This window comes from Cryptomeria japonica, chromosome 11 (assembly GCF_030272615.1).
Source record: "Cryptomeria japonica chromosome 11, Sugi_1.0, whole genome shotgun sequence".
Classification (NCBI taxonomy): Eukaryota; Viridiplantae; Streptophyta; class Pinopsida; order Cupressales; family Cupressaceae; genus Cryptomeria; species Cryptomeria japonica.
Window position 1 is genome coordinate 624,985,481 of NC_081415.1, and position 144,179 is coordinate 625,129,659.

Sequence of the window (144,179 nt, forward strand, 5' to 3'; positions counted from 1 at the left end):
CAGTCAGTGATCTCCTATTATTCTTTAATGTCTTCAAAGCTCCTAATTGTTTAATAAAGGCTTGATAAATTCTTGATGAATGCTTGATTTGTTGTTGTAGACTTCACATAACCTGTACTTTCACTTCACAAGAGGCCCCTTCAATCGCTAGATCTTGGATCCTTCAAATGAGGAAAGGAAGACTTTATGTAGGAGATCCTAACTTTGTTTTGAGTCATCGGCTAACATAGAAATGATATTTTTTGACAATCTCTTGGATTTGAATATTAAAATCCCACCAAAACATGCTCCCAAAATTCCAAGAGTTTATGGAAATTTGATATGTCTAAATATGCGAAATCGGGCCTTGAAGGTTGAAATAAGACATAATTAGGGTATTTGATGAAATGATTAACTGGGAGAATAAAATAAAAAGGGGCACACTTATGGTTCACACTTATGGTAAAGGGCCCAATTTTATAGTGTACAATGGTAAAAGAAGACTTTAGATTTAATTAAATTAATTAATTAAATGCTTAAAGGGAATTTTAAATGCAAGATGCAAACACACTAAGGAGGGTGCTAACCTAAGTGTAGAATTGTACCACCCAATTAAGGGTGTCCAATTTACAATGCTACACATGGAAAGAAATAAACAACCAAGAATCTCCTACTAATATTATGCACACAACTCAACATAAGACTCTCTCTCCCATAGGGTTTTTCACATGACTCTCTCCCCCTTTGACATCAATGCAAAAGGGTCATAAGCAAAACATTATTTTCTCTCCCTTAGAACAAACTCACAAATCTGAACACTTGAACCACAATAGTGATTACTTCCCTTGAGTAGTAGCCTCATTCATCAATCTAGATCACAAGATATCTCTGTGAATTTCACTGGACTAGTGCAATTCCATGCATCTTAGTTCTCATTCGGAGGGGCAATAACCCCTAACTTCTCTCTGAGATACTCAAATGTATCTGTTCACATTAAAAACCCAATGACTAAGGTTTTTGGCTGGGTTACCTTTTCTTGCCTTTTTAGTTTTCTAGTAGCACAGGGTGTACAAGACAATTGTTGGCCTGGTGTTACTCCCTCGGTCCATATTTGGCATTCAGTTTTTGGAGTAGCATGGTGGTGACAAATGGAAAGATGTGCTGATTAGGTTTCTTTTCGGGGCCCACCTTTTACTGCAGTAAGCAAGCGGTTACCTAACACCATCATGTTTTGGTGGGTGCATTTTTGTTTGAAAATATTTTCTAGAAGCCTATCCGTGGTTAGAGAAATCTTTTCGGTTCATGATATTATGAAGACCATTGCAGGAAAGGAGTGAAGTTTCCGAACCATTTTGTTGGGTGTGATCTTCAGGGCGACAGGACATGGTTTTTTGTTCGAGGGTGGTTATGCCTTTTTGGCATATTTGGGAGCTATTTTTGAGAGCTCGAGGCTCTATTTATGCTTGTTTTTTCCCTGTTAGGAGGGGTTTAGAACTTTTGGAAGAAAAATTAAGTTTACTTGGTAGGGACTTTAGCCTTTTAAAACTATTACTATTTTCTGGAGAAGGTTATTCAAATTGTGCATGCAGCCTTTATGATACTTCTTTCAATATGCTTTGATGGTCTTTTTTGTGCTGTTCTATTAGAATTCCAATAACTTTGGGAATACATCTACCTAAGATTTTGCCAATTAAATATGTTTTGCACTTGTTATCTGGTAAATGCATGATGAGTATTTCCTTATGTTGCAAAGAAATTTAATTGTATCTTGGTTATGTTCCTGATTCAGACTTATAGATTGTTGAATGGGCTTATGAAAATCATATGTATTTGGATTTTGTATGCTCATGTCTTTAAAATAATGCTTTGGCGTATTGCCTTAATAGTCTAGATTTACTGTTGTTAACGTTTCCTTCTTTCCCCTTTTCCTCCAAACCCATAAGGAAGAGTCGGCTTCTCAATCCCAGAGGTTATTCAATGGAACCCGTGCAACAAGTTCCCCATCACTAAATTTCCCATAAGGTTGTTCGTTTCCAAGGTAGAATTTAGAGTTAACAGTTCCTTTTCCAGCATGCCCGGTGGGACCAATTACTTCAAATATATCTCTGAGATAGTTTATGAGTCATAAGCCTATCACCAGGAGTCAAACAACTTTAAATCCTCACTTTCTTTTTCCTCCATTGGTGACCATCCATTCGACCACAGCTTCATCTTCTCAAAGTTTTCCCACAGTCATACATGCTGTGATGGCACAAGTTCCCCCAAAAAAATTTGTGACCTGGGATAATGGTAGCCTCCTCATTCCCATAGTACCACCCGTGGTTTGGGGAGCCATCCCTGTAGCTGCGCTTAAGGTCATTCCTAAGTTCACAGGAGAATGTCATAAAACTCTTGGGGAGCATTTGCAAGATGTAGCCACTTTCTACACTGTCCATGGTATCACTGAATAGAATGTGGCTCTAAGATTACTCGTAGCCTGTTTGAAAGGAAAAGCTTTGGACTGGTTCAGATCCTTAGGCCCTAGCACTATAGGAGATTGGGATCAGCTAGGAGATCGTTTCTTTTAGAGATTCTCAGATAAAGCCGATAGATCGTCCTTAATGCACCAACTCATCACAATAAAGAGGGCTCCGACTGAAGCACTAATTGATTTTAATTTGAGGTTTCAACAAACTTGGCAAAGGATACCATTGTCTGCTCACCCTCTGACAGATATGGCTTTCGTATTCTATCTAAAAGCTTTCAATTCTGACATATCAATGATGATTCAATCTTTAGGAGGTAATACTCTTCCGCAAGCATTTGATATAGCAGTCCAAGCTGAAAACAACCATATCAATGCTAGAAAGCTAGCCTCTTGCCCTATAATGCCAATATTCCCTAAAATATCCACCCAAGTCATAGAAGAGGCCACTCCTAGTATGTCCGCTCCGCAGTCTATGTATTTGTTCCCTACTCCCCAAATCGCCTCTTTTCCTGCTAAAGTTAGTGATATGAAGAATCTCATAAGATCCTTCTCTAATGAAATTGTCAACCTAAAAAGAGCCTAGGTTTTGCCCGCCATGCCCCCTTTTCAGTAAAAGTTTCAAGGGAATCGACCTCCATACCAGCACATGAATCATCATGCTAATAAACCTCCTCCACCAAATGGCCAAATAGTCCCAATCCCCAATCTGTTGCAGGTTGTCTACCCAACCACTGGTAGGGAACTGTCAGTGGGTCAAAATAAATTGGCAGATGACACCAACTCTTGGTGTTTCCCGTGCAACAATGCTTATACTCTGAGGAATTGCCCAAGAGGGAATTTGCAGTAGAGGGTTGCAAAACAAAGGAATTTAGGCATGATGCCGGAGGAGTCTGTATATACATCTTTGGGTATGGACAATGAGGCTTTTGTCACTCAAATGCAAGGGATGTCATTACAATAAGAAGCAGAGATTGCCCCCGATCATGCGCTTTTTTCATGGATGGAGGACGAGGACACAGTGCTAACCAATGACACAATCACCCCAAAGGATGGAACCCCTCTCATGCACTCAGATTACAATCTTCACTCTAAAAGGTGTTTGACTAGGGAAAGAACTAACAGTATGAGATCAGTGCCTGCGGATAGGCCCCTTGGACCACCAATCATTAATTCTACCTACCCAAGAAAAGAGTTCATCCCTTATAAGCCGAAGGTTCTCACGCCTCAAGTGTTGGATGTGGTTGAACAGTTGAAGAAAGCCCCAACTCATGTCTCTCTGTGGGATCTCTTGAGTATTCCGGAGCAAAAGAATAGACTAAGAGAGGCATTGTCTCATGACCGAAAAGACGCAAGTGCGATAGCTCCGCAATCCCTTCAGACTGATGGGATGGGTCTCTGACTAGCAGTGAGAAAAGCGCACTCTCTGGCCATATTGACAAATGAAGGCTCACCCCCTGGTACCCAAGGAGAAGGTAAGCCTAAGCCAAATCCATTCTACCTTACCCTTATAGTTGGAGATAATCTTGTGCATAACTCCATGATAGATTCTGAGGCTAGCACTACTGTCATGCCTAAGAAAATTGCTAAAGTATTTAACATCAGCTATGACCCTTTGAATAAAGGGGTCATGCAACTCGATGGGAACATGGTTCAGATGGTAGGTCTCACCCAAAGCCTCCCCCTAACATTATTTGGATGTCCAAGTGTGACGGTGTCTCAAGAAGTAGTAGTCAGTGATATCCCTCATGTTTTTCGACTCTGTCTTTCTCGAGATTTTACCACTAAAATAGGAGGCTATATATCCCTAGATTGGTCCCATCTCATCCTCCGTACCCAACATGGCACCAAGCTGAAAATCCTTTCAGAACCCCTTCACATTGAACATATAGCTGACCATGCCTTGATTAATTTCGAGCCTACCCACACCTCTCTATCAAATGATGAATCAAAGGTGGTAGAGATTTTAGAAGACGAAGAAGTAATAGGAGAAATTTCCCCTGAGCAAGAAGCCTTCCTGAATGACTTCATAGGTTCAGATCCCTTCTCTAACTACCATGCCACCAGCCTGGGTACCTATTGCATTTTTGAAGAAAACCAAATCATCCCAAAGCTTACTAAAGATCCATTCTTTGAAGAGCAGTTGTCTTCGGCACTATGGACCCTACACTTCGATGATGCCAAATGAAAGATGGGCTCCAGAGTGGGAGTTTGTCTCACTCCCCTTTCAGACAATCAAATCCTAAAGCCTTTCCGATTGTAGTTTGCATGCTCAAATAATGAAGCGGAGTATGAAGGACTAATTCAAGGTTTGAACATGGCGGAAAGGATGGGCATTAAAAAATTGAAAGTCCTTGGTGATTCTGAGCTAATGGTTCATCAAGTTCGATGGATATCCAGTGCCAAGCATGTCCGCATGAGGTCTTACCACACTAGAGTGTGGGATCTAATAGAATTTTTTTATGCTTTCAATATCATAAGCACTCTTCAGAAACTAAATACCACAGCGCACCAAATGGCCACCATTGGAGCATAATTTGATCATGCTATGAACTTCCTAACCGGCTCCCAAGTAGTCAGTGTGGTTGTCCACCTAGCTATCCCTGATAATGATACTTACTGGCAAGTGTTCGAGAGTGATGAACAGATTGCTTTGTTCATCCAAAGCTTAGGTGAATTTTCTAATCAGCTGCAACCTAAGATAAAAGAAGCTTATAGGAATCAGGTCATCTAGCTAAGATCCAATAAGCTCCCTAACGGTTTGATCACCTTAGAGAACCTGTTTGACCATGAGGATGCTAAGAAGTATAAGAAGAAGCTCAGAACAAACAAAGAGGATTATGCTGAGATGTTAGTTGGCAGTAGAAGAGTTCTCAAGGTAGGAAAAGGTGTTTCCTCCAAAGACAAAAAGAAGTTGGCCTAATATTGTGATGAATATGAAGGTGTCATGGCTTGGTCTTATGAGGATTTAAGGGGATACGATCCTAATATCATCCAGCATACCATTGAGCTTGAAAATGAGGCCAACCTGGTCTGATAGAAGCAAAGACCAGTTAACCCAAAAATTGAATCCCTCATGGCTCGGGAGTTAAAAAAGCTGATCGAATCAAGGATCATTTACCCCGTTAAGCATAGTACATGGGTGTCAAATTTGGTCCCTATTAGAAAAAAGAATGGAGATATCCGGCTATGTGTGGATTTCTGAGATCTGAATCAAGCGTCTCTCAAAGACCACTATCCCCTACCATCCATGGAACAATTACTGAGCATAGTGGCAGGATCAGAAATGTTCTCAATGCTTGATGGTTTCTCAGGATATAACCAGGTAAGTGTGAAAGTGGACGACCAGCACAAGACGACGTTTGCATACCAAAAGATGCCTTTCATTTTGAGGATCATTTTGATCATCTCAAGTTAGTCCTCCAAAAATGTCTTGAATTTGGGATTTCATTAAACCCCAAAAAATGTATCTTTGGGGTTCCTCAAGGAAAATTACTTGGGCATATAGTTTCAAAAGTGGGTGTTTCCATTGATCTAGACTGAGTCAAAGTGATTAAATACCTTCCCCTCTTGGTCAACAAAAAGGGAGTCCAATCTTTTTTTAGGAAAAGTCAATTTTGTTAGTCGTTTTATCTCCAACTTTGTTGGAACAAAAAGACCCATCACTCTCATGTTAAAAAAAGATATACATTTCAAATGGACTACTAAGGCGAAAAAAGTTTTTGATGAAATAAAAAATGCTATATGTTCCACTCCCATATTGTCTAACCTAGACATGTCCAAGGACTTCATAATGTACGTTTTTTTTCTGGTCAGCATAGCATTGCCATGGTCCTAACCCAAAAAGATGCCCAAAAGGGAGGAGAGCATCCCATAGCTTTCCATTCAAAAAATCTCAAGGATTATGAGGCCTGATACAACTTTTTCAAAAATTAGGCCTTAGCCGCCATAAAAGGACTAAAGAAATTCAGGCTTTTCATTGCCTGTAATAAAACCACGGTGTACATAGCCCATCCCGTAGTAAGGGAATACATTATGGAGGGTGACATCACTGAAAAGAGGGCAAATTGGATCACTAAGATCTTGGAATATGAAGTTGATATCAAGCCAACAAATCTCATCCACGGGAGAGGCCTGTGTGAATATATAGTGCAAGAATGCGAACCCCGCAATGATGAAGCGACCATAGAGGAAACGGTTATGTTTGTGCCTAATATTCCAAGCGATAGCTGGATTGACAAAAGAAAGCACTTTATGAATACTAGGATTTTTCCTGAAAATCTCCCCTCGGCTAAGAGGAGATTTTACAGACTCCAAAATAGCAGTTTTTGCTTAATAGATGGAACTCTTTTCAAAAGAAATTTTGATGGAGTCCTGCTCCGATGTGTGGACGGGAGAAAAGCTGATAAAATCCTACTTGAGTTCTACTATGGCTCCTTAGGAGGCCACTTCTCTGCACCCACAACTGCTATCAAGATTACTCAAGTTGGGTATTTTTGGCCGTCGACATTCAAAGATACACACAATTTAGTGAGGGGATGTAAAGAGTGCCAGTATTACATGGGAAGGAGTAAGAAAGTTGCAATGCCACTCAGGCCCATGTCAGTGGAAGAGCCTTTCACTTAATGGGGCCTTGATTTTATCAGAATAAACAACCCCCCAAGTTTAGTTAGACATAAGTGGATCCTGACTGCTACTGATTATTTCACCAGATGGTCTGAAGCTATTCCTTTACGAAATTCATCAGAAAGTAAAGTGTTGGCTTTCCTAGAGGATCTGACTTGCCAGTACGGTCCCCCAAAACCTGTTATATTAGATAATGCATGCATGTTCATAGGCTTGCGAATTACCCAATTTGCCCTTAGCAGAGGTATTTATCTCAAAACCTCTTCTAACTACTACCCTCACGGGAATGGACTTGTTGAGTCCACTAACAAAAACTTGATCAAACTTATTAAAAGGATAGGTTCTGAATACAAGAGGGAGTGGCACCACCACCTAAGAAGTGCACTATGGGCAGACCACATAACACCCAAGTAGATTCTAAAGAATTCCCCTTACAAGCTGGTATATGGAAAATATGCACTTTTCCCCATGTCGCTAGAGATCTCGGTGTTGCAATTGCTAAAATCAATGGAGGTCGCCGAAAATGGCCCTATGGCCATAAGATTGGTAGAGATTATGGAGCTAGAAGAAGCGAGGGAGGCAGCCTTCCCGGCCTTCCAAGACAAACAGGAAATCGTCAAAAGATGGTTTGACAATAAAAAGAGTTCTGATTTGGTTTTCGCCCTTGGAGACCTCGTATTGAAATATAACGAGAGGACAGCGAAGTCTGGTCAGCACGCCAAATTCAACTGCCTATGGGAGGGACCTTTCCTCATTATATGTTGCAAAGGTTTTAATGCTTTTGAGCTAGAAGACATGAATGGGGACCCTCTCCCCATCTCGGTTAATGGTTTCCACCTCAAACCTTTTCATTAAGTGTTTCATCCCCTTTTTAATGTATATAATGTATATCATGTATATAATGTATATAGTGCTTATTTATCTTATTTATTTCTAGCTAGAATCAAGCAAGCAAATAGAGAAAGAAGAGAATATAGATAAATAGAAAAGTGAAAATCGATTATATTAAAAGCATTCTTGTATTTTCATTACAAAATGGGTAGGCTCTTGGCATCTCCTTTTTCTACAACCATTTTGTTCAAATCCAAGTTGATGGTTCGTCACCTCTTTAGCGGCTCTCTTTAGTCTCTTCCTCATCAGCGTCAGAGGTTTCCTCTTCTCCCAGCCACTCAGAGTTAGAGGCACTCTCAAGCTCCCCGGGCATGAAAATAACAACTAGGTTTGGTTGTTGATCTGGCATCAAAATTCTCAGGAAGCTATAGTCCCTGAATCCAGTATACCAGTCTGTATCTTCTAGGACCGGGACTATCAAACGGACATGTAGAAGAAATTTTGTGGCAAGCTCGACACGATACTGATGAGAGGACAACGTCATTATTTTCAGCCCACTGATGAGTAGGTGTCAAGCCACCTCCTCATTAAGTATGATGAACCGCTTCAAGTCAGGCACCAGAGGAAGCCCTCGAAAGGGGACATAGTATGCAACTACATTCTCTAGTCTACCTAAGTAATCCTCTGAAAAGAGAGCCTGAGTCAGTTGCATCGCTAGCAACCCAAATTGATCGCAATCTAGCAAAGAGGCTATGAATCATGAGTAGATATCCAAATTCACTCGGTATCGGTATGGGTTACCAACAAAATCCTCTCCTAGTTGTAGCGTCCTAAAATTGCGACACTTGCAATTTCGACTGCATTTCGGTCTTCACGATGGCGACGCAACATGCAACCTGAATGGAGACCCTGAAACTTGCTCACGACACTGAAAACTGCATTTTTCAAGCACCCTGGCCTGAACCTCCTTGCACCCTGTTGTCCCGGGAGGTGGGACCAGAGCGCCCAGCGCCCTGGTCCCCCAGGACCATGGCGCCTAGCGCCCTGGTCCCTGGGTCCTATTTTAGGCCCGGTCTCCTTTGGACTTCGGGTCTTTTTGTTTGCAATTTGGAAAATAAACTTTCCTGGTCGGCCTAAGGTCGGGCAAATCAGTCTATCAGCCCTAATTGACAAGTATATAAACTACATTTTCCTCTTTCATTCGATATGATGGAAAAGGCGTGGAAACTATACTCAAGCATTCAAACATTCAAGCATTCCTTCAAGCAATTGATCATTTCAAGTCTCCATTCAAGGCTAAGTGTTGCATTCAAGACAAGGATTCAACCATTGAAGAGGAGATCACATACTACATGCTACATACAACATACAAACATACAACAACATACAACATCTATACCTTCGCACATAAGGATACAAACATCCTTAGAACAAGGTATTAGTACTTGTTTTACAGTCATTTACATTTACAGCACTTGCTCATTTTTTGGTTAATTCCAAAACTGGGGTTTGACCTAATGGCAAACCCCTAATCCCTAACCCCCCAATCGTCTTCGCTTTGCTGTGTGTAGGTTGCGGGTACGCGGTTGAAATTGAGGATCTGGAATCCTTGTGCAGAGATGAACAGATCCCCCTTCGTTTCGCGGATTTTTCGGAGGACCGTGGCGCCAGGCGCCATCGTCCCGACAACTTTTGCTCAAATTTGCAGGACAGCGCCATATCGACATTTTACTACTAATTCCAAGTCCGCAGCTTCATACTATATTCCTATCTCAATTTATAAGCGAATCTTTGTCACTTTCTATGCATTCCTAGCTTAATCTTCCTATCAACATTCTTTACAAAAGAGGGTAGCCTTGTTGTCTTAACCCTTGAAACTCATTTAGCATCCAATCTTGCATTGCGTGGGATTGGATCTTGTGGGTTTCAACCCCTCTTTTGAATGTAAAGTCTCTCCCCTAAGTGAAAACCATCAACCCCAGTGAACCTCCCTTCTCTCTCCTTGGAGTTGGAAGAGGGGAGAGCAACTAGGGTTCAATCGCGATTTTCCGCTTTACATTTTGGTGAACCCGATGTGAACATCCTTTTTGATTTTTCATGCTTAGATCTGAAAAAATTGATTACATTTCCATGTTTGATCTTTTGCAAAATTTTAGAGGTGATTGCATAAAAACCCTAAAATTTCTTTTTAGTAATTAAACTTGTGAAATATTTAATTGTTAATGCTTGTTTCAGATCTGCCCTTCTATTACAAATTATCAATTCATATTTGTGCTTTGATTTTGAAAATTAAGTGGTTAAGTGTCAAAACCCTAATTTTTGAAACCCTCTTGATTCAACCTTTGTCTGACAATTTCACTGATCAAAACATCTCCAAATCAGCTGTAACTTTGGATTCCGCAATAAAATCACAATATCTTTCATCCCTAAAAATTTGGAAAAAAGTTGCGAGGACCGTGTGCACTCCGAGTGCCATCGTCCCCGACATTTTTTCCGAAATTTCGGGAGCGAGATCTTACTGTATTTTCCTGCTGAAATCCAGAATTTTGGCTGATTTTATCAATTTTAACACCTTCAAAATTACAGTCAAAGTTGGTCTTGTGATTGCTTGGATTAAGGCTTTTAAACATTCAAAAATCATTGAAACTGAAATTTTGTGTCAAAATTGTGTTCTTACTGTCCTAAATCTGAAAAGTGTGTTTGCATTCATTCGAAATTTCAGTGCTTTATTCAAATTCTTACAATTTGTGACTTTTGAAATTAAGTGCTTAATTACAACAACTTTAATTTCCGCTTTCAAAATTGAATTTTGCGTGAAATTGAGTCAATTTTTAAATTTCAAAACTTGCATTGCTTTTGACATTCCCTCTAAAATCATAAAATTCAAAATTTCAGTTTCCCTCTCTTTTTCAAAATTCAAATTTTGCATTTTTTGACAATCTTGGTAGGGTTCAATTTTGAGATTGCAACTTTAATTTGGCCTACCTATAGATCATAAAATCACTCAATTTTTTCATATTAGCTTTAAAATCATCATACCTTTCATCCCTGCAAATTTCGAAAAAAGTTGCAAGGACCGTGTTGCACTCCGAGCGCCACGGTCCCGGACATTTTTTCCGAAATTTCGGGAGAGTGTCGTGATTGCATTTAACAGCTTAAATCCAGAAGATTGGCTGATTTTACTGAAAATTGCTACCTCTAAAATCAAAATTTTCTCTCCCTCTCTAGTGCATGAGTTTTACAACAATAAGCCCTACTTACACTATTCCCGTTAGACGAAGCCTGAGAATTAAGTCTTTCCGAGGTTTAATTACCGAGGAGATGGAACCTAATTTGAATAGCCTTTTTAACGAGGACATGGGTAATTCCTCTAATCCTCCTGATGATGAAGAAGCTCTCCATGAGGTTTCTGAAGAACAAATTTCGAAATTGGATAACCAATTTGATGATTTTCGACAATGGATGTCTCAAGAATACCCTCATAGTCAAGCTCTTCCTTTAATTGAGGGTCTAAAATGTATGCTTCAAAGTGATAAGAATGGAATTGATATTTTGCATGGTATTTCACACATTGTGGATTCGAATGTGATGCCTATGAAGAGTTGTGCCGAAACTTTAGGTTATACACAATCTCCTACTCAAGTCAATCATTCTATTCCTTTGACGACTTCTATTGCTAGCATACCTGCCTTTACATCAAACATAATGACCACTTCTATACAAGACATTCCTCCTATGATCACTAGTCATGGGGGCAATCCCCCTTCTTCAATCAACCCTCTTCCTTCATTTAATCCGACTTCTTCATTCATTCCTTCAATGAGTGTTCCTATTACATCTTCACAAATGAACATGACGCAAGGGGGCAATTCATTTAACCATTCCATTCCTCCTTGTAGTGTTCCTCTTGTCCAATCATCCCCTATAATTGACTATCATAGAGTCCCACCACCTTACTCTTTACCTTCTTTCAATAACATAACACCTCCATCTCAATCTAACACATCTAATATGAACTCTTCGACTGAAGCGACCATTAACAATCTTGCACAAACTGTCTCTTCTTTACAGCAACAAATTGCCTCTATGAATCAATCTAAGTTTAGTGTGCCCACATTTGATGTTGCGAGCCCACTTTCTCTTGACATTGTCCGAGCTATTCCCCCTAAACATGTTGAAATCCCGCATTTGGAACTTTATAATGGTAAAGGAGATCCTCTAACACATGTTAAGACCTTTCAAACAATATGTACTGATTTTGCTTATGACCAAAGGTTGCTTGCAAAACTGTTTACTAGAACATTAAGAGACAAAGCCCTACAATGGTATTGCTCATTGCCTTCCTATTCTATTAAATCTTTTGAACAACTTGCAAATGCTTTCATTCAACAATTTCAAAATAATATAAGTCCTAAAGTTACTTTGATTGATTTAATGGATTGTAAACAAGGTGTTAAAGAAAAAGTGACTGATTTCATTGGTAGATATAAGCATTTGTATGCTCAAATTTCTTTTCCAATGCCTGACAATGATATTCAAAGAATCTTTATTTCTAATTTACAAAAAGATATTCGAGACAAACTTCTGTTTTCTGAGTTTACTTCTTTCCAACAGTTGTGTGCAACTCTTCACAATTATCAACTGACTGTGAGTCAAATGGAACAATCACATCCTATGGCTCCGAGTGATAAGGGTGATAACAGTCAACAACCATTTGGGAAGTTTAAACCAAACAGAGATTCCATCAAATTCAATGAAAACATCATCAACAACAATGTGAATGCAGCATCAGGTGTGCCTCCTATTTCTAAGTTTTTCAAGAAAGAAAGAAAGTATACTCCTTTGAATGAATCATTGCATAGTATTATGAATAAGTTATTGGAACAAAATGTTCTTACTCTTCCTCCTATAAGGCAAATTGATCCTGCAAAGATTACTTCACCTTATTTTGATAACAAAGCCTTTTGTCAATTTCATCGTCAGCCTGGGCATGATACTGAAAAATGTTTTTCTTTAAAGGGTAGAATTCAAGATTTGATTGATAATAATACTATTTCTGTTTCTGGAGTGAATGATAAAGGCAATACATCTGTAGCTCCTCCTAACCAAAATCTTCAGATTTTCACTGATCCATTACCTTCTCATACCTCTAATGCGATTGAGGCTAATGATTCCTCTCTCTCATCTGCTGGTCTTGTGTCTATGGCTCCGAATGTGATTAACTTTGTAGAGCAGCAAGAAATCCCTAAAGAACCTTCCATCACATTTGATTCCAGTGAAACCATCAGGGCACCTGATGGTCCTTTATACATAGTTGCAAAAGTTAAGGATACACCTTGCCGTGGAGTGCTTATTGATCCTTCGTGCATGGTTAATGTTATTACTGAAGAATTTCTTTTTACTTTGCAATTGAATCAAGTGATATATGACAAAACAGATGTGATTGTGAAATTATTTGATGCATTTTTTTCTCCTGCAATTGGTTCTATTACATTGCCTATTGAGGTCCATAACAAATCCCTTGATGTAAACTTTGCTATTATTCCATCTTCCGAACAATTTCATGTGAAGCTTGGCTATCCTTGGCTATCTTCCATGAAAGCTATTGCTTCTCCTATTCACAAGTGTTTGAAATTTCCCCATAATGGTGAAGTTGTTACTATCAATCATAGTCTCTTTAAACCAGCTGAAAGAGCTTCTAGCGTTCCTATTGATTACTTTTGGCCTAAACAATTCCAATCTCTTCCTCCGCGAAGTGATCATCTTTTCAAATCTTATCAAAAATGGAAAACAGATATGATCCTATCTTTAAGTGAACCTAGAACACCTAAACTTGATATTCCTATCGTTCTTGAGAAGGAAGTTCTTCCTTTGAAAGATAAAACTAATGTCTTTCCTCAAGAAGATTCCCAACCCGTTCCCATGGATGTGACTATGTCTATGCCTAATAAACCTTCTAAGAGTAGACCTATACCTCCTCGTCATGATGGACTTGGTCTCCTTCCTAAACCAAATATTCTTCCTTTATATGGAGCAGTCCCTCCTCCTTCTTTTTATAGAGAGAAGAGACCTCCTCCTTCTCCTATTTTCCAGCCTAAGAGACCACAACCTAAACACCCAAGTGATAAGGATGAGAACATTCCTCCTCCTCAATCTTCTCCACTTCCTACTAAGACTAGACGAAATCGTTCTGCACGTGAACGCCGACGAAAGCGTCATCTTAGGGCTCAAGCAGCTGCTTCTCAAACTTTGCAATCTCCAAAAACACCTTCAACAAGCATTATTCCATTTTCTCCTCAGCCGAGAATTGAGCCAAAATCTCCTAAACATAAGATGCATGATGGTCTTGATCCTGTACGAGTTAAAGATCCTATTTTTATAAATCTTGATGATGATATAGATGAAAATGTTATGCATGATGAAAATGTTAGTTCTCTTGCTTCTGATAGTGAATATGAACTTGTTGATATTGATAACCATTTATCTAATGAATTTTCTAAAGCACTTATCCTAGCTCCTAGACAAGAACAATGTGGCTCGGAACATGAACATAGCCCTTGTTTGGATCTTGTGATAGCTCCATCTGCTGTGTTGGATGTTCCTCCTCTAGCGTGTTCCCTGCCTTCCCGAAACATTGATCAGCAAGATCGGGGGGTAGATGACGTGCTAGACTGGTTACATTAGCATAGCATATTCTCTCCTCCTCTCTTGTGTTACTTCTTCTATATGTTATTCTCATTCTTCTATTTGTTGTCCTTAGTGTTGTCTACTTGAGGATGATGCAAAGCATTGAGATCTCTCGATCTCTCTCATGTTGACTCAAAAGACACATGTGTTCCCTTCTTCTAGGTGACCTTCCTTGATTGGGGAATGAAGAACAATTATGCATACATACATATGATATACATGAATTATCATATAGCATACTGACCCCGAGGAAAGTGAAGTCACCTCGTGCTTTGTGTTTTGTGTCTATTATCCTTGGGCTTATCTCACACTTGGGGGCTAAATCCTTGTGATAACGTGCTCCTTTCCCTTTTTCATTTTCTTATATGTATCACTACCTTAAAGCAATCACCCCTAGTGAGGCGTGTGCGATCGCTTTAATGTAGGGGGGCATACATCTCGTTCATATCTTTTCAAGATACTTGAAAATTTCTTGACAAATTTAGCTTTTCCTTGAAAATTTTTGATATCTTTCTTGCATGACTCATAGTGAGGGAACCTTGCTACTGACAGTCATGGTTCTCCCTCGTGATCTTCCCTTTTACCTTGTCAATCGAAGTCATAAGATCCTTAGTCCACTGGGGGCTTGGTGTATCTTGCCTCCTTGACGTGGTGAAAGTTTTTCAATGTTGTTTCCTTGTACTTTACCAGAAGTATGAGCGTACGCTTATACTCCCGCTAAAGTGGGGGCTAAATGTAGCGTCCTAAAATTGTGACACTTGCAATTTCGACTGCATTTCGGTCTTCACGATGGTGATGCAACACACAACCTGAATGGAGACCCTGAAACTTGCTCACGACACTAAAAACTGTATTTTTCAAGCACCCTGGCCTGAACCTCCTTGCACCCTGTTGTCCCGGGAGGTGGGACCAGAGCGCCCAGCGCCCTGGTCCCCCAGGACCATGGTGCCCAGCACCCTGGTCCCTGGGTCCTATTTTGGGCCCGGTCTCCTTTGGACTTCGGGTCTTTTTGTTTGCAATTTGGAAAATAAACTTTCCTGGTCGGCCTAAGGTCGGGAAAATCAGTCTATCAGCCCTAATTGACAAGTATATAAACTATATTTTCCTCTTTCATTCGATATGATGGAAAAGGCATGGAAACTATACTCAAGCATTCAAACATTCAAGTATTCCTTCAAGCAATTGATCATTTCAAGTCTCCATTCAAGGCTAAGTGTTCCATTCAAGACAAGGATTCAACCATTGAAGAGGAGATCACATACTACATGCTACATACAACATACAAACATACAACAACATACAACATCTATACCTTCGCACATAAGGATACAAACATCCTTAGAACAAGGTATTAGTACTTGTTTTACAGTCATTTACATTTACAGCACTTGCTCATTTCTTGGTTAATTCCAAAACTGGGGTTTGACCTAATGGCAAACCCCTAATCCCTAAGCCCCCAATCGTCTTAGCTTTGCTGTGTGTAGGTTGTAGGTACGCGGCTGAAATTGAGGATCTGGAATCCTTGTGCAGAGATGAACAGATCCCCCTTCGTTTCGCGGATTTTTCGGAGGACCGTGGCACCGGGCGCCATCATCCCGACAACTTTTGCTCAAATTTGTAGGACAACGCCGTATCGACATTTTACTGCTAATTCTAGGTCCGCAGCTTCATACTGTATTCCTATCTCAGTTTATAAGCGAATCTTTGTCACTTTCTATGCATTCCTAGCTTAATCTTCCTATCAACATTCTTTACAAAAGAGGGTAGCCTTGCTGTCTTAACCCTTGAAACTCATTTAGCATCCAATCTGGCATTGCGTGGGATTGGATCTTGTGTGTTTCAACCCCTCTTTTGAATGTAAAGTCTCTCCCCTAAGTGAAAACCATCAACCCTAGTGAACCTCCCTTCTCTCTCCTTGGAGTTGGAAGAGGGGAGAGCAACTAGGGTTCGATCGCGATTTTCCGCTTTACATTTTGGTGAACCCGATGTGAACATCCTTTCTGATTTTTCATGCTTAGATCTGAAAAAATTGATTACATTTCCATGTTTGATCTTTTGCAAAATTTTAAAGGTTTTTGATCCCACCTCATGCTCTATCAGTGACTCTCTCATGAGATTGGTCATATCTCCAGAAGACATTAGGGAGATGATGTGCTTCCCAATTTTTGAAGCAACAAAGGTTTTCTTAGAAAGCTCATTGGAGGAGTTCTGGAGCACCAGGAGAGACACTTTGACTTTCTATCAAAGCACTCTCAATCAAAGTCTGTCTGCTAGACTTCCGAAGTTCCCTTTCTCCTACAGTGATCTAAAGAAAGATGACCTCAAGGAAATCTCTTCTACCTTGGCATGGCTGTGTGGTCATGACAGGGACCGGGATATCACAGCCTCCATGATGGGTTTTCTCTTCAAATGTAGGAAGCAAAGGGAATTATTTCACTTTGACTTCTCTGTAACTATTGCTAGGGCCATTATTAAGCAGTTATCTGAGTTCCAGTAGTTGTGGTGCTTCAGATTCTCTTTAGCATTGGTGCACCTGCTTTTGCACCAAAATGAGAGTTTCTTCGGGCAGTTCATGCGTTTGGCCACTTACGACAAATTTGGAAATGTAATGTTAGTGTCCTACTGGATGCCTCTACTGCTAGCCTCCTATGATTCATATCAATTTTTGGATCTGTTCATGACTCGCATGCTCAAAGACCTTGGAGTGATCCCCAATGAGACATTAGCCCATTTCTCCTAGATCTAGATGAACTGGATGCAAAATGAGCACCCTCCTTGCGACTAGTTCATGGGCCCTGATTTTTCTTTCATTTGAGTGCATGGGTTCTCCAAAGAACCTTTCCAGCTGCCCACTTACGTAACTGATCAAACCTTAGCTCTTGAAATGGCAAGGTAGTTAGTGAGGATCAAAGGAGCCACCGGGGCAAAAAAACATGATACCTCTCTCATCGAAGATAACAAGGCCATTGGCCCAATCACTCTAGTGAGAAGGAAAATTGTAGAAGAAGATGTCAAAGATGGTGCAGCTTGGTTTTGTAGTGATTGATGACTCTTAGAGATATGACCCTGACGGTTGCTTAAGAAAAAGAAAGAATGTTGTTAGGTATGAGCCTCGCAATTCACGGGCAGAGCGCACAAACCACCAGATTGATGACCCAAACCTATATGTGGGCCCTAATGATTTTTCTATCTTAGGACGCCCCCAATGGCTAAAGTTCTATTCTCCCTTGCAGAAGTTCAACCCCACGAAGCCTATCCCTCAGGCATTGTTGGAAAACATGAAGACTTTAGTTTGGTCTAGAAGGAAAAGGGAAGATTTTTGGGTCTATCAACAAGAGGTAAATCAGCCTAGAGCTAGCATCAAAAATGCCCCCCTGGATGAGCATTTTGAATAGGAATGGTGTAAGGTAAATAAATCTGATGATGAGACAGGTGACAGTTCTTCACGCGGGGACTCATCTCCAGAGGTTTCTGTGCGGTAGGTGGTAGAGGTTATAAATATCAAAGGGAAAGATCAAGAATCACAAATTATCCTTCCTTTAGATAGCGCAGCTCATAGGCCTCATTCGTGGGCTGGTAAGAGGTAGTCTGAGAAGCAATCTTGTGAGAGCCCTCTAAAGAAGAGGCAATATCCTAGCATGTCAGGAGGAAACCCGTCCTCTCAAATTCTATAAACACCCTCAGATCTTCAGCGGCCACCTCCTTCCATTGTTCAAGTATGCCCCTTTTTTCCCTCATCTCTGGCTCAGGTTGTTTCTTCGGATGTCCCCATGACTGCAATGCAGACTTCATCCACTACTGCTCTCACTTTAGCCCGAGCAGGTATGCCGGTTGATCCCAAAAATATGCTCTCGCAGGCCTCTGTCCCTTTCTCAGCCACGACTTTTATATCCATAGCGTTTCCCTCGCCAACATCAAAAACAACCCCCGTGTCACGTAGGCTAAGTTTTGGAGAATCCTCTCCTCAGGTTATGGGAGTAGCATCCTCAATCCCTTTCCTATTAGGGGTTCCCCCATTTGTCCCATTATTTTTCCCGTCGGCTCTAGCCCATCCCATCCAGACTGCTTTTGTTGGGCCCATTTCATAATTCCCCTTTGCAGTTCCTCTTGGTGTAGCTTTTGTAGGTCAAGCTATCAATAATCCAGATGAGTTCCAATACCTAGTTGCTTATGATAGAACTGCTCACCTGGGTAAGATGGGTAAGTCGAAGGAAAAATAAGGCACTCGTCCAACCCACCCTCATTTGCAAATGCATTTCAGTGAGAAAAAGGATTGCCTCTACTTTGCAAATCTTTTTCCCAAGGTTGACAAGCCGAAATCTCAAATGAGACCAAATGATTACACGCTACAAGCCATCGACGTTAGTCTTCAAAGTGCCACGACATCTGACAAAGTAGAAATGATGGAGGAGACTTCAAAAGCCGTATCCACATATTTTATCAAGAAGAGTCACCATCTGGAAAAGCTCCAAGCAAAGAATGTTAGTCTCCGAGATTCCCTCACCTAGCAAAGAAAGGAAGATAAAGCCCGAAGCTCAGAAATCAATCATCTTCTAAGCCTGCTAGCTTAGGCTAATTCAAAAAAAGGGAAGTTATAGTCAGCCTTCAACAATGTGAGCTCTCAACTAAAAGGCCAAGAGGTGACAAGGAACGTGGCTCTGAAGGAATTGCAAGAGAAGGATGTGGAAATACAACAATTAAAGGCTGCCTCTAGGGATGTTACTCAGGTCCAGATGCAGCTGTGCGAAGAAATCCTTCTCAAAGAGGATTATGCCCGTCAACTGAGTGAGGCCCAAGTATCACTATCTGAGGAAAAGACAAATTTTGAAGCAGAGCTAAAAGTGAGAGAGGCTAGTCTTGGACAATCCGGTGAGCGCATTTTAGAGTTGGAGACTCTTTTGTGGCATGAACAAGATCATGCATCACAATTTTAGCAAGATGTCCATAGTGGAGAGGCAAAGATCATTACGTTGGAGAATCAAGTGGCCATTGAACAAAGAAAATGCAGCTAGCTCCAGCAGGAGATGGTTGCGAAGGATAATGAAATTTCGCGGTTACTAAGCATTCCACCTCCGTAGTAGATTTCTCCAGATTTTTCTACCATGTTGACAAAGTTGTATGTTTCTCATTGGTTAAAGGTAAAGCAATACTACCCTTCCCTGCAGCCTATGCTAAGATTCCTTAGTGATGCACAGTCCCTCTTTGTCGAAGCCAATGCCCTCATTAGCAGTTCCATGCTTGTCATCGGTCCTAAGTTCCCGATAGCCTAGTGTTTTTTTCAGTTGCTGTATTCTACTCAGGATGAGGGACTAAGGGAGAAAGGGATTGCCGACTGTCAACAATTGATTAGAAAGATGAATGTTTTCATAAACCAGCACAAGATAATCATGCAGGCTTCAGCAGCCCTGGCACCCTTGCAGTTTTTAGTTCCAGACATCAAGCGACATTTAGAGAGGTTTGTTTCATTGGGCCTGCCTTCTCCTTTTCCATGGATGATACTATGCTAGGGATTGAGAAAATTCTTAAGCCAGGTTGATCATTTGCAACAAGATAGAGCTTTCTTGTAGCGCCTAGGGAATCCTATTTCGGTGACTAAGCTGGAGTGTCTTTTACACCCTCTAGCCCAACTCTCTTCTCTCCTGAAGCAGATCCAGGATGAACTTGTACCCTTACCTTTTAATGAAGTCATTTGCCTGGATTAATATTTCTAGAATTTAGAGGCGCAAGTTACGCTCTCTAAGGATGAATGGCTGCCTTTGTAGCAAGCCTTCGATCTACTCCATCCCATTTTGGCATGAAGTCTAGTCTGTGAGCTAGCTATTTTGGGTTCCCATATTCTGCAAACAGAATTTTCCCTGTTAGTCACCAAGAAATGTTCACATTAAAAACCCTATGACTAAGGTTTTCAGCTAGGTTACCTTTTCACCTTTTTAGTTTTCTAGCAGCACAGGGCGCACAAGACAATTTTCGGCTCGATGTTACTTCCTCAGTCCATATTTGGCATTGAGTTTTTGGAGTAGCATGGTGGTGACAAATGGAAAGACATGCTAATTGGGTTTCTTTTCGGGACCCACCTTTTAGCGCAGTAAGCAAGCGGTTACCCAACACCGTCATGTTTTAGCGGGTGCATTTCTATTTGAAAAGATTTTCTATCAGCTTGTCCGCGGTTAGCGAAATATTTTCAGTTCATGACAATATGAAGACCATTGCAGGCAAGGAGTGAAGTTTCCAGACCATTTTGCTGTGTGTGATCTTCAGGGCGACATGACATGGTTTTCTGTTCAGGGGTGGTTATGCCTTTTTGGCATGTCTGGGAGCTATTTTCCAGAGTCAAGGGCTCTATTTATGCTTGTTTTTTCCTTGTTATGAGGGGTTCAAAACTTTTGGAAGAACAATTAAGTTTACTTAGTAGGGATTTTAGCCTTTTAAAACTATTACTATTTTCTGTAGAAGGTTATTCAAATTGTGCTTGTCACTTTTATGATACTTCTTTCAGTATGATTTGATGGTCTTTTCTATATTGCTCTATTAGAATTCCAATAACTTTGTGAATACATCTACCTAAGATTTTGTTGATTAAACTATGTTTTGCACTTTTTATCTAGTAAATGCATGATGAGTATTTCCTTATGTTGCAAAGAAATTTAATTGTATCTTGGCTATGTTCCTAATTCAGACTTGTAGATTTTTGAATGGGCTTATGAAAATCATATGTATTTGGATTTTGTATGCTCATGTCTTTAAAAAAATGCTCTAGTGTATCGCCTCAATAGTCTAGATTTATTGTTCTTAACATTTCCTTCTTTCCCCTTTTCCTCCAAACCCATAAGGAAGAGTCAGCTTCTCAATCTCGGAGGTTATTCAGTGGAACTCGCGCAACAAGTTTCCTATCACTGAATTTCCCATAAGGTTGTTCATTTCCAAGGTAAAATTTAGAGTCAACAGTATCTTTACGCAAAGGCTTCTTGAAGATGTTTGTTATCTGTTCCTTTATAGATACCTACTCCAATCTGATTTCCTTCTCATTTACCTTCTCCCTCAAGAAATGAAACTTTATTGATATATTCTTGGTCTTTTAATGCAGTACTAGGCTCTTAGAAATATTAATAGTACTTAAATTATCAGAATATATAGCAATAAGCTCATCAAAAATAACTTTGATATCCTTCAACATCTGCTTCATCTATATCACCTAATTATAGTTGATGGCAGCAACAATGTATTCAACTTATATGGTAGATAAAGAAATAGCATTCTGCTTCTTGCTCATCCATGAAACCAATCTCTTTCCCAAGAAAAATGCACCCCCACTAGTACTCTTTATGTCATCAACATTACCTATCCAATCAACATCAATAAAAGACTCAAATAAAAACCATCATCTTTAGGATACCACAAACCAAAATTAATTGTCCCTTTCAAATATCTAAATATTCTTTTCACAACAACAACATCAGATTCCTTAGGATCAACTTGAAATCTAGAAATAAAACATACAACATTCATAATATCTGGTCTAGTCTGAGTCAAATACAACAATCCACTAATCATAGATCTGTATCTAGTCTGATTTGCTTTTGGAGAATCATCATCCTTAGTCATCTTACATTTGGTCACCATAGGAGTACCAACTCGCTTTGCATCATCTAATCCAAACTTCTTCAACAATTCCTTCACATACTTAGATTGTGATATGAAAATATCTTTATCCAACTGAGTAATTTACAATCTCAAAAATAATTTCATCTCACCAATCATAGACATCTCAAACTCATTCTACATATCATCAACAAACTTCTTGTACAAACCATCATTTCCACCAAAAATAATGTCATCAACAAAAACTTCAACAATTAAGATGTTATCATGATCAATCTTGAAGTATAGATTACTATTAGCAGTACCTTTATTGAATTCAAGCTTCATCAAATACTTATACAATCTATCATACCAAGCTCTTGGGGCTTGCTTCAATCCATACAATTCTTTCTTCAATCTGCAAACCATGTCTTTCTCATCTGTCAACTGAAATCCATCCAGTTGCTCAATATAGACTTCTTCTTCCACCTCTCCATTAAGAAAGGTTGACTTGACATCTATCTAATAAACTTTGAAATATGTGTAAGCAACATAAGCAAAAAATAATCTAATAGCTTCAATTCTAGCTATTAGAGAAAAAGTCTCCTCAAAATCTATACCTTCCATCTGAGAATAACCCTTACAAACAAGTATTGTTTTATTCCTAACAACTTCACCTTGTTCATTCAACTTAGTCTGAAACACCCATTTAGTTCCAATTATATTTTTATCCTTAGTTCTAGGTACAATAATCCATGTATTATTCTTCTCAATTTGATTCAATTCTTCTTCCATTTCTTTAACCCAATTTTCATCTTTGCAAGCTTCATCAACATCCTTAGGTTGAATCTTAGAAATCAAGCAATACACTTCAACAATTCTTCTCCTAGTCATCACACATCTATTCTTATCACCTATGATCCAATTCTCTAAATGATTCAACCTTACATGCCTTGGAGTCTTAGGATTTTCATGATTTTTAGACTCCTGACTTGGTTCTTCTGCACTAGCACGTGTACCTTCTCCTTCATTCTCAGGCTTTTGCTAAGCAAACTCAACTTGATTTTGGGTCTACACTTGTTTTCCTTTATCTACACTAACATCCTGATCATCTGAGCCATATCCGCAAGATCTGATTTGTCTCACATTTCCCTCATCAAGATTCACATTAGCACTCTCAACTATTTTCTTCAATCTCTTATTATAACACTAGTAGGCTTTTCTCTTAGTAGAGTAACCAGTAAAGATTATTTCATAACATCTAGCATCAAACTTCCCTAGATCTTCATCTCTACTAATATAACATTTACTACCAAAAATTCTAAAATACCTAGCTATAGGAGCATGACCAAACTATAACTCATAAGGAGTCTTACCAGTATCACCTTTGATATGTACCCAGTTCAAAGTGTATATAGCAGTACTCACAACTTCTCTCCAATAGATATATAAAACATTTCCTTCAATCATCATGGATCTAGCAAGTTCCTAAACTGTCCTATTCTTTTTTTTTACAATAACATTATGTTGAGGGGTTCATGGAGCATATAACTATCTCTTAACCCCATTCTATTCAAAAAAATAATTGAACTCACTCGAAGTAAATTCACCACCTCTGTCAGATCTCAGACACTTTGGTTTAAAACCAGTTTATGTCTCAGCCATAGCTTTGAAAATCTTGAACTTCTCTAATGCTTTAGACTTTTCCCTTAATAAAGTAACCCACATCATCCTTGAATAGTCATCAATTAGAAACATGAAATACATATCGCCCTACAAGCTTATCACTCTAAAAGAACCACACAAATCAATATGCAAAAGATCTAATATTCCTTTAGAAGTATACTATTTTCTTTTGAAAGTAACTCTTGTCTTCTTCCTTAATTGACATTCCTTACATATCGGATTAGTAGGCTTTACCAACTTAGATAGATCTATCATTGCTTGAGTAGAACTTATCTTAACCATGCAGTCAAAATTTACATGACACATCCTTCTATGCCACAACCAAATTTCATCAACCTAAACAATCAAATGGCTTTTATCACCAACATTTAAGTGAAAGATATTGTCTTTAGTCTTTGTACCTGATGCAATCTCAATTTTAGAGCTACTCAAGATCTTACATTTTCCATTCTTGAATTGCAAATCACATCCTTTATCAATCATCTGTCCAACACCCAAAACATTATGCTTTAGATGTTCAACATACAAGACATCATCAATGTTGTTCTTACCATCAAGAGAAATAGAACCTCTACCATGGATTATGCTAGCTTTATCATCACCATATCTTACTACACCACCATCATACTTTTCCATACTCATAAAGTTACTCTTATCACCTATCATATGATGAGAAAAATCATTGTCAATACCCCATTCATCTTTTTCTCTAGCCTTAGCAGTCAAAGATTTCTCTTCAATAATGCAACTATTAGAATCAACAATCATTGGATCATCTTCCTTGATATAAATTAACACCCACTCATCTCCTGAATTTCCTTTCTTAGATTCATCATTAGTCACACCTTCATCATCAGCAAAAGAACACTTCTTCAGATATATAGGCTTATATGGATTCAATGGATTCTTAGAAACTCTTTTGGACACCTTGAAACAAAATGTCCTATCTTATTACATGAAAAACATTTAAGAGGTAACTTTCCTTCATACTTATGATCACCTTTAGGCAATATTTAGACAATCAGGGCTTCAATCTCTTCAAGTTATCTTTCATCTTCTTCAAGCTCTTTTGTCTCTTTTTCATATCTAGATACCCTTGTAAAACTTTCTCTTGGATCATATTTCTACTTCCCGGATACAGTAGCTTTGAATGTGGATTCAGATTTAGGAAGAGTTTAAACAAACTCACTTAACTCAAAAGCATAAAGCTTTCCAATTAGTATGTCTCTAGACACATCTGTCACAGTTAAGATCTCCTCAATAGTAGCACCCTTGTGCTTGTAATCAGGAGGCAAGGATCTCAGGAGTTTAGCAATAATCTCATATTCTTCCAACACTCCACTGGTACATTTGATGTTCAACAAAAGCTCATTCACTTTCTACATAAAGGAGGTTTTTTTCTCATCTTCGCCCATCTTCAACTTCTCATATTTTCTCTTCAAGCTCTACACCTTAGCAACTTTCACATGGTTGTCACCTTCATACAAAGTCTCTATCTTCTTCTAGATCTCATGAGCAATCTGCAAATCCATAACATTAGTCATCTCAGAATCAGATAAGGCACTCAACAATGCTTCCTTAGCTCTGATAATGAATTCAATTTCCTTTATCTCATCTTGAGTTGTAGGACCATTCTAAGGAGCAATATACACATTCTTAGAAATCTTCCAATAGTCTTCACCAATGCATCTCAAATGGCATTCCATCTGGTTCTTTTAGAGAGTGTGATTTCTTTCATCAAATCTTAGACTATCCTTATTAAAAGCAAAGGTTGACATCCCAAATTGATAATACAATGATGAACAGTGAGTACCAAACCAGTACTGGGAAGGGTGGGGTGAATCAGTACAGATATAAAAAACTTTTCCTAAACCAGTTTGACTGTAAATAGTAAACTTGACTGGCAATCACTAACATCAGTCATAAACCAAATTACTATCAGTTAAACACAATGAGATTGTGAAAGATATAAACCGGATACACTTATCTTACAACACAACCTACACCCTCATTTCCACATTATCCTTGTGCATAAATAGGTAATCTATCATAAAAAATATAATAACATGCTAGATCAACATGATTCACTGCTTGATAGAAAACAACAAAGCATCACATGAAAAGGACATCACACATGACACACATATTTTTAAGGTGGAAACCCAATTGGGAAAAACCACGGTGGGGATGAATACCCACAAGTTGTTTTTGAACTCTTTAGAAGTCTGCTCTGTTAGGAGCCTTGTCCGGTTAAAGACTGTTACAATAGGTTCAGTTAAGAACCAATCCTGTTAGGGATCACCCAGTTAAGGGATGGCTAGAATACCTGGTTAAGGGTTAAACCCTGTTAGAGGTTACCTTGTTAGAGGATTTCATGAACCCAATGGCTTTGAGTCACCCTATTAAAGGATTTATAGCAAGCTGGTTAAAGCTACCCTGTTAAGGGATTTTCCAACTATTGAAGTGGTTAGAGATCAACAGGTATTACAATGATCTAGCAAGAATCACGTATCTTTGCACTTAGATACACACACAACATTTTCCAACACATTCAACATGGAACACAACACTGACCTTATAGGAAATAGATAGGTCGGTAATATAAACCCTAAACCATAAACATTTAGTTTGAGCAATTTAGTTGGTTCAATCCTGACCATTGAACACTTTGCATTTGAATACAATGGTCATGAACAGATCTCAAGACATTCTCCATCATTTGTTCTTCACTACTTCATGGAGTGATAACCCATGACGCATTCTCCACCATTTGCATAGACTTCACACATTCCCGAGGTAGATAGGATCAATCTCCTTCATGTAGGATCCTTCACGCGGATGAGGCTAATGTGGCAACCCGATCTGGTTTCCATTACAATGCTAAATCATCACACAATGCCATTGGTTGAATCACACAGGCTAGAAACACTTCAACCAAAAACCTTGAAGCTTCAACCAGAAATCGTGAAGCTCAGACTACCAACTAGTAGTCATACCATATTAGACCTTTATAGAGAACATTCCATATATCGGTTCACTTGGACAAATGTACCGCTTCACCTTTTGCACATATGCCAGTTCTCATCATTATATCGGTTCACTTTGCCAGTTGTTTAACTTCAATAAACCTATTCACTCCATCATATTACCAGTTCACTCTTTAGCATATTACCGGTTCTCTCTTTCAGCATATTGAGATCAATGACAACACAATATCATCATGTCAACATATTCTGCACATATGCCAACAATCTCCCCCTTTGGCATTAATGGCAATATAGAAAGATATCTCTCTATCTGCATCACATCTTCTCCTTAATACTACAGATATCTTTTCCACTTCACATCTTCTCCCCCTTTGACAATGATGCCAACAGTGGAGGCACAAGCTTCCTTGTTCCACTATGCTGCCCCCCCTAAGGAGTAGCATCCTTCAACACATCAACCCTGAAAAGATAGGTAAAGTAAGATCTGACTGATGTGGAGCATAAACCTTTTAGATTACCTCTTGAAGGGACAACACCCCTAATTCACCTCTCAAATAGGTAAAGGTAGCCTTCGGTAGAGGCTTAGTGAATATATCTGCTAACTGTTCTTTATTGGAAACATGTTCCAATACCACCTCTTTGTTCAGAACCTTTTCCCTCAAGAAATGATACCTGAGTTCAAAGTGTTTGGCTCTAGCATGTAAAACTGGATTCTTGGAAATGTTAATTGCACTTGTATTGTCACAAAATATACTTACTAGTTTAGATACAGGAACTTTGAAGCCATTCAATACAAGTGTCATCCAAATATTCTAGGTGCAGTTCATAAAAGCTGCAACATACTCCGCTTCTGCTGTAGACTGAGAGATACAACTTTGCTTTTTACTCATCCATGAGACTAGTCTACCACTAAGAAAGAATGCACCATTGGTTGTGCTCTTCTGGTCATCCACATTACCAGCCCAATCAGCATCTGTGAACACTTTCAGATTGAAATCATCATTATATGGATACCATAATCCATAGTCAATAGTTCCCTTCAGATATCTAAGAATCTGCTTGACTGCTACCAAGTGGGATTCTCTTGGGCTTTGTTGAAACCGAGCGGTAATACCCACTGCATGTGCAATGTCCAATCTTCTATGCACTATATAATGCAACTTACCAATCATTGATCAGAATTCCTTCTCATTTACCAATGCTAAGTCATCCTCTTTTGATAGTTTACAACCGGTCACCATTGGTGTACCAACCCATTTATTGTCTTCCATGCCAAAGGTCTTCAACACCTCTTTGACATACTTGGACTGAGTAATAAAGATTCCATCTTTCATTTGCTGAGTCTATAGTCTAATGAAGAACTTAATCTCCCCTATGAGTGACATCTCAAACTCTTTCTTCATCTCATCTGCAAACTCATGACTCATCTTGTCATCTCCACCAAAGATAATGTCATCAAAAAATACCTCACAGATCAGGATCTGATCTCCTTCAGACTTCAAGTAGATATTTCTATCTTCGCTTGTTCTCTCAAATCCAATCTTCACAAGATGGGAATGCAGGCATTCATTCCATGCTCTAGGTGCCTTCTTTAGACCATATAAGGCTTTATGTAGCCTACATACCATGCCATTGTCTTCAGATAGGGAAAACCCATCTGGTTGCTCTATATGCACCTCCTCTTCAAGTACACCATTTAGGAATGCAGATTTTACATCCATTTGATATACTTTGAATCCTTTAAAAGCTGCATATGCAAGAAGCATACGAACTCCTTCCAATCTGGCTACAAGAGAAAAGGTTTCTCCATAGTCTTCTCCTTCTTCTTGGGCATATCCTTTGCACACCAGTCTAGATTTGTTTCTAATCACTTGGGCATATCCTTTGCACACCAGTCTGGATTTGTTTCTAATCACTGTGGATTTGTTTCTAGTCATGACTCATCTTGTCATCTCCACCAAAGATTATATCATCAATAAATACTTCACAGATCAGAATCTAATCTCCTTCTGATTTCAAGTAGATATTGTTATCTTCACTTGTTCTTTCAAATCCAATCTTCACAAGATGGGAGTGCAAGTGTTCATACCATGCTCTAGGTGCCTACTTCAGTCCATACAAGGCTTTATGTAGCCTACACACCATGTCACTATCTTCTGATAGGGAAAACCCATCTGGTTGCCTTATATATACCTACTCTTCAAGTATTCCATTCAGGAATGTAGATTTTACATCCATTTGGTATACCTTGAATCCTTTAAAACCTGCATATGCAAGAAGCATACAAACTCCTTCAAATCTTGCTACTGGAGAAAAGGTTTCTCCATAGTCTTCCCCTTCTTCTTAGGCATATCCTTTACACACTAGTCTGGCCTTGTTAATTACCACTGTGCCATCCTCATTTAGTTTATTTCTGAAGACCCATTTGGTTCCAGTGACATTTTTATGCTTCGGTCTAGGTACCAAAGACCATGTACCATTCTTCTCTATCTAGTCAAGTTCTTCTTCAATTGCCTTGATCTAGTCTTCATCTTTATGTGCCTCTTTGAATGATTTAGGCTCAAATTCAGAGATCATACATGAGCTTTCTCTAACCTTTCTTCTTGTAAGAATTCCTACATCTTTATGATCTTCTTTTCATCATGATTGAGTTTGACATACCTAGGTATATTCTTAACAGATTTATCTTGCTTTTCTTCTTCATCCTCATCTTCATTAGCATCAACATCCACCAGTGTAGGAGCACAATTACTAGTACTAGGCTGATTTGCAACCGGTGCCCAGAAGGTTACTATCGGTTCATCTCCTGCATTCTCTCTACCAGTTTCCTCAAGTTTCTTAGAGTTTTCATCAACCCTAACATTGATGCTTTCAACAATTCTTTGAGTCCTATTGTTTAAACATTTGAGAGCTTTTCTCTTTGTGGAATACCCTAGGAATATTCCCTCATCTCATTTAGCATCAAACTTTCTCTGATGTTCACTCCTCTTGATATAACATTTACTTCCAAATACTCTAAAGTAGCTCACTACTAGTGTCTTACCGGTCCAGTACTCATAAGGAGTCTTATCCTTTCCTTTCTTGATAAGTACCCGATTCATTGTGTAGACTGCAGTGCTCACCACTTCTCTTCAAAAGGTGTGAGCGACCTTTCCTTGGATTAGCATGGTTCTAGCCACTTCAACCATTGTTCGATTGTTTCTCTCTACTAAGCCATTCTGTTATGGAGTTCGGGGGGCAAACAGTTTCCTCTTGATGTCATTCTCTTCACAATATTTGTTGAATTCACCGGAAGTGAATTCTCCTCCTTGATCAGTTCTAATGCATTTGATTCTTCTACCTCTTTCCTTTTCTACTAGTGCTCTGAAAGCTTTGAACTTTCCAAAGGCTTCAAACTTATCATTCAAGAATGTGACCCACATCATTCTTGAGCAATCATTTGTAAGAATCATAAAATACCTATCTCCCTGCACACTCCTAGTTTTCATAGGACCACACCAATCAGTATGCACAAGATCAAGTAAATTGTCTGTAGTGAAAGATTTACCTTTGAAGGTTGAGGAAGACATTTTCCCCAGTTGACACTCTCTGCACAAAGGATTTTCTAGTTTTATCAACATCGCAAATCCTCTAACTACCTTGATCTTACTGGCCTTCACAATGTTATCAAAATTTACATGGCAGAGTCTCATATGCCATATCCAACTATCATCAAACCTAGCCATAAGACATGTACTTATATTTGCATTCAGCTGAAATAGGTTACCTTTGGGCAGCATACTGGTGGCCATTGATTCAGCACTCTTTCCTTTGCTTTTGCACATTCCATTTCTGAATTCCAAAGTGAGTCCACTATCATTCAGCTGGGCAACACTCAATAGGTTGTGTCTAAGACCTTCCACCCAATACACATTGTCAGCACTACTCTTCCATTCAAAGGGATGGTCCCTCTACCTTTGACCATACATGGTGCATCATTACCAAAATGAACCACACCACCATCATATTCTTCCAGAGAAAGAAACTTACTCTGGTCACCAGTCATACGGTGAGAACAACCACTATCAATAATCCACTCATTGGATTATCAAAGTGGGAGACAAGAGCCTTCTTGTCAGACACATCTTCCTTGACCGCTACAAACACAATATCCTCATTTTCTTCATATTCTGATTCCTCATTAATGACACCTTCATCAACTACTAGAAAATAGTTTCTCTAGTTTCCTCCTTTGAACTTCTTGAACTTTTCCAGTTTGTCTTTGCTATCACCATTAGGATAGTTTATAGCAATATGTCCTATCCAGTTACAAGAGAAGCATTTCAAAGGAAGCTTACCTCTATATTTACCGGTTCCCTTAGGAAGTCTCTTGGCAAGAAGAGCTTCAAATTCCATCAAGATCTCCTCATCATCCATTTCTCTGCTATGTCTTGGTTCACTACTGGTACTAGCTTCTTTTCCTTTTCTAGATGGTGCAGCAGATGCTCTAAAGGCTGATTCAGTCTTCTGAACACTGCCATCAAAGCTATTTAGCTCATAGGCTGTCAACTTTGCAATGATGGAGTCTAGGGATACCTTAGTCTTGTCTATTGACCTCAACTCCTGAATAGCAGCAACCCTTATTGCATAGACCGGTAATAAGGATCTCAAAAATTTACTAACAACAGTAGAATATTCCATTTTACCACCTGCACTCTTGATATCTCCAACAACAGTTTTGATTCTTATTCCATATTGTTGAATGGTCTCTCCTTCAACCATCTGCATGTCTTCAAACTTTCCCCTAAGGCTTTCTTCTTTAGCTTTTTTTACATGCTCATCACCACCATAGATATTCTCAAGAGTATCCCACACTTCCTTGGGATTTTCTTTATCCTGGACATCAATAAACTCAATGTTAGATAAGCTACTGATTAGGGCTTCCATGACTTGCCCATTCTCCTGGATCTCTCTCTTTTGATCATCAGTGAGAGTACCGATGGGAATAACATAAGCATTCTCAACATGGCTCCAGTGTTGAGCACCCATGCTTCTGATGTATATCTTCATTCTGTCCTTCCATATTTTGAAATGATCTCTATTGAACTTTGGGCCTTCCCTCTTCATCATTACAATAGGATCTTTCCCTCAAGCGGTTAAGCTTACAACATAGAGGACCTAGAGGATGCTCTAATACCAATTGATAATACAATGATGAATAGTGAGTACCAGATCAGTACTGAGAGGGGGGGTGAATTAGTACAGATATAAAAAAATTTCCTGAACCGGTTTGACTGTAAATAGTGAACTTGACTAGCAATCACTTACACCGGTCATAAACCAAATTACTACTGGTTAAACACAATGAGATTGTGAAAGATATAAACTGGAAACACTTATCTTACCACACAACCTACACCCTCATTTCCACATTATCCTTGTGCATAAATAGGTAATATATCATCAAAAATATAATAACATGCTATATCAACATGATTCGCCACTCAATAGAAAACAACAAAGCATCACATGAAAAGGACATCACACATGATACACATATTTTTCACGTGGAAACCCAACTGGAAAAAACCATGGTGGGGATGAATACCCACAAGCTATTTTTGAACTCTTTAGAAGTCCGCTCTATTAGGAGCCTTGTCCCTGTTAGGGATCACCTAGTTAAGGGATGGTTAGAATACCTAGTTAAGGGTTAAACCATATTAGAGGTTACCTTGTTAGAGGATTTCATGAACCCAATGGCTTTGAGTCACCTTGTTAAAGGATTTACAGCAAGTTGATTAAAGCTACCTCGTTAAGGGATTTTCCAACTATTGAAGTGGTTAGAGATCAATGGGTATTACAATGATTTGGTAATAGCACTTCAATGCCAATGTAGATCCACTTTAGTTCCTTTTTTCTGCATACACACTCTGTAGGTATCAACCCTCTTATATGGTCTGGCAAGAATCATGTATCTTTACACTTAGATACACCCACAACATTTGCCAACAACTTCAACATGAAATAAAACATCAACCTTATAGGAAATAGATAGGTCGGTAACATAAACCCTAAACATTTAGGTTGAGCAATTCAGTTAGTTCAATCTTGACCATTGAACACTTTGCATTTGAATACTATGGTTTGAAACAGATCTCAAGACATTCTCCATCATTCATTCTTCACCGCTTCTTGGAGGTGATAGCCCATCACATGTTCTCCACCGTTTGTGTAGACTTCACACATTCCCGAGGTAGATAGGATCAATCTCCTTGATGCAGGATCCTTCACATGCATGAGGCTGATGTGGCAACATAATCTGATCTCCATTATAATGCTAACTCATCACACAATGCCATCGGTTGAATCACATAGGCTCGAAACACTTTAACTAGAAACCCTAAAGATGAGACTACCAACCAGTAGTCATACCATATTAAACCGTGATAGAAAACATTCCATATACCAATTCACTTGGACAAATGTACCGCTTCACCTTTTGCACATATACCGGTTCTCATCATTATATCGGTTCAATTTGCCAGTTGCTTAACTTCAATAAACCTGTTCACTCTTCATCATATTATCGGTTCACTCTTCAGCATATTACTAGTTCTCTCTTTCAGCATATTGACATCAATGACAACACAATATCATCATGTCAACATATTCTGCACATATGCCAACACAAATCATCTCAAGCAGTCAAGATTCTTCTGAAGGATCTAGCTCTAATACCAACTGTTGGCAAAAATATAGAAAACTAAGAGGGGGTGAATCATTTTTCTCACAAATTCTACACAACTTAAACTTAAATTCAGATATGATAATTAGCAATGAAAGCACAAATCAACACCACATCAATAACACACATAACACCAAGATTTTTGACATGGAAAACCTAGTTAGGGGAAAAATCATGGTGGGAACCTACCCACAATGAGATAATACCTTGTTAGGAGTAAATGAAATATTACAATAGGGAATGCACATGCATTCGGGCAAACTACCTAGAACTCACTGCTCAAATCACAAAATAAGAAGGGCTAAAACCCTTGGGAAGGCTCACTACTTTATAAAAACATTTGGATTACATCCGGAGAATCAAGAACTAATGAAAGAGCATCTCCATAGGCTTGGTTATAGTTCTGGTTAAGCATGGAACACAAAACTCTACTCTTTCACACTTCTTCTCTGCTACTGAAAGATCAAATCAATTTTTGCATATGCAGATACCTCTCTCAACTAAATATTACATATATTTATACAAATCATCAACCTATATTTCAAGGTCGGCTCAACCCTCATCACAAATTACAAAGAAATAACCTCACACGTTACAACAATACATGCAGACCAAAACAATATCTACTAAGACATAGTCTAGACCTAAATCAATACCGTAAACAAGAAACACCATCAAGAATTACACCTCAAACATCCACAACACACTAGGATCAACATGAGTGTCGCATAACATGAAGAACACCACTAGACCAAGAAAATGATCAATAACATGAACAAAAATCAATGCGGTCCATCAACACTGATAGAACATGATCTAGAAACATCCACAAGCAATGTGAATTACCATAGCAACAACCACAACATCACAACATACTAGAATCTTCATCATCATTATTTTGAACCTCAAGAACACACACTGAACTGATTGTCAAATTGAAAAATTCACTTGTGGACCTCCAAATTATGAACCATCTAAAGTGAGGATACATATGAATGTACCAAACACTCTGCCAAATCTGGAAATAGAGATATTGCATTTTTTGAGCAAAGTGGAACATAATCTAGAACACTGAACACTACTAACAACTAGAAAATCAACCTCAATACCGGATCACATAACTCGATCATATCACCATGCAGGCCACTGAAACTTCAGTTGAATCAACTAGACATACTTATATCAAAACCCATTAAACCGCAACATCTCATCTACAACACACAAATCAAGCCAACTCATCCAATCTGACTACAACACTAGACTACACATAAGAATATGTTGACATCATTGACAATACACTATTCTAGCAAACTTCTCAACAATATACAACAATCTCCCCCTTTGGCGTTGATGGCAACATATGAATGTGAAAAACAATCAATGAAAATAAAGAAATCAACAACCAACACAACTTAGTGGATACAATTATTCTATCTCAATAGCATAAAAATTGAAATGAAGAGATGAATAAGGGTATAGATAGATTATATTATTGTCCATCACTCTCATGTAGTAGATACAAAGGAATTTTAATAGTAATGTATTTAATTACTATTGAATTCCTTTTAAAAAGCATAGTTAAAAGTGCTTTTTTTGTTTTTCTTCTTTGGGTCCCGAGTTTCCTCTCATTACTATGTATGTGAATAGTAAGAGAGTCTTAATATGGGGACAAATGCTAAGAGTTGAGCCCATTTCTTTCATTTCCATCAAGAAAAATAGTAAAGTATGGAATATTTTTTTTAGGGGTTGGATTACTTCATTCCTTAGAGCCATGAAATGAAAAGATGAGGATTTGTCACCCCAATTTATGAATAGCTAGAGGAATAGGACAATCCAAGTGGGTAGCATAAAATTTAGGTCTTTGAGGAATTGATCACATAGGTCACTAGGTTAATTAGTGAAGGAGAAAAAGGTCACTCACCTCAACAAGAAACAAGCATATGAAGACTATTTTTAAAATATTCTGGGAGAAGGTGAAAAGATTAAGCCCCATCATAATGGGTTTAACAATGACAATTTTCCTCCTCCTTGGAGGGTAATGAGGTACCATCTGATTAAGTATTTCACTCTCGAGGGTAAATTTTCTAGTGTGTATAGATACCACTTTTCTCTCTATGATCACCTTAGGCATAATAAACCTATCAGATTTTCTTACATTTTATTTTCCTCTATGCATAAATGTGCCACTAAAGGAGTTTATCCCCCATTATACCATGCACTAATATATTCTATTTACAATTTCTTCTTATAAACTACTCCTTTAAATCCCACTCCTACTTAGAATGTGTTTTCCCTAGGTCAAAATCCTAACCTTTCCCAAAGTGGAGGAACTAAACAAAAATAGCCTTTTTGAGGATGTTCCCTATTTGTCCAAAGTAATCTTGCTATAAAAATCTTTTCTCTATATCCCCAAATAAAAATTTAAGCCTTGATTGTAATACCCCTCCTTTAATTATGGAACTTGTTGGATATTGTTGCTACTAGTATATATTGTTATCATTGATGTAAACATATTCATGTGTTTTGGTGTTCTAGTATTGCAAAGAGTTCAGTTGGTATTTGATATGTTGTGCTTCGGTATGATTATATGTTTGATTGTAGATTTGGGAGAGTGTTTGGGATGTTCGTATGTATCTTCAATTCAGATGGTTCATGATTTGGTACTCCCAAGTATCTTTCTAGTCCCAGTTGTTGTTGCTGATTTTTCTTGAGTATCAGTGTGTTGATTGAAGGAGATTTAATTAAGTGGTGTTGGTGTAGCTATTATGGATGGTTTTAATGTGCTTGTTAGTGTTTCCTAATCATGTCCTATTTATCTTGGTGGTCCACATTGATTCTTGTGTGTGTTATTGAAGATCTTATGGGTCTTGTGATATTCTTCATGTTATGTGACATTTTCAGTGGTGTAGCGTGTTGTGGTTGATCTTGGCGGGTTTTATAGTGGTGTTGCATGTTCCAATATTTAATTTGGGTCCTTGTTATGTCATACATGGCATTGTATTGGTGTGGTGGTTGATTTATGTATTGTGTGATGTAGTTTTGTAATCAGATCTTGCGGGTTAATCTGACCTTGTAGTCAAGGTTGATGATTTATCTAAATAGGTGTTATATACATGTAATTTAGGATGGTGGTTGAGTCTCCGTTATCAGACAACGGTGTATGTGTGACTAAGAGAATTCATCTTTCGGTGTGAAGTGTTGATTAGAGTGTGTTGCAAGGCAGACAATTGTGCTTAACCAAAACTGTCATCAGGCATTTAGAGATGCTATTCTTTCAGTTTATCTTAACCGGATTGTAGTTTGAACATTATTGTAAGGTAGTGAACCTTCCCTAAGGGTTGTATCCTTCCGGTTTATTATATTTTGAGCAATGAGTTCTAGATAGTGTGCTTGAATGCATGTGCATTCCCTATTGTAATATTTACACATACTATTGCAGACTATCATCTTATTTTGGGTAAGTTCCCACCATGTTTTTTCCCTTAACTGGGTTTTCCATGTCAAAATATTGGTATTATGTGTGTTGTTATTATGCTTATCTTTTATCTTGCTATTTTTAATCATATTAGTGAGTTGTGCTTAAATTGTTTAATCGGGTGAAAACTTATTCACCCCCCCCCCCCCCCACTCTTAGTTTTCCTTCATTGTTGTTATCAGTAGAACTTGACCCAAACCCCACACCTAATAAAGGATAAGATTTTTAATCCACCAGGTAGTAGCAAAAAGATAATTTGGGTAAACAAAAACCTATTAAAATTCCAAATGCAAGAAAATAGCTGAACTAACTCACCCCATCCCTCTTTGTCTATTGATATTTTCTGTGAGGAACATGTTAAGGAAGTTATTACAGCCTCTTCAAGAGATAGGAGGTCTATTAGACTTGCTAAGCTTGAAATGTTTACTAAGATTATTCTTACACTTGTAAAAAAACTGTAGACATATAAAAATGACCATATTCCTAAATGAATATTTTATGTTCATTTCTCTATTTAATTAAATCCAATTTAATTAAATTACCCGCATTCCTCTATTTAATTAAGTAAATTACTTGATTAAATTCACTATATCCATTTAATGAATAAATCATTTTATTCAATTAAATTCCCCCTATCCACTTTTAATTAAATTCAAATTTAATTAAAAGTTATCCTAAAATTGAATAAATCTAATTTATTTAATTTCTCCAAATTACAACCAAATTGAACAAATCATTTAATTCAATTAAATCCTATTATCCCTCCATCCACTTGCAAAATCCTACATCTCCCACTTGCCTTCCTAAACCCCTTCCTAAATTCTTCTAGACTCTTCTAATCGCTTCTAATTAGCCTAACCCATCTTCTAAACTTTGTCACATCCCTAAGCAAAAGGAGGTCACTTCTCAAAAACCTCATAGTCTTTGATAACCATTAAAGGCTTCAAACCTTCAACCACTTAAATCCTCAAAGTCTTTGATAACCATTAAAGGCTTCAAGTCTTCAACCACTTAACTCCCCAAAGTCTTCAATAACCATTAATGGTTAACTCAAACCCTCTTACATGGTTAAATTATTTCTTTTAACTCAACCTTTATCCAACCCAAGGGTCTCATCAGGCCTTTAATGCTTTGACCATGATTATCTCTTAATCATTTGCACAAGAGTTTATCCTTGGATTAACTCTTAATCCAGTGGGTAATCTTAATTTAGACTTGACCCTTACCTTCTAGAAAACCATAAGGTCTTCTCAGGCCTTTAATGTCTCCTACCCCTTCTCTCAACCCAATCCTATGTTGACACTTGTCACCATTTCATTGGTGCAAATTGCAAACATGGATCCCCAACTTTCAAACTCAACCCTTGATTGAATCTTTCAATCCTGACCATCCATTGCCCTATTTTTGCTATAAATAGAGCTCTCATTCCTCCATTTTATCATCCTCAAAAATTTGTAGTATCACACTTATGCTCAAACACATTCAAGTTTTCATATATCATTTTATGCTCATCATTTTAGCCTCTTTGAAATCAGGAATTAGTCTAAATATGCATGTTTAGAATAATTTCTTTATCATTTTAGCTCAATCATAGACTAATATAGTATGTTAGGATAGTACTCATACTAACCTTGTCATCTTATAAATCTAGTTTATTGCATTTCTAAGATCATGCATAGCTTAGGATGCATTTCATTCAGAGATCTATCAAAGCATCCCTCGTTCTTGCATTTGCCATCCCTAAACCATTTTGCTCAGTGATCTGAGAGCAAAAACATTGGTTTGAGGGACATTGTAAGATAAAGAACCATGGGACCCACCTTGGGAAGCTGAGTTATACTTCATAACTCCATAGCTTGCACCAAGAAGTCCTGTGTGTGTGTGAGCAAGGCTCCATAGAGCTCCATTTTTCACATATTGAGTTCTATCGACCCGCCTTTCCCACATACATTTCTGGTGCCCACCATGGAGCCCAACCCCATATATCAAATCGGTTTTTAAAATTAACCACTTTTGCAGGTCCATGGGAAACAAGAATCAGCGCGTGGGAAACATTCCCTAGCACATCCGGTTAATAGTCTAGTGTGTCCCGCTCACTGTTTAGCACGTGGAGTCTCTACTCTAGTGTGTAAAGTCCTTTGTTTAGCGCATAGCCTCCACTAATTTTTTTCTTGTAGGTCTCAATGCGGAGGAAAAACAGAGTAGCGCATCTGAAAAGTAGTTTGGTGCATCGTGTCTATTAGATAGCGCATCTAGTTCACAATCTAGCACGTGAAGCCCATCATCTAGCGTGTGAAGTTCATCTATTAGCGCATCAAATCAATACTTTTCCTGCAGGTCTCAACACGGAAGAAAAATAGAGCAGCGCTTCCAATGCACAGAGTAGCGCATCCAGAAAATAGTGTAGCACATTGAGACATAATTTTAGCACATATAGGTTATATTGTAGCCCGTGCAGTCCTTTCTATAGCGCATCACAGACGAAGAGAAAAAATTTAAAATTGTAACTGAAATAAAATTTAGAATTGTAGAAGTCCACCGAAATCCAGATTTTCTAACTAGTGGATTGAAATTTTGCAGGATTCTGACAATTTCTTTCAAGTGGAGCGGAAAATTTTCTTTTCTCGATTTCTTTTGTTGACCACCAAGATCAAAAATTTTGCTTTGTTGACCAATTCTTTTTCATAGATCAGAAAATCATTTGCCTTACAAGGATAAAATAAACATCATGCTTTCATGGAGCAACATCTCCATATAGATTTTAACAAATCATTGTCTTAAAGGCTAAAATGAACAACTTGATTGCCTTGTCTCAAAAGTGGAAGGAATATGCTCTCCCCTTAACTGGGTGATCAAAAATCCAGACCACTCTTAAAAGTTTTTTTTACTTCAAGCAATAAAACCTTTAGCAGGCCTGCCTTCCCAAGGAGTTGAAATCAACTCTTAAAGCCATTTATGGCCGGTGTGAAGGGAATGACCTAAGTGGGGAATGACTTTGACGCCAAGAATTCCAACCCACTATAATCAAATGTGGAAAGTGATGAAAGTCCTTTTCAACGGTTGCGCGCAGCGATTAGCCTTCCCCCAGTATCCTTGAGATATGTAAAGCCTTTGTTCTAAAGGTTGGGAAGCCTCCTGAGGGAGTTTATCACTGACGGCCGAACGGGAAGCCTGATTACGAACCATAGAAATAGAAGATTTGAACTGAGTCAGTAACCAGACATTTATAACATCATAGTGCAAGGGTGGGGAAGAATCCGCCCCCAAGATTACTCACCATATATCTCCCAAGATAACTACTCAACTGTGAAGCGATTCACTTTGGGTTAATTTCTGGCAAAAGGCAAAAAAAGTGGCACCCTCTAGGGCGTGACACGACTGTTTGAGCTAACAGAGTATCGAGACTAGTGGGCTATGATGTTATTTATGACCCTTGACTAAAGAGTCTTTCTGAAGTGTATTACTCATATCAAAACCTGTTAAAACATTGGGGATTTGAACACATCCTCGCAGAACATACACTTTTTGTTAGATTAGGCAAAATGGTTGTACTTCTTGTGTTGTGTTTGCATTTACTATTTCAGACAATCATCCATCAAACTTGAAAAATTCAAGACAAAGAGTCAAAATTTACCAAAAATCAACCAAGGGAAAAATCAGTGCAGTTTAGCGCATAAGAAAAACTTCTTAGCACGTAAGGTACTTTTTTTTAGCGCATGTAACCATAAATTTAGCGCATCAGTTCCAAACAGTAGCATTCCATCCCCAAAGCAAAACAGTGTGAAATAATTTAGCGCATCAAAGAAACAGTCTAGCGCGTGGAAGCATCAGCTTAGCGCGTAGGAGCTAAACATTAGCACATCAGGTTCACAGGTTAGCGCGTTATAGACCCAGGGTAGTGCATAGAGTTTTCAAAACAAATAGGAAACAAATTTGCACATTCAAAACTTTAGCGTGTGTCTGGGGGCAGCCTAGCCCGTGTGGTCATTATTTTAGCACGTGGGATAAATTTTGTAGCGCATATAGTCTATGTTTTAGCGCGTGGTCCAAAATGCAAAAACAGAGGGCAAAACAGTGAGGGATTTTAAAAATTTTCAAAAAACATTTTCCGAAACCTTCTCCATCAGACATCATTTTCATCAAACAAGAATAGCAAAAACAAACCGTTAAGACTATTTCTCGAGCTAAATTTGTGTCAAAACAAACATTGTAAAATCCTAAACGAATCGCACAATAAAACATGTCTATCTTATCATAATCTGGAAACCTCATCAATTGTATCAACAAAATTCTTTACCATCTTACAGATTTAATCTCACAAAAACACTTGTTTAAAATTTTCAAGTTGTCAAATCCAGTCTCCATATCAGGAGGCTTTTATCCATATCATTTGACACACTTTGTCATGAAGGGGCATCTAAACCTTCACTTTAATAAAGTAAAATTTGAAATTTTTCAAACAAGATCAACCAAATCCAAACAAATCAAAGGAAGCCATTGATTACTCATGCATGACTAATCCTCATATTCTGAGAAGAAAGAACCTTTATCATAACATCACGTTGAAGAAACAACAACCTAGTTTTTCCAAATTCATCAAGAGAAACAAGTTCTTATACATCAATCGTCAACTATTCAAATCTCATTGGGTATTCCTACATCACGTCAAACATTATATCCAAAACAAATCCAACAAATTTGACAAGGAACCCTTGAAAATAAGAGCCTACTGTCAAAAGTCTACTTTTAATCAAACCATAAACCACAGTGGAAAAATCAATCCAGCATTCTTGCCCGACGACTGTATCACTTATAACACATCTCGACCAGAACCACTCATCCCTAAACAACATATCAATGAGGCTTTTCTCCCTTTCATCACTGAGAGTTTCTACTAAAATGCCCGTTACTCGCTCTCAAGGAAATAAACAAAGCGAGACACACGCTGAGTCTAGTATGAACCGAAGATTGTCAAATCCTTTTGAAGTTCCACCCTTAGAAGAACCTGAAATTACTGAAGCACTTCTTCAGGAATGTCAGGAAAACCCTTCATTCCAAAAGCTTGTAGAAAGGCTCATGGAAAATGACAAAGAAAAATATCTGCTCATGCTTACAAGTAAAGGCGTTAAACTTTCCGAAGATCTAGACTCAAACATCTTTAAAACTGGATCTCAACAATATGCATATCAAGAACAACAAAGAGAAGAAAAAACTCGTAACTTTTAACAACACATACCTGAGCAACACATTCCAAAACAATGCATACCAGAAATGCGTGTTCCCGAACTAGAAACACCAGAGCAAAATATACCATTTACCACACCTTTTCAGCTGTGAACAAATACAAGGGAAGAACTTTTCCCTCGACAAGACATTATACCTTTGGCTGCCCTTACTCAACAAATGCAAATGTTGCAAAGGAAAATACAAGATATGCAACAAGGTACAACAGTGCGGTACTCTTTAAACAAAATCTGTCCTTATCCATTTGACAAAAGATTAAACATGGTGCCTTTTCCTCCAAACTCAGATGTTCCCAAATTCGATAAATATGATGGAAAAAGTGATCCCCGAGATCATGTTTGAGAATTTTGCACAATGAGCCATGAATTTGCTCATGATGACACCTATTTGATGAGGTTATTCCCAAGAAGCTTGGGAGGGCAAACCATGGAATGGTTATCCAAAATTATACCACTTGTCAGATCATTTGATGAATTGGTTAACAAATTCATAACCCAATATTCCTATAACATCCAACATGCCATAACCATGCTAGATGTTTGCAACACCAAACAAAAGAACAATGAAACATTCATGGTATTCCTTCAACGCTGGCGACGTATGGTCTCCAGATATCCTCGAGATATTTCCGAAAATGAGAAAATGGAAATCTTCATCGATAACTTGAATAGTGAAATGAGTTATAGACTAAAACTTCAATGCATACCATCTTTTGCTAAATTGATTGAAAATGGCACTCAAGTAGAGGAAGCATGTGTCAAAAAGGGAACACTCAAATTCTACAAGGAAGGAACCAACTCATCAAATTACAATAACCAAAACAACACCAACCTTGACAAATCTCGATTTTGGACTCGAAACAAAAATGAAGGCAACAATGAAACACATGATCCCAAATCTAAACAACCAGTGCTTGCATTATCTAGAAATCCTCAAAACACGAAAAATCCTAAAAATGTTAATCCAAATGCTAACACGTATGCACAAAACACCAATCAAGGACAACTCAACACAAACAACACCAATGATACTCAAAACAAAAACATGAATCCAGGACCTAACAACAATTCATGCAACAACACAAACAATTTCCAAAAGCGTATCTTCACACCACTAGGGCAATCACTAGAATCAGCATTCAGAGAACTTTTGGCACACAAGATTCTTTTCTTGCCTCCAATTAGCAACTATGAACCTCAAATCAAACCACCTTGGTGGAATGATTCACACTATTGTGATTACCATCATAACAAGGGTCATCAGACGAATGATTGCATGAGGTTAAAACACGTGGTGCAAGATATGATTGATCGAGGTGACTTAACAATCGATGGTCTCAAAACAAATGGTGATCATGGAGCCTTTAAAAATCCTCTTCCAAATTATAAAGATGGAGCTTCAACCTCGAATGATACACACGGAGCTCGTATCAACCATATCTACAACAACACCATAAATCACATATCAGCTGAAGATCATCAAGTAAATGTCATCACCATCAGAGATCAACGTGATCATGAATCTGTCAATGTAACAACCTGAACTCAGAAATATGTCTTGAAAGGACATACTGCACCTACAACTATCACACCAAAAATCCAATATGACCTGGTTAGCCAACTCTGTAAAACTCCAGCACAGATATCTATACTAGAATTGCTAAAACTATCACCAAAGCACAAAGACATATTAGAACAAGCGTTATTGGAAACCAATGTACCTCAAAATTTGGATACGGAAAGATTTCAAGCCATGGTTGCCCATATGACTGGACCTCATAACCTCACCTTCTTAGAACATGACAATGCTTCCTTAATCCATCCGCACAATACTCCTCTCCATATCGAAGTCATTGTTTGCAAACACTGAGTAAAAAGAGTCCTAATAGATGGAGGAGCCGGCCTTAATATATGTACTTTAAAGCTTATCCGTGCATTAGGCTTCTTAGAAGAATCTATTGATCCCTGCAAGAAGATTACCATAAAGGGATATGATGATGAGGAAAGGTCCTCTAAAGGAACTATGATATTACCTATTCAAGTGGGACCAATACAAAAGGATACTATATGTCAGGTCTTGGACATAGACCTTACCTACAATATTTTGTTAGGGCGACCCTGGATACATGAAATGCAAGCAATACCTTCCACATATCACCAGTGTGTCAAATTTCTTTATGACGGACAAGAAGTCTCCATATCTGCTGATCATAATCCATTTTAACATTGCAATGCAATGGGGGTAGCCCAGGATAGTTTGGTTCCTCATAATAGAGAAAAGCAGCGATCTTCAACATCAAATCAACAAACAGCAAAATCCAACTCCTTATGGGGAGACTTCAAATAGAAAATACAAATCAAAGACCAAGGTATCGAAGAATACTCTTTGGAGCCTTTATGTTTGGCCAAATTGCCAACATCACCTAGATCGCATGGATTGCCTACTACATCAACACATCTGGTCACTCAGCCTATCACTAAATTTGATGGTACCTTCATCCAATTAGGCACTCTGGCACATGAATCAGAAGATAAGGATATTCTTAGCTGGTTATACAAAGATGAGAAAGAAGATAATAGAGCAGCTACTCTAGATATTGTTCTACCTACACACCTACATGGAAAAGGATACTTGATCATGCAACAAATGGGATATAATGGTAAAGGACCTATTGGGAAACGCAAGGAAGGAGTCACTGAACCTATAAATCTTCCGTCACAACCCAATAGAAACAAAGCAGGCTTGGGTTGTGAGCTCACCTTCCTATTAAAAAGGCCACCCCACCTAACTACCAAACCTCAATGGAAAGTAAAGATGAAGTACAAAGAAGAATCCTGACAGGAAGCACTCTTTGAATCAGCAAAAACAATCCGCAAGGCACGGGAATGTCAAGATCAGAAGTTACATCAGGAAAAGCTTCAGAAACACAAAAGAGCCATATCTGCAGCAGTAGCTCATATTCAAACACCAATATCTCAAGAAACAATAAAATCATCTCCAGATATCATTATTCCTCCTGAAAGAAGCACAGTCTATGAACAAATACAAAAAATAGAAGACGGCTTTGACACAGAATCAACAAAAACTATCAAAATGGCATCTATCATCAAAGATTTGTTTTCACCATACAACATACCAGTTTACAACACTGATAGAATCTGGGATGATGCCTCGGAGACTGATTCAAATGAATATGAATGGGGTACCTACTCCAATGCTACTATAGATATCCCTGATGATCCTGATTCTATATTTCTTTCTCAAGAAGAACATAACACAGAAAATAGACCTCTTGAATTTGGACCGCAGAATATCTATGACGCTAAGGAAAGCGAACAGGAACATTATGAACAAGTATATGCGGAAAATAATACCATTGAGGACCTTGACGAAATCTTGGACTTCTTTAAATCCAAGAACAATCACAATGAAAACTCTGTCCTAACACTCATAGTAGTTGAACTTGATCCACCTAATGATTCTTTACTGCTTGTCTTTCCTGACCTCATTGACTGGGATGAACCTAAAATCCATGATATACCAATTTTCTCAGATGATTAATCTATTATCCATTACCTATGTACCATAAATCCAAAAATAGACTCTACTAGTGAACAAAGTAACGATGTCTACAAACCAGGGAGTGCCAAGTCTCTCAGTCACAAAAATGAACCAAATAAAGGATCTAATGCTGAAAACCAGTCAATGGCAGCTCTAGATCACAAAAAAGTAAAAATAAAGGATGCATCTAAGGGTGAAAACCTTTGTAAGGCACCTAACGATGGGAGACTTGACACTCTTCCTGAGCACTTTCATGAGCAATCACCCATATTGATTGAGCCCACTCAATCCATCAACATTGGCACCACATAAGCAGTTAACAACCTACACCTTGCAGAATCTCTAACAGAAGCAGAAAGATCAACATTCATAATCTTCTTTAAAGAACAACAAATTAACTTTGCTTGGTCCTATGCTGATATGCCTGGAGTGGATCCATACTTAATCATGCATCACTTGTCCATCTCTTCAGGAGTTAAACCCATCAAGCAAAAGCTACGAAAAATGAATCCACAGGTGACACTCATGGTCAAAACCGAACTAAAGAAATTATTAGACGTTGGATTCATCCGACCCATTGACTATGTAGAATGGATTTCCAACATCATTCCAGTATCAAAACCAGATGGTAGTATTAGAATATGCACTGACTTCAGAGACGTCAACAAAGCTTGTCCAAAGGATGACTTTCCTCTGCCCAGTATCGACATAATTGTGGATCTCACAGCAGGCCATGCAATGCTCTCACTAATGGACCATTTTTCAGGCTATAATCAAATCAAAATAGCCCCAGAAGATCAAGATAAAACCACATTCACCTGTCCTTGGGGAACGTACTGTTGCAATGTTATGCCTTTTGGCTTAAAGAATGCAGGGGACACTTATCAAAGAGCAATGACCACCATATTCCATGACATGATGCATACATTTATGGAAGACTATGTGAATGATTTACTAGCTAAATCCTTCACCAGAGAAGAACATCTTGGCATCCTAACAAAGATCTTTGATCGATTGGAGAAATTCCAAGTCAGGCTCAACCCTAAAAAATGTATCTTTGGGGTTACATCAGGCAAGTTACTAGGCTACATTGTCTTAGCTAAAGGTATTGAAGTAGATCTAGCAAAGGTACAAGCCATTATGGACATGCCACCACCAAAGAATATCAGTCAACTTAGATCTCTACAAGGATGACTTCAATCAATCAGGCGATTCATCGCTCAGCTAGCAGATAAAATTCGACCATTTAACCATTTACTACACAAAAATGTACCATTCAAATGGGAGACCAAGTGTGCAGAATCTTTTTACCAAATCAAATAGTACCTAATGAATCCACCAGTTCTAGTACCACCAGTTGTAGGAAAGCCTCTTATCCTATATATCTCAACAACAGATATATCGTTGGGGTCACTATTAGCACAAGAAGATCAACAAGGGAAGGAACGCGCCATATATTATATTAGTAGGACATTGAATGGCTATGAACTCAACTATACATTCATTGAAAAGGCTTTCCTAATAGTGGTCTTTGCATCTCAGAAGTTCTGACATTATATGCTAGCGCACACCATCAAGCTAGTCGCAAAAATTGATCCTCTCAAATATCTACTCAGTAAGGCAGCTCTTACAGGCCGATTGGCTAAATGGGTCATGATTCTCAATGAATTTGACATCCAATACATAGAAAGACGAGCAATCAAAGGACAAGCCATTGCAGATCAGTTGGCTGATGTACCGCTACCAGGAAAACACACCATGGAGATTGAATTTCAAGACAGGGACATTCTTGCTCTTTCTACAAGACAATGGACCCTATATTTTGATGGATCCTATACACAACATGATTTAGGTGCTGGCATTCTATTCATCACTCCTGAAGGACACACTATACCAAGATCATATAGGCTTATGTTTCCATGCACAAATAATGTGGCTGAATATGAGGAATTGGTTATAGGCATCAAAATAGCCGTAGAATGAAAAATCACAGAGTTAAAGGTCTATGGAGACTCACAACTGGTCATCCACCAAATCAACAACAACTATCAGACAAAGGATGACAAGCTACTACCCTACAAGCGAATGGTGGATGACTTCAAACAGTATTTTGTACATATCACCTTTGAGCAAATACCAAGATTGAACAACAAAGTAGCCGATGCAATGGCTACTATCGCTTCATTATTACAAATTCTAGAAAAACAGAGTCGTTACGAGTTCCTGGTAGAGCAACTATTCTCCCCAGCCTATGACCACTCTGAATCCCATGTTATCTATGCCTTGACTGGTTCAGATTCTCCATTATATGGACCAATATACGACTACCTCAAGCACAATATCTTATCAATTGACCAATCCTGTAACCAAAATTGTAACTTTATCCGACAAGCTGCCTGTTACACCCTTACCGCTGATACTTTGTATCGTCGAGGTCTAGATGGTACTCTTCTTCGTTGCCTTGATCGTAATGATTCCGATTCTACTTTACACGAGCTTCACAAAGGTATTTGTGGCACACATTCAAGTGGCACTACTCTTGCTAAAAAGCTTCTAAGGATGGGATACTATTGGCCTACAATGGAGAAAGACGCATACCACTTCACCAAGAAATGTCCTAAATGCCAGATCCATGGTAATCTGATTCATGCACCAGCACAAGAACTATAGCCATTTACAACATCCTGGCTCTTTTGTCAGTGGGGACTAGACTTACTTGGAAAAATTCATCCTTCAACTTCAAATGGACACAAGTTCATTATAACTGCAACAGAGTACTTTACCAAATGGATAGAAGCAGTTCCCATGACCACAGTGACTGGGAAACAAATTGCCTCTTTTATCCTCAATTATCTGATCTGTAGATATGGTATTCCAAGTTCAATCATCACAGATAATGGACGGCCTTTCAAAAATCAAGATATCTAAGAACTATGTGAAAAATTCAAAATCCAACATAGGTTCTCTACACCATACTACCCACAGGGAAATGGTCAAGCCGAAGCGTCTAACAAAACAATACTGAAAATCCTCAAGAAAACAATAAATGATGTAGGCAAAGATTGGCACGTACAACTCAATCCAGCACTTTGGGCATACAGAACTAGCATCCACACACCTATAGGAACAACACCATACTCATTGATATATGGATCAGAAGCCATTTTACCCCTGGAAGTAGAAATCCCGTCTCTCAGAGTCTCTTTGAAAGGCTTAATCCTAGATGAAGAGTATAGAGTTAACTGACTGCAAGAGCTTGAACTATTAGATGAAAGACGTTAGCATGCTTATACTCATCTCAAAGCATATCAACAATGCATGTGCAAGAGCTACAATCACAAAGTCATTCCCCGCAACTTCAAGGTTGGTGACCTAGTCCTCAAAGAAAATCCAAGAAATCAGCAAGATCGAGAAAAGAAAGGGAAATTTGAACCTAACTGGTTGGGTCCCTATGTTATCATATCAGTCTATGGATCAGGTGCCTATCAGCTAACGACTTCAGAAGGAGATGTGCTCGATGAACAAACTAACAACATCCATCTAAAGAGGTACTACACTTAAGTAGCCTAGTGCACGGAAAAAGCCAAAAATAGGCAAAAACATTAAAAAAAATAAAAAAAATCCAGAAAAAGCAAAAACATAAAGTACAATAAAAACAAATGGTGAAAACCTGGTAAACAGATGCTCTTGTGAAAGAATGGTTCCTCTATCTATCTCCTTACTATTTGTCCATCCAAACACTATCGCCCATTGCCCGACACTTAGCACATATCCATTCAGGACATACTTAGCGTAGTCACTATCCTGGTTTGTCTATATATATATCCTCTTACCACAAATCCACCATGGCTTGGAAATCACTGTACATATTCACATCAAGAGGCACACTCAGCTAGGGGCATTCCAATCATCTAAATATGGTAAACATTCAAGACATCAAGGCTATTTGCAAAACTCAATAGCATGACGTCCAACAAACCAAAAATGACGCTTCATCGCAAAGCAAAATATTTCACAAAAATACCAAGGATGGATGATTTTCTGAAGTATTGGATGTTGCATTGTAGCATAAAATCTTGACTAGTTTTGCATTTTGAACTTTTTGAATTATTGGATTCTCTTCCTTGTCTCTAGAGATCAAGAGGAACTTCCAATATTTTCTTAGTCTTCTATCTGGGAGGCGATCACTTGTACTGTGTGAATACATGCCTCGAGACGTGATACATCAAATATCACTGAAGGCCTGATTCCACTTCACGCATACAAATGATCTAATCTTGTCTGTTTACACAATACGCACTCAGGTCGTCCTGGTTCAATTATACCTTGACGCTTGTGGTATCTTGCAAGATCAAATATCATGTAAATTTTCTCAGGTCATTATGGTTCAATTATACCATTATGCTTGTATAAATTTCCAACATATCCTAAAAACAAATCAATGCTCAATGATGATATCTACAAAGAAAGCAAACAAATGGCTATATCGGATGGCAAATACAGAATGAGGATGCTACCCAAAAAAATTAGTTGCATATCATTTTACTTTTAGCGGCATATCAAATCATACAAGATACATCTCACAGCATATAAAAACATACATCCTGCATCATATCATATATTTAAGCATTGCATCATCACATAAATGAAATAACCCACATAACATGCATCCATATAAACACACCACATGATCAAAGAAAATGGTATATATATATATATATATATATCTCAAAAATGATCAAAATGTACAAAATATGTCAAAACTGTGTCCAGTACAAAGAATAACAATAATCAAAAATACAACAGAGACCACGTCTCTTAAGTATGACTATCCCCTGACGGAGATGGTCTAGCTCCAGATGCACCTGCCCCTGGATCACTAGAAGGGTCCTGTCTCGATGGCCCTTTCACACCTCGACTCTCCGACCGCAACCCAGTATCTCAAGATTGACTAGATCTCGACTGTGTAAAGCTCTGTACTTGCTGATCCCTGGGTACCACAGCCTCATAGTGCCACTGATAGTACTCTGCCTCCTGAGCTCTCAATGCTAGCTCTCTCATGGTGTCTCTCATAGGACCACCCGCCGCCGCTCTCTGCATACTAGACACCACCTCCTCCGCTCTATCTCAGTGTCCCGCTCAGTGGTCAACTGAGAAATCTACCGCTGATATGTCAAAATTTGTGCCTGTAGCTGCTGTACAGTCACCTGTAGGGTCCGGATCTGTGCATCCTCAACATGTGTAGGGATCTGAACTCGTAGTGGTACGTATGCAGGGGCAACTCCTCCTACTCAGCCTGTCCTCAGTGCTGGAGGTGGGAGCACATCTATCCTCCTCCTCTGTGTTGGTCACCTCGCCTCATCAACACCTCCCACTGTAGCTAGCACCTCCCCCACTCTCCCCTCTACACTAGCTCCAATAGCCAATCCACCTCTCCCCCTATCTATCATCCCCTGTCTCACCGCTCTCTCCACACCCCTATCTCCTCTCCTAGCTCTACCTCCCCGCCTCCCTCTGGCTCCTCTCCCTCATCCATCTCCTCCATCCTCTCCATCATCATCATCATCTTCCTCTCCCTACTCCTCATTAGAATCAAAAGCTGGCCTCATCTCATTGGGATCAGATATCCTGGCCACCACCCACGCAGCAAACAATCGGGCAAACTCATCAGTCATGCTCGCATCCTGAATCTCAAGGGCATAATCCCATATCTGCCTGGCCAACCCGACAAACTCCTCCACTGCTACTGTACTATCAATAGTCGGCCCCCAATCCACTACATCCTGCTACTGCCGTGCATATAGGCATGCTCCCTGTGGAATACCCTGCTGGTGCCCAAACTGCCTCAAAACTCGGGTCACCACAAACCTCTCAATCACAAACGGGGTCCTCCCGATCAAGTATCTGGTCATAAAAACAAAGGGCATCTCTAGCCCATCCTCTACCCACACCTCGCATCCTGTATACAGTCGCTAGGTAACCGTATCTATATCATCAAGCACTCTCCTCTAATGCTCTAGTTTGCCTAGCTTACACTAGACAACTAGACCCCTGTATCCATACGCATATGCGCATCCCATGGGCCTGTTCCTGTCTGCTAGTGGCCTTGCCGCTGGAATGTGCTCCCAGCACCATACCCGTAACAATGTCACGCCAGCTAATAAACTACCGTAACCAAGGTATACCACCTCATGTAAACCCCTATATAGATGGGCTAGCATAGCTGATCCCCATGAAAACCACCGGCCCTGTGTCACCATCTCCTCCAATACCAGCTCCCATCCCACAGAGAATCCCTTTGACCTGCGATCAGGACAAAGGAATCTACCAATAAACCCTGCTAGTACAGATGGCAATGGCGCATAATCCAAGTCCAAAAACTCCTGCCATGGGATCTCATAGCCACAGACTATCTCATCATGGAAGATACGGTGTAGTGCCTCTGTCCCACCCTCCTTCGACTGCTCATATGGTAGTAGTGCACCTACTACGGGAATCTGCAGATCCTGTAACAGTCCTCTGGGGTGACTGTCATCTCTCCAGTCACAAAATGAAAGGTGTTGGTGTCGCTATGCCACCTCTCCACCAATGCTGTCAGTAGCCCTCAGTTCATAGTGAACCAAGGCATATCCAAAAGAGAAGTCAACCCACATCTCTCAATAATATCGAGATTGACCTGAGACAATCGCAGTATCAATGTCCACGGTCTCAAAAATCTCTCTCATGACTGAACCACACCCAATCACTCCTGTCAACAAGCAAAACAAATCCAATATCAGTTTCCAAATCAAAACAAAGATATCAAAATAAAACTCACATCAACAACATGAAATAATTTGCTCATCTACATCAAGTTCAAAATCCTATCATTTCATATCAACTTGTAACACAACTCAAGTTATTAAAAACCATATCAAAACTTGTAACACAACTCAAGTCTCCACAATCACATAAACTTGTAAAACAACTCAAGTTTCCCACCCATATCAGCTTGTAACACAAATCAAGTTTCCAACCCATATCAGCTTGTAACACAACTCAAGCTTCACGCATTGAACTTGAAACAATGGTACGCAAACACATCATATTTTGATCAAAACACCACATTGATATCTATACATAACTTGAAAAATCGCAAATAAAAACAAGTTATATCGACATTCATATTGGACAAATCCATAAAATCATGACAGACAGACATGACAAATTTACAAATCAGCTCATCTCGCAAAAAATTTCTAGATGCACTAAAACAGACTCCCGCTGTGCTAAACTTTACCCACGCGCTAGGTTGTCTTTCCTACGTGCTAATCTGTTTACCCTATGTGCTAGACTGACTCTACATGCTAAATCTTTCCCCCTATGTGCCACCTAACCTACCCTATGCGCTAGACTGACTCTACGCGCTAATCTATACCTCCTAGGCACTACCTATTTGACCCTATGCGCTAGGTTAGCCCTACGCGCTAAACCCCCTTACCCATGTGAACCCCTGTGACCCCTATGCGCTAGGTCTACCCTACACGCTACCCTGCTGACTCTACATGCTACCCGACTATCACCATGCGCTATTCTGCGTCTACACGCTAACCTATATTTCCTATGCGCTAACCTATTTTATTCCGGACGCACCCCTGAAATAAACTTGATGCGCTACTTAATTCTTCGTATGCTCTAATCTACGACTTAGATGCGCTAAACTGCTAAAACCAAATTTTAAAAATCAAAAAATGACTAAAAATGACCAAATCAAGAATCAAAAGTGGGTCAAAAACATTGACTTACTAGTGGTCCATACGCTGCAGGTCTCCGATACCTCTGAACGCGCTCGAAACGGTGTCTGGAATACGGAATCAACATTTTCTCTGCAGACCAAATTCTCTTTCTCCAAAGTCAACAAGGCACAAATGAATCAAATCAAAGCTCTTTTCCCCTTTTTATAGGAGGAAAATGAAATTAGGGTTAGCCAAACGGACCTATAATATGGTCGCAGTCTCCCCTATACCTTACACGTTGTACATTACCAGGAGATGAATCAATTTACACACATTTTACATCGACGAAATCCTACACATCCAAGCAACTCATCAAATCAAATCAAAAAATTTCAAAAAAATTGATTCATCTCCCGAGGGGGCATCACCATCAAAATATCGAATCTGGGGCATCACGCATCAAATCAAATCTGGGGCATGACTGGCAAATCAAAAGAACAACACAAAAATTGCATTTGATCATAAATCATGATAAAGCATCATTTTCTTTGAAATAACATGTGCACACACGTCACTTCAAAGAGGGGCAAAATGCAGACGTATAAAAATGACCATATTCCTAAATGAATATTTTATGTTCATTTCTCTATTTAATTAAATCCAATTTAATTAAATTACCCACATTCCTCTATTTAATTAAGTAAATTACTCAATTAAATTCACTATATCCATTCAATGAATAAATCATTTTATTCAATTAAATTCCCCCTATCCACTTTTAATTAAATTCAAATTTAATTAAATAGTTATCCTAAAATTGAATAAATCTAATTTATTTAATTTCCCCAAATTACAACCAAATTGAATAAATCATTTAATTCAATTAAATCCTATTATCCTTCCATCCACTTGCAAAATCCTACATCTCCCACTTGCCTTCCTAAACCCCTTCCTAAATTCTTCTAGACTCTTCTAATCGCTTCTAATTAGCCTAACCCATCTTCTAAACTTTGTCACATCCCTAAGCAAAGGGAGGTCACTTCTCAAAAACCTCAAAGTCTTTGATAACCATTAAAGGCTTCAAACCTTCAACCACTTAAATCCTCAAAGTCTTTGATAACCATTAAAGGCTTCAAGTCTTCAACCACTTAATTCCCCAAAGTCTTCAATAACCATTAATGGTTAACTCAAACCCTCTTACATGGTTAAATTATTTCTTTTAACTCAACATTTATCCAACCCAAGGGTCTCATCAGGCCTTTAATGCTTTGACCATGATGATCTCTTAATCATTTGCACAAGAGTTTATCCTTGGATTAACTCTTAATCCAGTGGGTAATCTTAATTTAGACTTGACCCTTACCTTCTAGATAACCATAAGGTCTTCTCAGGCCTTTAATGTCTCCTACCCCTTCTCTCAACCCAACCCTATGTTGACACTTGTCACCATTTCATTGGTGCAAATTGCAAACATGGATCCCCAACTTTCAAGCTCAACCCTTGATTGAATCTTTCAATCCTGACCATCCATTGCCCTATTTTTGCTATAAATAGAGCTCTCATTCCTCCATTTTATCATCCTCAAAAATTTGTAGTATCACACTTATGCTCAAATACATTCAAGTTTTCATATATCATTTTATGCTCATCATTTTAGCCTCTTTGAAATTAGGAATTAGTCTAAATATGCATGTTTAGAATAATTTCTTTATCATTTTAGCTCAATCATAGACTAATATAGTATGTTAGGATAGTACTCATACTAACCTTGTCATCTTATAAATCTAGTTTATTGCATTTCTAAGATCATGCATAGCTTAGGATGCATTTCATTCAGAGATCTATCAAAGCATCCCTCGTTCTTGCATTTGCCATCCCTAAACCATTTTGCTCAGTGATCTGAGAGAAAAAACATTGGTTTGAGGGACATTGTAAGATAGAGAACCATGGGACCCACCTAGGGAAGCTGAGTTATACTTCATAACTCCATAGCTTGCACCAAGAAGTCTTGTGTGTGTGTGAGCAAGGCTCCATAGAGCTCCATTTTTCACATATTGAGTTCTATCGACCCACTTTTCCCGTATACAAAAACATTCTGAAGAAAAGGAGGCCCAGTTGGAGGGTTTGACCTCTAATGAGGAAGCTAGTGAGGGCAATGAAAAAACTTTTTAAAAAATGCTAAACCTAATTCCTGAAGTCTCCCTTTCTTTCTCTCCACCCTATGAGACACACTTTGAGGAAGCCCTGAAAGGGCTTAATATTCCTAAAATATATGGTGAGGATGATGAAAAGAAACCAAATAATAAAAGGGCTATAGGAAAGGAGTAGAACTGGCACATTGCTAAGGTGAAAATTCAAAAACCCCATAGAATTGGATTAGATGTGAAAATAATGTAGAAATATTATAGAGCTTGCAGAAATAATAGAATAGTTAGTGTGAATCAAAAACAATATCATGTGTAAAACTATGATTGGGATGGTCATTGTGTGGAGAAAAGTTGAGAGAAGAACAAAGAATAATGGCACAATGAATAGGGATGAATACAAGATGGAAAGAAGACTACAACTTCCATGGTTTGGGAGGAAACTTTAGAGAAAATGGTTGAGAATTTGGACTCTATATTTTAAAGTCTATTATGTTTTTATTGATACTCTATTTTTTATTATTATTGTTTTTATATGTTATCTCAATGTGGGTAGGATCATGGGCATCCAAACTAGGCCCTTAAGTGGCAATGAAATTTTAGAAAATCAGAGTTAGGAAACTTGACATAAAAATTTGAATAGTTTATTAACATATTTTGGAAAATATGTAAGAATAATATTTGTAGAAAATTGAGTCTAGTTTCTAAGCTACTAGTTATTTTTTGAAAAAATTGAAATTTCAATGTAGTACTACTAAAATTTCAAGGAAAAAATAAAAAGTAAGTGTACGTCTACAAAACATAAGTACAATCAAAACATAATATTTTTTTGTAAAATTTTCAATATAAATAAAGGACACATGTCAAACATGCCACATTTGTTTTGAAATTTTTTGGAAAGTAAATAATTAATTGAGAATTTTTTATTAGAAATTATTAAAAATAAAAAAATGTGTTTCTCTATAGACCATAACTTGGTAAAAAATGTATGAAATTTGTTTTAATTTTATTTTTATTCCTATAGTAGACAAAGCATAGAATTTACAACATTTTTCGGATTTGAAAAATGTTTAACCATGTTAAAGTTATAGATGTTTTTCAATCAACCCATTATACAAGACTCTTAACATAATGTATGTAAAAAATTAATAATAATTATTTATTAAATTCAAAATAAAGAAAAAATTATATTGGTAGAGAGCCGATAATTTTCTTAAAAATCCCTTTTAATTTTATCAATTTTGGGTTAAAAAAAGTCATCATACATAGGGGCAAAATTCGAAAAACCAAGAAAAACTTGAAAACATGTTTTTTATGTTGACTTTCTAGGTTTGGCACTTCCAAGCCAAATCCCAGAGTAATCTTGAGAGAAATCCCAAGGTTATAGATTTTTTGTCAAAGAAACTGATATCTGTTACTAATGGATATCCGTTATTAATCAATTTCAGCACCAAAGGTAGAACAAAGGGCACCAAATTTTTTTTGCCCAAAAATTTAAAAGAGGTAACAGATATCCATTAGTAACAAAATCTAGTTATTAGAAAATTATAAATATTTTGTAAATTGTTAATATATAATAATATCTTTATATTAGTAATATATATAGAGTCGAGGAGGAGGGTGAAAAATTAGGATGGCATTCGTGCGAGGGCTCGCAGGTGGCTGAGCTAGGGTTTCGCGACCCTAGCTTGTGGGAGGCACAAGTGCAGGTTTGTACGAGGGAGGGAAGTGCAGGGTGTCAAGGGTAAGCGGTGGTAGATGATGCTGAGAAGTGCTTGGTGGTGGGTGTGGGTGTGGTCGCCGGGAGGGGTGGAGGTTGCGTGGGGGTGGGGTTGTAGCCTGCTATGGCCCAGGGCAGTCCCATGTGACAGGGAGTTTCAGTGGGCCCCTCTCTTTGTTGGTTCTTGGGAGGGGAGGTACCCTGGGTGTTGAGCCTCCGTGAGTGGCCCTTTGGGATGTGCTTACCCTCTCCAAATAGGTGTCAGTTCTCTTCTTCTTAGGATCAAGAGGTGAGGCAAGTAGGGTAGAGGCATACCCGTCTAGCATGTCATACATTACCTCATATCCCATGGGCTCCACTTCTTTTCTAGGCTCAACCGCCTCCATTATGCACTCATCTACTCTGATGATAAAGCAGATGTCCTCTTCATACTTCTTGACAATATCACCAAATATTCTCACCCTCTGGCTCATCTTGCATCCGAACTCATCAAAGTATTTGTTAAAGACTTCAAGATAATTGGTTCCTACCACTTGAAGACTCACTCTGATTTGCTTGGTAACCAGTTCGTCAGTAGACCATTGTATATCACTGTCTCCTGGGAAATAGCCTTAAAGTAGAAAAACAATCCTACCAACAGTTGTCCAAATTTAAATCTTAAGGCATTGTCCTATTTAATAGACTTCAAGTTCACTAGAAGTTGCCTTTGCATGCAAGTGCATAAATCAAATGAGGCATCTACCATGATCAACCTGTAGGTGACATTTACCACAACAATAGAGACAGAGTTAATTCTACTAGCATAGAACGTTCGGTAACCTATCACCATACAAGCATACTTGACCAGATCCTCCTTGATGGTATTGATGGTCACTCCCTATTGGTCACTCACAGAACTGGTGAGCTTGGTCATTTCCATCTTAATGACTTTCCTTAGGGTTGGCACATCTCCAATGTTACAAAAACTGGTGACGACATGAATCACTTCTGGTGTGATGTAATGTGTCTGCTCAAGATACATTTTGTTACCATGCACTCTGCTTAGAATGATGCAGATGTGGTGTTTTGTAAATTCTTCAAGAAAATAGACCGCATTATGAAGTTTCTTTCTTTCTAGGATGTTGTATTCTGATTTGATCTTCTTTTCATTCCCACAAAATAAAATTAATTGAGAATGGATCACTAGAGATCCTAGGTCTTCTATTTTGCAATCAATATAATCTAAAATACCTTCCTCAAATATAACACTAGCGGGTATTTGGGATAGGGCATTGTATTTTGCCTTCCGTTGGATGAAATCTACTAAATCATCAAGTGCACTTGAACAAGAGTGCGATGCAGAAGCCATGGTAAACGGATAAATGATAATTTCGATAAATACCTTCAAAAATCCACAATTTAGGGTTTGCAACTTTAGCTTCGCCACACACTACTTTGGTTGCTGGATTGTCACTTTGTGTTCTTCACCTGACTGATTGATATTATCTCTGGATTATTCTTTCAAAGTTTTTGAAATTTCTCTGAATCGTAAAACAAATTGCCTTTGGTCGCTCTGCACTTGACAATTTCTTCACTCGCAAATTGATAAATGAAAATGACTTAAAAATCCCTTTTAAACGAATTCTTCACCTACCATAATAAATGCTCCACCATTAGGGCATAAAACCTAATTTTCCTTTTACCATTTCCAGTCTTCTACCAATTAACAAGTATCACATACCAGTTAAGATCTTCTACGAGTGTAAACTAGGGGTCTGAAACATTTCACTGATTTCCTCCCCCTAAGCTTTTCTAATGTTTAGTTTGCCGATTCAGTGACTTCTACACTAGGTGCAGAAATTGGTTCTTATAGTAACACTTCTTTAGGTTTCTTCTTCCATGTTGTCTTCATATCTGCTTGAACAGTTTCAACATCAATCTTTCCTTCCAGAGTGACCGATATATCATCTTATATGTTCTTTCTCATTCTGTAGGTTCTGGCAGGGTGTCCCAGTTTGTTGCAATGATAGCATACCACTCCAAGTGTTCTCCATGGTCCATTGTTCATTCTACCATTCTTCCTCCTACATGTTGCAATAGTGTGGTCACTACCATGACAAATCAAATAAGTTGCTCTCCAACCGGTTGCCACTTGACAACCACCACCACTTGACTGATGGTCATAGGCATTATATCGGTTTGGATTTCGATTCACAGAGGATTCAGGAAAAACTCCTTGACTCCTTTGAGGATATCTTCCAGTGTTGTGTATAACAGACCTGCATTCAAATTCTCTAGGCCCAAACTTGTTGCATGCATAACAGTTACCATTGAATCTATTGAATCTAGGCTTATTATTTAGAAAGTAGGGAAATTATTGTAAGCCTTACTTCTACATACACTGGCAGTGTGTCCTTCCTTGAGACAATTAAAGCAAATAGGTTTAAACTTATGCTTACCTTTATCCTTTGGTGCCAGTTTCTTCTTTGGTGCTCCATATTTTGTTCCAAAGGTCTCACCTTCCTCATAACCAGAAAAACCAAGTCCAGTGGTATTCTTAACCTGTTTTGTTGATTCAAGATTTTGTTTAGTGGTAAACTTATGTAGAGTACCCTTCTTTGCAAGTTCTAGTTACCGAGTGGTAGAGGAAAGGGAGGTTGTTCTTTGGCTTTGCCATGTACTCTTTTGCCAAGCAACTATAGTTTGTTAAGTTTCAATTTAAGCAGTGGAATGGATAGGGGTTCAAGAACATTTTTCATGAGAAGAAAGCTTCTCAAGATGTGTTGAATGGGATCACCAAGTCCAGTGGTAAAATTATGTAGAGTACCCTTCTTTGCAAGTTTTGTTGATTCAAGCTTTTGTCGAGTGGTAAACTTATGTAGAGTACCCTTCTTTGTAGGTTTTGGTTGCAGAGTGGTAGAGGAAAGGGAGGCTGGGCTTTGGCACTGCCATGTACTCTTTTTCCAAGCAACTGTAGTTTGTTAAGTTTTAGCTTAAGCAGTGGAACCGATAGGAGTTCGGGAACATTTTTCATGAGAAGAAATATTCTCAAGATGTGCTGAATGGGATCACCAGTGTAATCAAAGAGCATGGTTTGTTTGAGGACTTACTTAGGGAGGAAGTCAGGGATTTCAAGGTGGTAGAAGAATGGGAGCTTAGGGAAGAAATATACTAGAAGCAAAGAGCTCATATTGACTGGCTGAAGGAGGGGGACAAGAACACTGCCTTCTTCTTCAACTCAATGAAAGCACAGAGACATGGAAATTCCATCCCTATTCTAGTTAATGATAGAGGTGAGCAGTGCTTATCCTCATAGGAAATATCTAGGGAGTCACTTTAGTTTTTCTAGTCCCTCTTCAAGGAAGACTCTCAGGGGGAAATAGTGGAGGAGAATCTAGTTCTGGCTTGCATTCCTGCTCTTGTCACGGGGGAGATGAATGAGTATCTTTTGTGTCCTATTTTGTTGGAAGAACTTGAGAGGATTGTCTTTCACATGAGGAAAGGAAAGGCTCCTGGACCGGATGGGTTCTCAGTTGAATTCTTTCAAGAGTTATGGGATATTATCAAGCTATATTTATTGCTAGTAGTTTAGGAGTCCCAAAGGAATAAGTAGATGCTTTAGGCGTTGAATGTGACTTTCATTTCTCTAATCCCCAAGTGTGATGGGGTTGATTGGTTAGGCCAGTTCCGCCCTATCTCTCTCTACAATGTGATTAATAAAATCATGTCTAAGCTGATAGCGGATAGATTGAAGTAGTGTCTGGGGAAGGTTATTTCTGAGGAGCAAAGTGGGTTTGTGGAAGGGTGCCAAATTCTAGATGGGGTGGTCATTTCTACGAAGACCATTCATTCTATGGCATCCTCCAAGGAAAAAGCTATGTTTATCAAGTTGGATATGTCTAAGGCATACGATAGAGTTCGGTGGTCCTTCCTTCAGAAGATCCTCAGGGATTTTGGTTTTGCTAATGAGTAGATCCAGTGGATTATGAGTTGTGTTACATCTACTTCTTTCTCTATACTTATCAATGGAGACCATACTAAGTTTTTTGGTGCTTCTAGGGGTCCCCGCCAGGGGAACCCCCTCTCCCCTTATTTCTTCATTCTTCTTGTTGAGGGTTGGGGGAGCCTAATTAAGCATAATGTGGGTCTGGGTATTATTCAGGGTTGGAGATGGGGTAATGACTTTCAACCATAGTCTCATTTGTAGTTTGTGGATGACACAACCTTTATGGGGCTAGCTAGGATCAGTGAAGCTTCTAATCTGCGTAAGGTCCTAGATGTTTATCTTGCGGCCTCAGGCCAGTTGATCAATATGGATAAATCTTCTATCCTCTTTTTCAACACTCCTAAACTTATTCAAAGGAGGATTGCTCTTATCTTGAGATTCCAAGTTGGCTCCCTACCCTTGATTTATTTGGGTGTTCCTATTTCTCTTGACAACCCTCCTAGAGAGTCGTGGCAGGGTATCTTGGATAAATTTTGCATGAAGGTTGATCACTGGACTCATAGGTGGCTATCCTTTGCTGGGAGGGTTCAACTGATTCAATCGATGGTTTAGGCTCTTCCGATATATCGGTGTATGCTTCATGTGGCTCCTAAGTGGTTCTTGAAAGGTTTGGATTCTCTAGCTAGGCAATTCTTATGGGCAGGTAATCTCTCCTCTTCCAAATGGAGTCTTGTTAATTGGGACCTAGTGTGTAGCCCAAAGTAGTTGGGGGGGCTTGGTTTAAGGCAATCTATTCTTTTTGGGGAAGCTCTTACATCTAAATTGTACTAGAGGTGGTGTGTTGAGCAGGATCGAGGCTGGGCTAGGATTTTGGCCAACAAAATATGCAGAGGATCTCGATTGTAGAAATCCCTATATATTCGCTTGAGGGAAAGGGCTCATTGATCTGATATACTCTCAAAAAGGGAGCTTCTCTCATTAAGGCTGGACTATTTTGGATTTGCAGAAGGGCGGAAGAGGTCCTTTTTTGGAATGACTCTTGGGATGGATACCCTCCCATCCTTGATCAGTTTCCTAACCTTGGGAATCTATGTCAAATGTTTTTGGAGGTGGAATGGTCAAGGGTGAGTGATTTCAAGGATGTTTATAGGTGTGGTCTACTAGATTTTGAGTGGTGGAAGGCTCCTAATGAGTGGCTGGTTGTTGGGATAGAGGAAGAGTGTGTTGAGTTGTATGGCATTTTGGTGAGTAGACACTATAGCTCCCTCAAGGGTAGAGATGGGCTTGCTTGGTCTCCAAATCCTAAGGGCATTTTTTCTATGGCTAGTGGATATCGAGAATTGTTGAATCAAAGACTTGAGGGAAGAGAGGCGAACTGGTGAAAATAGGTGTGGAATAATGTTTCTTGGGCGAAGTGTAACTACTTTGCTTGGACTTTGGCTTTCAATAGATGTCTAACTTGGGACAATATCCACAAGTGGGGATTCTTGGGGCCTTCTTTTTGTGTTTTGTGTGGTAACAAGGAGGAAGACTCCTCACACTTGTTGTTCAAATGCCCCTTCTCTATGCTTATTTGGCACTTCTGGTAGGGGGTGTGGAAGCATCCTTGTGTCCATGCAGATTCTCTGGTGGAGTTTTGGAGTAGTTTGGGCAAACCTCCTATCATGTCCTCCTTCCTCCAAACTGTCTGGTATATTGGGCCCATCTTCATTGTGTGGCAGATCTGGCTTGAAAGGAACAGGAGGATCTTTCGTGAGGTTAGATTGTTTGTTCAACAAGTTTGGAATATGATCATTGCTATGATTTGGGAGATAGTGGAAGCTAAATGTGAGTTAAATTTTTTGCTGGGTAGAGATGAGGAAGATATTGTGAGTAGGCTTGGCCTGCAAGAGTTGTCTCCTGCTTCTACTTGTGTTAGGAGAGGTAGACGGGCTATGAAGAAGGTGAATAGGGTGGGAAGGTGGGTACCCCCTCAGGATTAATTTATCAAGATTAACATTGATGGCTCATCTTGGGGTAACTCAAGCCCTACTGGAATAGGTGGTGTTGGCAGGAATAGTAGGGGGGAGGTAGTTTTCCTCTTTTTGGTGCATAAAGGGTGGCAGTCTAATAATTTTATGGAGGGATTTGCGATTCTCTATGCACTAGAGCGGGCTTGGGTATTGGGACAAAGGAAGGTGATTTGTGAATCAGATTCACAAATTGTTGTTAACTTGTTGACTAAGCATAAGGTGAGTGGGATTCAGTGGCAGTTGACAGGGATTGTCCAGCAGATTCTCCAAATTAGCTCTTTAATGGAGTAGGTTTCTTTTATCCACATCCCTCGAGAATGGAATAGAGCATCTGATTGTTTGGCCAAGTGGGCCTCAGAACATGGTAGTGATTGGAAAGTTGGAGGTTGGGAGAATCTCTTTGGGGATTACTGTCAGGACTTGTAGAAGATTTTTACTCAGGACATGAAGGGTTTTGAAGATGAATGATTTGAGGCTAGGTTGGTGGTTTTTTTTGGGGGCCTCGGGGCTCTAGATCTCTTTGTAATTCTTGTGTCTAATTTTCAATAAATGTTTTACCCTTTTATTCAAAAAATATATATAGAGAGTTGAGACAAAGAGAGATAAGGGGTGAGGGAGCCATAGGTAGAGGTAGAGACATAAGGAGGGAGAAAGTGAGAGGAGAGAGAGAGAGAGAGAGAGAGGGGTAGAGGTAGAGGTAGAGACCTATGGAGGGAGAAAGTGAGAGAAGAAGAGAGAGAGATAGGAGAGAGAGGGAGAGACTTGTCTAGGTGTAGTGGGGGATAGAGGGAGCCGGAGTGAAATGGAGGGAACCAAAAAGAGAGAGGGAGATAGGAAAATAGGGAGCCTAAGTAAGAAGGATGGAGGGGTGGAGGGAGAGGGAGAGGGAGAGGGAGAGAGAGAGAGAGAGAGTGAGAGAGGGAGCCTAAGTGAGAGGGAGAGAGAGAGAGAGATCTATGTGAGGCTCTCTCTCTCTCCCTCTCTCTCTCCCTCCCTCCCTCCCTCTCACTTAGGCTCCCTCTCTCACTCTCCCCCTCTCCCCATCTCTCTCTCTCTCACATGCACACACACCTATATATCTCTTCTTCTCTCACTTTCTCCCTCCCTATGTCCCTACCTCTCTCTCTGTATCTCCCTCCCTCCCTCCATCCCTACCTCCCTACCTCCCTCTTACTCTCTCACTCTCTCTCTCTCTCTTAGATCTATATGTATTACTAATATATAAAGATATTATATATGAACAATTTACAAAATATTTATAATTTTCTAATAATGGATATTCGTTACTAACAGATATTCATTACCTCTTTTCATTTTTTTGGCAAAAACCCTTTGGATCCCTTCATGTTTTCTTTGGTGTCGAAATGGATTATTAACAGATATCCATTACTAACAGATATACATTTGCTGCTACATATAAAAAGATACTGTAAGGAATGGAAGGTACAATGCATTATTTATAATAACATGTCCTAATGGTTCATTATAGTTGTCATATTTACATTAGGGTTGTCCTAGGTTATGATGTTCACATTTCTTATGTAGGTATTCATTTATATGTAGGCATTACTCTACACAAGCTTGGAGAAGGATGTGAGGATATCAAAGGCACATTTATTAGTTGTGTATCTAGGATAGCTTGATATTATGATGCATTGATACATACTTGTACATGATTACATTGATGTAGTTAAATTGATCATTTATAATTTATTTATACATGGGTAAGTGATGTAATTATGTGTGCCTTGGATGATGTAGATAATTTTTACATGAGTTAAATGTTCATGTACGTTAAATGTATGTTCATTGATGTTAAATGTATTTGTATATGAGTATATTGATGTACTTATGTATGTTTATGGATGTTAAATGTATGTTCATCGATGTTAAATTTATTTAAACATGAGTACATTGATGTCGTTATGTATGTTCATGTATGCTTGATGTGTAATGGTAATGCATGCATGTGTAATGGTAATGTATGTATGTGTAAAGGTAATATTTTTAGTTGGTTGGCCTACATTCATTAGGTCAGTCCTAGATTCATTATGTCTTAATATAGGCTTGTGCATCTATGTTTATCATTTTCATCATCATTCTCATTTTGATAACTGGCTTCCCTACATTCATTAGGGTTGTCCCATGTTCATTATGGCTTAATATAGGCTTGTTAATATATTTCTATCATTTTCATCCTCATTATCATTATGATACCTAGCTATAGTATGGCTATGAACGTTCAAGTGAGTTTGAAAGCAAAATAGGACCATGACTAGCATAAAAATATCTAGTTGGACTTTCTCGCACTAACAATTCATAACCACGATGAACAAAATAAAAATTAGGATACCTTGCATGTTTACATTGCATGCATCTAACAATTTTTACATTAGCAAAGAAATTATTTTCCTACAAATATGGTTTCAAGTCTTCAAAATATGAGATAGGTTATTGTAGAGGGTCCTCACATGACCTCGTAGGTTAAAATAAATCACTTGTATGTGTCCTAAATTTTGAGATATAGGTCATCAAAGTTTGACATTTTTTTGAACTTAAGGCACTTAAGAGACAACATCGCTACGACATGCCCCTGAGTGTTCAACTGAGTTTAAAATAAAAATAGGAACATTCCTAGTATAAAACTACCTACCTAGACTTGCTCATGTGGATGATTCATGACCACAACAAACAAAATAAAAATTAGGCTACCTTGCATGTTTGCATTGCATGCATTTGACAATATTTGCATTAACAAAAAATGTGTTTCCCTACGAATATGGTTTTGAGTCTTCAAAATTTGAGATAGGTTATTGTAGAGGATCCTCGCATGACCTCATAGGTTCAAATTGATCACTTGTATGCATCCCAAATTCTGAGATATAGGTTGTCAAAGTTTGATAATTTTTTTTAAGTTAGGGTACTTTAGAGACAACTTCACTTATGGCATACCCTTGAGTGTTCAAGCGAGTTCAAAACAAAAATAGGAGAATCCCTAGCATAAAGCTTCCTACCTAGACTTTCTCATGCTAATGTTTCACGATAACGACAAACATAATGAAAATTAAGCTACCTTGCATGTTTGCATTGCATGCATCTGACAATTTTTGCATCAACAGAAAAATTACTACCCTACAAATATGGTTTTGAGTCCTCAAAATCTAAGATAGGTTATTGTAGAGGGTCCTCTTGTGACCTCATAAGTTCAAATAAATCACTTTTATGTGTGCCAAGTTCTAAGATATAGGTCGTTAAAGTTTGAGAACTTTTTTAACTTAGGGAACTTAAGAGAGAGACATCACTACGACATGTCCTTGAGCGTTCAAGTGAATTTAGAAGAAAAATAGGAGCATTCCTAGCATTAAACCTCCTATGTAGACTTGCTATCACTAATGGTTCATGACCATGATGAACACAACAAAAAATAGGCTACCTTGCACATTTGCATTGCGTCCATCTAACAATTTTTACATCAACAGAAAAATTGATGCCCTACAAATATGGTTTCAATTCTTCAAAATCTGAGATAATTTATTGTAGAGGTTCCTCACATGGCCTCATAGGTTTAAAATAATTACTTGTATGCATTCTAGATTTCGAGACATAGCTCATGAAATTTTGACAATTTTTGGAACTTAAGGCACTTAAGAGACAACATCACTATGACATGCCCCTAAGTGTTCAAGTGACTTCAAAAGAAAAATAGGAGCATACTAGCATAAAAATGCCTACCCAGACTTGCTCACCTTGATGATTCTTTCCCATGATGAATAGAACCAAAATTAGGCTACCTTGCACGTTTTCACTGCACGCATCTAACAATTTTAGCATCAACAGAAAAATTGTTTCCCTACAAATATCATTTTGAGTCTTCAAAATCTAAGATAGGTTATTGTAGAGGGTCCTCATGTGACCCTATAGGTTTAAATGGATTTCTTCTAAGTACCTCAGATTCTGAGATATAGGTCATCAAAGTTTCACAATTTTTTGAACCTAGGGCACTTAAGAGATGATGTTGCAATGGTATGGCCCTAGACATTTGACCAACTTGAGAAGCCAACCAAGACCATGCCTATCATAAAAATACCTACCTGGATATGTGCTAACAGTTTGTGGATGTGACAAATAGAACAAAATTAGGCATATCTTGTAACTTTTCATTGCATACGATTAATAATATTTGCATCAATTGAAAAATTTCTTCCCTAAGAAAATGGTTGTGTCTTCAAAATCTAAGATAAGTTATTGTAGAGGGGCCTCACATGACCCAGTGGGTTCAAACAAACCACTCATATGTGCTCTGAATTTTGAGAAACAACCCATCAAAGTTCGACATTTTTTTTAACTTAAGGCACTCGAAATGGTGTCATGACGGTTTGGCCCTGGATGTTTGAGCAACTTGGGAATCCAGCCAGGACCATGCCTAGCATAAATTTATCTAGCTGAACATCATTGCACTGATAGTTAGTGGATATGATAAACATGACAAAATTTTGCCTATCTTACAACTTTTCATTGCAACTATTGACAATGTTTTTACAACATTTGACAACTTTTGACAACTTTTGCAACTTTTGACAACTTTTGACATTTTTTTACAACTTTTAATAACTTTTGACAACTTTTGCAACTTTTGACAACTTTTGATGACTTTTTCTACTTTTGACTACTTTTTTTAACTCTCCATGAATATTATTGATATGTTATTTCTATTTAGTTTTTCAATGAATGGTCAATGTCATGATGCTATGGGTTCACAATTTCCAAGTATTGTGGTCCTATTGGTCAAGCTATTACTTGTCTCCATGGTGCAAGCTAGTGTAAAGGTAAATCATAACTTTTTATGCCCTATCATGCCCATGCATGTTCAATAATTAAATGATCATAGAAAAAGTAAGTAATCTATATAATTATCAAGGCATACTAACTAATTTGTTTAATAATGTCATAAAAAATTAGAATGTGAAATTGAATCCAATTTTGATTAATTGTGTAACTAGGAATTTGGAATAACATATCAAAGCCTAAGTTATGCAACCATAAAGCATAAAAAGATAATAAATTAATCCTAGCACATTTAGTGAAAGAAGGAAAGACAAGATTTCAAAACAAAAGTGCAAACCACATGTAAAATTCTCCTTCCTTGACCTCCATTCTTTCTCTTTTTCCTCCAAATATATTGTGGATCTCACCTAAAAAATGCAAGTGTGATAGAAGCAAGATGATAGAAAAATCGCTAGTGTGAGGATACTTGAGATGTGATTGTTGAAAATGAGCAATGAGAGCTCAATGTATAGAAAAATTAGGATTGATTGGATGGCTAAGATTGATTTGAGGCTGAAAAATAATCAACAAATGAGATTGACTGCACAACAGAGCTATGATTTGGGGAAGGATGAAGATAGAAGAAAGCAAATGAGAAGATATTATTAAAATAAATAATAAAATCTTTAATTATATTCTCATAAATACCAAGTGAGTAGGTTGAAGAGATAAGGGAGATAAAAATTAGAAAGTGGAAGAGATAAGTGGGGTTAGAAATAATTTTTATTTATTTCACCCACACATGACAATTAAATAAATTAAAAATTTATTTAATTAATTAGAACAATTGGAGAAAGGGGATTAAATAATTAAAATAATTATTTAATCATGGAAGAATAATTATCTTTGAATAAAGGGATTAAATAATTAAGTAAATTATTTAATCAAAGAGGAATAGTTAGGATTTGTCAATTAAGATCAAGATTAGTTGATTAGAAAGAAATAATGATGAATATTAATTAAATAATAAAAATTATTTAATTAATAGTTTAGAAGAACAATAATTAAATAATTAAGAATTATTTAATTATAGGAAATTAGAAGAAGAATATTAGTACTAATTAAAAAATAAAAATTATTTAATCAGTTTAGATAAAAAAGGTTAGTGAAAAGTGTTGTCGAAGACTTAAGACAATTTTTCAGTGTCTATAAATTGTTATCTACCATTACTAAGTATCCATGTTGTAACACTAAGGATCGATGTTTTAACACTTAGAATATAGAGATTAATTACCACTTGTAATTCATAAGTTGTATTCAAGCGCAATACCATTAAGATTGTATAACATGCTATTGTTCACATTTAAACCATTTTAAATTTGATTATACATTCAAAATATAAGTTTCAAAGTAGGAGGAATTGCACATGAGGAAAAAATTAGATCAAATGTCAACTTTTCATTATCAAAATTTATAAAAATTATGCATGTCTATATACAAAAATGGCATATATATGCCAACTCAATAAACATTATACAAAATGTGGCATATCCCATATAGATGTCTAAATACAAAATGTGGCATATGCCATATAGATCTAAATACAATATTTAACATATGTCATGTACATCCAAAAGTCATGATAGGCATCTGTAGGAAATTCTAAACTATTGGTGGATTTTCAAAATTGAGCCTCTTCGAAGTACTTTGTCCCTTCTGAGATGACTACACAATAATATGGCAATCCAGAGTCCTTTGATATATTATTGGCAGTTGACCCATGATAGTGTCAACTAGGGTAAAAGACTATAACATGAAAAAAATTAAATTGATACAAATTAGTAAATAATTTATTTGACAATGAATCTTAAACTATACTAGATATATAGATACTTCTATTTAAACATATCGAGAATATAAAATAAATGCATACCTCTTGCTTTGGGAAGTCAATTGTGTCAGGAGCATTCAACATTGATGTAAAGCCAATAGGTTGCTACATAAAAATGACAAGAATGTGATGTGGTCAATCTATGTGCATGTGTATAATCATTTCATACTATTGAAAACTTAACATCTAAATGGAATACTACAATAATTTATGTAAATTACATGTAAGATCTTCAAAGTAATAATTCAACAAAATTAAAAGAAAATGGAAAAAATAAGAATCACGAATATAACTGTGAAAAGCAAAAACCCCTTTGTGAAACCTCAGTGATCTTTACCAGGGTCTGGGTGGCATCTCCGGCAATGGAAGAACAGTTTTGCTCCTTTGGAAGAACAAATTATTGACACCCACTTGGGGAATGGTCCTAATGCCCTAATCCCTGAAGCTACAAGGGCTAATTTAACTACTTTAAATCTTAATGATATCTACAGAAGAGCCGTGGGGGCTTTGTCCGACCATCTTCCTTTTTCAGAAGCCCCCTTAGCTTCTTTGGCGACAAACTCTTGGCTTCATCCTATGAGAAGGGTAGGGTCTCCTTGTATATTTCAGAAATCCACTTTATTTCAGAAGAACCAGGCGCCCCTCTTTCTCTCAAGAGATAGATCATCATTGGGATGCCCTAACAAAAAAAGTTCTCCTATCTTACGGTCTGAGACTCTGTCAAAGTTCTAGGGACACATGGCTTCGGAGGCTAACAAAACCATACTTGGGGTTAGAAAATGCTCTTCATATAATCTAGATTCTTTTACCAGAAGAAGGGAGGAGATCTTCCCTAAGCATGGCCCTCTAGACTTTTAGAAGTCATCGGTCTTCAATACAGATAATATTATGATTATAAGTAATAATCATACTGATGAATTATGGGATTGTTACAACGCTCGCAAGTTCTTTGGCAAATGGTTCGGTTATGGCGTCCCGTCCTTGGAGATTCAGCAATGGCTGAAATCCTTCACGGGAAACCAGATAAGTATCATGAACTTAGAAAACAATTTTTTATTTATCAATTGCAATACTGCGGATCTTAAAGAGAATTTACTTAAAAATAATCAAAGATTTTTTAGGGGCTACTATTTTAAATTTTTCAATTGGAAACCTAATTTTTCCCCTAAAGATGTCGAGAAAATTAGGGTTCCAAAGTGGATACGATTCCCTAACATGCCAGTTGAACTAATCCATAAAGAGATTCTTAAAAAACTAGGAGAATTTTTAGGAGGTTTTGAGGGTTTGGAGGATAACTACCTGGAATCCTCTGATATCAAAATTTTAGCCAATATTGAGATAGGTAAATTAACATTTGATCCCATTAAAATTATTACAAATCACTCAATTTATGAAGTCAAACCTGAGACCACCGCGAATGATTTCATTCCTAAGACTTGTTTTTTCTCTGATCATGGGTCAAAAAAAACATGCATTAAAGCTTCAAGGGGGGAGGTTTTGAACATTAAATTCAACCCAGGGGGAGGTTTCATGTTAAATAAACAAAATTTGGGATCTATGGTATCAAATAACACACTAAGGTTATTAGAATGCAAGGGAAAAGAAACTTCACTTAAAGCTCCTGTAATGGAACAATGGAGGAGAAACCCTATGAACAAACAGAGTCTCTCGCCGATCCCTACACCAACAGCCAACAAAATTATTAATGACTTGAACATTGAAGATGAAACTAAATGCCCCCTTATTCTAGAAACCACCCCCGGTCACCGGGAAGCTTTATCAGCTCAAAATATGAATACTTTGGAGGAAAATGACTCTCTAAGTGATCTGTCCCAAAGTTTGGAAAATAGGGATAAAAACAAAAAGAAAAAAGAAAAGAAGAAGAAAAAGAACAAAAAAAGCAAAGGTAGAAACAAAAAATGAAAGAATAATAAGGAATAAAATCAATCAACAAATAAGAGCACCAGTATGAAGGGTGATGATGATAGAAGAGCCCTTGAGGATAAGTGCATACTTGAATATGTGGGTAACTCTATTACAGATGATCTTATTGAGTTATTTATTAATGAGATTGCTGATGAGGATGAACTTGCATTACAGAAATCTCTGTTAGCCAGAGAATTGTGTACACCCTTCTCTGAGGTTATGACCATCCCTCCCTCTGGTGATGTGGCAATTGAAGCTGGGGACTAGCTAGGGATTGCTAACACTATTGGGCAATGCTCCCCCCCTAACTTTGCCACCGACCATAAGAAGAGTGGAAGGAAATCTATGATTGAATTACTCTCTCGGGCTGGTTGTGCAGTTGACCAGACAAAAATCACTAATATTTTTGAGGCAGGGAAGGGGAAGATCCTTCCCAATGAACCATGAAACTCCTTACATGGAATGTTAGGGGCATGAATGCTCCTAACAAATAGTGTATCATAAAACAAAGCATAGCCAAATACAATCCAAAATTATTCTTAATGCAAGAGACCAAACTTAATAACAGTGAATTAACAAACTTAAAGAAAAAAATAGGTATTAGAGATCTTGAAGGGCAATCTACCTCTGGAGCATCTAGTGGACTAGCCATCATATGGGACCCAAGGCTAGTTTCCTACAATCTGATAAGGAAGACCCCGAACTGGATGTGTGGTAGAGTTGTGAGATTCAAAAGCAACTTAAATTTCACATTAATTAATGTTTGTGCCCCACACAAACACATACAAAAAAGGGAGTCTGGGAGGAAATTGAGAATTTCCTTCTAAACAAATGTGATCAAACCCGCCTTATTGGTGGAGATTTCAATGCAATTCTGGACCCCAAGGAAAAATGGGGAGGCATTAACAAGATGACTCAAACATGCTTAGACTTCAGGAATTGGATGCATAAATGCAACTTTCTAGATTTAACTGCCAAAAGTGAGGCCTTTACCTAGAATAACAGAAGACAAGGCTTCTGTAATATTGCAGAAAAACTGGATAGATTTTTTCTATTTGGTAATCTGTCACAATCCTTTGAAACCCTTGTCCTTCCCATCTCCAGATCAGATCATTTCCCGGTCCAATTAACTATAACAGAAGCTCTTAAACCAACTAGAACCCCCTTTCGCTTTGAAAAAATGTGGCTCAGAGATGAAAATCTATTACAACTCATTGAAAAATGGTGGAATGACACTAACGTCATTGGCTCCAAAACCTTCAAAATAGTAACCAAACTTAAGAAGATTAAGCAACAATTATCAATATGGAATAGAGAACACTTTGGAAATATCTTTTCACAAAAAATAGAGACTGAAAAGGAGTTGGAGATTATTAATGATGAAGTGATCAAGTATGGGATGAACAACCTCTTATATCAGAAGGAAAAAAGCAATTTGGCTCGTTATGAGGAAATTTTAGCTCGTGAAGAGATTTTCTGGAAATAGAAATCTAGGGACAACTGGCTTGAAGCCAGTGACAGAAACACAAATTTCTTTCACAATAGTACTAGACATTGTAGAGCATTAAACATAATCAACAAGATCAAATTGGAATCAGGGGACTTTACTAACAACCCGAAAATCATCGCTAAAACTGTTGTGGGGTATTTTGAGACTATCCTTAATAATAGTGAGGGCTCTAAATGGACCAAGGAGAGTGATTTCTTAAAAAATATTCTGAAATTAATATCAGAAGAAAACAACTTAATGCTCAACAAAAAATTAACAAAAGAAGAAGTAGAATCAGCCTTATTTCAAATGGGTCCAGACAAGGCTCCTGGCCCCGATGGGTTCCCGGCTCACTTTTATCAAAAATGTTGGAGCTTCATGGGTGGGGAAATTACTGAGGCCTTAGAGGGGATGAGAAACTCTGGGAAAATCCTTAGAGAACTTAATAATACCTTCATTGCCCTAATCCCAAAGAAGGAGGTTGTGGAAAGTTTTGAGGACTTCCGCCCAATAGCTTTATGTAATACCCTATATAAATTACTCACTAAAATAATGGCAAATAGATTACTAACCCTCCTCCCCATAATTATCAGTGAGGAATAGACAGGATTTGTGCCAAATAGATCCATTTATGATGGTATAATCATCGCTCAGGAGGCTATTCACTCAATACAAAATAGCAAAATTCCGAGCATGCTGATAAAACTTGACATCAAGAAAGCATATGACAAAGTAGATTGGCACTTTCTTTGTAAATGTCTGGATGCTTTTGGGTTTAATAAGTAATGGATTGATTTAGTATTCAAATGTATCACTACTCCAAGGATCTCAATCCTTGTAAATGGGGCCTCAGAGGGCTTCTTCAAAATTTCTAGAGGCCTCAGACAAGGGGATCCCCTCTCCCCCTTCCTCTTCATTATAATGGTTGAATCTCTAGGAAGAATGATCAACTGGGCTAGAGAAAGGGTTCAGCTTGTTGGTATCAAAATCACCTCTAACATGGAGCCTATCACCCACCAACAATTTGTGGATGATACCATGTTGTTTGGATCAAGTAGCCATATGGAGGCTAAAAGAATTAAAAAAATCTTGAATAACTACACTAATATCTTTGGTCAAGAAATCAACACTATGAAGTCTAATATAACTTTCTTTAACACAAACAAAGAACTTTGAACAAGAATTCTAAAAATCCTTAAATTTAAAGAAGGAGAATTGCCTTGTAAATATTTGGGTCTCCCTATAGACAAAGGCACTAGATCATCCAGTCTCTGGAACTAGGTTGTGACCAAGATTACAAATAGAATATCCTCCTGGAAAGGTAAATGGCTTTCCTCTACAAGAAAGGCCACTTTGATCAAGGCGGTCCTCTCGTCCATGCCTATTTATCAACTTTCATCTATGGACCTACCTACATCCAAGAGGAAGGAAATAACTAGTCATATAAGGACTTTTTTTTGGCAAGGTTTGGAAGACAAGGCTAGACTTCTGCTGATTGCCTGGGACAAGATTTGCTTATCCAAGGAAATGGGTGGTTTAGCCATCAAAGACCTTCTTATCCAGACAAAAGCGCTAGGGGCCAAGTTAGTCTAGCGGATGTTTTCTAACCCCAATGCTAAATGGGCTCGTAGCCTTTTTAACAAATATTTACACAACCCAGATCCTACAAGCATCTTTAGGACTGCTCACCCTCCTAAGGGCTCTAGAATTTGGAACTTCATGCTAGAATGCAGGAGCATCATTTCTAATAAGTTAACTTGGTCCATTGGCAGTGGTCAAGATGCCTTGTTTTGGAGAGACTCTTGGGGTGCTTTCCCTCCCCTCATCACTCTTCCTAATCTTAAGTCTATTATTCCCAACCTTGAAGGACTTTGGGGATCTCATGTAAAAGATTACATTGAAGAATTTAGCATTGGGCATCTGAAAAAATGGAGATGGAAATCATTAATGCATCTTGATATTCTGGCCCTGGAGAGATCCTTCTTATCTCAGATTCCGGCCTCAAGAAATATTGCCCTTACTCTTGATTCTGACAAATTGATATGGGTTGGCTCTAAAATGGGAAGATATGAATCAAAGGAGGGATACAAACATATTCTAAATAAAAAACATACCCCTCGCTCCAACCTACCTTTATCTTTATGTTGGGACAAAAGGTGCCTTCCGAAAGCAGGTCTATTTGCATGGCTGGCTATTCAAAACCGAATCCTCACTTCTGAAACTTTTAAGAAATTTGGATATGAAGGGCCAAGTAGATGCCCTTTATGTGAAAAGGCATAAGAATCTTCTAATCATCTTCTGGTGACTTGTGATTATGCTCATAATTGTTGGGGTTGGTTAAGAAAGCAGTTGATCTGGTATTCCCCCATTCCTAACAACATTTTGGATCTTTTTCATGCTTGGCCAATTAGGAACATTGGCAGCATGTTTGAACATTTATGGATCATAGCCCCATCTATCTTGATTTGGGAAATATGGAAGAAGAGAAATAGGAGGATTTTCAAAAATAGCAAAATGCAATGGTATCAACTGGTCAATAAAATTGAAGCCTCCGTAGTTGAATTAGTAAATAACCAAACCCTAAATCTTTAGAGAGACATCAATATGTCTTACTGGGATGAAAAAATGAGACTCAGATGGAAAGGTCTAAAAATTCCTCCCTTCATTGCCAAGGGTTCCCCTACAAATGAGCTATCTCATAAAAATTGTAAATGGATCCCTCCTATCAAGGGATGGTTTAAATTGAACTTTGATGGTGCCTCGCGGGGTAACCCTGGATGGGTGGGTCTAGGTTGTAGCATCCACAATTCAAATGGGGATGAGGTAGCCTCCATGGCTCTTCCCTGTGGTTCTAGTACTAATAATATGGCCGAAATGCAAGCATTGGATGTAGGAATAAACTTAGGCATTTTACTCAATATTAAGAAGATTGTCATTGAAGGTGATTCAGCTATTATCATCAATGCCCTTAGAAAAGGGTCTATGCCTGACTGGAAACTTAATGCTTCCCTGGCAAAATTTTTGACAATCATGAAAACATTTGATAGGGTCATCTTTAACCACATTTATAGGGAGGGTAATAGGAGAGCTGACTTCCTTGCCAATTTGGGAGCTGATGGCAAGACATTGACTCGTGTTGTTCCCAAAATCAACCCTTAACCAATAAGCTATTATATCAGCTGACACTGTATATAAGCCTTTATAACTAAGCCGATTCTTCAAAACTCTCCTATATAGCTCCATTTTATATTGAATCACTAATATTTTCAGACACATAATTGAAATCCTATATTCTTGTATCCACACACAATCATCTCCTTAAACATGCTTATATATATCTATATACATTTACATATATATATATATGTATATACATATACATAAGATTATATGTATATATACATATTGATATATAATACATATATATCAGTATATATATATACACTTTTTGGACATACATATATATATAGACATTTATATATATAATTTGTATATAGGTATAAAATTTTCTTCACTACACAGTGAATCAAGTAATTCATTTAAAAATCATTCACTTGGTATATATAGATACCTGTATGTAAATATAAGGGGAAGGTTATGTATATACACAGGTATTTATATAATCCATCCATTTATAAACAAATATATTTACCATATATATAAACTTGAATATCCGAATAAGGGCAAAATTAGGAATAAAACTAACCCTGGCCAACTATAAAGACTTTCTCAAATATCTTTTGACACTCATATAACAATAAAAAGATTTTACATTCTTTTTAAAAAAAAGGAAAAAGAAGAAAAAAAAAGACAAAAATAAAACTCTTATCAGATAATAATTGATTTCATTTACCCAAAGCAAATAGCAATAATTAATTGCACTCTATTTCAGCCATAATAACATACAGAGAGAGTATCAGTTAAACACTAATGATTTTGGCCCTGCATTTAAAATCTCGAGGATCTCTATCAATGGAATAATCGTTCCCTCACTTAAAAATGAGGCCAAACATTAATGGGGAGGTCGTTGAACCCTAGATTAAGGATTAAATAACCCATAGTTATGAATTAATTAATATTATAATATGGAAAGATCCCCATGTTGTCTTAATAATTATGATTTGTCAGAGCTCTAGAATGTAGTGTATGTGATTGCTCTTCTGTCAAATTTATTTCGGGCTCCTCCTCATGATTTTACCTCAGCTGGTGCATCATTCTAGGTTATGTGTTTTTTTGGAAACCAATGAACTCCTTCCAAAGTGAAGTTTTAGTAATTCATGTTTTCAGAATGAGATTATGTAGAGAGTTTAAATCTTTCAGCTTCTAGCCTTAGCTTAAGGTCTTTCAAGCTGATACTCTACGGTTTTCCTGAGAACCCGTGTTGTGAATCTTCAGACAATGGACACCCCAATTAAACTGTGTAGTTCAAAGAGACAAATGGCCTTTGAAGGGGCCATCACTCGTGACTGCCTTAAGCACATCATGCGTCTCCCTCATACCTTGGTAATTGATGCTATTGAGAACATCTTAGGCCCCAATTTCCTCACAAATTCGGATAGAACTAGGGCCAACACATACATGGCTGCCATGTTTCTTGCTATCACTATGAGTTCCACCAAAAATCATGAAGATACCAGTGCTTTGTGTAGAGAGGTCTTCGATGCCTCTATTCTGGGCGACCTTGAGAGGGTTTTAGTTAATATTGACAATGAAGGGACTATTCCAAAGCCAAGGAATTATGACATTATCATTCAGAATAATTGGCCAGTGCCTCATTTCCCCATCATCTCCATGAATGGTGAGCCAGTATCCACGGAAAGGACTGAGGTAATTAACAGAAATGTTAACTTTTTTCTTTTCTTATTCCATGTGAGACACCCTCCTAAGCCGACATGGTTTGAAGACTTCCTTAGAGCCGACGGTCTGGTTCTAGAGGAGGATAGGGCTTCTCCTCCGTCCTCTAAGGAGGATTGAAGTGGCTCTGCTTTCAGGGGTAGCATGGTTCCATTTTTGATACGAATACAACACTATAGGGGCTGGTTTAAACGTTAACTTGAAGTAAAAAGATACAATTATAGTTATCTGAATTAGGTTTGAGACAACAAATAGTAAAGTAGATTTAAAAAACAAACTTAAGCATCATATAAAACACTAAATTAGTATGATATTAATCCTACAAATTACTCTGACTGAAGGAACATGAAGGAATATCCACTATACAGATATACATCACCATTTGCTATTAAAACAATTAAATATATAATCTAGATAGCATTTGAATGCATATTACTTTGGGTATCCACTTTGATTTATTTCGAAGGACATCTGCTGAAGTTTTAATGCCATCTATCAATGTTTTCTATATTCTGATGTCTCCATGTCAATTTTAAGCTGGCAAACTTTATGTGGCTACCATGCAAACTGTGAACTCCTTCTGCTATAAAGCTTTAGGGAAAGGATGGATGGATTAAATGAATCTCCCCTTTCCTACTCTTGTTGTTGTAGCCTGGATTTTACCCTTATTAAGGATAATGTCCAGGAGCATAAACAAGAGTTGGAGAACTGAGGTTTTATGGCAGGCAGGATCTTTAGGCAAATTTTGTTCTATCCTAAACATATTTGGTACTTTAAATTCTATCTCTTAAATTTATCATTTTATAAGCTTAGGAGATATGTTTACTTTGGAAATAATTTAAGGTTTTTATCAAGCAATAAACTGTCGAATGATACAAATGGTAGGATAATACTAACAAAAGTGTCAAGTTTTGGAATAACTGACATTGCAGGCCGAACAGGTTGTTACTAACAAAATTGCCGAGTGTTTGAGTAACTGACATTGCAGGCTACGAGGTGATCATGGGCAATTATGGAGAAACTCTGAAATACTATAGGACAACTCCAGAATAAAAGAGTAAATTGATCATTTGGCTACTGAAAACATTTCTTTTGGGCTTGTAAGGGAAGGAAATATTAAAAAACGTTCCCACCTGATTACCCTGGACCAAGTTTTTCATGTATCAAAACTGTAATTTATCAAGAAATATGTTGGACTTTGGTCCCGAGCAAGGCCAGAGGTTTTCTCGACTCCACTCTTTCCTACCGGCACCTGCATGAGTGGAGTTATGTATAATTTCATAAATGAATAATAAAATGTCTGGCTTCAGCCTTTTACAGATCAAAAAAAATAATAATAATAATTCAACAAAATTTGTGTTTGAAATTACCTTTCCTTAGTCAGTAGTAGTGGTGTCTAAGGTTGGGAGAACATGGCTTCTCACCCACACTAGGAATTTCCTACAAGATTTAAATGACATTGATATGTATAAATCAATATATAGTTTATTCATTGACAACTTAAATGAAATATGTAAATATGTATGTGCAAAAAACAATACCATGTAACTCTCTAGGCCAAATGAAATGGCTGATATCATGGCCTGATGCACTTGTCTCAAATTGTCCTCAAACATCATTTTTTGTTAAATCCCACATGAATATATATGTTAGTATACTAATAGCTCTTATAAATATTAAATTTTAGTATATTTTAATGTACCATGAAATTAATGATAGATGGGAGATCTAGTATCATTTTTTGAAGGAGGAATTTATGTTCATTATAAATGTGTGTTTAAGAAAAATATATCTTTCAAGAGAATTGTTGAGAACTACAAAAGGTATGTTGTGAAAGGTGAACTATCAAGTTGTGTGTGTTGATTATGATAAGATATTTTTTATTGTTAAAAAAATGGCATCCATTATATTTTTGTTGGTTATGTTGGACATCAGAGTCATATTGTCATTGATGTCGAACTTGTTGGTCCAAATGTCTTGTTGGTCTGGATATAGTCTTGTTTGTTATCATTGATGTCAAACCTTTTGGTTCAGATGTCATTTGGTCTAGATATAGTCTTGTGTTGTGCAAACTATTGTTGGTGATAGGTAATCTATTATTATGTTCTCATGCAAATATATGAAGTTTTCTATATTTTGTATAGTTGATTAAGAGTGTTAGAAATTAGTCTTGTTGTTGATTTTGATTTGTGCCTTAGTTGAAGTTTGTTGTGGAAGATGATCAGAGATGAATGATGTTGCTTGATGTTGTTGTTGAGTTTGATTGGTGTCTTAGTTAAAGTTTATTGTGGAAGATAATCAAAGATGTATGATATCAATATGTGATGCTCAGTGTTGTTGTTGAATATGATTGGTATCTTAATCAAGGTTGTTGTATCATTGGTGTTACAATGTTATATCAAGTTGGTGACAAATGTTCAGTGATATATTTGGTCTGATATTAAGTGTTTAGATGTTGTCATATTGTCTAATGAATATGTTGTTCTTAAATGAGAATCTTTTGGAAGATCAGTGTACCTCTATTTTCTTAGATGATGAGATTAGTTGTTGTTGTCCTCTGATATTAAGAGTGTATTATAGACTAGTTTCGGATTCACTTGGTGACTTTCAGATATGTGAATTCAAGTGCTGCAATTTGGAGGACATGTTTATTTGGTTTGTGCAATGTTCCACTTTGAATCTCTAGTGTTGTTTTTGTTTCACATGTGATTTATTTTAGTTTGCACTTGGTATGGTCAGTTGTGTTGGGTATCAGTATGCCCATATGGATTATCTTGTTTGGATCATGCATTTTCATCTAGATATGCATTGGAGGTTGAGTTGGAATATTTTATTAGGTCTCACCATGGTGTCTGAAGATCTACATTAAGTAATTTATTTTGGAAGATTCTTTTAAGTTGACTAGTTGTTGAGTTTTATTGTTTATTTACACATTTCATTTGGAACCAGCTTTAGAAGATGTGTTAGGGTATGCCTCTCATTGGAGTCAACTTAGAAGGATGTGTGGTGTTTTTTTTAGGTCCCATCTTCCTCCTAGAGTGGAGTGCATTGGATATTATTGGTCTAGATGACTTAGTTTGAGTAATTTTATATACTTTTCCTTGGCCTAACCTATTTGAGAGTTTTAATGAATATCTTTGTATATAAGGATGAGAAAATGTGTGTGTTGAGATGTACAAAAGAATGAGATGTGTTTGAAGTGATGTGAATGATAGGCATACAGATTTGATTGAAAATGTGTGTGACAGGTGACAAGAGCTTTGATAGTGTTTGATAATAGAATTTGAGGTCAGATAGATTTGCCATGATATTGGACACTTGACACAATGATTCGAGGTCAATTTTATGACCAAGAGATCCTATTCATTTTTAGTTTAACTATTCCTATCAAAAGACAGTGTGTCTCTCTAGGCATCTCTTTGTACCTTTCCTTGAAGTGGTGAGATTCAATTGTTTAAATCATTTGTATCTTGCCCTAGAAGGTTGTACATCTTTGATTGAAAGTCCAAATTACTGAACTACCTAACCTATGGCCTAATTATTGTAATCATTTATATCTATATTGCGAGTATGGTTCTCACCATGGTTTTACCCTTCCTGTGTTTTCCATGTAAATTTGGTGTTCATGAATTGATTGTATTTTGTGCTTTCATTACTTCATTAAAGTAATATGTTAGTAGTGGTTTGAAGTTTAATAGATCATAAATAAATTTTTGTTAGAGATCCATACTAATTCACCCCCCTGCCCTCTTAGTCTTGTTGTGTGTTGAAAAACTTATTATCTAGAGATTGAGAAAATAAATGTAGAAATGACTCTCCTTCATGATAATTTGGATGATATTTATATGACACAACCAAAGCACTACATGGTGAAAGGTAAAAGTAATTTTGTTTATAAATTGAACCAATCTTTGTATGATCTCAAATAGAATTTTCTAAGATTCATGTATGATAAATTTTATATGTATTTATTGTGTTTATATTTGAGCATTCTAAATTAGATCATTATGTTTATTATAAAACTAATGGTGATAATTTTCTATTTATTGCATTGTAGATTAATGATATGTTTTATTTAGATAAAGTAGGAAGGTTCCAAACCCATTTACAAAACAACCATAGGGGTGACAGAGAGGAGTTTCACAAGACATGATACATTGGAAAAGAAACAGAAAAAAATAGCAAAGTAGAAAGACAAGAAAAAAGAAGAGCATAGAGGGGGAAAATAATGGACAATACAAAATAGAAAGATCAATTGTTGGCTACCCAAAATTTTGATGCCTTTGATGGCCTACCACTCATTGTTTCATATCTCTAACTTAACTTCAAAATACAAATCATTGGGAACTTTACTATTGTGGAATCTAGGCTCTAAGTGTTGTCAAGCTAGTGATCTATTTGACCTTCCCTTTTTAAAAAATATGGAAGGGGAAACAACAAAAACTTCTTCCCTTTTTTCACTCATCTTTCCATTTATTTGATTCTTACCAAAATAATATATGGCATGAACTTGTTACATGATGTTGAGGGTGCAACAAAATAAAGGAATACTTTAATATGCAAGTTGAAGATTCTTTGGATGTGAAAATCATTGGGGGTAGGTTAAGGGTCAGAAAGACAAATTAAGAGTCACACGTGGGGGTGTTATGGGTGATGTGGAGATATGTGTTTAAATTTATGGTTTAAAAAAGAAATAATGGTTTCATAATGCCTATAAATAAGAGGTTTAGGGCAACAATTTTATATAGATTAGCTTTTGGAGTAACAAGGTGCTAGAATTTTATTTGAAGTATAGAGTGGAGGACATTTAATAATGATATGTTATTTATTGGTAGAGGGAAGAGGAATGATTTTAGAACTAAAGTCTCAACATGCAAACTAATTTGATGGAAGATCTTATTGGCAATAGACACTCATCCGGTGGATATCGATGCTTAATTAATGGTTTAGGGTTATCATTGATGGCAATTATTCAAGAAAATTTTATCCGGTAGCTATAGTTTTTGGAGAAGTGGTCCGGTAACCAGTAATCTGGATCCAGTAATTCAGGCTAAGAAGAGCAGTTTTTGTCTGAAAGATTTCCTGTGATTGTGGTAGTCAGATTCATGCGTGGGATGATAGAGATAACTTGTAGAAATCATTTTATCATCATCTTGGTGGTCCACATATGTTTTTGGTGATCTGGTTCAAGCCAACTCATGATTATATGTTACAATACAGGCCGACTTGATAGTTGTTTATTTTGTGATTGTAGATATATAAGATTGATGTAGAAGATCTTTTTGATGTATGGTATGATATGATATGATCGAGTTGTGATCAAAAAATCCTTTTGGTGAAGTTTCACGTGCACATTCTTGATCTGGTAGCTAACTGGACAGAAAATGTAGTAGAGTTACAAAGCAGATACAGTCAGAGTTTTTTCACTTAACCAGAACTCATCTAGGAATTGTTTGATTCTCTTTTGGAGTTAAATCATTGTAAATGATCTCTAAGATAGTGATCTTTCTGAGGTTGTAGCCCTTATTATTATTGAGCAGTAAGCTCTAAGTAGTGTGCTTGAATTCTAGTGCATTTCCTTTTGTAATATTGTTTTTTACTAGCCATAGTAGAATAATATTGTGGGTTCAAATCCCACTATGGTTTTTCCCATTTGGGTTTCCACGTAAAAACCCTGGCGTTATGATTTTGTGGTTGATTATCTTGTGTTTTTGCATTTTACTTTCTTGCATATGCTTCTGGTGGATTGAGATTAAGTCAAAAAAATTATTTGTTGGTAGATCACTTATTCAGCCCCCCTCTCAGTGATCCTTGATTCCAACAATTGATATCAGAGCCCAGTACCTTCAAGGAAGCTTAACCACTTGAGGAGGGTCCGAGAGATTGAATCAATGGATTTTGATTTGTAGAGACAACTTTGTGTGCCTCTTGAAGATCTTGATGTAGCAAGAAATGAAATAAGTTCCTTAAAGATAAACCTAAATGCAGCTAAAGATTTCATTAATGATTTGAAATATTAAGTGAACACTTCAAGAGACAAGAGGAAAGAGTTGATGGACAAGCTGAAGGAGAAAGAAGAACAAATCATGGAAAATCAGGACAAAACTAATGAATGTGACAAGCTTGATAGAGAGAATGTTGTATTGAAGAATGAGATGCAATCCATTGTGATGAAGCTGACTAAGGATATTGAAGACTGGAAGAAGAATGAAGAAAATTTGACTCAATCATTGAAAGACTGATAAGATGAATGGTTCAGGCTTACCTATGAGAATGATCAGTTGAAGCTTGAGTTGACATAATCAAGGAATGATGGTCATGAACTTGAAAGATAGATTGTTGCCGTAAGAGATGAACTTGCTACTGCAAATGAATACAAAGAAGAATTCAATGCTAGCTCAGCAAGGCTTGATGAGATGTTGGAAATTCAAAGACATGGAAAAGACACGCAAGGACTTGGTTTTGAGAAGGGAGAATCCTCTGAATCTCGACAAGGCAATGCAATACCTAATCATAAGAAGAGCAAAAATCCTCCGATAAGATAACCTAATGCCTATAAATTAAATGGCAGATGTTTTACTTGCAATAAATTTGGTCATGTGGCAAATCAAAGCAGAAGAAAGATGAATAATGGAATGAACAATATCAACAATGATCCTACCTTTACTGGTCAGTGATTCATATGCAATAATTTTGGTCACAAGTAAAATATGTGCAGAATAGTAATGAACAATTTTCAGATTAAGAGATGTTATGCTTGTGGGATGTTTGGACATATCTCTAACCAATGTAGGATGAGACCAAATTGGATGAATTTCATACCTATGCAGAAAAATGTTGTTTGCCATGCATACAACAAGACCGAACACATTGCAAAGTATTGCAGAAGCAAGAATAATGCTCTAGTAAACAAACACAAATCATATGAGAAAGGAAAAGCAAAAGTAAAATAAATAAAGAACAAGCATGAGAAGATATGGGTTAGAAAAAATGAATCCAAGGCAAGTGATGGATCTGCACCTAAATCTAGTGCAGGATCTTCATCCAGTAACAAAGGCATTTGGCCTTAGGGGGTGGTATTTTCATGCATAATCTTACAAAACCCTTGGAGAGATCTATGATTGATCAAGGTTGATTGCAGATGCTTGGAGATAATAATTTGGAATTCTTCATGCAAATATTTGAATCCAGTTGGATGGATTATGCTAAACATGGCATCTAGTTGAACCTTATTAGTGCATTTATGTCAACTTAAAATTAGGGTTTGCGAGGTTAAAAAGGAAAAATGTGAATCATTTCTCACATTGAAAGCGAAGAGTTGAAGCAGCAGAGAAAATAGAATCAGTTTCCAAGGTGATCAAAAGCTTGAGGCGATCCAACAAAGGTTATTGTGCATCCGTTAGGAACAAGGGGTATTTATAGAAGCATATTTTGAACCCTAAATTTCTTGAAATGGCATCTTCTTTAGTTAATAAACCTTTGGTAGTTAAGGTTTCTGAAAGAGAAAGGCCAAAATTCAAGAAACATCTATTTAAGTCAGTTGAGGATGATCCAAACGGTGCTTTCTCATATGTACCATATGGAGTTCTGCATGTTGATGATGTGAGAGCTTATATTCACTATGTTATTGAAGAAACCAAAAATGAGGCAATCCTAATGCTTTATAATAGACATATCTAGGACAAATATGGAAACCCCAAGCCAGACTATGTTCAATTGCAGAGGAAGGGTTTCACGCAATTTGTTCACTTCTCTTTGTTTGATGAAGATGAGTGGGCGAGATATATTCTAATTCGTGTGCATGATGAGTTTATTTGGCTGGACAAACCATACAAGATAACCAAGCAGGCCATTCATACAGTCATATGCTTGCATCAAATCAGTGGAAAACCTAACCTAAGGAAGGTCTCCAACACAACTGTTACAAAGGTAACTTGTGCACAATTTGACAGCAGATCTATGACCATTGATGATATCCTTGAGCATGATGTGAGATTTGCATCCATGATCATTGGCTATAAAATTTACTGGTCTAGTAGATTGAATTTTGTCTCCGGTACTACAATTCATGCAGCATATCAGATGGTGAAAGAAGACATGCAATATGATCTATGTTCAGTCCTTCTTGAAGAGCTTCTCAACAATATCAAGAGGATTAAATCTGACAAGAAGCATGCATTTATATTTTGTTCACTGATTATCTATTTGGCACTATACTTTATGAATCAGATCCCCATAATAGGTAGAGTTCAATGGGCATTTGACATGATGGTAGCCATCCAAATCAAGAAATCTTTGTAGAGATTGGGCAACAAGAAGAACTAGACAACCATTGTGTGGATCTTCTTCAAGACCTTCCAAGGTAGGATGAAGGAAAATGAAAGGATCTCTAAGGGGATTGTGAAAAAATATGAAAAACCTATTTGTTTCATGGTCGACAAGGACCAATGCCACATGGAGGAAGCAAAGCTCATTATAGTTTCTATTTTTCTAATAGGTTAGGAGGTTTATGGCCAAACCCTTGAGGTCTATGCTCAACATCTCTTAAGTAAACTGGTGGACCCCAAAGAGCCTAGATTTGGTACCCTCAAGGAGAAAGATATGGAGCTACATAAGAAGTTCACCCAGTCGATAAGAAAAAGAATGGTATCCAAAATGGTTGAAGTGGTTGTACAGATGGGATTCAATAGAGAAGAAGTCAAGCAAGAAAGGGAAAATAAAGCACAAATAGAAGCTAAGGAGGATTCAAAGAAGCCTAAGGTTGAATTGGTTCCTTCCAAGGAAAAGCCTAAGGAAACTAGGCATACCCCTACTCCAGTGACGCCTTATATAGGTCAAAGCTCATCCAGCAAAGGAGTTCTAAAGAAGAAGGAGAAACCAAAGAGGACTTATGTTGTTATGTCTCCAGTGGCCTCTAACACAGAGACAGATAAAGAAGCAGTAAAAGAAAAATTTGTCCAAGTAGAAAGGAAACCTTAGTCTAGTGGAGATTAGTAGAGAAAGAAGGCTAAATCTGAATCTACTCTAACCGGGAGACCTAAGAGAGGAAGAAAGCTTAGGACCGAGCTTGATGGAGACCTTGAATCTAGTAATTTGCAAGATATATATTCTTTTGTTACCCCATTGACAATAGAGCAATTGATTGATGAAATTATTGTTGATGGTAATCAGAAAAATATTGGAGCATATTATGAAAATCTTGTTGAGGATGATCAAAGGAAAGTTGAGGAAGCTGTTGTTTTGCATTTACAGAACTTTAGCAAATCCTTGATTGAATTGGAACATAGTATCCCAAAGGATTTGTACAACATTCTTGATGCTAGGAGGTTGACCACTAGTAGAGTAGATAAAGTGATGAAAGAGAGTGAACTAATAAATGTTTGCACTTATATCTCTCTAGAAGAAGCACGTAGACTAATTTAACAAGCCAATAAGAAGGAATTCAAGAGCAAAAATAGGGTAAACAGGCTAATGATTTGTAGGGTTGAAGAAGTAAGGAAACAAATTGAAGATGGAAAAGGATCATAAAGAAAAACCCTTTATATAATGATGCCGCTCAAAAGGAAGACTGATCTGAATTCGATGATGAATACATTACAATACTAGGTAAGTGGAAACCTGCAAGTATTGTTCAACAAAATAGACAATTGCCAGAACTCGGAAAGCCAGAGTTGTATGCATCAAAAGTCACATAACATTATCCAGAATTAAGTTTTAAACATCACATGGAATTCCATTAGTGTCTGGAATCCAACAGATTCAAAAATGAAGAGTCTAAGCAAAAATAAAATAACAAACAAATTACAAATTTTCAAAAAACTAGGAATTTAGGTACCCCAACTTGGCGGGGCCATAACTTCCAGCTCACGACTCGTAATTTGAAAAGGCTTACACCATTGGAATGGTCTCGAAGAGAAATAATTTTGGTTCCTTAACACCATTGCCTTCAGCTTATTGAGCTAAGGGAATGGTGACACTTTCGACCCCAAATTACGCTTCAAAGACCTCCAAAAATGTGATTTACTAAAATGTAGAAAATACCGAAAAAATAGATTTTTTAGTATTTTCCAATTTCATCACTTTGAACTTGTTCTAGATCATTCTCAAAAGCCTCTAGATCATTCCTCCCCCCTTGAAAGGAAATGGGCCCCATTGCACTAGCCTGCTGCAACAAATGAGGGAAGCTTGTTGCAATCTGTTCAACAGTAAACCACTTGCCCTGGCATGTATGCTTCCCTGCTTGGACAACATGATACAAAGGAACTTGTGTGCCATGAAGAGTCTTCATGAGAACATCAACAATCTGATCATTGTCTAATGGAGTTGTGGTCTTCGGGTTCAATTCTTTAGCATGAATTGTATCTGCAACATCTGAAGTGTCCAACAAAGGTGGAAAATATGGATGAAGTAATTCCACATTAAAAACAAGGTGAATGCCCAAAAATGGTGGAATATTCAATTCAAAAGCATTCTCTCCAACCTTCTTGAGGATAGTGTATGGACCATATCATAGAGGGCAGAGTTTCTTATGCAGCCCTTGAAGCCAAACCTTGTCACCCACCTTAAAATGAGGATCAAAGACACTTCTCATCCAAAAGTATAGGAAGGTGTCCTAGATGATCAAAAAGATGAAACTCAGACTGAGACACATCTATTAGATCAGCCAAATATAACGCTTGATGTCAAGATTAGTGAGAATCCTCTGGTCGAAGGGAATATTAGAGAAGTTCCTGAGGTTCCAAGGGATGATACTCCACCAAGTGGTGATACTGATGCATAGGATAAAGGGGATGATGTAGAGAAAGAGGAACCATAGAAGACAGAGGTGTAGGATAAGGGAAAAGAGGTGGATAAAGGAAAGAAAATTACTGATACTTTAGCAATTGACACTCCAAAGGACAAAGGGAAAAAATTCCTATCTCATATTTCAATTAATCTTAATGGCCCTTTGGATATTGGGCAGATGTCTCTACCTGAAAAGTTGATGGTTGCAGCTATAGTTAAGGCCCAAGCTAGTCAAGACCTAGTTAAATCTGAAAGTGAAGATAAAAACCTTATTCAGATGTCTATTGATGTTTTACAAAAGGTGGTACCGGACTTGCAACTAGATCTGAATTCTAACCAATCTGGTAAATTATTGCAATTGGTTAATAATGTATATACAAATTTTGAATTATTGGAGAAGTCTACCACCAAGCGGGTATTAGATAGATTTAAGGAGGTTCATACGTAGACATTCTAAAATATGATAGAGGATGAAAGAGTGAGATTAAACAAAGGTCTGCAAACTATCTCAGAAGCATTGACTAAAGGTGGAAAGATATATAAATCTTGTCTTATTTTGCCCAATTTCATAGTTGATATAGACAAATAGACTAATTTTTTTCAGGGCAAGCTAGCTGGAATATCTCAGTCATTTGATTTTAATGTAGCCCTAACAAGAAGCATAATAGGGCAAGTAATGACTCTAAATGATCAAATCTTGAGCCTTAATGCAAAAAAAGATAGAATTTTGAGGAGAGTTGGTGAACTCTGGAACCTAATTGCCCTCGGATGGACACCATACTGAGTAATAAAGTAGATTGTATGAAGGCTATGGCACAAACAGTTCCAAGAGGGGTTAGTGCAGGATCATGGAGGGCCAAAAAGTGGCGATGTGAAAAAAATAGTCTTTTCCACTCGCCTAAAAATGCGAAAATCCATGCTGCCTTTTTGCTTGCCCTAGGTGTCAGTACACATTGGCATGGTAAACACCTAGGCAAATTAGATATCCAATTTTTATAGGTAATTTTAAATTTAAAAATAAATTATATATTATATAATATATAATAATTATTATATATTATATAATATATAATAATTATTATATATTATTATATTATATTGTATTATATATTATATAATACATATTATATAATATATTATTATATTATATTATATATTATATGATACATAATATATAATATAATATTGTACTATATTATATTATATATTATGTATTATATTATATAATATTATATTATATTATATTATATAATAATATATTATATAATATATTATTATTTTAAAATAATTTAACTATAAAAATTGGATATCTGATTTGTCTGAGACAATAAAAGAGGAGTGTGACAGCTCATGGGTTATTTTTTACGCACGAGTTGCGTGAATTCAAGAAAATCTGATATTCGATTTTGTGACCCAAAATTGCAAAAAAATGCAATAAAAGGTAGGAATTTTATTGTTTTTCATCATTTTCATTTAAAGTTTTGCATTTTTTTTTAAGTTTATTTGTTTTTCATTCAAAATATGTTTTTTTTCATGAAAACTAGGTTTCTTCAAATCAAATACAAAATTGTTCAAATTTTTTAACTAAATTCAATTGTTTACATTCAGTTAGGTAAAAAATGGGGGATAACAGTGAAAACATTGATCAACCACAACCGCAAAAACCAAACCCTCTTGCATAAAACCCTCATTTGCCAAACCCCCCCTAATTCAGGATTGAATTGCACAAAATTTGAACCAATTGAGGGGATTGCAGATGTCTCTTGTGGGATCCCTTCCCTAAACCCAATGTTTGATCCCCTCATGTCCATCATAAAGAGTATAGAATTTTTCACTGAGGAGCACAATGCCACTCTTTTGTGGCGAGATTCTATGAAGGAAAAATATGTGGATGGCTTGTCCTATATGGAGATCAAGGATCTTAAGATATCCAAAGTTGATATCACTGCATTGTTTGTGAATCCCTACACTGGTCAACCCATAGACCACAAAAAAAAAAAACTTTCTATTAATGGTGTACAAATAATGATATTATGAAAAACTTTTGGGATCATTGGTGGATGGTTTTTGATAAACCACCCAACAACAATCTTTGACAACCCACCACATTGTGATCACTTCTCATTCAAATAATCATTTATATAGAAAGAGCAACCATCATCTCTAGGGAATAAATATAGATCTTGCAAGTCTCTTGATGATCTCAAAAATAACATTGCACCACACTCCTACAATATCTCATTAGTATGCATCGTAGAATGAATATGGCATAAAAGTTCATGGTACATTGAAATTAACAACAATTATTATGAATCTTAAGAGGTACACAATAAAATGGCTTCAAATATTCAAAGACCTTTTGTGATATTTGCAAAGTTGGATGTACTTCATAAAAAAAATTGTACAACATTGTTTGGCTTGATTCCAAGAAATGTTTGGGATGCAGTGTGCGGTCTCGGTTGTTGATTCTTAATTTCAAAACATCCTTTACATTAGGTGATACTCTATAATTAGAGTGCCAAAATTATTGAATCTCCTCCTTCACATTGTCAATCAACTTTCTATCAACACGTGGAAACCTCCCACCAAAATCCCATGTATCATGTTGAATTGTATCATCAAGTCTTTGTCTTTGTGCAAGTGCTCTATCCAATATTTTATGATTTAGGTTCAAATGAACACAAGTTTGTCTCATTTCATGAGCCTTCCTCAATTTATGGCTTACTAAGGAGGTTGTAATCACTCTTCAAGCGACTCTCTTATCTCTTTCCTTGGTATTCTTTCCAATAGAATTGAGAGCATTTGTAACGTCATAAATTGTATGCACTTGCTAAAGCAGTACAATTTCACACCTAGTTTAGCACCCACCTTGGCGCAGTTGCATTTTGCATTTCATTTCCCCTTTAGCACTTAATTAATCAAATTAATTAGGCCTAAAGGTTCTATTTCATCATCTTCCACATCATAAAGTCGGGCCCTTTCATTAAAGCGTGCCCCTTTCATTTTATTCCTCCAATACATCACTTAATCAAAAACCCTAATTAGGCCCTATTCTGAGCTTGGGAGCTTGATTTCGGGGGTCAAAACATCTCGAAATCACCTGTAACTTCGAGATTCTCTCTAAAATCATCATATCCGACGGCCCTGAAAATTTGGTGAAAAGTTGTCGGGACCCTGGCGCCCGGAGTGCACACGGTCCCAGACATTTTTCCCAAAATTTTAGGAGCGCGATCCAATCATAAAATAAAGCTTAACCCCAAGAAATTGGCGGGATATTCAATCTCTAGGTCAGCCAAAAGTTGGAATTAAGACCTAGGGTTTCATACATAAGAGCTCTCTTTCTTCATTTGAAGGGATCCAAATTTTGTTTTCAGGAACCTCATATGCAGCGAAAGAGTAGATCTTTGAAGACTTCAACCACTCTCAACATTCATCCTCCAAGCATTCATCAAATCCATTCCTTCACTTAGGGCTTTGAAGGCATTGAAGAGCAATAAGGGATCACCGACTAAAGATTGGCTTGTACCCCTCCCTTGGGGTTGGGTATGATTTCATGTTGTTTTCATGTCTTTGCACAAGCCTCATTATGTCACTTACATTCATGCTTTAGATCACTTGGCATCTTGATTTGGAGCATTTACATTGTCATTTACAAGCAACTAGGGTTTACTTTCTAGGTTGCTCTAGTTTGCTTACTTGCATTTTAGATCTTGCACACACACAAGGTCTGCACACACATTACTTTTACAATACAACTTGGCTATTCGTGGAGGTGGAAATCACCGAAGCGGGGGTTTGACTAAGGCAAAACCCTATATAGCCACCCAAACACCTTTTTCAGATATAAGTGCAGATTTCTGGATTCAGACGATGCCGCAAGTTGCAGATCCGAAAGAAGCAGACGGAGTCGGAACCATACACCAAGTTTCAGAGCAAAAGACTAGGACAGGGGCATGGGGCACCCTGGTCCTACTAGGACAGGGACGCTAGGTGCCCTGGTCCCTGGGACAGGGGCGCTAGGTGCCCTGGTCCTCCTGACAGACAACAATTTTTAGCATTTTCGACAGTTTTCCAGATTGCAAAGTGGCAGTTTCAAGTGCAGTTTCAGGTGCAGAATCAGGACAGTGGCGCCCGCGCCCCCATCCCAAACATTTTCACTCAGATTTTGACTCTGGGTACGCATCTGCATTCTTATCTTGTCCTTATGTTTACAGCTTTCCATTGTTTAAGTTCAATTCTGCAATTTTGTTATTAGTTCATACTTACATTTTAGGGTTAGGAATTGAACTTGCATAATCTTACCTTTCAATTACAACAAAGGAATAGAAACCCTAATAGGTAGCCCGTGGCTCTCTCTTTCACCAAAAAGAAGTAGCCAATTGTGCGATACCTCTAGGCTCTTTCGTATTCCGTAATGTGTGACAAAAGGTAGGATTAGGACATGTTAGCCTAGTCTCGCTTTTTCCCCTTACACATTTTGGTGAACCCGACATGAATCTTATTATTGCCTTCTCTTGCATTGCATTTGTTAGATCTAGATCTAGATTTAGTGTGTTTTCATTTAAGTTTCATTTTCAAAAAAAAAAAAGGGGAAAAAGGAAAAAAGAAAAAAAAAAGAGAGTGTGTTTCTTTGTTTCTTTGCATTGTGTGTCTAAGTTTTATGCAACTTTTATTTCAAAATGTCGGATTTTTATTTGCAAGATGTTCATATTTATGATGATGTATGCAATTATGCCGATTATGAGTATAGGCAAGATGAATTAGATGAAGCTTTAGATGAGTTTTTGAATCCTAAAGAGGCCAAACCTTCATTTTACCAAAAACTCATAAACCTTGTTACTATGCCATTTCGTTGTGATGAGAAAGATAAGTTGAATGATTCCTCTCAAGGGTACATTCCTATCAACTCTTCCATTGAATCTAGTAACATGGGTTTTTTCAATAATCCCCTCTATGAGGAGATGTCTCCTTTTGAATCAAAAGATAAACCTTTTAGTAGATATGATCATGCTTTGTTGGATGATGCTCTTGATGACTTTGTGGCTTTATCAAAATCTCTAAACAAGAACAAAACTTCTAAATTAGTTAACATGATAAACCTGAATGAGCATAATAAGCATCTCTTTGAAGTCCAAGGTGCTTGTCCTTCTACCACCTTTCAAGTTCCTAAATCACCTCTGCTTACTATCCAAGGGGGGTATGATTCCTTCCTTACTCCAAATAAACCTATCATCACTGTGCAAGGAAGAAAACCTATAAGTCCTTATAATTATGCCAAGCAATTAACTAGAGAGAGTTATCATGCGGTTACCCATACTTATCATACTAGAAATAATAGGCAGCCTAATCCTCCTTTGGTTACTCCGATTTCTCTTCCTAATCCTCAACCAACTCTTCCAAAAGCTCCGCGTATTTCACAAGTTCTTGGTAGGGAGTATGATCTCATAGAACAGCTTAAAGATACCCCTGCTAAGATATCCCTTTGGGATTTGATTCAAACTTCTTCTGCTCATCATGGAATGTTACAAGATGCTTTGAAAGATTTGAATGTTCCTCCACCGAATACATCTAGTAATATAGTGTCTTTGGTTAACTCTGTGATGAATCCTAAAGCTCATATTGTGTTTACTCAAGATGAGTTGCCCACTAGTGAAATTCAACATCAATATGATCCCTTGATGATTGTGGTTATCATAAATGACACTACTATAAGATGAACACTAGTAGATAATGGCTCTAGTCTTAATGTGTGTAGCATTAATCTCTTGCATAAGATGAATGTGGATACATCCCTAATTGAGCATGACTCTTGTCCTATTCGCGGCTTTGACAATGTGGCTAAGAATTCATTAGGTATTATCACCTTACCCATCACAGTGGGGCCTGTTACTTTGCCTACTCCTATCCATGTTATGTCGGGAAATCTAACATACAACTTGCTATTAGGGAGACCTTGGATTCACAGTATGCAAGCTGTCCCTCTACATTGCATAGACAAGTTAAATTTATTTATAACAATAAGACATATACCTTGATAGGTGATACTAACTTCCAAAGGGGGTTCTTCTAAGCCTTCCTCATCTGGTGATGACTCTTTAAACAAGATGCCTATTGATGAATCCTCGCCCTCTGATGATCAAAATTCTTTAGATGAGTCTAGAGCTCCTGAAGAGGATTCTTCTCGACTTGAAACTACGCATAAGAAGGATTTTGATCCTGAGAAGGTTCTCGCAGAAGACGATTGGGGATCTCTTGATTTTAATCCCACCTTTGTAGGTGAATATAAGGTTCCTTCTAGAGAGCTTAAAGCTGAAAAGAAGGAAGAAGCTAAAAATCAATCAACATTACCTGAGCCTATGAGCAATAACTTTGTGGCCGCTTCTCAAACTTCTTCTCCTCACACTTCCAATTCTGAAGGGTTTGATTCTTTGTCTTATGAAAAACCACCTTCTCTTTCTGAAATGGTTGATCATTATGGTTGTGGTTTTCATATTCTAGCTAAGCATGGGTATAATGGAAATGGCTGTGGCGCTCACGAATAAGGAATAAAGGTTCCTCTAGAGAATAATCTTTACGATTATGCCTTTGGACTTGGTTATAATCCCTGCAAGCACACTAAAGCTTCTAGAAGACCATGTATTAGTGTTAATGTTATTTCTACATCTCTACCAATGAGACACCCTGAGTATATTGATCCTTCGCATGCCTGTGCTTTGGATGTTTTTCCTACTGATGATGCTTTAGCTGAGTTTTTAGGAGCATATGATACTCTTCCTCGTTATCATCACAATAGGGGATTCCCTTATTGTTTGAACACTGAAGCCTATTTTGGAAAAGAGACTGATAATGATGAGATTGTGAAAGAATTTCCTCAATTAAAGGATACTCCTCAACAAAGTAATCTTCTTATAAGCGACACCATTGATGTTAAGATGGATCCTGGCAATGAAGAAAAAGTTATTAAAATTGGAAAATGTCTGGACGAAGAGGAACAAAAACAATATGAAGATTTATTGCATGAATTCTCTGAGATCTTTGCTTGGACATATTCTGACATGCCTGGTATAGATCCTAAGATTGTCACTCATAATATTGTCTTAGTTCCCGATACTAAGCCTGTGAAACAAAAAATTCAAAAAATGAATCCTAGGGTAGCTTTGCTTGTTAAGGCTGAGATTGAAAAATTATTGGAGGTCGGATTTATCCGCCCTATTGATTATTCCCCATGGATTTCAAATATTGTCACTGTGGCTAAATTAGATAATAAAATAAGAATGTGTACTGACTTTCGAGATTTAAATAAAGCTTCTTTGAAAGATGATTTTCCCCTCCCAAACATTGACATGATAGTTGATTCTACAGCAGGACATGCTTTGTTATCCTTCATGGATGGTTTTTCAGGATACAATCAAATTTTTATTAATCCTCAAGATCAATTCAAAACTACTTTCACCACTCCTTGGGGTATGTTTTGTTGGGTAATGATGCCTTTCAGACTTAAAAACGCCAGCGCAACTTATCAACGAGCGATGACCCTTATCTTTCACGATTACATGCATAAGATTTTAGAAGATTATGTTGATGATGTTTTAGCCAAATCCATTCTCCGCATAGATCACATTAAGATCCTTCATCAAATCTTTGAAAGGATTCGTAAATATCACATGCACTTGAATCCCCAAAAATGTGTTTTTGGTGTGGATAGTGGAAAACTATTAGGATTCACAGTTTCGCATCGTGGGATTGAGGTGGACACTAAGAAAATATATGCCATTGTCAACATGCCACCTCCTAGAAATGTGTCTCAACTCAAAAGCTTACAAGGAAAGATTCAAGCTATTCGTAGGTTTGTATCTCAACTTGCGGATCGTACTTTTCCTTTTACTCAACTTCTTAAAAAGAATATCACTTTTCAATGGAATGAAGATTGTCAGCAAGCATTTGAAGATTTAAAAGTGTATTTGGCTAATCCCCCTATCCTTCAACCCGCCGAATCTTCTAAGCCCTTTCTTCTTTATATAGCTGCTTCCTCTCATGCTCTCACAGCATTACTAGCACAACATGATAAAGATGGTAAGGAGTGTCCAGTTTATTATATAAGTCATACCTTACTCGATTATGAGACCCAATATTCTACGATAGAAAGACAATGCTTGGCCTTGGTGTTTGCGACTCAAAAATTGAGACATTATCTTTTAAATTCAGAAGTCCACGTCATGGTAAAATTTGATCCTTTGAAGCATCTTTTCTCTAAAACTGATTTATCAGGGCGCCTAGCTAAGTGGGTTATGATGTTAACCGAATTTGACCTTAAATTTGTTTCACAAAGAGCAATTAAAGGGCAAGAGTTGACCGATCACTTGGTTGAGGCCCCTTCACCTTTCTCCTTCCCTAATCCTGAGTCTTTTCCTGACGACTTCATCCTTTGTACAGTGAAAGATGAAACTTGGGAGTTATACTTTGATGGCTCTAAGTGTTGTACGGGATCGAGGGCAGGTGTTGTTCTGATTTCTCCTACAAAGAGGTCCATTCCCTTATCTTATCATCTCAATTTCCTATGTACCAATAACATTGCTGAATATGAGGCTCTTATAGCAGGAATAAAGGCAGCCTTGGCTTTGAATATAAAACACATACATATTTTTGGAGATTCTCAACTGATTATAAGACAAGTAACAGGACTGTATCAAGCAAAACAAGACAAATTATCACAATATAAAGACCTTGCTATCTCTTTGTTACAAAAATTTGATTCTTACACCATGGAACCTATTCCTCGAAAAGATAATTGACATGCGGATGCAACGGCATGTGTGGCTTCTCTTGTATCTTTAGAGGACCCCGTGGTTGATCTTAAATTCGTTATTCACAACCTTATTTCTCCAGCTATTGTAGATGATTCCAGCCTAGTGACATGTTGCGACTTTATAGACTCAGATGAAGGGTACTCACATATCGTAAGATACTTGACCGATGGTACTTTTCCTGATTCTGCCAATAGGAACACCAGGGCTAGAGTCAAAGTCAAAGTCAAAGTTTAGTCAACTCACCTCGTCAATGAAAATGCAGAAAGTCAAAGTCAAAGTTCAATCAACTCACCTCGTCAAGTGGCTCGTCGTCGATCACGGCCTGTCGCATGATCTCCATCCTCGTGGGATGCTCCGATCGTCGTGAAGGCATGATGATGGCTATGTGGGCTCCACTGTAATGAACAATACTCAGAATCAACAAAGTGACAAATGCAATAGTCACTTTCAAAGGTATATACTTTCACTCCTTTACCGTTACTTTCAAAACCCTAATTTTCCCTAAATCACTCATTTCATCATAACTTGAGTTTGGGAGATGCGATTTTCAAACCGTTTGTTGCGTAGGAATTGTATTTTCATTCCCTTACTCCCTTGATGTTCCAAAATGTGCTCTGATGAAGCCTTTGTAGTGAACATCTCTCATCAATAATCGTTCACACAATTTGTTGTAAGTAAACATGCTACCCTGTTTCACCTCCCATATAAGCAAGCCGAAACAGGGGGGCCATATAGCTACTCACAAATTTCATCACTTTCCTTAGTAAGCATTAGGTGATTTTGTGATCTAACGTGTGTTTTGTAGGGTGTGGTTCCTAACTGTGTACTGCAGATACCGCTGGGGGCTTCGTTCGACGAACTTATGGATATATCCTTTTTCAAATAATGTTTACTTTTCTGTACTTTAGCTTGCATATGCACGTAGTACTCATATGACCACTAAAGTGGGGGCTAAATGTAACATCATAAATTGTACGCACTTGCTAAAGCAGTACAATTTCACACCTAGTTTAGCACCCGCCTTGGTGCAGTTGCATTTTGCATTTCATTTCCGCTTTAGCACTTAATTAATCAAATTAATTGGGCCTAAAGGTTCTATTTCATCATCTTCCACATCATAAAGTCGGGCCCTTTCATTAAAGCATGCCCCTTTCATTTTATTCCTCCAATACATCACTTAATCAAAAACCCTAATTAGGCCCTATTCTGAGCTTGGGGGCTTGATTTCGGGGGTCAAAACATCTTGAAATCACCTGTAACTTCGAGATTCTCTCTAAAATCATCATATCCGATGGCCCTGAAAATTTGGTGAAAAGTTGTCAGGACCGTGGCGCCTAGAGTGCACACGGTCCCGGACATTTTTCCCAAAATTTTAGGAGCGCGATCCAATCATAAAATAAAGCTTAACCCCAAGAAATTGGCGGGATATTCAATCTCTAGGTCGGCCAAAAGTTGGAATTAAGACCTAGGGTTTCATACATAAGAGCTCTCTTTCTTCATTTGAAGGGATCCGAATTTTGTTTTTAGGAACCTCATATGCAGCAAAAGAGAAGATCTTTGAAGACTTCAACCACTCTCAACATTCATCCTACAAGCATTCATCAAATCCATTCCTTCACTTAGGGCTTTGAAGGCATTGAAGAGCAATAAGGGATCACCGACTGAAGATTGGCTTGTACCCCTCCCTTGGGGTTGGGTATGATTTCATGTTGTTTTCATGTCTTTGCATAAGCCTCATTATGTCACTTACATTCATGCTTTAGATCACTTAGCATCTTGATTTGGAGCATTTACATTGTCATTTACAAGCAATTAGGGTTTACTTTCTAGGTTGCTCTAGTTTGCTTACTTGAATTTTAGATCTTGCACACACACAAGGTCTGCACACACATTACTTTTACAATACAACTTGGCTATTCATGGAGGTGGAAATCACCGAAGTGGGGGTTTGACTAAGGCAAAACCCTATATAGCCGCCCAAACACCTTTTTTAGATATAAGTGAAGATTTCGGGATTTAGACGATGCCGCAAGTTGCAGATCCGAAAGAAGCAGACGGAGACGGAACCATACACCAAGTTTCAGAGCAGAAGACCAGGATAGGGGCGTGGGGTGCCCTGGTCCTACCAGGACAGGGGCGCTAGGTGCCCTGGTCCCTGGGATAGGGGCGCTAGGCGCCCTGGTCCTCCTGACAGACAGCAATTTTTAGCATTTCCGACAGTTTTCCAGATTGCAAAGTGGCAGTTTCAGGTGCAAAATCAGGACAGTAGTGCCCGTGCCCTCGTCCTGAACATTTTCACTCAGATTTTGACTCTGGGTACGCATCTGCATTCTTATCTTGTCCTTATGTTTACAGCTTTCCATTGTTTAAGTTCAATTCTGCAATCTTGTTATTAGTTCATACTTACATTTTAGGGTTAGGAATTGAACTTGCATAATCTTACCTTTCAATTACAACAAAGGAATAGAAACCCTAATAGGTAGCCCATGGTTCTCTCTTTCACCAAAAAGAAGTAGCCAATTGTGCAATACCTCTAGGCTCTTTCGTATTCCGTAATGTGTGACAAAAGGTAGGATTAGGACATGTTAGCCTAGTCTCGCTTTTTCCCCTTACACAGCATTAAATAGATATTTGGCAATAATAGAATTTCTCTCCATCTTCTTGATCATACAAATCTTCAATTTGTTTAGCAATGGTTTCATCTTTATCATCTTTAGCAACTAAACAAAAAGTTGGCATTGGTCACTCAATGTCTTATTGCTAAAATTTTGGTTGAAAAGTTGTGTAGCCCATAATCGAATAGTTCTTGTTGATCTCTTGCCATAAAGATTCACAATAATGTTCTCATCAATTTCAAGTAACCATTTTGGGGTTCTTGAAGGTCTTCGATTTGGAATTCATCTTTCATCCATGAGAGAGTCTTCATTTCTAAAGTAATTAGGTGTTACATATTGTTCACTTGGTTGAGAAATTCCGCCTTCAGTGTCAAATTTTTCCACATTTTCAACTCCAATGTCAAAATTTTCCACATGTTCACCTCCTATGTCAAAATTTTTTACATTGTCACTTCCAATGTCAAAAAAATTCATATTTACACCAAAATTATCGACACCTTCATTGTCAACTGCCAAATTTTAACTTTCCATTCTCACATCATGTTGAGAATTTTCATTATCAGTTTCAACATTTTCACTTTCAAAATCTACATTTTCATTTTCAATAACTTGTTCAACATTTTTAAATTTGATTTCCTCTTCACTTGAAGTAACATTTAAAATATTTAACATACCTTGTCTTCTCCTCCTATGACCTTCTCAATCTCTTTCTCTATACACTTCAATTTGATCATTTGAAAGCTTTCTTTTGCATTTAGACTTCCGATGACTACTGTTGGAATCCAATAACACTGAGATGGGGGGTGAATTGGTGTTATACTAGAATGATTAATTTTAACCTATTAAAACATGCATACACCAACCGATATACCGGTACATACATAATTGAAATAAGTAAAGCAACCAATAAGCCAATCACATAAATGAGAACCATAACACACAAAATTATACGTGGAAAACCTCAAAGAGGAAAAAACACGGTGGTATTTGTGACCCACAATATCAATCCAGTGGCCATATGAAGAGATATTACAAAATATGAGGTGCCTATAGTTGTAGGAAGGCTTACACCCTAGAGCACACTACTTAATCACAAAAGGAGCCTCATTGACTACATAGAAATCCAGACTAAAATCCAGAGAAGTGTGAACTACTAAGATAGCATCCTCTATGCCAGAATACAGTTCCATTTTAAGCTTTTTCTGTTCCAGTCTGAAACCCTAAACCCTTTACCAGAATAACCCTTACATAAATATCCTCACATACATAATCTCTCTGATATATTTCGCATCATATTACATTTGCATATCCATAATCTCCTATTTCTTGTCCATATCAAAATGATCTAATCCAACTTATCTATATACCCTATACAATTTTCATGTCTTATGTCGTCTTACAAAGATATATACAATATCAAATTTACATGTCAGCCAGATAACATAAATGCATAAATATTAAAAATAATTGTTGATGCTAGATCCAAGAGATGCTAGCCTCCAATATTGATAACCATATTCTAAACCATGCCGGCTTGCATTGCCGGTAACCAAAGAAATCATTTTGTCCTTCCGATGTCAATGTAGTGTCTATGAAGTGTCTGTCGGTACACAACTGAACCAAAACATCAAGAAAGACCACAATATCATGTTGCCATCAATGACAACATACTAAATCCAACCAATTGAATGTTAATTGCCAACAATCTCCCCCTTTGGCATTGAAGGCAACACTCATGTGAAAAATGGTCAAGGTTTCATCTGTCGGTTTCATCCTGCCTACTCCCTCTGAGCTGAATATCAATTAATGCAAAATACTCCCATATCTTCATAACTCCATATTTCCATATCTCCCCCTAATGCATACAACTGCTTCTATTCTTTTTCACATCTATATCACTCCCCCTTTGACATCAATACCATCAAAAATTCTAAAAATAATGTCAAAGATCCAGAAATAAACTATACAATGAATATCCCAAAAATATCTTACCAGAGCTTAACAAATTTTAAAATAGGTATCCCAACTTGTTTTGAAAGAGTCAAAAAGAGATACAAGTCCACTTAATATATGTGCAAATGACTCTTTCTCATTTACCTCTATTGGTGTGGGATTTCCCACCATATCCGTACACTCTTTCTTATGTACACTGAGTGAATCCAACCGGGGACTCACCAAGCCTCTTAGACTTCTGGCTCTTCTTATAATTTTTTCCCTTTCCTTCTTAAGAACATAAATTTGGTTTTCCAAAATTAAAATTTGACCATCAATTGATGTAGTCAATGAAATCAATATGTCAAAGGAATTAGCTATATTTGCAATTTTCTCTTGAAGTTCTTTTATCTTCTTATCCACATTAGTTGTAAGTATATTAGTGTTACAACATACCCTATAAATATTTGTACATTTCTTTAAGCAATTTTCTATTCGTTTTATCTTCTCATCAATCTTCTTCTTCACAGATATAATTACCTAATCAAATGTAGCTCTCTTAGCCTGAGTAAACCACTCCAATGCTTGTCAGTTTGAAATCTGCTATAAGGATTGAAAATCCTTTGAAATATGCCCATTAACTATCTTAATCTTGTCGGATGGGCTCGCTTCATTGTCAATCTTGCACTCCAGGACTAGTCTGTGTAGAATAGTGATTGACTGATCAATAAAACCTTTATCTATAGATCCCTCCTTCATTAGTTTTTTGTGATGACATCATCATGAGTTCAGTACAACTCATCTCTGTTATGTTTTTCTTTTCAACCTATGAGGTGTCAATTGACAACAATGATGGACCAACTATCGGTTCACTGTCAGATTATCCTTTCTTCTCTTCTAAAGATTTATCCTTTATAGCTTCCTCACTTGCACCGATGGCTAACTTGGTGTAGTCTGTGTAACTATCGGTTCATTTGTAGGAACTGTAACCTCAACTTGTACATTTGTATCTAGAGATTGTTATCCTTAATATTACTATCCTATACAACATTAACTTGTTCTCTCTCTGTATTAACCAGTATCTCAATATTTGTCTATACATCTATGTTTACCAGGGGCTTAATTTCCACTATCTTAATATTTTTCAAAACTGACGGTGAAGTACCTATAATCCCCTTTCCTTTTCCTTCAATTGGGGTGTCTACTAATTTTGCACAAGTTTTAGGTGGAATGATATTCACATTACCAGATTGAATAGATGTATCAGTGTCATTCTTCCTCTTCCTCTTTGCAGTACTAGATGCAGCTGAACTGGTTACTTTTGGTGCTTGCTTCTTTGCCGGTATTTTGAATGTAACCTTCCTAACTAGTTTCTTTTTAGCTTCTACCTTTGTTTCCTTTGTTTTCTTCCTAACAACTCTCTTGAATGCCAATGGTGTGTCATCCTCAGATTCAGACTCTGCTATAACATGCTCAATGTGTACTTCTAGATTCTTCCTCTTCTTGCTTTTCTCCGGGACAACATCAATTAATGCTTTAATGTCCTGTGAGACCTTCTCCACAAATTTGCTAACCTTTCCTTCATGCTTCTCTCTTTTCTTTTGGTTGAACTCTATTTCAACATCATGTGTTTTTTGTTGAGAAGTTCCATGAGGCTTCTCTGCCTCATCAATCAACATTTTTGCATAGGCATCAAGAATCTGTGCATCCACCTCATAGCCCATTCCCTTAATCCAAATATTTTGTGGCTTAACTTCTTCCATAAGTGTTTCATCCTTTTTCACCATGAAGCATATGTCGGTTGAATATTTTTCTACAATATGCTTAGGTACCCTTACCCTAGACCTCATATATTCTTGAAATGCCTTGAAATATCCCCAAACTTTATCATCTCTTTGACTTCCTAAAGTAGCAATTGACTATTTCAATTGTCTCCCTACCGAGATGTCAAATTCCCATTGCCTTTTAACAAAACCAAGTGTCTCATTCATGAAAAATAACATCAAGCAAAATATCAAGTTGCCATATCAGAAGGTTCCCTTATTTTCACCCTTAATTTTCCCTAGGTTTGCTAACAACTCATCTAACATCCAACCACATAGATCCAATTTCACATTCTCTCTCATCATTTTGTATCTAGCTAAAATGCAGGAACTGGAAACAAAATTCAATTGGTTTGACTGAGTTACCCTATACCCGATGATCATGCTATTGAATCTGATGTTCATGTCGGTAATAGTGCTCACTCTCATAGATCTCCTATAAGATGTCATGTCGGTGATTTTGTTCATGAAATCATTCGGAACCTTCTTATCTAGATGTTTCCCAACTAATGGTAAACCATTGATTGCCCAAATGACTTCCTTGGTGATTTTGTAAGGTTTGTCTAACCATATAAATTCACCATGTATTGTGCTCAAAACATACCTAATTATCTCATCTTCAAATTCTGGAATATCCAGAATACCGGTAAACCATAAGTCTTCAATATGCTCTAATATCGGTTTGATCTTTCTAGATTCTCCCATCAGCTCACTCATATACATGCCCTTAATTTCAGAAGTTCCCAAGTCCTCAATATGATAGTGAATATATGCCCTAACATCTTCTACATAGACAACTCCCTCTGGAACGTGAGAAAATGCTCCAACCGAATCTTCCAGGGTAGCCACATGTGGATATCATTTGAAAATTGGACTGGGGCGGTCCTTTAACTCTACTACAATTGGGTTTGCAACAAAAATAAGAATAGATGATGATCCTGCTTCCATGTTTAAAGATAAATACCTTTTGATCGCTCTCGGTGAAAACCTTCAACAAATTCTAGACGTCAGTGAAATCGCTCAAGAAGAAATCTGATTTCTCTGAATTTCCTTTGATCACTCTTAGTCATTCTTAATCACTCTAAAGTCACTCAGAATGCAAGGTGATCAATAATGAATTCAATTCAAACTTTTAACCTTCGAGAAAAACCCTAATCTTCTATTGACATAAATGACTGTCGGTGAAAGATACTGGATCTCGCACAAAACATATTTGTGCCAGATAATTATCTTCAATGTTTGGAACATCTTCCAGAACCTCTTTCCATGGCATATGTAGCATCTTCATTAATTTTACCTACCCCTAAGGCATCTGCCTCAGTTAGCGGATGAGCTACCTACCGGTGCAGGAGCAACCTCCTCTATCGGATAAGTAACCGAGACATTTCCATCTGATCATTGTTCTCCAGTCTTCCTATAACCCATCCTGTAGTATGATCTTGTTAGATTCACTAACCTTATCTTTTCCTTTCTCATTTGATCATCCATTACCAACCGATGAAATTTTGCTTCTACAGAATTTATCAATATGTCCAACCTCATTACATGCATAACATGTAACATTGTTCCTTTGAATTGCTTTTCTAAAACTGGTGTAATTTGTTGACCTGCACTGATTAGCCATATGTCCAAACTTTCCACATCCATAGCATTTAATATTCATTCTACAATATGCTATTTTATGACCATACTTATTGCATTTAGAACATTTACAGGGAGCAAAATCGGGGTTCTGATTTTCTCTGTTTCTACATCGTATAGCCATGTGACCAAATCTATTTCAAACAAAACATCTACCATTGAATTTATAAGCATTAAATTTCCTTACCAGTGCCTTATGGTTTTGATCTTCATTAGTAATACCAAAACTATGTCCTTGCTCAAATCCAAGTCCATTGGAATCTCCAATCTGCCTTTGTCTCTTCAATAACTCATCTAGTTGTGTAAAGATGGTCTTGAATTTTTCTTTATACTCCCTTGCATTAGTTAATTCTTCTCTCAGAATTATCATTTGTCTCTCAAGTTCTTGTTCATTACTCTGGGATTACATTTGTTCTTCAGGGATACAACAAGATTTTCTTCCTTTTCTTTTTCATCCTCAATCTCCTTAGACATTCTCATAGTTATAACTTGCATTTCATTTTTCATAACCATTTTCTCTTGACTCAATTTCTGACATTTTTCCTTAAGTGCATCTTTCTCTTCATCATCCTGATTTTGCAAAATTTCCTTCCTCCTAGCTTGAACAGATGATAGCCTCTCTTGTAGGACAAGAATGAATTCCTTCAAATAATTCAATTCATCTTGTATCTTTATGTTCTTCAACCTTTCAGCATCATAATCTTCAAGTTCCATCTCAAGTTGTTTCTCCAAAGCCATATCCATGGATTTCAGATTCAGGGTCTTCCTTAAGTTGTTAAACTTCCTATGAGGCACAAGGCTCTGAAACTAATTATTGGAATCCAATAGCACTGAGAGGGGGGGGGTGAATCAATGTTATACTAGAATGATTAATTTTAGCCTTATTAAAACATGCATACATCAACTTGTATACCGATACATACAGAATTGAAAGAAGTAAAGCAACCACTAAACCAACCACATAATTGAGAACCATAACACACAAAATTATATGTGGAAAACCTCAAAGAGGAAAAACCATGGTGGGATTTGTGACCCACAATATCAATCCACTGGCCATATGAAGAGATATTACAAAATATGAGTGCTTATACTTACAGGAAGGCTTATAGCCTAGAGAAAACTGCTCAATCACAAAAGAAGCCTCGCTGACTACATCAAAATCTAGACTACAATCTAGAGAAGTGTGAATAGCTAAGATAGCATCTTCTATGCCAGAATACAATTCCAGTTTAATCTTTGTTTGTTCTTGTCTAAAATCCTAAACCATTTACCAGAATAACCCTTACATAAATATCCTCACATACATAATCTCTCTGATATATTTCGCATCATATTACATTCGCATATCCATAATCTCCTATTTCGTGTTCTTATCAAAATGATCTAATCCAACTGACCTATATACCCTATACAATTTTCATGCCTTATGTCGCCTTACAAAGATATATAATATCAAATTTAAATGTTGGTCAGATAACATAAATGCATAAATATTAAAAACAATTGTCGATGCTAGATCCAAGAGATGTCGGCCTCCAATACTGATAACCATATTCTAAACCATGTTGGCCTGCATTGCTGGTAACCAAAGAAATCCTTTTGTCCTACCAATGTCAGTGCCGATGCCGGTGTAGTGTCTATGAAGTGCTTTCTAGTACACAACTGAACCAAAACATGAAGCCGGGACACAATATCATGTTGCCATCAATGACAACATAGTGAAACCAACCAATTGAGTGTCAATTGCCAACAACTAGTACTCCCCATTTACCTCCACAAAGATGCTCCTAAATGATTGACAATGTAAGATTTGACTTTAAGAATCTCTCAAAAGAACAAATTTGTCTGAACCTATCTAAAAACCCATGATTCTCAACAAAACCAGAATGTGAAGAATATGGGCCATTGGAATCCACAAAATGGCCCACGAGGCTCTTTTTTATTTATAGAAATTGGATATACGATTATATCAAATATCCAATTTTAATGCTTAAATTTGAGGTCCCAAAAATAATTCTCATTTTCACCTTTTTTTACTATAGGCACATTAATGGTAGTGGCAGAAATTAGATATCCTATTTGAGTACTCATATTTTAGAGAGAGAGAAAGATTAGGGGAGGGGGAGGGAGGGGGTAGGGGGTAGGGGAAGAGAGAGATTAGAGGATAGAGAGAGAGAGATTAGGGGAGAGGGAGAGAGAGAGAGATTAGGGGGTAGAGAGAGAGATTAGGGGAAAGGGAGAGAGAGAGAGAGAGAAATATTAGGGAGAGGGGGAGAGGGGGAGAGAGAGAGATTAGGGGAGAGAGGGGGGTGGGGGGAGAGATTAGGGGAAAGGGAGAGAGATAGAGATTAGGGGAAAGGGGGAGAGAGAGAAATATTAGGGGAGATGGGGAGAGAGATTAGGGGAGAGAGGGGGAGGGAGAGAGAGAGAGAGAGAGAGAGAGAGAGAGAGAGAGAGAGAGAGAGAGAGAGAGAGAGATAATGGCCTCCAACGCTTGATTGTTTTCTTTTTTCTCTTTCTTTTGATCATTAGTCATAATCCCACTAGGTGCAACATATTAAGTACCAACATGTTCCCATTATTGACTTCCTAGACTCTTGATATAAATTTTCATTCTATTACTCCATATTCTATATTTTCCCTATTATAATTCGGACCTTCTTTCTTCATCATGTTCTACAAGATCTTTACCTCAAGTTGTTAGGCTTAGACCTTAGAGGACCTGAAATACTTTGATACCAATTGATGGTATGATGAATCAATAAGGATCCGGTAAACTACTGAGAGGGGGGGTGAATCAGTAGGTAGAAAATTGACATAAACTTTTCACCAAACAAAAACAACCTCTCAAGACAAACTCAAAACTGACAAATTGCAATATCACTGTCAAGTAAACCAATTGATTGTCATAATAGAATAACAGTAAAACAACTCTGAAACTCTCAAACCTTTTAACCAAAACATCTAAATACTTTACTAACAAAAGTAAAAGCTCATTTCAGATTGTTGTCGGTCATCATATCATAACTAAGTGCATTTAGTTGTTAAGCAAATTAATAATATCAAACATAACCACAAAAAAATTCACCACTTGACACAATGATTTTGATGTGGAAACCCAAATGGGAAAAACCATGGTGGGGATGAATACCCACAAGTATTATGAACTCTTCTAAGGTTCACCCTTTTAGGAGCCAAGCCTGTTAAAGCTTTACAATAAGTCTTGTTAAGAACAGATCCTGTTAGGGACCACCTGGTTAAGGGATTGGCTATAATGCCCTATTAGAAGAAATACCTTGTTAGGAGTAACCTCGTAGAGGATTTGAAATCTAAGCTGATGGATCACCTGGTTAAAGGATTTAGATAATACTAAGCTTGTTAGAGCTTACCCGGTTATGGGATTTGACTATTGTAATTGTTAAAGAACAATAGGGGTTTGTTGATCTGGTGAATAGCACTACTCTGCTTGATCAGATCCTTTTCATGCTCCTATCTACCTTTACACATACTATAGATATGTCATCTGGTTCGGGAATCAATCACCCTTACATTCAACCAAAATTTCCAACACTACAACAAACCAATTCATCGACCTTATAAAAAAACAATAGGTCAGTAACACATCATAAACCTAAGATCTAATAGAGATTACAAATAAATCAATTCAAGTTGATGAATACTAAGAGGAGGGGGGGTGAATTAGTATACCAAAAAGTACTAAACTCAAACACTTAAACAATTTAGTAGTAAACCAGTATAATTGTTTTACTAACAAACTGGTTAACACAAATGCAAACCAAATAGCAAATAATGCATTCACCCACAGAAGCACAATCACCATAACACAAGAGATTTTGATGTGGAAACACAAATGGGAAAGACCACAGTGAGATGAAACTCACAAGTAACTATCTGCATAATAGTAACAAGACCGGTTAAGGTCATACAATATTCTTCACCAGAATAGATCCTGTTAGGAATCTCAATCTCTGTTAAGAGATAAGTCCCATTAAAGACTACCTTGTGAGAGGATTTTAGATCCACAGTTGTGAACCACCTTGTTAGAGGATTTACAAAGGCTTTGCCAGGCCTACCCAGTTAAGGGTTTCAAACTTTTCGAAGATGTGAGCAATCAACAAGTGAGTGATCTAAATACTAGCACAGTATGCTTGGTTAGATCCTTGATAGCTCATTGTTAATGCATTTTAGCATTACTTCAGTCTTCAAAATCTCCACACTCTATTTTTTCACACAAACCTAATTTTCTTCTATGATCGCACATACAAAACCTCATCAACCACCTAAAAGCCTAACAACTTCTAAAATCCTAGACATGATGTCCTTATAAAGGAACCTGATTTCATGTCGGTCCAATAGGATTACATTGCAAGTTCCTAGGTTTAGTGCATCTGGACACATTTGGTAACATGACATAGAATCACAACCAAAGTGTCGGTGGATAATAACTCATCACAAAAATAATACTGGTTGGTAACTCATCATAGAGTAATACCAGTTCACATATTTTACCGATTACCGGTTTGTCAAAATGAAGATTGGGAAAAATGATAGCAATCGCTTTGTTTCTTTGTACCGCTTTGGGATCCTCGAACCGCTTGGGTCTTCATAGCGCTTGAGATCAGTAAATACTTTCTGCAAAACACCGATAGTCTAAAGACTATAATACATAATACCAGTTGGAACAAATATTGGCTGAGCATAACTCATACATACAAAAAGTGATCTCAAAGCAAGTTTGTGTCCATCAATGACAATCACAACATCATCATAAAAAATGCCAACAATCTCCCCCTTTGGCATTGATGGAAACACTTAGGAAATTTTTTGACATCTAAGCGTTTTACAACCAAAATATGCCATAATCAAAATTACTCCCCCTAAGCATATATGCTATCCTTTTTGCACAAAATACAATGTATGCAAGCCCCTTAAAGAGATAACATGAAAGCATACATGGCATTCACCAAAATTTTAAATACAGAATACTACTCCCCCTTTGCCAAAAATGACAAAGTATTGCAGAATAACCCCTGTTTCTCATTATCATTAATGTAATAAATGTTTATGACAATAATGAGTGAAACTTATCAAAAATCGATTTAAAATCCTGCATAAATATCTTCATGGATAAGGACCATAACTCAAACAATGAGGTAGCAACCTCACTTTCCATTTGCATCTGGGATACCTGTTCCTCCATGGCATCTAAGGTACTCATCTCTTGAGTGACCGTTAAGGCATCCTGATTGAGATAGCATTTCTGAAGTATTTGCAGTCTTGGTAGTAGAACCAGATGAAGTTCCTGCAAATCTCAGGTCCCATTGCTGATCTCCAACTCTATTATGGTAGTCTAGAGTTGAAACCGGTGAACAGTTTGCCCATATGTGGTGAAGGAATCATAGGGCATCTTAAAGGTGCTTATATATGCCTGCAAATCAGATTGCAGTTTGTCTTTCTGAGCAAGCACATCATTACAGAATAGATGGGGTTGGCTTATCTTACTGAGCAGTAATTTCCCCTCATCCATAGCATCTCTTATGTCTTTCTAAGCTTTCTAAAGTTCAGACTGGAGCTCGTTTAATTTCTTCACTTAGGTAGTGTTCAGTGCCTTTTGATGCTTCTTTTGTGCATTGGCTTTAGCAACATCTTCTAGGCATTGTACCTGGTCCTCTACAACTGTGCACAAAAGTTTCAGTTGGGCCAGAGAGGAATCGGTACTGGGGAGGTTGGTACCAGGTATCAAACTGGTAAGAGTTTCCACCATAATTTGAATAACATCTTGTTCCTTCTTCCTCCTTAGCACTTCCAGTCACTCTTGGGAAAGCTTAATGCTTTGGAGCAGCTCTATTTCATGTGTAGATTGGAGGTCAATGGGACTGGTAATTTCAGCCGGTTTGGCTTGACTACCGGTTGCCTTTGGGGTCTCCACTTGTGTGCTCTTTGTTTCTTCCTCCTTCTCTTTGGATCTTTTCTTTTCCTCTTCAGCCTTCTTTTGCTCCTCTACTTCTTTCTTTCTCTTTTCTTCTTCCTTCTTTCTATCTTCTTCTTTCCGCTTCTCTTCTTCTTTCTTCTTCTCATCTTCCCTTTTCTTCTTCTCCTCTTCTTGTTTCTTTTTCTCCTCTTCCTTTTTCTTCTTCTCCACTTCCTATTTCCTTTTCTCTTCCTCTTTTCTCTTCTCCTCTTCCCATTTCTTCATATCCTCTTCCTTTTTCTTCTCCCCCTCTCCCTGTTTCTTTTTCTCCTCTTCCTTTCTCTTCTTCTCCTTTTCCTTCTTCTTCTTCTACTCTTCCTCTTTCTTCTTCTCCTCTTCCTCTTTATTCTTCTCCTCTTCATTTTTCTTCTTCTCCTCTTCCTCTTTATTCATTTTCTCTTTCTCTACTTTCACTTTATCAACCTTTCCTTTGTCCACTCTCTCTTTGTCAGCCTTTTCCTTTGTTGCATTCGGAGTGACATTTTCACCATCCAAAGCATCAATGTCAATTGTGTCCATTTGTTCAGTGATTGGTTCTCCTTCACTATCATACACCTCATCTGGTTTTCTAGTTTCTGATTATTTCTCAACCTTCTTGTTGGCTTCAGACACTTGGTGCAACCTTAGAACGACTTTGGCATGCAAGTGGGTATCTTTTACCACTTCAGGAACTTTCCCTTCCAGTAACAGGAGTCTTCTTCTTCTCATGAAGAAGAGGCCTTTGTATTTATCCATAACCTCACATAGCTCTAAATTTGACACATCAAGAAAATATTGTGCAAAAATTTCTTCTCTTATTTCCTGTTCCTTTTCTATGGCAATGCGCCATTTGTTATCTAAAGAATTATATAAAGAATCCGGTGTCACGGATCTAATTTTTTATGGTGACCAATCATTAATACATAAATATTGAATAACTTCCTCTTCAACTTCCTCATTTTCATTGTCATTAAAATCATCAAAATGATCTATTAAATCACTTTTCACTTTTCTCCTAATATTCTTGATAGTTCTTTGACAATGTGTCAAAGGTTTGTAAGAGGAAATGTCTATATTTACAAGTGCTAATAATGTCGGTTCATTGCTAGTTGTCTTTATCTTCTTCCTCGTTTGCCTAGTCTTTTTAGGCTGCACCTCAAATTCTGTATCCTCAGAATCTGGTGAGGTGTTCTTAGTTTTCCGCTTCCTTTCAAAGACCTTGGCAGGTGCAACTTCCGGTTTCTTCTTTGCCGATGACCGCTTGGTCACTTTAGGACTTACTGAAGTAACCGGTGTTGATACCAATGGCACTACCTTTCCTTTCTTCATTGAAGGTTCTTTAACTGGTGTTACCCTCTCCAAATAGGTGTCAGTTCTCTTCTTCTTAGGATCAAGAGGTGAGGCAAGTAGGGTAGAGGCATACCTGTCTAGCATGTCATACATTACCTCATATCCCATGGGCTCCACTTCTTTTCTAGGCTCAACCGCCTCCATTATGCACTCATCTACTCTGATGATAAAGAAGATGTGCTCTTCATACTTCTTGACAGTATCACCAGATATTCTCATCCTCTAGCTCATCTTGCATCTGAACTCATCAAAGTATTTGTTCAGGACTTCAGGATAACTGGTTCCTACCGCTTGAAGCCTCTCTCTGATTTTCTTGGTAACCAGTTGGTTAGCAGACCATTGTATATCACCGACTCCTGGGAAATAGCCTTGAAATTAGAAAAACAATCCTACCAATAGTTGCCCAAATTTAAATCTTAAGGCATTGTCTTGTTTAATAGACTTCAGATTCACTAGAAGTTGCCTTTGCATACAAGTGCATAAATCAAATGAGGCATCTTCCATGATCATCCTGTAGGTGGCATTTACCGCTGCAGCAGAGATATAGTTAATTTTTCTAGCATAGAACATCTAGTAACCTATCACCATACAAGCATACTTGACCAGATCATCCTTGATGGTATTGATGGTCATTCCCCGTTTGTCACTCATAGAACCGGTGAGCTTGGTCATTTCAGTCTTGATAACTTTCCTTAGGGCTGGCACATCTCCAATGTTACAGAAACCGGTGACGGTATTAATTGCTTCTAGTGTAATGTCATGTATCCACTCAAGATACATTTTGTCACCATGCACTCTGCTTAGAATGATGCAGATGTGATTTTCTGTAAATTTTTCAAGGAAATAGACCGCATTGTGAAGTTTCTTTCTTTCTAGGATGTTTTATTCCAGTTTGATCTTCTTATCCTTCCCACAGAATAAACTTAACTGAGAATTGATCACTAGAGATCCTAGGTCTTCTATTTTCCAATCAATATAATCTGAAATACCTTCCTCAACTATAACACCAGCGGGTATCTAAGATAGGGCGTTGTATTTTTCCTTCCATTGGATGAAATCTACTGAATCATTAGGTGCACTAGAACTGGAGTGCGATGCAGAAGCCATGATAAACGGATAAACAAGAATTTTGATAAATACCTTCAGAAATCCACAATTTAGGGTTTCCAAATTTAGCTTCGCAACACACTACTTTGGTTGTTGGCTTACCGCTTTGTGTTCTTCACCTGATTGATTGATATTATCTCCGAATTATTCTTTCAAAGTTTTGAAATCTCTCTAAATCGCAAGACAAATCACCTTTTGTCGCTCTGCACTTGAAAATTTCTTTGCTCGCAAATTGATAAGTGAAAATGACTTGAAAATCCCATTTAAATGAATTCTTCACCTACCATAATAAATGCTCCTCCATTAGGGCTTAAACCCTAATTTGCCTTTTACTGTTTCTGGTCTTCTGTCAATTGACAAGTATCACATACCGGTTAAGGTCTTTTACCAGTGTAAACCGAGGGTTCGAAACATTTCACCGATTTACTCCTCCTAAGCTTTTCTAAAGCTTAGTTTGTCAGTTTAGCGACTTCCACACCAGGTGCAGAAACTGGTTCTTCTTGTGACATTTCTTTAGGTTGCTTCTTCCATGTTGTCTTCATATCTGCTTGAATAGTTTCAACATCAATATTTCCTTCCAGAGTGACCGGTATATCATCTGATATGTTCTTTCTCATTCTACAGGTTCTAACAGGGTGTCCCGATTTCTTGCAATGATAGCATACCACTCCAGGTGTTCTCCATGGTCCATTGTTCATTCTACCATTCTTCCTCCTGCATGTTCCAGCAATGTGACCATTACCATGACAAATCAAATAGGTTTCTCTCCAACTAGTTGCCGCTTGATAGCCACCACCACCTGACTGATGGTTATAGGCATTATACTGGTTTGGATTCTGGTTCATAGAGGATTCAGGAAAAACTCCTTGACTCATTTGAGGATATCTTCCAGTGTTTTGTATAACACTTGCATTCAAATGGTCTATGCCCAAACTTGTTGCATGCATAACAGTTACCATTGAATCTATTGGATCTAGGCTTATTGTTTAGAAAGTAGGGAAAATTATTGTAAGCCTTACTTCTACATACATTGGCAGTGTGTCCTTCCTTGAGACAATTAAAGCGAACAGGTTTGAACTTTTGCTTACCTTTATCCTTTGGTGTCGGTTGCTTCTTTGATGCTCCATATTTTGTTCCAGAGGTCTCACCTTCCTCATAACCAGAAAAACCAAGTCCTGTGGTATTCTTTACTGGTTTTGCTGATTCAAGCTTTTGTTCTAGCTTAACAGTGCTCTTATTGAATTTGGCAAGTATTTCCTTTGACTCATTGAGTTCTTTGGAAATAGCAACATTGGATTCCTTCAAGGTTGCATTCTCAGAAATAGCCATGTTTAGTTCACCTTGCATTTCTTCTTTTTCTACTTTACTCTCTTGGAGATGAGTGGTAAGTGCACTGATTTCTTGCTTCATCTTGGAGATCTCATGATCTTTGTATTTTACCAGATCTTCAGCTTTCCTCTGGTTCTCAAGCTCTTGACAAATTCTGATAGTCAGTCCTTCCAGTTCCCTTCTTAGGTTAGCATTAGATTCATTCAATTTTTCAACTTCTTCAACTAGGGCTTCCATGTCTACTTTATCAAAAGAACTATTTTCAGTAAGCTCCATCAGTTTCTCAGCATGCTCTCTTCTCTTTGCTAGAGAGGCTTTATATTTGACTTTGAGTTCATCAAAGGCTTTCTCAGTCTGAGTGAGACGATGAGTATGTTCCCTCATAGTGTATTCCCCCATATCTCCTTCCAAGTGGTTAAACTTATAGAAAGGTTGGCTCTGATACCAATTGATGAATACTAAGAGGGGGGTGAATTAGTATACCAAAAAATACTGAACTCAAACACTTAAACAATTTAGCAGTAAACCGGTATAACTATTTTACTAACAAACCGGTTAACACAAATGCAAGCCAAACAACAAATAAGGCATTCACCCACAGAAGCAAAATAACCATAACACAAGAGATTTTAACGTGGAAACCCAAATGGGAAAAACCGCGATGAGATGAAAACCACAAGTAACTATCTGCATAATAGTAACTAGATCGATTAAGGTCATACAATGTTCTTCACCAGAATAGATCCTGTTAGGAATCTCAATCTCTGTTAGGAGATAAGTCTAATTAAAGACTACCTTGTGAGAGGATTTCAGATCCACAGTTGTGAACCACCTTGTTAGAGGATTTACAAAGGCTTTGCTAGGCCTACCCGGTTAAGGGTTTCAGACTTGTTGAAGATATGAGTAATCAACAAGTGAGTGATCTAAATACTAGCATAGTATGCTTGGTTAGATCATTTATAGCTCATTGAAAATGCATTTTCAGCATTACTTCAGTCTTCAAAATCTCCACACTCTGTTTCTTCACACAAACCTAATCTTCTTCTGTGATCGCACATACAAAAGCTCATCAACCACCTAAAACCCTAGACATGATGTCCTTATAAAGGAATCTGATTTCATGTCAATCCAATAGGATTACATTGCAAGTTCCTAGGTTTAGTGCATCTAGACACATTTGGTAACACGACACAAAATCATTGCCAAAGTGTCGGTGGATGGTAACTCATCACAAAAATAATACCAGTTGGTAACTCATCATAGAGTAATACCGGTTCACATATTTTACCGATTATCGGTTTGTCAAAATGAAGACTAGGAAAAATAATAACAACCACTTTGTTTCTTCGTACTGCTTTGGGATCCTCGAACCGCTTGGGTCTCCATATGCTTGAGATTGGTAAACACTTTTTGCAAAACATCGATAGTCTAAAGACTATAATACATAATACGGGTTGGAACAAATACCGGTTGAGCATACCTCATACATACAAAAAGTGATATCAAAGTAAGTGTGTGTCCATCAATGACAATCACAACATCATCATCAAAAATGCCAACACAAGTATGACCGTTGGATTACACAGCAATCACTGCACATCATTCAATATAATCTTGACCGCTCCTTGATCACCGCTTCATTGAGCACTGTAACTCATCACACGGTTTCCATTACATGCAATGAACTTACTCATTCGCAAGATAAAAATTGTTATCTCTACCCACCAAAACCCATTTGAAACTCTTCTCTTACAACATGCATACGTTTCATAATCATTACCGTTCATCATTTGATCATAAATGAATACAACCGATAGGGTTTAGCATATCAACAGGTGGGGTTTACTGGTTGATTGCACTTCTTCTATAATAATATTGGTTTCCTTCACAAGTTCACCTATCGGTTGCAAAACAACATTATTACAACATCATTACCAGTTATAATTGACATCAATGACAACATAAAAGTTCATCAATGCAATCTTCATGCAAATACCAACAGTTTGTCTGAAATCTCCATTGGAGATTCTTTCAATATATATTCCTAGTAGAACTCATTTGGATACAAATAAAAGAGTCTTTATATGTTTGTAGGGAACCTTAGAGTATTCCTTATTTTATCATGCTATTTTTACAATAAATGATCTTTCTCTCAATATTCATGGCTATGGTACTACATTCAAATTTGGTAGGTGATGTTCATAGTAGAAAATCTACTAGTACTTATGTTTTTACTTTATTTTTTGTTGCAATTAGTTGAATGAGTAAGAGATAGTTTGTGATTTATTTGTCCACTACTGAAGCTAAGTATATGGTAGCTATGCATACTTGTAAATAAGTCATTTGTCTTCAGAGACCATATGCTCAAAAATTCAAATTAAACAAGGTATAGTGATAGCTTATTATGATATTCAACATGTGATCTACCTAGCTAAGAACGTAATATTTCATGCCAAGACCAAACGCATTGATGTATTATATCATTTTATTAAAGATATGGTCAAAGATGGTAGGATTTAAGGTAGAGACTTTGATAAATTTTATAAATTCTTTAAAACTAAGGATGTGAGCACAAAGAAGTTCAAATGATGTTCAGAGGCAATGGACCTCTCAATCCTTAGCATTTGAATCATGGTAATGGTCCTCTCTTCACTCAAAAAGTTTTTCAAAAAGTGAGAGAATGTTGAAAAATGGTGCCTCAACCTTGCAATTATAACAAGTTAATGTATTGAGTGTGTGGGGTTTCAAACAAGGATACCACATTATAAAAGTTTAATATTTTAAGCAATGAGGATTTGGGGTAGTGCCCCAAATTTTATTATAATATATTATATTATAAATATAGATCATTCATCATTAGGCCTTAGATATGATGGTAGAGACTCTATTGGCTTTGCTTGCCCTACAAGTAAATTATATATTATGAGGGTATTATATTATGGTTCGGTATTATGATGTATTATGAGAATCTAATATCTATTGCTTTATGTCTAAATCTTTGTCTTGTGGTAATCCTTTGTGAATATTTCTCTACAAGTATATTTTAATTTTGTTGATTTTAGAATAATATATTGGGTGGCCTTTAAAGTGTAGTTTTTTCTATCAAAAGGTTTTTGCCCATGTAAATCATTATATTGTCATGTATAAATATAATTTATGTTTATTTTTGTTTGATTTTTGTAACTATTATAAAGATTTAAATAAATTTGCATAACTCTCATCTCAAGATTAGTGTAGGGATTTAATATTATGCCTTGAATTACAAAATTGTACAATATATGAATAGTTAGAGCTTTTATAGTTGCAAGAAGTACCATCGACACAAATAGTTGTTACAAGAACAACCATTGATGTAAGTAGCAATTCCCGGAACCCTTAAAATTGCCAATAGTGTTTTGGGTTCTTGTTTTGGCTCCAACCATCAATAGAAGGGAAAAAAAAAGGTAAAATATTAGAGAAAAAGAAGAAAAAACTAAATTGACTAAGCATGTTTCTCAAATTTTTGTTTAGTTCTCAAAACCACCAAAAATATTGATTGGTTTCAAGTTCCTAGTCACTATCAATCACTGACAACATATCGAGAAGGGTTGAGAAAAGGAAAAAGTGATTAAGTATAAAGCATTGAAGCTTCTAGTGGCTCTTAGAATCACTAGAACCTCCACAAATGTTCCTAGTTCCAAGTCTACTTTTGAAGAAGGTAAGAATGTGTTAGGAGTTCCCATCATTCTTACAACCATGCAAACCCTAAACAAGGTTTCCAACATAGGCTCGAGCCCTAATGGAAAAGGGAAAAAGGACTAATTATTCATGGTTGAGAGTTTCTATGATTATTGAAACCACTGGAATCCCTAATGGGATACCCAATATGGCATTGACCCATGACAAAGGTGAAATGGCTAAGGTTGGGAAAAAAGAAAGAATAGCTGAGGAGAAAATAAAAACGAAACAAGAGTTAGTAGTTCCTAGTTCCTATATAACCCCCTACCATTTAAAAATGGGAAAGCTAAAGAAATGGTAGCTAAGTTCTTAAGTGTCTAGCCTTGTGATGGTTTTTGAAACCTCTAATGAGTTTTAGGCTCCTAACTAGCCTTGATCATCAACAAAGGAAGGATAGAAAATTTTAATGGGGACGCAACTAGGAGATAAGATAAAGGGCTAAAATGAAGAGAAAAAAAGAAAGGATCAAAAGTTCTTGAGGTTCCTAGAATATTGAAAATCCTTGATGGAGTTTTGAGTTCTTGGTGGATCTCCAACCTTTGATAAGGGGGAAATGAATGCCAAGGTAGAGCTTGAGAAAAGGGCCAAGAGAAATAAAGAAAAGGTGGAGAACCTAGGGGGTCCAAGCCCACTGAATGAAAGATAAGGTAGGGATTGGAGGTTTTGAGTTCTTATGGAAGTCCTAATCCCTAATCATGACAATGAAACAAAAGGTAAAGCTTAAGCCCAATAGTGAGGAAAGGGTAAGATAAGTTTGTTATTGCCCCTATAAAACTTTAAGGTTTTCCATGATTGTCTAGAGTTTTAGCTTTCCATTGCTAGGGTTCTAACTTTCCAAATCATTAAAACCCCGTGTCCTTATACTTCAAAATGGGTTCTACATTCTATTTTTATGTTGACTTGTTAAAGTCATGACTTAGGCCTATTGCATTGCTACGATGACTAGCCTTGTTTTTAACCAGTAACTTGAACTATTTTGGTAAATTTTTCCTAAGTCTATGTCTTCGCATCTTATGCCCTTAGGTTGTTACTTTCTAACCTAAGTCCTTAGTGGGCCATATCGTGCCTTATAGACCACTCTCTTGAGTTCATAGGAGCCTAATTTGTTCATTAAAACAAGCGTCACAGAATGGAGGGAAAAGCCCCCATGCCCGTGCATTTTCTTCAAATCCCCGTCTTTAACGCTCTGCAAGTCTGTGGGGGCTATCTTTCCTACTGGGAAAGGAGTTGCGCAACTATGGAAGGAACTTCCATATGCCCATAATTTAACCTGGTCAAGAGCTTATCTTTGGTCTTGGTCAAGAACGGTCATGTTTGTGCTACATCATGTTCATATCATTGCTTTCATCGATCTGTAGGTCCCTGAAAATGCTTCATGACTCAGCCAGCATGACGATGGGGAGGTGAAACATGTCATGTATTTATGGAGACAATGAATTAGCCAATCTTATCATGAACCCTAATTTGAAGGGTGTGGATTTATAGACTTTATATCAACCCACATCCCCGTGCGCCAAAGGTAGTGAGTTCCAATCTAAGGCTACAGAATTGCAGAATTGTTCAATCAACTTTACAGTGATGCCAAGATGGATGGTACAATTTTTTTTCCAAAGGTTTTCTCTTTGCTGACTCCACCCATCTGACTTTGAAAGTAAAGCTGATATGGGCCCTTCTTATTGTTTTGACTACTTTTCAAAATTGGTCAGTGTTAACAAAATCATCTCATATGCGGATTGCCAAAACTAAGATCCAAATCAATTGTTGTCATTCAAATTTATAAAAAACAGCTAATTCATTCCATGTGAGCAAACAATAATGATTGAGATGACGTATTTTAGCCCACTCTCGTTGCTAGATTGATCATTAAATGCACCTTTTGGATCGTTGGTTTATCACTTAATTTCATCAAGGTTGAAGGTGAATTTAGAGTGATAAATGGTTATGTATGTGACAAGCTAGAGTTTCAACTGCAACTACAAGTAAGGGGAAAAGTATTTAATCAGAAAAAAAAATTAAGTTGTCCATCTTTGTAGACTTGATTGTGTTAGATCAGTATAATTTTTGACAAATCAAACAATCTTAATTTTTAAATCTTAGAATTTAAAAATGAGTCAATTTAGTTAATCAAAATGCTAATCTTCTTCTATCAAACACACATTCGATGAGGACCTAATACCAAATCATCAAGAAAAATGGTACATACCCTAGGATTGAATCCACATCTAGGTAGGTTTGAATATGCATGTGTGAAATGTAGAGATAAGAGATCCCATATATAGGATTGAATCTTTTTTTAACTAGTATAGAAGAGGGAAAGAGTTACTAGTTTCAAATGTATAGATTTATGATTTGGGGGAATCTGTTGTCCCAAATGTCTTTATGGATTTGGATTTGGTTAGGGAAATTGCAGTCCTATGATCCTAATATCATAATGATTATGGTTAGAAATGGACGAGAGCTTGGCTCTATTACAAACTTAGCATTTTGGATGCCTTTGACCTATATAGGGTAGCAAATATGGTTGTGAAGTTTGAATTTTTCAATGAATACAAGAAGCACATGGAAGAACATTTAGGGTCACTCCTATCCCAAAGCATAAACTCAAATGGTACGATAACAAATTTGTTCCAATTCTTGAAAATGAGATAAAACCCTTTGTAGTAGAAAGATTTGAAGATTACTCTATCAAGACCTACTATTCATTATTTCAAGTCTTGGGAGGGGATTCAGGAGCTAAAATCATAATTCATTTAATGTATATAGAAATGGACATCCAAATTCTTATTGTGAACACTGGATTTGACTTTGTGACATACATATCAGATGAAATGCACAAGTAGTTGATGGAAATCAAGAGGTATGACAAGGTGATAACCTTTATGTGGTATTCCTTATTATGTTACTTAGTTTTGTTTGAGGGAAAAATAAGATGGGACAAAGATTTAAAAGTGACAATAACAAATCCAAATAACAAAATGCTACAGGTCCAATGTTAGACACATGTCTTAGACAAGCATTGCCCAAATGTTTTAATTATGTGTTTGAGAATCTTTTTGTTGCCAAAAAATTAGGCCACTTGAGAGAAAAATTATAGAGGCTTCATGTAGAATTTTTGAGTCTTTTGAGACCCAAAGACACGTCCCATGAATTGGGAATAAATCATAGTTGGGGAGAATTGTATTACCATGTTGAATCCACTACTTTTAGAGTATATGGGTGCCCAATTTCCCTACATGTTTTGCCAAAATTTATCCCCAGTTGGTTGGCATACTTAGAATTTACGTTGTAGTTAAATGAGACAAAAGAACTACATTTAAAGGGTTAGAAGAAGGATCCTATTTTCCTTCTATTATGGTGTGTTACGACTTTGGTGCATATAGAGAAGGATTGGATCAAATATATCCAATTCTTACATCCTATAGAACAAAGTCATAAAAGCTTAGAAACTTTGACCCTCAAGGTTTTATCCACTAGGTTAGATTGCAGATAAGAAGATTAGCCTTGGTTCACTAGGTGTACATTGATGAAGATCTGATTAAGAACTATCTTACCATGAAATTTTTTATTGGCTTCCTACTCATGAGAATCACTCTCTTCTACCACCTCTGATTCTTCATTACCTTTTTCCATTCAGTAGTCAACCAATCCTACTTTGGGGACATTGCAGGTGTAGGGGAGCTTTGTGTTGATCAAGAATAAAGCGGGAAAAATTATATTTCCTTTTCTTTATGCACATGTTGTACATGGGGTGGCTAATAGGAAGACAAATCTAAAATTACAAGGGCCTTACCAGCTAACTTCTCAAAAAAAATTATCATTTTATTTATTTTGGCTATTGTATCATCAATGTCAATAAATTCCCCCTTATATCCAAGAAGGGATGATATTGGTGTTGGAATTAGGGATCACTGAGAGGGGGGGTGAATCAGTGATCTACCTGTTAGCATATTTTCAAACTTAACTTTAAATCACCAAAAGCAAACACTTGAATTTGAAATGAAGAAGCATAGAGAAAACAATCACAAAAGCATAACACGAATTTTTAGGTGGAAACCCAAATGGGAAAAACCACGGTGGGATTTGAACCCACAATATTATTTCACTATGGCTAGTAGCAAAACAATATTATAAAATGGGAATGCACAGGCATTCAGGCACACTTCCTAGAGCTCACTACTCAATTACAATAACTTGGAAGGCTCACTGCCTTACAAGATAGCTATAGTGATGAATTACAGTGAGTGAACTCCGAAGTAGCATCTACAATGCCAAGATGAGTTTTGGTTGAGTGCTAAATATATTGACTTGATCACTTATGTTGTTCTGCCCTGTTCTCTGTCTCAGTCAGCTATCAGATCAAGAATGCGCACATGAAACTGTGCCAAAATAGATTCTCGATCACCTCTTGCTCGCATACAATTGCATCATTCACAAAAAAGATCATCCACACCAAACTTATATACCGTCAACCAGAAAATAGGTCATTTGTCATGTCAGCCTTCTAGTGAAACATGTAGTCTCATGTCGGCTTGATCGAATCCCAAAGGATAAATGTGGATGATCAAAACAATAATAAAATGATGTTTCTAAGTTGGCCCAATCATCTCGAACACAATTCAATGCATTGCAATCACTGGAAAGCTTCCGGACCCAATAATGTTCTGTTATTCCTAAAATATTGGTTAACAAGCTGCCAATTAACAATTTCTTCTTGATAAGAAGAGTTACAACTGCTAGATCGAGTCTCTATAAAGAGTTTCCATCAATGACAACCCTAAACCAATAATCAGCCACTGGAAACCACCAGAAACCACCAGATGAGTGTCAATTGCCAACAATTGGAGATATCAAGGCTTTGTCTTGTACAAAATTCCTTGCAAATTATAAATTTATGAAAACTCTTAAATTCAAAGGTTTTATAATGAGAATAAAGTGAAGGAAGCTTGTTGATAACCTAGAGATAGAAAATATGGGTGCAGATCCCTCCAAATATGATGAGGTGACAACTAGAGTATTAAAACAAATGAATTTTTGCACAAAAAATATTACTCTTGTGAAGGTAGTTGAATAGTGAGAAAAAACAATTTTCTCCTTCTCACCAATTAGGATATATCTTTTGCATTGGCCTTAGATGTAATGAGAAGCTAGAATGATGAAGTCTTCACCATATATGAAGAATTTGTGAGGGTAGAATGATGAAGTCCTCCTGAATGCAGCTTTGTACCTATTTCCTACACATAGAAAGAAGAGGGGAATTGTTTGGAATAGGAGTTTTCCTAAGTCAAACCCTGGTTTAGGAATTAACCTTGAACGAAATAATGCAAATACTGAAATACATATTGGAAAGATATACCTTATATTTGCAATTGTTGATGATGATGCTTTACTCTTTGAATGTAATCACATATGTTGTATGAAATAGTATGAACATGACAAAACCCTAATCACACACATGTTTGCATGAAAATTGACATAACTTTGCCAAACAATAGTTGAATGATGAATATGCATCCTTGAAGATCTCTAAAAATGCTTGATAATGAATACTTCATGGATGCAAGAGTGCTTTAGGTAGATAATGGATGGAGTCTTAGAATGCTTAGATGAAATTAGCTAAATAAAATGGTTTTTTTATAGGGGTTTCTAGGTAATTTTTCAATTAGGCCAACCTCCAAATGGTCATGCAAAGGCCCGAGTGTTAGCAGCAATCAAGAAGGAAGACTAAGAGGGGGTGGTGAATCAGTCTTCGCCGAATACAACAAATTAAACTCCAAAACATAAACTAATAAACTGCAACAATAGACAGATAAGAAAATTAAAAGCACAACACACAACACCAATATTTTTGATGTGAAAAACCCGGTTAAGGGAAAAGCCACGGTGGGAACCTACCCACAATAAGATGATACTCTGCAGTAGTATGTGAAAATATTATAATGGGGAATGCACATGCATTCAGGCACACTACCTAGAGCTCACTGCCCAAAAGATATTTTCTTGGAAGGCTACAACCCTCAGGGAAGTCTCACTGAGATTCGAACTACAGTCTAGAAGAAATGAAGTTTAATGATAACATCTACAAATGCCTTATAACAGTTCCAATTAAGCACAATTGTTTGCTCTGCAACACCAATCTCACCTCAACACTTTGCTAAATGATAAATGCCTTGTTCGTGCATTCACCTCTCTTTGATAATGCAGACACAATGCCAATATTCAAACTACATGAATAACTCACCTATATATACAATTGATCAACCTTGATAACAAGGTTAGTTAAACCCTCAACCCTCAATTACAAAATTACATAACACGATACAAAGATCAACCACTAGACCAATATAATGATTTACATTACATAGCATGGACCTAATTCAAATTCCCAAATGATCACATCCACCGAAAATCATGCCAAGATCAACTGTAACATGCTACACCACTAGAAATACCGCATAACACGTAAATAATCACTAGTTGATGAAAACCACCAAAAAATCACACAACGATTAATGCATATCACCAAAACAAATAGGACATGACTAGGAAACACCAGCAAGCATGTTAGAATCATCACCAACAACTACACCAACACCACTTATCAAATCTTCATTGATCAACATTTGAAAGCTCAAGAACACAACCAATCAACAACTGTCACAAAGAAAGATAACTTGTGAAGCACCAAATCATGAACCATCTGAATTAAAGATACAAAAGATCATCGAGAACAATATCCCTAAGTCTCAGCACCAAATCTGATCACACTAGAATATACTAGAGGAAATACTAGATTCTACAAAACAATGATCAACAAAACCAAACTACAAAACCGGATCAAAAAATCTTGCCAATCACACTGAAATAAATCCTAGGAATACGTTGACATCAATGACAACAACATATCCTAGCAGTAGAAATGAACAACCATATCCAACAATCTCCAACACTGAGGATCAAATCTTACCAGGGAGATATAGCACCTACCCCAATTTTAAATTGGGGCCAAATTAGGAGTGACCATGGCGTTTTGGGGTGCCACGATCCAAACCAAGGGGCTCCATGCCCTAGTTCCTCTCCAATAAGATCCTAGCTAATGTTAGAATATGTTGGGTATCCCATGGTAGGACCCACAAAAGGTTGTTCATGACCTTCAAGTTGTAGAATAGGCACAAACAGACCCAAAAAGGTGATGATGATAGGACACAATAAAGTAGAGGCACAAACATGAGGTGTTTATTGGCCCAGTGGTAATTTACAATGCTACAATTTTAAACATGATATTGTATTGCAGAATCATGATATTATATGCATAGATTCCTTTAAGGGGTCTATTCGGATCTATTCTCTTGGCATTATAGCCAATTGAGTATTCAATGTTTTGTATGTGAAAATGACTCTTGTTATTGAAATGAAATGATGTAATGGTGATGTCTTGCTTTGATTTGGCATGAGCCTAGGGTACAGGTATTAGATTCATTTAGGGCCCAATGGCTCTCAATGGAGGTCATGACCCAAAGTGGTCGCTAGGCTAACCTATTGGAGAGTTCAATAAACAAGTGATAACTTAATTAAAACAATGGGGTAAACACACAAATAACATAATTGAGTATGTCAATGGTGTGCCTTGAGTTCTTTCTTAGGTTAAGGATGCATTTTTATAGTACCCTTACCACGTATTTGTGTACATCCTTCATCACCAAACTTGATTGATCCTCCATTCCACTTCTTAAGGCTAATGAAATTTCATTTGTCACTAGTCATGTGATGGGAACAACTAGTGTCAATTACCCAAGCATTTGCTTCTTCTCTTGCATGGAAGTCAGTCCATACAATCATTGACTTTTCATTATCATTTTCAGTTTCCAAGGTACCGAACTTCTTACATTTTTCAATATCACCCTTTCTTCACCAACTTTTAAGGCCATGAAGAGTGTTTCATCGTTTGAATCATCGTGATCATCATCTTATAAAGAATAGTTACTTTCCTTGGAATACAAACTTCTTTTGAACTTCTCTCTTTTATTGCTATCTTTTGATTCTCTAAAGGTACATTTAAAGTCAAAATAACCAATTTTCACACAATTGAAACATCTAAAAGGTAACTTACCTTTGTACTTTATTGTGCCTTTCTCAAATCTTCTCGCAAGTTTGCTTCAAATTCATCAAAACCATCTAATTGATCACTTCCTCCATCTTCTACCTTCTTAATAACTTTGAAATATTTCTTTCTTCTTTAGGGCATCTTTGTCAAAATCTCTCATCTCAAAGGAAATGAGAGCACCATATAGTTGATCCATTGAATACTTATCCAAGTGCTTAGTTCCCTCAATAGAAAATACCATATAACTATAAGATTTAGGAAGAGATCTAAGAACACTTTTCACAACCTCATCTTCTTTGAATTCTTCACCAATACCTATGATGTCATTTACCACTTCATCCACCTAGAGCATACAACTAGAAAAGTCTTCATCCTCTAACATCCTCAAATTCTTAAATTTGCACTTGAAGTTTTGCATCTTGATTTCCTTTACTTGACCATCTCCTTCATAAAGGCTATTAAGTTTTTACCAAATCTCCTTAGTAGTACCACAATGCATCAACTTCACAAGTTCTAAATTTTCTAAAACATTTCTTTCTTTTCCATTGTTTTCATACAACCTAATCTTAGTCAAATCTATTGGAGGAGTAGCAGGAGCAATATAACCATCCCTAACTAATTTTGAAACTCCAAACCCTAAAGAGCACAAATATACTTCCTTTCTTACTTTCCAAAGAGTGTAGTTTATTTCATCAAATCTCAGTGCCTTTTGAGATCCATCTTGTGCCATCCTGAACATTCCTTTAAGTGGTTAAGCTAATTTTGAGGAACTTGGCTTTGATATCAAATGCTAAACACACCAAATACTAAGATAAGGGGCGAATAAGTTGCAATGTCGTAAATCACATCCCGTGCAACTCTGCATCACATAAGTATCTTCACTCCAAGATGATGGAGATCATGCATTGTCATATTTGTCCTTTTGTCCACATCGATCGCTTTATCAACCCAAAACTTGGATTCTAGAGACCATGTTGACCAATTGAGCATGGGAATCTAGCGCACCAGGGAGACGTTTGTGTGCCCCACTACCATCCCACGAATTCATCAGCCCGTAATTGGTCATTTGAGCATTATGCCTACACTCAAAAGAGTTTGTAATGCCTCTTTCCATGACCACCAACATCGAGATTCGTTTAGGAGGCTATATCTCTCACATTTTTGGTCTTTCTTGGGACTTCTTGATCATTTGAAGATATTTTGAGCTCTTGAAATCTATTCTCTTAAACTTATATAGGTTTTCTAGTATCTTGAAGACCACCATTATTGTAGCCTCTTGAAGAAATCGTTGTGTTATCTTCACAAGTTTTGGAGGGAGTTTACTCATTCTTCTTGGTTTATTTGCACATTCATAATATCTCATTTAAATTTATCTATTATCTTAATTGTGCCTCTTTATCTTTATCATTTTATCTTTCATTGTTGCTATTATCTAGGTTGTCCATGGAGGTGGAAACACCAAAACAAGTGTTTGACTGAGGCAAGCCTCTAAACACAACCCCCAACATTTTCTCACTTCGCTTGTGTGAAATTTTGTGGTTAAAAGGATCAACTTATCTTATTAGAGGCTTCAATCATGGGCCAATTGTAATCTCTTCCTACCTTTTTCCTATTTTATTTCAGTGTCGTGCATTTTGTACTCTAAGCTTAGTTTTGCATTTACATCATTTACTTAATAGTATAGTCGCATCTATGATTTTCATACAACATGTGTACTTCATCCATACAGGATGACAGTGTGTCATGATAGTGTCCCAATTCTGTGTGCTCATACTTGGGATAGAGGTTTAGCAGGGTTGTTTGGGAAATTTGTTTGTTGGTAATTCATATCATTTTATGCCTAGTTTCCACTAGTTCACCTTTAGCACTAGTAAAAGTGAGGTAGAGTGAAGGTAGTTTTACTCCTTGATGGTAGTAAATCTTGTCCTCTATACTTTGGTGAACCCAACATGAACCAATTGAATCATTTTTTTTTTCTAGTCTTCATTTTATAGTTTCATTTAAAATTTAAAAGAAAAAAAAAAGAGACAAACATAGTCACATTCCAACTTTTAAACAAACCTCAAAACAACTTTCTTTATCATAGAGTGTTGTAGACTTGCAACATCCATGTAGTGTGGTTGAAGAGTTGTGGAGCTTGTCCATGAGTTTTATGACCCAGAATTCCATAGGAGTTGTTGTGAGAAGGATTGATAGGAAGAGTGTTCCTATGAATCGTTATAGTCCTCCTAGGACAAGTCTGATATTTAACAATCCACTTCCTGATCCAAATGATTTCCTAGCTTCTCACCCTCTTAAGACCATTTTGACAGGGGTTCCTCTCCACCTGATTCTGAATCCAAGTCTTAGAGAAACAGTTCGAGGAATTCTCCTCCACCTTCCCCTCCAATTATTGACCATGATTATGTCATTACTATTAATTTCGAGCAAATTAACATGATGGAGTATAATATGAGAGACTTTGAGGGTTTTATGAATTGGGAGAATGTCCTCCCCTAGGCTAGAAATATTGTAAGAACTCTAAGAGACATGTTGATCTCACATAGAAGAGGCTTGGAGATGTCGAGGGCATTATCTATGATTGTCAAGAATCACGTGTCTTTGGCTATTACCTCTCCCCAAGATAGGCAATCAGACACTTGTGGTTCTCAAATTAGTGTTAACATGCCTGGTTTGATAGTACATATGGGTGATCTTAGACCCACCATCCCCAGCATCAATGCTTCTACCACTTCCTTGGGTTATTTTAGTATGGCTAGTAGTTCCACTACCACTTTGTTTTCAAGGCACAACACCTCTGCCAATGCTAGTCCATGTGTTGGTGCTATCCCTAGAGGTAGTACCAATCCTTATGTAAGTGCTAGTGGAGGTGGTGGCACACATGGTGCTCCTCCTTCTTTGTCATCGCCTACTAATCCTATCCTAAACACCATTCCACAGAATATGGAACAGTTGCAGTTGCAGCTCACAAACTTGGCATACACCTCTAGTTAGTCCTTGATGCCTTCCTATTATCATAAGAGTTTGCTTGATATCGCCATCCTTAATATTATCTTTCCCTAGGGGGCTAACTCGCTGAATTTTGATTGGTTCAATTGTGATGGACATCCCAATGTGCATATCGACTCATTTATGACCATGTGTAGTGACTACCACAGTATGGATTTTGTCTTGCTCAAACTATTCTCGTGTTCTCTTAAGGGGGCCACGTTAGAATGGTATAGTTTTTTAATTGATCACTCTATCCAAATGTTCAATCATCTTATGGATCTCTTTCTCAGATAGTTCCAAGCTAATATTGACAACAGAGTCACCATTGTTGACCGTGTTGATTGCAAGCAAAGGCTGAATGAGAAGATTATAGATTTTATCTCACGATACCAATATATCACTACCAATATCTCCTTTGCCCTACCAGATAGTGATTTTGAAAGGATGTTCATCAGAAATCTACAACTGGCATTAAGAGAGAATTTATTTCTCAATCGGTATTAAAAATTTGCCAATCTACGTTATGTGCTCACTAAGTAACAGGATACGATGACTCAATTCAAAGAATCTTCTTTGAACCCTTGTACTATTACTTTTGCAGGAATATCTTGGGAAGGATCTCTAGATAACCAAGTTGTGGCTAATGTTGTAGCTACTTCTTTGATAGTTATTGCATAAGAACCATCATGCAATAGGGTCTTCACTAAATAGAATGACTCTTATCTGAGAATAATGTAAAGATTGTTGACAGACAATCTCATCACCCATCCTAAGATTAGACCTCTATGAGACAATAGGCCATACCCTCATTGGTATAATGGATCTAATTTTTGCCAATATCAATGTGTGTCTGGTCATGACACGAAGAGATGCTACTATCTTAGACACATAGTATAAGACCACATTGGCAGTGGAGCTGTAAAGGTCGGTGATAAAAAGCATAAATATAACAAGTCTATTGATAAAACAAACAATGAGTTGCAAATATTCACAGATTCATTCCCCCACATTCATCTAATTTTATCTTTGCAACAAATTCAATGTTGAATGATGGTCCTTATGTCACTATGGTTACTATCACTCTAATATTGCCTCCTAGTTAGAAGGTGAAGGTATTTGACACATCATTCACCCTTTTGGATGCCCCATATTGGGGAGAGATTTCTCCTTTGTACATCCCTAGGAAGCTCAATGGTCAAATTGTTATAGGTGTTATAACTGACCCTTCATGTAGAGTTGATGTCATCACAGATGAAAGATTGTTTATCAATAGATGGCATAGGTTGTGGTATGACAAGTTTGGTGTAACTTAAGAACACATAATGGGTTGTCACTTTCTCTTTTGGGCAGTATCACCTTGATGGTCCTATTGGAATCCAAGGCTATCCCATCTATGTTTGTGATCATTCTTGAATTGGACCTATTTCCAATCAAACTAGGTATTCCCTGGTTGATCGCTATGGATGTGAGCTCTTTAGTGATTCATAAATTTGTAAAGTTTCTTCATGAGGGTTTGGTGCATGTCATCCAGGATACTAGATATCAACCTCTGGTAGCTCATGGGGTATTTCAATGGATCATTTTTGGCCTGCTTCGATGGGGCCCATGCATATTATCAGTACAAGATGAGGGACTCAGCCCCTAAATCAGTTCAACCTAGTTATTTGTTGCTTCTTCCTACATCAACCTCTATTTTGTCTATTCCTATATTAGAGCGGGTAGTGCCTTATACCCCTTCATCATCGAGGGTTGAGGCTAAGTTTTTTCCTTTGAATATACCTCCTCATATGCCTAGGACTGCGTAGCCTCTAGTGGTGTCTTCTATTCCTACGACTACACCTAGTGAAGATACTCGGACTGTCAAAGTATGTGGCCTACCCTCCTTTTGAGCTCCCAATAATGGCCAATATCCCTTGGCCTTCTCAATAAGAGAAGGGGAAAAATTCCTCTCATGTTCATTCATCATCGCTTGCTCCTACTTCACTACCCATGTTAGCACCCTCTATTCCACTAGTTGTTCCTCAAGTGAAGCGAGGTAGGGTGTGTTGGCAACAACAATGCAAGAAAACTAAGAGGGGGAGCGAATCAGTTTTCACCAAACTTAAACAAATTAACCTGAACTTCAAATCTGATCAAGGACAATAAGAACAAGGATAAACACCATATCAACAACACACATAACACACTAATTTTTTATTTGGAAATCCCGGTTAAGGGAAAAACCATAGTGGGAACCTACCCACAATAAGATGATACTCTACAGTAGTATGTGTAAATATTACAACGAGGAATGCACATGAAACCAAGCACACTACCTAGAGCTCAATGCTCAAAAACAACAAAGGGCTACAACCCTAGGAAGGCACACTGCCTTACAAATATTAGACACCAATCTGGATTACATGAACTGAAGGAATAGCATCTTCAAATGCTTGATAACAGTTTAGGTTAAGCACACTGTTTTCTCTACAACACTTCTATATTCTACTTCACGCTAATGAAAGATCAATTTGCTTGTTCATGTTGGTAACAACAGTGAGGGAAAACTAAGAGGGGGGGGGGGTGAATCAGTTTTCACCGAATGTACAAACTTAATTTCAAAAATAGATTTGATAAACTGTAGTAATAACAAAGATAAGAAAGATGATACCACAACACACAACACAAAGATTTTGATGTGGAAAACCCGATTAAGGGAAAAAACATGGTGGGAACCTACCCACAATAAGACGATATTATGCAACAGTATGTGAAAATATCAAAATGGAGAATGCACATGCATTCAGGCATACCACATAGAGCTCACTACTAAAAAGATAATAACCCAAAATGCTATAGCCCTCAGGGAATTCTCACTGACTTACAACAAGATTCAGACTACAATTCGGAAGGAATAAACTGCAATAATAGCATCTCAAAATGCTTGATGATAGTTCCGGTTAAGCACAATATCTTCTTTGCAACACAAAACTCTTCTCAATCACAATGTCGAAAGATGAATCACTTGATTGCACATACACCACTCTATAATAATGCAAACACAACCACGACATCTAAATTATCTAACAATGTCAACTATTTGTACAATTCATCAACCTTGACAACAAGGTTGGCTAAACCCTCAACTCACAATTACAAAATTACATCACACGATACAAACATCGACCATTGGATCAATATAATGATTTACATGACATAACATGGACCTAATTCAAATTCCCAAAAACTCATCACCACCGGAAATAACACCAATATCAACACACTACACCACCAGGAATACCGCATATCACGATTAGGAAACACCAGCAAGCACGTTAGAATCATTAGTAACAACTTCACAAACACCACTTATCAAATCTTCATCTATCAACGACTAAGCTCAAGAACACTCAAACAGTAGCAACAATCATGAAGAAAAGATAACTTCTAGAGCACCAAATCATGAACCAACTAAAATGAAGATAAAAAAGACCATCCCAAATAAATCCCAAAATCTCAGATCAAGAGCTAATCATACCAGAATATACCAGAGGAAATATTGAACTGTGTAAAGCAATGTTCAGAGAAACAAACTACAAAACTGGATCATATGATATGATCAAATAAGCTTTCCAGATCACCAACACCAATACAAAAGAATATAATGATACTAAAGATACTCCATACACCAAACCATAATCACAATCAACCAATCCACAATCACTGAAGTAGGAATATGTTGACATCAATGACAACAACATATCCTAGTAGCAGCAATATCCAACAATCTCCCCCTTTGGCATTGATGACAACATATGAATGTGAATAACAATCAATGTAAAGAAATAAATTAACTCCAACAAACTGCCCCTAAGATCAAGCAGATAAAATAGTTTTTCACATGCTTCTCTCCCCCTTTGACAACAATGCCAAAGATAAGAAAACCAAATTCTCCCCCTTAAACACATAACCAGACTACTCCACTAGAGGAGTAGCACCAACTCATCAATCCAGATAAAGAGATAAGACTGTGAAGTCCACCGGATTGATGCAACTCAATGCATCAATTTCTTATCAGGAGGGGTGGATATCCCTAGCTTGTCTCTCAAATAGACAAATGTATCTATAGGAAAAATCTTAGTGAAAATGTCAACAATTTGTTTCTTTGTAGACACATACTCTGACTTCACTTCATCTTCACTTACTTTCTCCCTCAGGTAATGATATTTGATTGACACATATTTAGTCTTTAAATGTTGCACTGGATTCTTTGACATGTTGATAGCACTGGAATTATCATAGTATATGACAGTAGGCTCATCATAAATAACTAATATCTTTCAACATTTGCTTCATCCAAACCACCTGAGTGGAACTACTAGTAGAAGCAATGTACTGAGCTTCAGTAGTAGATAAGGACACTGAGTCTTGTTTATTACTATCCCATGAAACCAATTTCTTACCCAAAATGAAAGCACCACCAGATGTAGTCTTGCAGTCATCAACATCACTAGCCCAATCAACATCAGTCTAAGCCCATAATATGAAATCATCATTCCTCGGATACCACAAACCATAATCCACAGTTCCCTTCAAGTATCTGAATATCCTCTTAACAATAGTGACATGACTCTCTTTCGGATCAGCTTGATATCTAGTAGCCATACACATAGCATGCATAATGTTTGGCCTAGTCTGAGTAAGATATAGCAGTCCACCAACCATAGACCTATATAAACTCTAATTACCTTTTAGAGATTCCTCATCAATAGATAATTTCCATCCAATCACCATAGGAGTTCTAACCGGTTTGGAGTCTTCTAACCCAAAATTCTTCAACAATTTCTTCACATATTTAGTTCAAGATATAAAGATACATTTTCCAGTTTGTGAAATTTGCAAACCTAAAAAAAATTTCATCTCACCTATCATAGACATCTCAAATTTTTTCTACATATCACCGACAATGTTCATGCTCAAGTCATCATCACCTCCAAATATAATATCATCAACAAAGACTTCAACAATTAAGATGTTATCATTTTAAATCTTAAAGTATAGATTACTATCAACAATGCCTCTATTAAATCCCAATTTCAACAAGTACTTATCCAATCTAGCATACTAGGCTCTAGGGGCTTGTTTCAATCCATACAGAGCTTTCTTCAGTTTACATATCGTGTCTCCATCACCAGATAATGATAATCCATCAAGTTTCTCAATGTAGACTTCTTCCTCAAGATCATTATTCAAAAAGGTTGATTTGACATCCATCTGATATACCTTGAAATCTTTATAAGAAGCATATGCAAGCAATAGTGTAATAGCTTCAAGTCTAGCCACTAGAGAAGAAGTCTCCTCATAATCAATTTCTTCTTTTTGTGAATATCCTTTACATACCAGTCTTGCTTTATTTTTGACAACTTCATCAAATTCATTCAATTTGTTCCTGAATAGCCATTTGGTACAAATCAAATTCTTATCTTTAGGTCTAGGCACAAGCTCCCATGTGTTATTCTTCTAAATCTGATCTAATTCTTCTTCCATAGATCTCATCCAATTTTCATCTTTGCAGGGTTCAGCAATATCTTTAGGTTCAATTTTAGAAACCAAACATACATTTTTAATAGCTAACCTTCTTCTAGTCATCACACCTTTATTTTTATCTCTAATAATCTGATTTTCTGAATTATTTAGTCTTACTTGCCTCAGAGTCTTCTAATTGTTCTGATTTTTCAGGTTCCCGCACCTCTCCACTAGCAGCATCAACATCCAGATTAACAATTTCTACTAGATCGGTCTGCTTCAACTCTTCAGTCTGAATAGGATTTAGAACAATATGTTGACCATCATCATATCCACATGCTTTGATCTCTTTCCCAAGGTTCTCATCTACCTTCAAATTTTCACTTTCTACTATCTTTCTCAGTCTCTTATTGTAGCATCGGTAGAATTTTCTCTTAGTAGAATAACCCAAGAAAATTCCTTCATCACTTCTTGCATCAAACTTTCCAGTATCATCATCTCTCTTGATATAACATTTGCTACCAAATACTCTAAAATATCTCATAGTAGGAGCATGACCAAACCATAATTCATAAGGATTCTTACTGGTATAACCTTTGATATTAACTCGGTTGAATGTGTAAAGAACAGTGCTAATAGCTTCTCTCCAATAGATCTTTGCAACATTTCCTTCAATCAATATATTCCTTGCAGCATCCAAAATAGTCATGTTCTTCCTTTCAACAACTCCATTCCACTGAGGGGTTCTAGGAGTAGATAATTGTCTTCTAATCCCATGATTCTCATAGAATGAATCAAACTCACTGGAACAAAATTCTCTACCTCTGTCGTATCTCAAACATTTCACCTTCAGTCCTTAGTCTCAACTTTTCCTTTGAATATTTTGAACTTATCTAATGCTTCAAATTTATCCTTCAAAAAGACAACCCACACCATCTTGGAATAATCATCAATTAGAAACATAAATTATCTATCTCCATGCACACTTCTAACGTTTGTAGGTCCACACAGGTCAGTATGCACAAGATCTAGCAATCCATTAGATGTATACTTTTTTCTCTTGAAAGAAATTTTTGTTTTCTTACCCAATTGACACTCTTTACACACCAGATTAGAAAGCTTAACAATTTTAGGAAAATCTCTAACATCTTGAATATAACTGATCTTAATCATTGAATCAAAGTTTACATGATACATTATCCTATGCCACAACCAACTTTCATCAATATGAGAAATCAAACAACTTTTCTCACCAACATCGAAGTGAAAAATATTACCTTCAATCTTAGTCCCAGATGCAATCTATATACCAGAGGCATTTAGGATCTTGCATTTACCATTCTTGAATTGTAAATCATAATCTTTGTCAACCATCTACCTGACACTCAAAAGATTATGCTTTAAACCTTCAACATACAAAACATCAGCACTATTATGCTTACCATCAAAAGAAATAGAACCTTTACCATAGATCACACAGGCTTTGTCATCTCCAAATCTCACTATTCCAGCATCATACCTTTCCATACTCACAAATTTTCTTTTATTATCGGTCATATGATGTGAAAAACCATTGTTTATTACCCATTCATCTCTTTCCTCAACTTTAGTAGCTAAATCTTTCTCCTCAATAGTGCAGCTTGTGGGATCAACAGGTACTGGTCCATCTTCCTTAATAGCAAGAAATACAACTTCATCTCCTTTGATTCTTCACCTATAACACATTCATCAACAACATAATAGAAGTTCTTCTAATTCCTATACTTTTGGTTAGACTTGTAAGGCTTATTACTTCTCATGCTTTTCATATCTATAATTTTTGTCGTGCTTATCAAATTTATCATGCCTATCATACTTAGCCATTCTCTCTAGGCACCTAGAAGCAAAATTTCTTACCTTATTGCAAGAGAAACATTTTAAAGGAAATTTTCCATCATACTTACTGGCTCCCTTAGGCAATCTTTGAGAAATCAATTCTTCTATCTCATCAAGCTCTCTTTCTTTGTCTTCAATTTCTCTCCTTTCTCTTTCATATCTAGATATTCTGCATTCTTTAGGTTCATACTTCTGCTTATTGGATATAGATGCTCTAAATGTTGTCTCAGACTCTCCATGTGATTCACCAAATTTTCTTAGCTCAAATGAAGCAATCTTTCCAACCAACATATCTCTTGTTACTGTAGTCACACTTTGGATCTCATCAATAGTAGCTACCTTATGTTTATAAGTAGGAGGCAAAGATCTCAGCACCTTAGCAACAATTTCATCTTCATCAAGGGTTCCACTGACACATCTGATACCTAGGACAAGATCATTCACCTTAGTCATAAAAGTATTTATGTTCTCATCTTCTCCCATCTTCATCTCATATTTTCCTTTCAAACTCTGTAACTTAGAAACTTTGACTTATTTATCTCCTTCATACAGGATCTCAAGCTTCTCCCAGATCTCATGTGTGGTTTGAAGTCCCATTACATTTGTCATTTTAGAATCAATCAAGGTACTCAACAATGCTTCCTTCACTCTAATATTCTGTTCATCTTCGTTGATCTCATCAACAGTAACTGGCCCATTTGGAGGAACAGAATAGGCATTCTTTGTAATATTCCACTAATCTTCTCCAAGACATCTCAAGTGCACTTCCATCCAGTCCTTCCACATAGCATAGTTACTACCATCAAATCTAAGACTCTCCTTCTTAAATATAACACCTCCAATTCCATTTGTCATCCTAAATCTCCTCAAGCGATTAAGGTTCTTCCAAAGGATCTAGCTCTAATACCAATTGTTGGCAACAATAATGAGGGAAAACTGAGAGAGCAGGGGTGAATCAGTTTTCACCAGATGTAGAAACTTAATCACAAAAATAAATCTGATAAACTGCAACAATAATAGAGATAAGCAAGATGATAACACAACACACAACACCAAGATTTCGACATGGAAAACCCGGTTAAGGGAAAAACCACAGTGAGAACCTACCCACAATAAGATGATACTCTAGAGTAGTATGTAAAAATATTACAACGGGGAATGCAAATGCATTCAGGAACACCACCTAAAGATCACTGCTTAAAAACATAATGACCCAGAAGGCTACAACCCTCAGGGAAGTCTCATTGACTTACAACAAGATTTGGACTACAATTCGAAAGGAATGAACTACAATAATACCATCTATAATGCCTAATGACAGTTCCGGTTAACAATAATATCTTCTTTGCAACACCAAACTCTGCTCAATCACAATGCTAAAGGATGAATCACTTGATTTCACATACACCACTCTCTGATAATGCAAACACAACCACAACACCTAAATTATATAACAATATCACCTCTTTATACAATTCATCAACCTTGACAACAAGGTCGGCTAAACCCTCAACTCAAAATTACAAAATTACATCACACAATACAAAGATCAACCACTAGACCAATATAATAATTTACATGACATAAAATGGACCTAATTCACTCATCACCACCAGAAATCATGCCAAGATCAACTGCAACATGCTACACCACCAGGAATACCACATAACATGAAGAACATCACCGGTTCACCAAAAATCACCAAAAATTTGCACAACAATCAATGCAGATCATTAGGAAAAATAGGACACAATTAGGAAACAACAACAAGCACATTATAATCATCAGTAACAGTTGCACCAACACCACTTATCAAATCTTCATCTGTCAATGACCAAACTCAAGAACACTCAAATAGCAGCAATTGTCAAGAAGAAAAGATAACTTGTAAAGCACCAAATCATGAACTAATTGAAATGAAAATACACAATACCATCCCAAATAATATCACAAAAGCTAAGATCAAGATCTGATCATACTGGAATATACTAGAGGAAATACTCAACTCTACAAAGCACTGATCAAATAAACAAACTAGAAAACTGGATCATATGATGTGATCAATTAATCTTTCTGAATCACCAATAATAGTACATAAGAATATAATGATACTAAAGAAACTCCATACACCAAACCATAATCACAATGAACCAATCTGCAATAACCAGAGCAAGAATATGTTGACATGAATGACAACAACATATCATAGCAGTAGTAATGTCCAACAGTTTGCACATACAATATTCTCAAGGAACGCAAACACAATGCAGACACACATCTTACATGATTATTACTCTTATTTATACAAATCATCAACTTTAATTTCAAGGTCGGCTCAACTCATAAGACCTAAATGTAAAATTACATCACATGATACATAAATCAATATGTGAAAAAATACAATGTCAACAAGTATATAGCATGGACCCAAATCAAAACCTCAAACATGCAACACCACCGAATATCTCGCCAAGAACATTTGCAACATGCAAGAAACATTGGGTTGGCCAAAAAGTCGTATAACACAAAGAATGCCACCAGACCAATGAAACTTTCAATAACACACATAACGAATAAGGTAGACCAACAACATGCATAGAACACGATCTAAAAACACTAACAAGTGACTTGAATTCCTTCACAACAACCACAACTCAGATCACAAGAATCATCATTATCTCCCTTCCAGAGCTCAAGAGCATCAACATAACAAACTGAAAGATACGCTTGTGAAGTTTCAAATCATGAACCACTCAAACTAAGGAGACACATTATCATTCCAAACACTCTCCTAAATCCAAACAACATAATGAATCAATTCCGAAGAAATACAAGCCAGAAATCACAACTCAGCAATATAGAACCAACAAAAAAACCAGTCAACACATCGGACCACATAACCTAATCAAATCACCTTTTGGAGAATTGGAACTCATGTTGAATCAACTGAAGACACTAATCTTTGAATTGTTAAATCCGCATCAACATATCTGCACTATACCAACCAAACCAACTCTCTGTAATATTAAAGCACAAGAATGCATGAATAAGTTGACATCAATAACAACAACTCTAATATCCAACAGGGTGCCCATTGTTGTGAATTTCATGTCTATCTTAGATGTGTCTCCCCTTCCATAGGTTGGGCCTTCTCCTGTCTAGGTTTTGGAGGCTTCTCCTATTGAGAATGACGCTCCTAATTCATCCTTAGCTTCAACTCCTAGTCCTCATATTTGTCACAATCAGTGTGCGCATGAACATAAGTGCTATCGATGGGAAATGGCTCAGGAACACGGTGCTACTTTGAAGTTTATTGGTGCACATTTCACACCCATTCCCATTGCATCAACTTCTACCTCTTCGAATGTTCCAAATTCTGCATCATCTTTGGTATTTCTTTCGGTTGTTTTGGGGCCTGTCGATAAACCTCCCCCTAAATGGGTGCAGGTCTTCATTGCTCATTCCATGGAGCTGCCCCTTATCACATCATTTCTGGATGTTCCTACATTGTCGCAGCCTTTGGATATGTTGCACACACAGGTGGTGTCAGTTGAATGTCTAGGCAACTAAGAGGGAAAGTGAATCAATTATCAATTAAACTAGTAATTCTTCCACAGATCTGGAATCACCAGCTTATAAATTATTTAACATGAATAGATATAAACATGAAAGGACACACATACACAAAGAAATCATAGACAATGAACACTAGTATGATGTTGAAAATAGAAGAAGGTAAAAACCATGGAGAATGTTAGTTCACAATATTTAACACCTATTAGGGTGACATTGGTTAAGGTGATTTTTACAAAGGTGGCTCACTATCAGAATACTCACTATAGGAGGGCTCATTGCCCAAAAAGGCTCACTACCAGAAGAGAAAGAAAGAAAAGAAAATCCACCATTATGATACAACTACCAAAAACAACAATACCAAAACAACCTCAAGTGCCTAATAACACACTGCACAGCTTTGAAAAACTTCTCACATCAATCATTAGTCATATTTAGCTTTTCCATCTTGCATATCTGACATGCCTCATTCATTATGATCATCCTTTACTTATACTATCCTCTTGACTACATAATTTTCCTAGTCAGCCAAATAATTTTAAATAGGTTTGCCCTAAACATTCTTTTGGTGAAAAGGAATGAGAAGTGAACCACACCACAACATACATTGAAGTGGTCAGAACAACATGTTGCATACCCATCACAAATACTATAACCAAAACAATGCTCATATGCTACACAAATATCATTACACAATCTCCAATTTTAGATTGGATCGGACCCAAAATAACACTTATCAACTTAGCAAAACAAGAATGGAACCAAGATAAACATGAATCTAAGAAATCAACACCATATGTAGAAAACAAAGAAATTTGGATCACAAACAACACTATCAAATACTAGTCAACGTTGAACATCATTCAGAGTATAATATTTCAAGGCACCAACTTAGAAAACCAATATCAGTATTGTATGTTGACATCAATCACAACCATATCAACATCATCAACATCACATTTATAAAAATACCCCCCTTTGTCATTGATGACAACATCCCTCAACAACAAACAAACAAACAAAAAAAATTGCTTTCTGCAACTCTCTACATCTCTCCCCCTTTGACATCAAGGAAAAAGGAAAGGCGCGTCTCCCCCTATTCAAAACTTACTCATCTCCCCCTAAGAGGAATGCCCCAATAATTAGTCCAGACAAGAATGTTCATGCAATTCACTGGACTAATGCACATTAGTTCAAACTAATACCCCTAACTTCTACTGGAGATACTTAAAAGAATCTTTGCACAATGACTTTGTGAAGATATATGCAATCTACTCTTTCATAGGTACATATTCAAGCCTTCATTATCCAACACCTTTTCCCTCAAGAAGTGATATCAAATAAAAATATGCTTTGTTTTGGAATGTTGTACTAGATTCCTAGCAATGTTAATTGCACGGGTGTTATCACACATAATTGAGATGGGTTAATCAAAGACCACACCGATATACTTCAAAGTCTATTTCATCCAAAGTACCTATGTGTAGCATAAAGATGTTGCAATGTATTCAACCTCAATAGTGGATAGAGACACATAATCCTCCTTCTTACTTGACCAAGCAACTAACTGAGAGCCAAGGAAAAATGCTCCACCACTTGCACTTTTTCTATCATCAACACTTCCTACCCAATTAGCATCTATATAAGCTATCAAAGTAAAATCTGAATCTATAGGATGCCATAATCTAAACTCTTTTGTTCCCTTCAAATATTTGAAGATTCTTTAAACTACAACAACATGTGATTCTTTGGGTTCTTGTTGAAATCTAGTTGCTAAACAAACAACATACATTATATCTGGTCTAGTTGTAGTTAGATATAATGTAGTCCTCCAATCATTGATATTTACCTACTTGCATCAACCTTAAGAGATTTATTATCTTTTGTTAACTTGCATTTGGTTGTTTTTATGGTGAAAATGGAAACAACAATATTGAAAAAGAAATAGATTCAACCACGAAACCCTAGCCTAACAACAACAAAGATCCATCATAACATATGAAGATTACCTAAGACTAACAAAGATGATACCATCACACATCTAATAGGGTTTGAATCTCCATTCTTCCTATCTCTATTGATCTTGCTTGATATATTTGCTCTCAGATTTTATGTGTCCACAAGAGCTCAAAAAAGAATAGAAATGTGGTTGATAGCAAGATCGCATATGAAAGTTCGAATGCTAGAATACTTGGGAGTACTTAGGAAGATTGATAATTAAGGAAGCATCCTCTTATATAAAAGACATTGTAAGAGATGAAGGGATAAGATTGAGAGGTGTAAAAGATAAATGGTCAGCTAGGATAGAGGGTAGGTAGAAGAAATAAGAAAATAATAAAAGGGTAGGTAGTGTAGGAATTAAGAGATGAATGACATGTGTCATAGGTAGAAAAAGCTAATGAATTAATTAAATAAATAAAGATTTATTTAATTAATAGAGGAAATGGGATCAATTAAATAAATGAAAATATTTATTTTAGAGGAAAGGACTATTTAAATAAATAAAAGTATTTATTTAAATGAGGAAAAAATGCTAGAAAAGGATAAATGAATTAATTAAATAAATAAAGATTTATTTAATTAATAGAAGAATTAGGATAAAATAATTAAATAAATAAAGATATTTATTTAATTAGACAGGACAATTTTAGGTGTCTACATTTTGCCCCACTTTGAGACAATGCAACTTGTTGCGTTGTTTCAAAGAAGATAAGATGAATTGATACAAAGTTGCCCCAAGACGAGAATGATATGCCCCCTTGAGAGATTGGA